Source organism: Sorex araneus, chromosome 2 (assembly GCF_027595985.1).
Source record: "Sorex araneus isolate mSorAra2 chromosome 2, mSorAra2.pri, whole genome shotgun sequence".
Classification (NCBI taxonomy): Eukaryota; Metazoa; Chordata; class Mammalia; order Eulipotyphla; family Soricidae; genus Sorex; species Sorex araneus.
In genome coordinates, this window is record NC_073303.1 from 250,061,689 (window position 1) to 250,201,399 (window position 139,711).

General features: G+C 56.1%; 5 protein-coding genes across 11 annotated transcripts in view; 2 read left to right on the forward strand and 3 right to left on the reverse strand.

Moving 5' to 3' along the window:
* LOC101543661 (hepatitis A virus cellular receptor 2 homolog) overlaps positions 1–3,874 on the reverse strand; it is a 14,065-nt gene extending 10,191 nt beyond the window's left edge. Inside the window, exon 1 of the mRNA XM_055124752.1 lies at positions 3,817–3,874. Within this exon, the coding sequence (XP_054980727.1) occupies positions 3,817–3,874 (58 nt within the window). The remainder of the gene's footprint in view (positions 1–3,816) is intronic.
* A 10,993-nt stretch (positions 3,875–14,867) lies between these two features.
* Positions 14,868–21,862, reverse strand: MED7 (mediator complex subunit 7). The gene is made up of 2 exons (XM_055126739.1): positions 21,766–21,862; positions 14,868–16,345 (listed from the first exon to the last, which is right to left on the reverse strand). The coding sequence occupies exon 2, from the start codon at positions 16,322–16,324 to the stop codon at positions 15,599–15,601; it is 726 nt and encodes a 241-aa protein (XP_054982714.1). The 5' UTR covers positions 16,325–16,345; positions 21,766–21,862; the 3' UTR covers positions 14,868–15,598.
* Positions 21,863–30,332: 8,470 nt separating this feature from the next.
* On the reverse strand, positions 30,333–34,282 carry GARIN3 (golgi associated RAB2B interactor family member 3). The gene is made up of 2 exons (XM_004611536.2): positions 33,662–34,282; positions 30,333–31,454 (listed from the first exon to the last, which is right to left on the reverse strand). Exons 1-2 carry the CDS (start codon positions 34,280–34,282, stop codon positions 30,333–30,335), a joined length of 1,743 nt encoding a protein of 580 aa, XP_004611593.1.
* Positions 34,283–48,874: 14,592 nt separating this feature from the next.
* Positions 48,875–93,288, forward strand: ITK (IL2 inducible T cell kinase). Of its 2 annotated transcripts, none has more exons than XM_055128219.1 (17): positions 48,875–49,012; positions 63,001–63,105; positions 65,804–65,885; positions 67,439–67,567; positions 71,263–71,328; positions 72,623–72,758; positions 74,584–74,649; positions 81,480–81,534; positions 84,330–84,412; positions 85,546–85,679; positions 86,284–86,358; positions 87,394–87,565; positions 88,234–88,450; positions 89,776–89,840; positions 89,915–90,033; positions 91,147–91,304; positions 93,154–93,288. In XM_055128219.1, the coding sequence occupies exons 1-17, from the start codon at positions 48,875–48,877 to the stop codon at positions 93,223–93,225; spliced, it is 1,872 nt and encodes a 623-aa protein (XP_054984194.1). In that variant the 3' UTR covers positions 93,226–93,288. The 2 variants fall into 2 exon arrangements, with proteins under 2 accessions (XP_054984194.1, XP_054984193.1); XM_055128218.1 differs by having other exon boundaries at positions 71,263–71,303; positions 72,607–72,758.
* Positions 93,289–99,741: 6,453 nt separating this feature from the next.
* The window catches only part of CYFIP2 (cytoplasmic FMR1 interacting protein 2), an 84,233-nt gene continuing 44,263 nt past the window's right edge, over positions 99,742–139,711 (forward strand). The window contains exons 1-14 of one of the 6 annotated variants that reach the window (XM_055124826.1): positions 99,760–99,896; positions 112,653–112,815; positions 118,839–118,992; positions 120,861–120,950; positions 124,906–124,983; positions 126,417–126,518; positions 127,391–127,572; positions 128,081–128,177; positions 129,775–129,903; positions 130,020–130,124; positions 131,361–131,452; positions 132,564–132,681; positions 135,204–135,323; positions 136,183–136,308. In XM_055124826.1, coding sequence (XP_054980801.1) covers positions 118,876–118,992; positions 120,861–120,950; positions 124,906–124,983; positions 126,417–126,518; positions 127,391–127,572; positions 128,081–128,177; positions 129,775–129,903; positions 130,020–130,124; positions 131,361–131,452; positions 132,564–132,681; positions 135,204–135,323; positions 136,183–136,308 — 1,356 coding nt within the window. In that variant the 5' untranslated portion in view covers positions 99,760–99,896; positions 112,653–112,815; positions 118,839–118,875. Of the gene's footprint in view, positions 99,897–112,652; positions 112,816–118,838; positions 118,993–120,860; positions 120,951–124,905; positions 124,984–126,416; positions 126,519–127,390; positions 127,573–128,080; positions 128,178–129,774; positions 129,904–130,019; positions 130,125–131,360; positions 131,453–132,563; positions 132,682–135,203; positions 135,324–136,182; positions 136,309–139,711 lie in introns of all 6 variants that reach the window. The other 5 variants (XM_055124827.1, XM_055124829.1, XM_055124828.1 and 2 more) reach the window with 5 other exon arrangements.

The window sequence follows — 139,711 nt, forward strand, 5'->3', positions numbered from 1 at the left end:
GAGGGGGCCCCCCGGGAAGGCGCCGAGGGCCAGGAGACCAACCCGCCGGGGCCCCGATTTCTGAAGCCACCCGGGGGTAGAGGTGCGAGGGGCAGGGCATCCCAGTCCCAAGGAAGCTGCCTGCGCGCACAGGGCGCCGCGCTCCGGGGAGCTCAGGGCTGGAGTCTGAGAACAGGCGTTTCTGGCCCATCCCCGCCGGAGCAGCGGGGGACGGGGGAAGGGGTTGCTGCCCCAGATCCCCCCTACGCCAGTGGCCTAGGAGAGTGAAGTCGCTGGCCCCCACGGGGTGGGTTATGTGAGAAGGGGAGGAGAGAGACGGTCACTTCCTCCCGATCTGCCTCTGCCACCCGGGACTGGCAGGGAAGGCTGGGACTGGTCAAGTCTGGGATGGGCCCCTGCACAGTGCGGGCCAAAGACCCCCCCACCACCACTGTGCCCGCCAGTCCCACCAGGGGGGGCCATCAAGCCACACCTGACGTCCCCTTGGTCTTCTCAGCATGGGAGTCAATCCCCACCACCCCGTCACTCGGGGAGAAGTCGTGAACTCAGGTTGGAGCAAGGAATTGCTCTTTTTGGGGGGCGGGGGCGGTCACACCCGGCGTTGCACAGGGGTTACTCCTGGTTCATGATGCTCAGGGGTTATTCCTGGCTCATGATGCTCAGGGGTTACTCCTGGCTCATGATGCTCAGGGGTTACTCCTGGCTCTGCACTCAGGAATCACTCCTGGTGGTGCTCGGGGGACCCTCTGGGATGCTGGGAATCGAACCCGGGTCAGCCGCGTGCAAGGCAAATGCCCTCCCTGCTGTGCTCTCGCTCCAGCCCCGGAATTGCTCTCTGCAGGATAGAGAGTCAGCCCTGGCCCTTACCCAGGGGGTTCAGGTCTCTGTACTATTTCACAGAAAGGAATTTCAGGAGACCAAAATGGAGAGAAAAGTGAGAGAGTGTAACACGCTCAAGATAGAACAACACGGGCTTCTCCAGAGATGGCGAGAGCCCAGGACACAGCTCCAGAGGGGAGATGCAGGCGACACAACATATGTGCTGGGGCACCACAAGTACTCAGCCATGTGGGCACAAGCAGCACAAGAGTCAGCAGCATATGTGTGCTCTTCTTTTCTTCCAGATGGCTTTTATAGGGGTCCCCCCTCCCAGCCACTTCATGTGGGGCTTTCTAGCAAGATAAGAGTCCGTTGCTAGGAGCCGGAGCCATATTACAGCAGGAAGGGGTGGTTTGCCTTGCACATGGCCGACCTGGGTTCGATCCCCGGCATCCCATAGGTTCCCCCTAGCACCACCAGGAGTCATTCATTGCTGAATGCAGAGGCAGGAGTAACCCCTGAGCATCACTGGGTGCAACATACCCCCTCCTTTGCTGCCGAAAAAAATAGTCTGTTGCTAGGGTGGTTGCCAAGGGGGTAGGTTTGGGAGTGGTCCACGGTCCTCTTCGAGATTCCTTTCCCGGCCTTTGATCCTGCTGGGGGTGTCCAGCCCACTCTGGGTCTCTGGGCCAGGAGAAGCCTGACCGGCCTTGGTTCCTGTGTCCCCAAGACGAAGCTCTTTGCGGCCTTGAGCTGTTGGTTTTATTACTTCCCGGGAATCCACGGCCACGGGCCCTTCCCTGTCTACCTGCCTACATGAAGAGGATGTGGGGTCCAGCCAGCAAGTGGTGGGGTGTCGAAGGCAGGCAGGCGCTGTCAGTCGGCAAAATAAGCGTCACCCCAGAGCAGAGCCTAATTTCTTTCTCTTCCTTTTTTTTTTGGTTTTGAGGCCATACCCAGTGGGGCCCCAGGCTCACTCCCGGTGGAGGGCCTAGGGTTCAAACAGGGGCTGGCTGCAGGAACCGGGGCCCAGAGCAGGTGCAAGTGTTCCTGTTTGAAACTACTCAAGGCAGCTTGCAGGGCTCAAGTCCATTTCCCCTCCTTTTGATTCCCCCCACCCCCCACCCATACACCCAGTGATGCGCTGGGCCTCAGGGCTTACTCCTGGTTCTGCATGCAGGGATCATTCCTGGAGGGGGTTAGGGTGCCAAGGATCAAACCTCCAGTTGGCCGTGTGCACGGCAAGTGCCCACCCCACTGTACTATCTCTCTGGACTCTCTGGACCCGTCTCTCTCTCTCTCTCTCTCTCTCTCTCTCTCTCTCTCCTTCTCTCTCTTTCTCTCTTTCTCTTTTTCTTTCTTTCTTTCTTTCTTTCTTTCTCTCTTTTTCTTTCTTTCTCTCTCCTTTCTTTCTTTCTTTTTCTCTCTTTCTTCCTTCCTTTCTTTCTTTTCTTTCTTTCTTTTTCTCTCTTCCTTCCTTTCTTTCTTTTCTTTCTTTCTTTCTCTCTTTCTTCCTTCCTTTCTTTCTTTTCTTTCTTTTTTCTTCTTCAATATTTTTTTGCTTTTTGGGTCACACCCAGCGATGCACAGGGGTTACTCCTGGTTCTGCACTCAGGAATTACTCCTGGCAGTGCTCTGGGACCATATGGGATGCCGAGGATTGAACTCGGATCGACCACGTGCAAGGCAAAAATGTTTTAGCCACTGTACTCTGGCCCACCATCTTTCTTTCTTTCTTTCTTTCTTTCTTTCTTTCTTTCTTTCTTTCTTTCTTTCTTTCTTTCTTTCTTTCTTTCTTTCTTTCTTTAAATAAGGCCACTGAGAGAGAGACAGAGACAGAGAGACAGAGAAAGAGACAGACACAGAGAGCCTGGCAGGCGAGAGCGCCCCGTCGTCTCAGGTCCAACATCGAGGGGTCCCCCAGCACCGGCAGAGGCAGCCCCTCATCAGCCACAAAACCAAAACCCAAACACAAATGAACAACAAAACAACCTGGAGCTCCGAGTCAGACATTCCAACAGTACAAAGGCCTGTGGAGGGCTGGAGCTATAGTACAGTGGGGAGGGCGCTTGCCTGGCACGCAGCCAAGCCGAGCTCAATCCCGGTCCCCCGAGCACTGCCAGGAGTAACTCCTGAGTGCAGAGCCAGGAGTCACCCTTGAGCATCACTGGGTGTGACCCAAAAAGCAGGAAAAAAATTAAAAAAGAGAGACCTGCATCCCAGGATCCTCTAAACCTCCCCTCCCCCAAAGCGCCCCAGTGCGTGCAGGTCTGATGGTGCAGGACACCGACCTTTATGCCTGCAGTGGCCCTGATTGGCTAGGGACCATCCCCCACTACAGTTCCACCAGCCAACCCAGCCCACGCTTACTCCCACCCACAGCTCTCACCCTCCTCCCCAACCCCTTTGCCCTCCTCCAACCTTCCTGCTACGAACCCCCACAAACCTCTTAGCATTTTAAAAAAATTTTAATTTTGGGGTGGGTGCACACCCAGCAGTGCTCAGGGCTTTCTTTTTTTCTTTCTTTCTTTCTTTCTTTCTTTCTTTCTTTCTTTCTTTCTTTCTTTCTTTCTTTCTTTCTTTCTTTCTTTCTTTCTTTTTTTTGCTTTTTGGGTCACACCCAGCAATGCACAGGGGTCACTCCTGGCTCATGCACTCAGGAATCACCCCTGGCGGTGCTCTATCTCTCTCCCAGCATCTCCTAGGGGACCCTATGGGATGCTGGGATTTGAACCCGGGTGGGCCGCGTGCAAGGCAAACGCCCTCCCCACAGTGCTATCGCTCCAGCCCCAGGGCTTTCTTATTCCTGGCTCTGTACTCTGGGATCACTCCTGGCAGTGCTGGGGGGGGGGGGAGGGGGTCCATAGGAGGTGCGGGAGATGGAACCCGGGTCCCTCTCTGTGCGCAAGGCCCACACCTTCCCTGCGGTCCTGTGGCTCCGGCCCTTCCCAGCTCTGGGCTCCCGAGCACTCCCCGCAGCCCCAAAGGCAGACTTACCGGCGGCCAGCCGCGGCAGCCCCAGCAGGACCCAGGCGAAGGGGAGCAACGTGCACATGGGCTTGGCGGCAGGAGAACCCGGAGACCCAGTTCTCCCCCACGATCCGGGGGTGGGGAGCCGTGTCTCTGCGCCACTGCCCGGGGAGGCGGCGGTGCTCTCCCAGGAGTGCTCTGCCAGCCCGCAGCCCTCTTCCGCACGCTCCGGGCGCTGCAGGTGCGTCCAGGGAAACCCCAGGTGTCCGTCACAGGGACACCACACACATCCTGTGTCGGAGGAAATGAGGCCTGCGCCCAGGGCGCGCCCGCCCGCGGGGACCAGGGAGAGCCTGTGTCCCCTCCTCTCTCCGGGGAGGGGCGGGGCGGAGGCTGGGCTCACCTAGGCGCACTCGGCCGTGCCACGGGGGGGGGGGGGGGGGGGGTTGGGGAGAGGGGAGGACACAGTGGCCAGGCAGGGGCAGGAATGTCAGCGGGCCGGAAGGGCGTGTCCCTCGCGTCCCACGCATGGCCCCCTTTCCCTCCACCCGCGCGCAGGGATCTCCGCCTCGCTCTGACAGGGACGGGGTGGCCGGCGCGTGCTGTGTCCTGGCGGGGCACGTGTCCTTGCTCCCCGGCTTTGTGGCACGGAAACGTGGCCAGGATGTGCCAGGATGACACACCCAGCCCAGTGAGACCCCCCCACGCCCCCATTCTCTGCGAGAGGCACCGTAGCTCCCCTATTGGGGGCTCAGGGGAGGGGAGGCCGAGGGGATGCACCCACCCCTTCTCCTGCACCGTGCACGGGGTGGGGGGTGGGGGGTAGGGGGGTGCGCGGGGCGGGGGCTGACGACAGAAAGCCACGGCCTAGAGGCCGGAGCGCAAACCATCCTCCGCCACCTGCCCCACCCCCCACCCCGCCCCCGCCCTGCGGCCACGGACCCACACAGGCCAGGGCTAGGGGCTGGCCGCCGTCCAGGCCCGGGAATGCTCTGGATAGGGAAGTGAGCTCAGAGACCGACCAGGCCCCAGGGTCCCCGCCCCCCGCCCACCGCAACGCTTCCTGTCTTGTCTCCTGCCCGTCCCCAACACGCACCTCTGTGTCCACAGATGTGATTAACAGGGACCGCCTCCCGCTCCAAGTGTGCATGCGTGCCCCGCTGCGTGCGTGCGTGCCCTAATACGTGTGTGCGTCTGTGCCCCAGTGTGCCCCAGTGTGCGTGTTTCATGCCCCGCTGCGTGCGAGCGTGTCCTGTGTGTGTGCATGCATGACCTGCTGCATGCATGACCTGCTGCGTGCATGAGTGCCCCGCTGCGTGTTTGCGCGCATGCCCAAGTGCGTGCTTGCGTGCCCCACTGCGTGCGTGAGTGTCCCGCCACGTGCATGCTTGCGTGCCCCGCTGCAGGCGTGTGCGTGCGTGTGTGCGGTTTAGCAGGGCTGGCCTCCCCGCCTCGAGTGCACCAGCTTGGAGACCCACTGCTGGGTCTCCGGCCCGGGGCCTCCTCTGTCCACCGACACGCGGCCGGTGGTCTCAGGCGGGGGCCTGAGCCCCTAGATTTCTTTCTTCTCACTTAAACTCTTCCGCCAGAGAGCTCCCGGCGGCCAGCAGTGCGGGGGAGAGATCACACCCACGGATGGGAGTCTGCGGTCCACGTTTCTCTGCCTTAGACAAAGCTGCAATTACCGTAATTACGGTCTGCACCTTTCTCTCCGGCCTCCCACCTCGCCGCCCCGAACAGCAGAGCCCCTGGCCTCACGCGGAAGCACGTGAGTCAGAGCCGCGGACTCAAGCGGGGCCTGACCCGTGTCCACTTGGCAGGATCAAAGCTGCCCCTGAGCTGCCACCTGGGACTCCACCTTGCAGCATCTTTCATCTACTCTTCCATGGAAGAAAGTTTCCAATCACACGCAGAGGCAGAGGGAAGCACGCGTGCACAAGCACACACACACACACACACACACACACACACACATACCACACACATCTCTGTCATCCAGTCCCACTACCCGCCCTGATTTCAGATCCACGGGAAGTGTTTGGTTTTGGTTTTTGGGCCACACCCAGCAGTGCCTAGGATTGACTCCTGGCAGTGCTCGGGGAACCTTCTGGGGTGCAGGGGCGGGGCGGGGGCGGAGGAGGATGGAATCCAGGTGGCTGCATCCAAACCAAGCATCCTCCCCGCTGGACCATCACTCCGGCCCTACGTGGGGATTTTAAACACTGGGCACTCAGGGGCTGACCTCTGCTGCTGCATAGGGTCCTTCCAGCCCCGCCAGGACTGAGCCTTGAGCACAGAGCCTGGAGTAACCCCTCGGGGCTGGGGACCAGAATCCAGAACGCTGGATCGCTGAGATGAGTGCTACCCTGGGCAGATCTCCTAGAAGAAGGAAGCGCCTTACATCTGTTTATGTTTATATTTATGTTTGGCTCAACCCATATTTATATTTATGCTTAACTAAACCTGCTTATATTTATTTATTTATATTCATTTTGATTTTTGGGTCACCCCTTTTTTTTTTTTTTTTTGCTTTTTGGGTCACACCTGGCGATGCACAGGGGTTCCTCCTGGCTCTACACTCAGGAGTTACTCCTGGCGGTGCTCAGGGGATCATATGGGATGCTGGAATTCGAACCTGGGTCAGCTACGTGCAAGGCAAACGCCCTACACACTGTGCTATCACTCCAGCCCCGACACACCTATTTTTTGAGTCATGCTCAGGGGTTCCTCCTGGCTCTGCACTCAGGAATGACTCCTGGAGGTGCTCGGGAGACCCTATGGGATATGCCAAGGATCGAACCCGGGTCGGCTGCATGCAAGGCAAACGCCCTCCCCTCTGCACTGTGGCTCCAGCCCCCAACCTGTTTATATTTGACTGACACCCTCAGCTATGTAAAAGTCTAATCTGACTAAAGAGCATTAGTTTGTCGTTCTGGTGTTTACTGGTCCTGAGTCATAAATACAGCAAGCTGAGAACAGTCAGGGCTCTCCATCCACGCAACTGTTAGCTCCCTGCTGCCATGCTCTTTCTCTCTTATTCCTGCCTCTTTCTTTATTGCCTTATTCCTCACAGAGCCCTCGCTCCAGGCCTGTTCACCCGGGACCAGCTTTCGGCACCTGTGACCCAAATAAACAAATAAGAATAAAAGATCTGGTCACTGGCGCTTTCTAACCATCATGCCCTGATCACTTTTTACAAGGGAAATAATGACGTCATCGTGCCCCTGCCTCAGCGTCTCCATGATCTCAAAACTGGCTCTGACCCCAGCCCTGTTCCCACCATCACCCGACCCAGCCTCCCTGCCCAGGAGGGGAACCAGAACCAGAACCAGCTCCCCTCGCTGGCCCCTGAGGATTGATGCCTGTGACAGGGCTTTGCCTATTGTCTCATGGGGTCATTTTTTTTTTCTTTTTGGGTCACACCCGGAGATGCACAGAGGTTCCTCCTGGCTCATGCACTCTGGAATGACTCCTGGCGGTGCTCAGGGGACTGTATGGGATGCTGGGGATCGAACCTGGGTCGGCCACATGCAAGGCAAATGCCCTCCCGCTGTGCTATTGCTCCGGTCCCTCACGGTGTCATTTTAACCTATTTCTCTTCCCTGTGTGTTTTCCTGGTGATGGAAATCAGCTCCGGAGCTCTGGGGGCGGGTGTGAGATGGGGTTTCCTTGGAGCAATGACTTCACCAGCGGGGCTGGGGCTTCCTTCGCCCGCACCTGTCTGGTTGCCTCACCGCAAAGCGTGACAGGCTGGCACCTTCCTCTTTCAACTTCCACAGCTGACAGTTCCCTTCCTTTAAGTGCCATACAAGCATCGTCATCTGTGATTTCACTTATTTTGGTGCTCAGGGGGAACCCTCTGCAGCGCCGAGGATCGAACCCAGGTCAGTCGGGTACAAGGCGAGCACCCTCCCACGGTGCTATCTCTCCAGACCTGCGTGAACGTTCTTTTATCTTTTTATTTTATTTATTTATTTATTTATTGCTTTTCTGGGTCACACCCGGCGATGCTCAGGGGTTACTCCTGGCTCTGCACTCAGAAATTACCCCTGGCGGTGCTCGGGGGACCACACGGGATGCTGGGATTTGAACTTGGGTCGGCCGTGTGCAAGGCAAATGCCCCCTACCCGCTGTGCTATTGCTCCATTGCTCCAGCCCCAGAACTTTCTTTTATTGGGGAGGGGCGGGGGGGGGAGGGCACACCTGGTGGTGCTCAGGGATCACTCCTGGTGATGCTCGTGGTGGGGGAACCCTGTGGAATTCCAGGGATCGAACCCGGGTCGGCCACGTGCAAGGCAAACGCCCTACCCACTGGACTACTTACTCCGGCCCCCATCGTGAACTTCCTAAGAGACAGAAAATGATAGGGCCGGAGTGATAGTCCAGTGGGTAGGACACTTGCCTTACCCGAGGCTGACCGGGGTTACATCCACGGCACCCACAGGCTCTCCAGGGCTCTTCAGGAGTGATCCCTGAGCACAGAGACCAGAGTAAGCCCTGAGCACTTCTGGAGGTGGCCCAAGACAAACAAAAAAGATAGTTGATGAGCATTGACTATAACTATTCTTGGTTGTTGTTGTTTTTTTTTTTTGTGGGAGGGGCTTTTTGGGTCACACCCGGTGATGCTCAGGGGTTACTCCTGGCTCTGCACTCAGGAGTTATTCCTGGTGGTGTCCGGGGAACCCTATGGGATGCTGGGGATCGAACCCGGGTCGGCCGCGTGCAAGGCAAACGCCCTCCTCGCTGTACTGTTGCTCCGGCCCTGATTCTTGTTATCTTTAGGTGTTTGGGTGGGGGGAGGGGGTACTCACTGCTCGGTGTTTCGGGGGACTGAGCAGACAGGATGGCACCTGGTACCACAAAGACTGTAAAGAAAAAAAAAACACTGTGGTGGGGGAACCCTGTGGCTGTGCCCCCTGCCCTGATCAAGGGAAGGCTGCAGCGCCTGACTCCTGCCTACTTCTCAGAGCTGATGCTTTGCTTTCTCCTTAGTCAGCGGGGGAAAGTGGCAGAAAACTCTCCTTCAAGACAGTCGCCAGCACCCAATGGAAAGAGAGCAGCATCACGCGTCTATGAATCAGAAAACAGCCCCTTGGTAGAAGTCAGGAAAATGGAAATGAGGGGGCGGGGTTTGCGCGCACTGGGGGTCAGGAAGACAGGAGTGGTGGGTGGGGAGCTCCACCTCCAGCCTGGAAAAGGCCTGGCAGGAGCGAAGAGTGAATATGCAAGGGCTGGAGCGATAGCACAGCGGGGAGGGCGTTTGCCTTGACGTGGCCGACCCGGGTTCGATTCCCAGCATCCCACAGGGTTACCTGAGCACCGCCAGGGCTAATTCCTGAGTGCAGAGCCAGGAGTGATTAGAGCCAGGAGTGATCCCTGCGCATTGCCCGGTGTAAGAGCAAACATGCAGAGCGGAGAGACAGCGCAGAGGGTGGGGCGCGCAGTCCTGATCTGCAGAACCAGCCCGCGCCCCCTCCCCACGCGCCACCAGGAGTGATGCCCGCGCTCAGGGCCAGGAGGGAGCCAGTGGGCACTGGTGGGTGTGGCCCATCAAAAAAATGAGAGAAAATTCAAGAAAATGAATCCTCTAGGGAAATGATTTGTTTGTTGTTTTTTGGGTCACACCCGGGGCAATGCTCAGGGGTGACTCCTGGCTCTGCACTCAGGAATTAATTACTCCTGACTTACTCCTGACGGTGCTTCGGGGACCCTATGGGAATGTCAGGAATCGAACCCGGGTCAGTAGGGAAGTGATTTTTTATTTTTATTTTTATTTATTTATTTATTGGGGGGGGGTCACACTTGGCTCTGCACTCAGGAATTACTCCTGGAGTTGCTCAGGGGACCCTAATGGGATGCTGGGAATCGAACCCGGGTCTGCCACGTGCAAGGCAAATGCCCTACCCGCTGTGCTATCGCTCCAGTCCCAGTAGGAAGATTTGAGTCAATAATCCAGCTAGGTTCCTTGTTACCGTCAGCTCCAAAATCTCCTGCAGGGTGTTTTGCCTTACACAGGGACCAGCCAGGCACCCCATACGGTCCCCCCAAGAACCGCCAGAAGTTGATTCCTGGGTGCAGAGCCAGGAGTAAGCCCTGAGCACTGCTGGTGTAGACCCTTCCCCCCCCCAAAAAAAATCTCTTAGCTGTCACTATTAAGGGTAAGAGGTTAAGTGGTGCGATTTTGAGTCACATCTTCCAGGGGGCGCTGAGGAATGCTCTGTGGGGCTGGAGTGACCACCCCGTGGGTCAAATGTTGGCCGTGCACACGACCAACGTGGGCTGGCTCCCTGGCATCACATATGGTCCCCTGAGCCCCGCCAGGAGTGCAAGAGTAAGTCCTGAGCACTGCCAGGTGTGGCCCCAAAACCAAAAAATTGAAAAAATTTAATAAAGGAGTGCTTTGTGGGGGATGGATGGAGGCTCGAAGGCTGCAAAGCAGGAGCTTGATCCCTGGCACCCCACGGTCCCCTTGCCCTGGGGGAGGCAATTTCTGGTAAAAAAGTGCAAGACCTGGATGTGAGCCCCACACGGCCCTATAATAAACGGTGCCAGCAGAGCCCCACGGGCAGCCAGCCACTCGCTTCCACAATCAATAGCATTGTCATGGCCCTGGCCGGACTCCACTGTCTCCAGATGGACCCCACCGAGATACACTCTGTTGAAAATTTGGGTATGCGGGTTTTGTGACTGAAATCTCCAGGGTTTCTCAGGGTTGGGATGGGCTACCTCCCCCCACCTCCCTGTACTTCCAGAAGCCTTGGCAGTCATGTCCACACCCCAAAGCTGACACCTAGTTGAAAAACAAAACAAAACAAAACTGAACACCCTGAACAAACATGATAACCTCTTAGTACCCGGACTGCAAACCATAATGCACAAAAGGAGAGAGAGAGAGAGAGAGAGAGAGAGAGAGAGAGAGAGAGAGAGGAGAGAGAGAGAGAGAGAGAGAGAGAGAGAGAGAGAGAGAGAGAGAGAAAGAAAGAGAGAGAGAGAGAGAGAGAGAGAGAAGAAAAGTGCCTGTCCTAGAGGCAGGTGTGGGGGGAGGGAGGAGGGCATGGGGGGACTGTGGGAAGGAAATGGGGTTCCTGTTGGTGGGAAATGTGCACTGTGGTGGGATGGGTGTTGAATCATTGTATGACTGAAACACAATCATGAACACTTGGAATGGTCTATCTTGTGGATATTCAGTTTTAAATTTTTTTTTAAATAATAAAGGGTTCCTCACAGGAAGATCTGGTTATGAACCCCAGTACTGCAATATATATATATATATATATATATATATATATATAAAGCAGCCTTAGAAATCACCCAATTGTGGGCCAGAGCGATAGCACAGTGGGGAGGGCGTTTGTCTTCACGTGGCTGACCTGGGTTCGATTCCCAGCATCCCATAGGGTCCTCCGAGCACTGCCAGGAGTGACTCCTGAGTTCAGAGGCAGAAGTAACCCCTGAGCATCGCCGGGTGTAACCCAGAAAAATTTCACCCAATTGAAAAATAAAACGTGCCTCTTAATTTTGTGTCTTATTTATTTTTACTTATTTATTTTTATTTATTTTTGAGTTTTTGGGGGGGGTTGCACCTGCACCTGGCAGTGGTCCTGGTTCTGCATTCAGGAATCACTCTTGGCAGTGCTCGGGGGCCCCTAAGAGATGCCGAGGATCAAACCCAGGGTGACCGTGTGCAAGAGAAGTGCCCGAACCTCCCCTCTCTCCCCTGCACCCCACCCCATACTCTATTTTTATTTATTTATTTATTTATTATTGGCTTTTTGGGTCACACCCGGCAATGCTCAGGGGTGACTCCTGCCTCTACACTTAGGAATCACTCCTGGCAGTGCTTAGGGGACAATATGGGATGCTGGGGATCAAACCCAGGTTGGCCATGTGCAAGGCAAACGTCCTCCCTGCTGTGCTATCGCTCCAGCCCCAGGATTTTCTGTTTGTTTGTTTATTTATTTATTTATTTATTTATTTATTTATTTTTGGGTCACACCCACAATGCACAGGGGTTACTCCTGGCTTTGCACTAAGGAATTACCCCTGGCAGTGCTCAGGGGACCATAGGGGATGCTGGGGATCGAACCAAGGTTGGCCGCGTGCAAGGCAAACATCCTCCCCACTGTGCTATCGCTCCAGCCCCAGAATTTCCTATTTTTAAGCCAGTATTGGCAATTTTCTCTAGACCTGTGCCTTTGGGGGGGGGGGGGGGAGGTCAGGAATATTGCCCAGTGGACGAGCTCTTGTCCCACCCACACGTGCTCTTTGCTCCCGAGACAACCGTGTAGTGTGTCCACACTCGCAAACGTACGCTGGCCGACCACATTTTCCTGTTTCTTCCTCCTCGGAACTCACAATTGGGACATCTCTTTCATTTCTGCTATTGTGTCCCCTTCCTGCTTCGGTTTGTCCCTCTCCTGTGTCAACAACGGTGACTCAAACACTTGAGGTTGGGAGGCTGAGCGGAGGCCTCGGACAGGAGGGTAAGCCTTCCTCAGCGCCGACGACGCTGCTGGGGACCAATAAGGTTCAGAGGCGCTGGCGAGGGGTGACGCCCCCCTCCCCCACTCTGACCCACCCTCTGAGATGGGTACTAATTATAAAAACCATTCGGTGGTGGAGAAATAGGGCAGCGTTACCCTTACTCGTGCCTTGCGTGCGTCTGACCGGGGTCCATCCCTGGGGTCAGGATTCCCCCAAGCCCTGCCGGGAGTGATCCCTCAGTACAGAGCCAGGAGTGGCCGCTGAGCACCACCAGGTGCGACCCCTCAGCACACACAAACCCCCACCCCGCAAAAATAAAAAAAAATTGAGTTTTATGTTCATAAGCTAAACCTAACCCATGACTAATCATTTGTGTGTAGGGGTGAGGGAACAGGGGCAGAGATACCCAGGGGTACTCGGGAGCTACTCCTGGCTCCGTGATGGGAAGGTGGTCCTATGGGTGCTCAGGGGAGCAAAGGGTGCCAGGGATCGAACCTGGGCCTCCTGCAGGCATGAACTCACTGAGTGATTCCTCAGGCCCAAGAATCATCATCTTTCTTCAAGAGTCAAAGGACCTAGTACTGGTGATAAGAAAAAGAATTCTCTTCCGTGAAAAAAAAAAAAAGGCTTTCTCTTTTTTTGCTTTTTGGGTCACACCCACTGATGTTCAGGGGTTCCCCCTGGCTCTGCACTCAGGAATTACTCCTGGCGGTGCTCAGGGGACCATATGGGATGCCAGGGATTGAACCCGGATTGGACGTGTGCAAGACAAACGCCCTACCCGCTGTGCTATTGCTCCAGCCCCAAGGTCTTGATCTTGATTTAAAAAAAAACTTTGTTTTAGGGGCGGGGGTGGGGGGGTCACACCTGGCAATGCTCGGGGCTTCCTCCTAGCTCTGCACTCAAGAATCACTCCTGGCGGGGTTCAGGGGACTCAATAGGATGCTGGGAGTCAAACCCCGGTCAGCTGCATGCGAGGCAAACGCCCTACCTGCTGCACCCTTGATGCAATTTGTGTGAGCGTGTGTGTTTGTGTGTGTGTGAAGCAAGACAGTTTTCATGGAAGCTCATTAAGATGAGAGGGGAGAGAATTCAAATACATGTACTCGGCCACTGTACTATCACTCTGGCCTCATCACACCGGAGAATACGGTTTGCGGAGCAACGCCGGGCCCAAGACTTCAGCTTCCAGGGTTCCAGGGCTTCTGGGTTTCTGGGCTGGGAGGGGCCACCTCGCTGACTGCACCTTCTAAACGCAGGGCAGCGTTGCCACCTAGTGGCAGACTCGTCACACTGCAGCTTGAGATCAGCAATTCAGTTTTGTTGTAGTTCCCAAATGCGAGACCCCTTGGTTTTCTGGTTTGGGGCCACACCCAGGGACACTGGGGGATTACTCCCGGCTCTACACTCCTGGCGACACACAGGGGATCATATGGGGTGCCAGGGATCAAGCCCTGGTCGGTGGCGAGCGGAAGCCAGCACCCTCCTCGCTGTGGGCTCTCTCCTGCCCTACAGCAAGGCACCTTGGGAAGGACACTCTGTCACCCTGTCTCGGGACCTTCCCAAGACGCCGGAAATCCTGAGTGCCTTGCAAGCCCTGAGACTTCAAGAATGAAAACAATCCTCATTTAGTTTTTGTGGTTGTGGTTCCAAAGTTTAAAATCCAACCACCAGATACAGTCAGCTGCCTGTTTTTCCACACCCATAAGCTACTGTTTTTTCCTTTCATTTTTTTTTTTTGGGGGAAGGTGTTCATACCCAGTGGTGCTCAGGGGATCCTATGTGGTGCCAAGATCAGATAACGTGCAAGATTCACACACACACACACACACACACACACACACACACACACCCCTTTTACAAATAATGCCATGACTTGGAACGTTGTGGTAAATCTGCAAGAACTGTGAGACAGTCAGTAATTGATTTTATATCTCAACTCAATGTCAATACTCTTATTGACTTTGGGGCCACACGAGATAGTGCTCAGGGGACAAAATGGGGCGTTGGGGAAGGACGCCAGGTTGGCAAGTGCAAGGTGAATGCCCCCCTTCTCCCCGGGCCCCCTCCCCCCCTCGTCCTATTGATCCAGCCCTGGGGATTCTAGCTTCCTGGAATTTTCTTTCTTAGGGGTCGGTGTTTGGGCCAGACCCAGCTGGGCTCAGGACTTATTTTGTCACAGGCTTTAGAGACACAGGGAGTGAGAGGGAAGCCGTCAGGGAGGGCTCGGGGACGCCTAAGAGTCCTTCCTCTACCCCCCAAGGCACCCCCCTCCCCTCCTCCATCCAGCTGCAGCTCAGACTTCGGCAAGTCTGCCTTAAGCTTACAGGAAGTTCGTGACAGACAGTCCACTCCTGAAATGGATGAGACTGACAAGAAGAGTTACAGAAGGCACCGTCCGGGTTAGGGGCGAAGGGCTGAGACAGAGTCAAGGAGACGGCCCCGGGCTCCATCGGATCCCAGCCCAGGAGGGTCCCCGAGCACCAGGCCGGGAGCAGCTGTCGGAAGCCATCAAAGGAAGCCTGAAGAAGTTAGACCCCTGCGGGGCCCTGCTCCTTCCCCATGGCGCCTGTTCAGACACTGTGCCAACACGGTGGAACTTGAATTTCACATTTATTCAGCTTGACGGCCGGGATTTACCGTTCCTCGAGCCAATCGCCCTTCCGACTGAGGCTCTGATGGGGGAGAGGGGTCTCTTGCACGTGCCCCCGCCTCTCCCAAGACAGGACACAGGAACTCCGGCCTCGGAGCAGCCGGTTCTGCACCCCAAGGGGTTCTCACACTGGCCAGCGGCCCCTCACTGCCCGTGAGGTGTCGGAACTGCAGGAGGCGGCCCTTCCCGGGACTCGCAACCGCCTCTCCGTGAAGACTGGCCCAGTACAAACAAAACTAATGCATGAGGTCAAGTTGCGGGGGAGGGCGGCTGTTAGGAGACACACACACAGCCAGAACCTCCTCCTTTCTCAGGGTCTTTTCATTCATGTCATCCATCAAGACACACACACGCACACGCACACACACACACACACACACACAGAGCCAGAACCTTCTCCCTCCCTCAGGGTCTTTCATTCATGTCATCATCAATCAAGACACACAAAGCAGCGATCAAGACACACAAGGCAGTGTCCTTCACTCACACACACACACACACACACACACACACACACACACACACACACAGAGGCCCGCATCCCTCCCTCAGGGTCTTTCATTCATGTCATCATTGATCAAGACACACAAAGCGGCAATCAAAACACAGAAGGCAGCGCGTGCACACGCGCGCGCACACACACACACACACACACACGCCTGTCTCCCTCCCTCAGGGTCTTTCATTCATGTCATCGATCAAGACACACAAGGCCGCATCCTTCTCCAGGATCTGGTCCCGCCGGTGGCCGGCGCTGTCCCTCTGCGGGTCACTCTTGCCGGGCCCGCCCCCGCCCCCGCCGCCCCCGCCGCTGCCCCCGTCCTCCGCCTCCATGGGCTCCGCCTTGACGCGCGCGCCGGCCTCGGCGGGGGCCAGGTCGTCGGGCAGCGAGGCCAGGCAGGTGTGGATCATCTCGACAACGCGCTCCAGGTGCTTCTGGAAGCGCTCGGCCGTCTCGAGGCGCTGGCGCTTCTGCACCTCCATCATGACGCGCAGCGTCTCGCGCGCCTGGTGCGGCCGGTACTCGTTGATGAGGTGGTGCACGTGCACGAAGAGCAGCTTGAGGTCCTCCAGCTTCTCCTCGCGCTTGAGGCTGCCGGGGCTGCGGATGAGGATGTCCAGGAGGTCCAGGAAGTTGACAAGGATGGACATGGTGAGCTTCCGCAGCTCCTTCTTGTGGTCGAACTGCAGCGGGTGCAGCCGCTCGATGCCCTGGCTCTCCAGCGGGCGGATGATGAGGTCGTCGCACTGGAACTGGTTGCCGAACATCATGTAGCTGTCCTTGAGCGGCGGCGGCGGCCGGGGCGCCAGGCCCTCCTGCACGTTCTCGTCCGTGTACTCCTTGATGTACTGCATGGGGGGCGGCGGCAGGGCGCTCACCTGCTGGGGCTCGCCCATCCTGGCCGGCCGTGCGCGCACCTGCGGGACACACCCCCCGGCTTTTTAGTTGTTTGGTTTTTTTTTTTAGTTTTATAAAGCAGGTCACAGTCATTTCATTGCATGCGATATTCGGACAGCGATCCCGCCACCTTGACGCCTGCCCACCACCGCATTTCCGGTGTTTGCACCCCGCACCCTAATCCCCGCCCCGAAGCAGACCGAAATGGCGTATTTTGTATTGCTGGTCATGAAAAAACACTTGAAAATGTTACAAAAATAAAAAGTATCCTTAGAGGAAAGAGTGTGGGCGTTGCTTTATTTCACCCAGGGGCCATTAAGCCCTTCAGTAAGAGATCACTTACATGTTGTTAAAGGCTGAGCCTTATGTGCTTTATACATATATATGTATATATATTTATATTCATATATAAATATATATATTTATATATATACGTATATAAATGTATGTATACACACACACACACAGGCTGGAGCGATAGCACAGCGGTTGGGCGTTCGCCTTTCATGCGGCCGACCGAGTTCGATTCCTTCGCCCCTCTCGGAGAGCCCAGCAAGCTACCGAGAGTATCTAGCCTGCATGGCAGAGCCTGGCAAGCTCCCCGTGCATATTGGATATGCCAAAAACAGTCACAATAAGTCTCACAATGAGAGATGTTACTGGTGCCCGCTCGAACAAATCGATGACAGTGATATATATACACATATATACATATATATATGTTTAAAAAAATTTGTATTTCCCTCTGAGACTGGTTGCCTCCTGCTCTGAACCCTACCAAATGTGGCGGGTACTCCTGGAGTCTGGGTCGGGGAGTGTGGGTTGAAGCAGACCCCAAGATTTAGCACAGGGCTGCAGAAAGGTCCCGTCACTGGCCACCAACTTCCCTTCTGGGGTTCCTTCTCTCCCTTTTTTCTCCCACTCCCCGCGCCCCCCCCCCCCCTCAGTTTGGGATCTAAGACCAAGCCACTTCCTGAGTTTCTAAGGCTGCATTCACCACAGGTGGGGGAAGGCCCAGTATACAGCCCCACCCCCACCCAGTATCTACTCGATACTTTGATCAATGCCAAGAAACGTGCTGCTCTGCAGAAGGGAAATCTGGGCCCGACCCTTCGCCGCAGTGAGGCCCATTTCTCTTCTCTTTTTCCTCTTAGTTCTGGGGCGATGCCCGGGGGCTCCTCCTGGCTCTGCACTGGGGGATGACTCCTGGCGGGCTCCCGGGCAACCCCGAGCAACCCTATGGGCTGCCGGAGATCAAACTGGGGCCTGGAAAGCCAGTGCCCTCCCGGCGTACCGCCACCCCGGCCTCTCTACGGGCCGTCCCCCAGGGTGGTCCGCACTCGACAATGTCGAGCACCAGAGGGGACAAGTACGCGGCCAGAGGCAGCCCGATCACGTCGTGGACGGCCACCGGGTCAGCAAGGTGTGAAAACGGACGCCGTGGGCACCGCGCGTTCCTACGAGGTGGCAACCCGGGCCCACGGCCTCCCGAGGGCCCGCCCGGCTACTGCCACGAAGCCTGTCCGTCCGTCCTGCCGCCCTCCCTCCACCCGCTCTCCAAACCCAAAGCCCCGCGTCCTGGGTTGCTGCTCCGCCTGGGCTCAGCTGGGGCCGCACGGGCTCTGCTCTCAGCTAGGGACCCGCGGTCAGGGAAAGGAGAAGGCAGGCCGAGCAGGGCCCTGGCGCAGGGACGGGGTGCAGGGCCATGCCCACTGGGCAGCCCGCTCAGCCGCGTTCCCCTGGAGCTGCCGAGAGCAGAGCTTCCGTTAGGGGGGAAAAAACCTCTCTGACTTTGAGTGCGAGTAACCAATTCCCAAAACAAAACAACTACCCCCGATGTGGGTTGTTTTTTTGGTTTTCGGCCCCCACCAGGTGGTGCTCAGGGCTTACTCCCGGTGCTGTGCTCAGGAACCACTCCTAGTGGCTCTCGAGAGATCATATGGGGGGCTGGGGATCAAACCCAGGTCAGCTGTGTGCAAGGCAAATGCCCTACCGATGCACAAACATGTGCCTACCAGGACACACACACACACACACACACACACACACACACACACACACACACACACACACAACGATTTGTTAAACACTCCACCCACTTCAAAGGGACCACAAATGATTAGGAAACAATTTGGAAGTACACACTTCCCGGCTACAAATGTTGATTTTCACCCACAGTGTCTGAGCCTCCCAGGGGCCGTCGTCTGCTGCTGTAAGCACTTTCTTCTCCCTTGGGACAAAGCCCTTCCCACTACAAGACAAAACTGCATCTGAGTGTGCAGACAAGCACACTGTCTAGGCTAGAGCAAGGCCCACGCACAGGGTGATCACACGGGAGGCTCAGGGGCCAGACCCCCGCACCCCACCACTGTCCTGGGATAGGTGGGAAACCGGGCCCTCATTCTACTCCTGCCACAGGGGGCCCGGGACAATGAGGACCACAAACTTCAAGCTTAGGAAAATTCGAAATGGCGATAGGAAGGTATAATGGTGATGGGACTGGTGTTGAAATGCTGAATGTAATAAACTGTTGTGAACTTTATAAAAATAAAATTAATTAAAAAGAGAAAAAAAAGAGGAGCCCAGCTTTCTAATAGAAACCTTCCTAAGCTAACAAGAGGCAGCACTGGAAATGCTACTTTCTCTTGGTGGGGAGGAGGGGACATGCCCATTAGTGCTCAGGGGACCATACAGTGGTGGGGACTGAACCAGGGCTAGCTGTGGACAGGCAGGTGCCCTGACCCCCTGTCCTACCTCTTTGACCCTACTTTGATTTGTTTTTCTTTGCATCTATTTTCCAACTCCATCTCCACTAGAGGAAAGCACAACCGTTTCTGGATGGGCTGCCCGAGCCCAGTTCTTCCTCCAGCAAGCCCCCCACCCTCACCCCAAACAAGGCCTGAGAGACACTCCAGAGAAATGAACTTGCTTTTTGTTTTGCTTTTTGGCTCACACCCGGCGATGCACAGGGGTGACTCCTGGCTCTGCACTTAGAAATTACTCCTGGTGGTGCTCGGGGGACCCTATAGGATGCTGAGAATCGAACCTGGGTCGGCCGTGTGCAAGGCAAATGCCCTCCCCCTGTACCCCACCCCCCAACACACACACACTGTACTATCGCTCCAGCGCCGGAACGGAATTTGCTGGTGCGGCGACCTGACCCATATCTGGGGTGCTGGGCGCAAGAACCCCAGCTCCCACATGCAGAGTCTGTGCTCGCCCTTGAAGACACGTCCCCCACCCATGAACGGGCTTTTACAACACACGGACCCCTCCCTAAAAAAAAAAAAAAAAGGAAATGCAAACCTGAAATAAAGCTAAGGAAATCATTCAGACCAACACACTTGTTGCTGTTGTTTGTATCTTAGCATTGCTCGGGCGTGACTCGTGTGCTCCAGGGATCTCCCCGGGCAGGGCTCGGGGGACCATATGGGGTGCTGGGCATTGAAGCCGGGTCTATGGACTATAGCTGGACTATGGATTATGACTCCGGCCCTTTCTTTCTTTTTTTTTTTTTTTTTGCTTTTTGGGTCACACCCAGCGATGCTCAGGGGTTACTCCTGGCTTTGCACTCAGGAATTACTCCTGGCAGTGCTTGGGGGGACCATATGGGATACCGGGGATCGAACCCGGGTCGGCCGTGTGCAAGGCAAACGCCCTACCCACTGTGCTATCGCTCCGGCCCCGACTCTGGCCCTTTCATAAGCAAACCTGAAGGGGGCTGTCATCTAAGCCTGGAGGCTGGGAGGGCTCAGGGCATCCCCTCAGCCCTCAAACCCCGCATACCTCCCACGACGGGGTCCAGCAGGTCCTGCCTGATGGACAGCGTCCACTCACTCTGGAACTCACAGAGCGAGCCACCACACTAAGACAAGACCCCCTCCCCGCACCTGCCCCTCGAGGGGCGTGGAGGGGGGCCAGTATACTGCCCTGCCCAAGTCCCCGGCTGGGAATTCACACACATACACACACCTGATGGTAAAGGGAAACAAAGGCTGCGGGCACCAGAGTGGACGGCACCCCAAGGGCAGAGGCTGGTGCCACCTCGGCATTTTCCCGGACCGCTGCTGGCGCAGAGCAGGCAGGGCCGGGGGTTCACCCAGCCGTCCAACAGGAGGGCTGGACGAGTCCAGCCTGTGAGCAAGGGTACACTGCGGGGTGGACACTGGGGGGTGGGGGGAGGGAGGGGCCGAAGCGTGGCCCAGCGGCTGTCCTCTAACCCACTCCTCCCGACTCCCCAGTCTCTCCCACCTGCAGCGGGGGGCAGCCAGGAGCACAGAGTGCTGTGGCTCCGTTCGCTCTTCCAGCACTCAAGGACAAGCCCTGGGCGCCCTCTGGACGGCTCGCGGTCACTGCCTCCGCAGCACCCCACCTTCCCCAGGGCCGAGGCCAGGACACAGCAGACCCTGCAACCCACACCCGATCCAAAACCTGCTTTGGGGGGGATGGGTGCCCCTCTGCAGGGAAATGCCCAGGGTTCAGGGGTGAGTCTCAGATCTGCCCACCCCTTTTTTTTTTTTTTTTGCTTTTTGGGTCACACCCGGCGATGCACAGGGGTGACTCCTGGCTCTGCACTCAGGAATTACTCCTGGCGGTGCTCAGGGGACCCTATGGGATGCTGGGAATCAAACCCGGGTCGGCCGTGTGCAAGGCAAACGCCCTCCCCGCTGTGCTATCGCTCCAGCCCCAGATTCTCTTTTTTTTGGGGGGGAGAGGGGGGCGGTTAACACCAGGTGGTGCTGGGGACACCAAAGCAATGGTGGGCATGGAACCTAGGCTCCTGCCTATGAGGCAGGCCTTCGGTCAGCAGAAATACCTCTTTCTACTTTCATGCAAAATCGAATTTGCAGAGGAAAATGCAACTGACTTGCCTGGCCTTCACCTGGGGCTCCCACGTGTCCACGCCTGCCCTCACCAGCCTCAGTGGACCTCACCCGCCCACCCCTCCTCCTCCAGCAGTCCCCCCCCTCCACTCACGCCTGATTCCCCTCCTCCCAGCCGCCCCTGTAGGAGGCGTGGCTCCACGAAAGTAGGCGTGGCTTCACGAAAGCAGCCGGAGTTTGGTTGGCAGGGGCGTGGCCTCAAGAAAGCAGGCGTGGCTTCGCGAAAGCCGCCTTAGCCTGGCGATAGGGGCGTGGCTTCGTGTGTGCTGGGCGTGGCTTCCCGCGCGCCCACCCTAAGGACCCCAGTTCCCCTCAGGAGACCAAAGGACTCTCCAGGGCCATCCGAGTGGCCGCCTCTCGGGCCTCCCGGCGCCTTCCCCAGCCTCAGCCCCCGCTCCGAGCTCACCTCAAGAGTGGACCGGGGGGAGAGACACCCTTCCCCACTTTCGAGATCCCCGTCGGAACGCTCAACCCCACGCGCGCCCGCGGGACTCCCGTGAGCCCCGGTCGAGGCGCTCCGGGGCTCGGCCAAGCCGCCCCGTCCCCCGCCCACTCACCGCAGCGCCGAGTTTACCCTGCAAGCCGCCGCCTCCACCACCGCCGCCGCCGCCCAAACGCGACTTCCGGCCGGCGCCGCCGCCTCCCGGAAGGAGGCCTCCGCGCCACGCCTCCCGATTGGCTGCAAGAGCTGTCCTTTAGAGGAGGCTCTTGTCCCGCCTCCGCCAGCCGCGGACTGGCTAGTGCGCCTGCGCGCCTTCTCCCAAGGTGGCTTTCTCGTTGCCGGCGGGAGCTGGGGTGACAGCGCGGCTCTAACCCCAGTGAAAAGTAATGCAAGGGGTTGGAGCGATAGTGCAGAGGACGGGGCGCTTGCCTTGCACGCGGCTGACAGGGGTTTGATCCCCGCACTCCCCATCTGATCCCCGAGCACCGCCAGAAGGGGGCCCCAGAGTGTAGAGTCAGGAGTAAGTGCTTAGGAAGCATCGCCGGGCGTGGCAATAAATAAATAAATGAATAAATGAATAAATAAATAGACAATGCAATTAAAACAGTAAATAATAAAATGACAATGCAATAAAAAGTTACCCTGTAACGGAATAGTTCCTGGATGCAGCGAGTTCTTTTTGTCTTTTTTTTTTTTTTGAAGTAAACATTTTATTCAGAGGTTTCTGAGGGAAGAAGGAAGGGATAAGTGGGAGAGAGAATAGTAAGAATAACGCGCTCAAGAGAGAACGCGGCTTCTCCAAGGGTGGAGGAAGCTTCTACACACATCCTAGCACTGGACACGAAAGCATGAAAATACACATCTCAAGAGGGGAGATGCGGGCGACACATGTGCTCGGGCACCACATGTGCTCGGCCACGTGGGCGCAAGCAGCTCATGGGCTCGGGCAGCATATGCGCCTCTTTTAGTCTTTAAATTGTTTTTAATTACTTTTGGTTTCAAGGGTATACCCGGCAGGGATCAGGCTCCATGCTCAGATTGCTCCTGCGGCTCTCAGGGCTCATGTGGCACAGCAGTCAAACCTGGGCCGCGCACACATGCAGATGATGTATACCCACCTGCTAAGCCAATGCGAAGCTTGGGTGATTGGCTGCCAGAAATTGAACCCAGGGTCTTACACCTGCAAGGCAAGTCTCACTGCTGAGTCACATTCACAGCCCATCAACCAATTCGTTCTTTTTTTCCTTTCTTTTTCTTTCTTTCTTTCTTTCTTTCTTTCTTTCTTTCTTTCTTTCTTTCTTTCTTTCTTTCTTTCTTTCTTTCTTTCTTTCTTTCTTTCTTTCTTTCTTTCTCTATTTCTTTCTCTCTTTCTTCTTCTTCTTCTTCTTCTTCTTCTTCTTCTTCTTCTTCTTCTTCTTCTTCTTCTTCTTCTTCTTCTTCTTCTTCTTCTTCTCCTTCTCCTCCTCCTTCTCCACTCCTCCTCCTCCTCTCCTCCTCCTCACTCCTCCTCTTCCTCCTGCTCCTACTTCTTCCTCCTCCTCCTCCTTCTTACTCTTTTTTCTCCTCCTCCTCCCCTCCTCTTCTTCCTCCTCCTCCTCCTCCTTCTTCTTCCTCCTCCTTCTTACTCTTCTTTCTCCTCCTCTTCTTTCTCCTCCTCCCCTCCTTCTCTTCCTCCTCCTCCCCTTCTTCTCCTCTTCTTTATTCTCTTTCCCCGCCTCCCTTTCTTTCCCTTTTCGTTCTTTCCTTCTCTTTTCTTTCCTTCCTTCCTTTCCTTTCTTCTTCCCTTCCTTCTCTTTTTCTTTATTTTCCTTCCTTTCTTTCCCTCCCTTTCTCTTTCTCTTTTATTTTTTGGGGGGTGCTACATTCAGCAGTGCTCAGAGCCTGCTCTTGGCTCTGCTTTCAAGGCTCACTCCTGGCAAGGCCTGGGGACCCTATGAGACTCTGGGGGTTGAACCCAGATCAGCCATGTGCCAGGCAAGTGCCTTACCCACTATGTGATCTCTCCAGCCCTCATGACTCATTTTCAAAATCAGACTTCAAGGTTTCTTTTGAAGGTTATTTTTCTAGTAAGTTGCAGGTTAAATCTCTTCTGAGAAAGGCTCTCAGCTTTACCTGTCTACATATTGGGCCACACCCAGCAGTGCTCAGGGGCTAGTCCCTGCTATTCCCTGGCTCAGGAATGCGCCCCCTGATGGTGCCAGGTCAGCAGGATGCAAAAGCAAGTACCTTAACCCCTGTACTATCTCTCCATCCCAATACACGCACTCTGGTACCATCCTGACTTGTCCCTTGCCGTCCCACCGACTGCCCCGTTTCACGTCCTAATCACCATCTCGCTGCTGTCTGGGGTAAATACCCACCTTTGTCACTCACCACCAGGGCCACCCCCCCGACCTGAGCCCAGCTGCAGAGACCCATTGCCCTGCAATTTGGAAACCACGTACCCCACCCCCACCCCCCTGCCCCCAAGCTGAGATTTCTCCCTCTCTCAGAAAGACATAGCATGTTCTAGTGAGGAATGCTGCCAGTTAAATCCTACAAAAAGATAAGTCAATGCTTTTGGATTTTTTTCGGTTTTTGTTGGGGGCTGAGGCCACACCCAGTGATGCTCAGGGGTTACTCCTGGCTCTACACTCAGGAATCACTCCTGGTGGTGCTCAGGGGACCCTCTGGGACATCAGGGATCGAACCCAGGCCGGCCGCAGGTGAGGCCAGCGCCCTCCCCGCTGTCCTTTATCTCCAGCGGCTGCGTTATGTATTGTCACTGTCACTGGGGTCAAGTCTACATTTACACGACTGTGGAATTTCATCAGAGAAATAGGAGCAGGGGCTGGACTGGAGAGAGTAAAGCAAGTAGGGCCTTGCATGGGCTGAACCAAGTTTAATTCCCGGCAACCCTCCCAAAATAAATAAATAAATAAACAAATAAGTTTATTTGTTTATTTATAAAAGAAATTTTTAAAAAACGGGGCGGAGCAATAGCACAGCGGGTAGGGCATTTGCCTTGCACGCAGCCGACCCGGGTTCGATTCCCAGCATCCCATAGGGTCCCCTGAGCACCGCCAGGAGTGATTCCTGAGTGCAGAGCCAGGAGTAACCCCTGTGCAAAGCCGGGTGTGACCCAAAAAGCAAAAAATAAATAAATAAAAGAAATAATTCCTAGCACCCCAAAGGGACACTCCCCCCACACACACCTCCACCGCCTGAACCCACCAGGAGTGATCTCTGAGCAAAGAGCCAGGAGTAAGCCCCGAGCTTTACTGGGTGTGGCCCAAAACAAAGAGTGAAGACTGGGTCCATCATTCTTACACAGGATACCTTCCCCGCCACCAGCCCCGCCTGGCCCAGCCCGGGCCCACTCCCTGCCCTCCCACTGTACTCTTCCCTCCGCCCCTTACCACTGTCCCCTCCACCCAAGGCACCTCTTCCTTCCTTCTCCTCTAGGTCATGGCAAACCCATTTTTTTTATTTTAATTTTTTTGCTTTTTTGGTCACACCCAGCGATGCCCAGGGGTTACTCCTGGCTCTGCACTCAGGAATTACTCCTGGCGGTGCTAGGGGGACCCCATGGGGTGCTGGGAATCGAACTCAGGTCGGCTGCATGCAAGGCAAACGCCCTCCCCGCTGTGCTATCGCTCCAGCCCCTCAAACCCATTTTTTTTAAATGTAGGAGAACTGCTATTTATTCAGCCATTGATCAAGCTAATTGAATTGGGCATAACTGAATTGGGCATAAACTCCACAGTACTTTTTTTTTTTTGCTTTTTTTGGGTCACATCTGGCAATGCACAGGGGTTACTCCTGGCTCTGCACTCAGGAATTACTTCTGGTGGTGCTCAGGGAACCATATGGGATGCTGGGATTCAAACCCGTGTGCAATGCAAATGCCCTACCCGCTGTGCTATCACTCCAGCCCCTCCACAGTACTTTTTAAAAAAATTTAATTGGACATTCATGAGGGGCTGGAGCGATAGCACAGAGGGTAGGGCATTTGCCTTGCATGCAGCTGACCCAGGTTTGATTCCCAGCATCCCATAGGGTCCCATGAGCACCGCCAGGAGTAATCCTGAGTGCAGAGCCAGGAATAACCCCTGAGCATCGCTGACTGTGACTCAAAAAGAAAAAAAAAAGGTTGATATGGAGGAGAGACAAGTAAAGAATTACAACAACAGGGGCTGGAGCGATAGCACAGCGGGGAGGGCGTTTGCCTTGCATGCAGCCGACCCAGGCTTGATTCCCAGCATCCCATAGGGTCCCCTGAGCACTGCCAGGAGTAATTCCTGAGTGCATGAGCCAGGAGTAACCCCTGTGCATCACTGGGTGTGACTCAAAAAGTGGGAAAAAAAATTACAACAACACTACTCTCTCTCTCTCTCTCTCTCTCTCTCTCTCTCGGGGCTGGAACGATAGTCCAGCGGGGAGAGCGTTTTCCTTGCACACGGCTGACCGGGGTTCAATCTCTGGCATCCCATAAACAACAAGACAAAATACCCACAGCTCTCAGGAGGAACCCCTGAGCATCACCGGGGTGATGCATAAAACAAAACAAACAACAAAACAAAAAACCCACTGCTCTCATTTCTGTGCAGCCAGCCTCTAGCACCCGCTGATTGTGGATCTGCTGATCATGGCATAATTTTCACACATAAGCAATGCAGACGCCACTTGCTTGAGCAGAGCCAGAGGGATAGTCCAGCGGATCGGGCTCTTGCCTTACACATGTGCTTACCATCCCCGGTACCCCATAGGGTCCCCTGAGCCCCTCCAGGAGTGATCCTTGAGCACAGAGCCAGGAGTCAGCCGTGAGCCCTGCCAGGCGTGACCCCCAAACAAAATTTTTTTAAAAAGTATAATTCAGCAGACCTTTCTTTTTTTTTCTTTTTAGGTCAGCTCTCAGATCCCCCCACTTTTTTTTTTTGCTTTTGGGGTCACACCCAGCAATGCACAGGGGTTACTCCTGGCTCTGCACTCAGGAATTATATCCTGTTGGTGCTCGGGGGACCCTATGGGATGCTGGGAATTGAACCTGGGTCAGCTGCGTACAAGGCAAACACCTTACCCACTGTGCTATCGCTCCAGCCCCTGACCTTTCTTCCTTTTTTTTTGCTTTTTTGGGTCACACCTGGCGATACTCAGGGGTTACTCCTGGCTCTGCACTCAGGAATTACTCCTGGTGGTGCTCGGGGGACCCTATGGGATGCTGGGAATCAAACCTGGGTCGGCTGCATTACAAGGCAAACACTTTCCCCGCTGTGCTATCGCTCCAGCCCCTGACCTTTCTTTTCTTCCTTTCACAATTTTTCTCTGGGGGCCACTCTTGGTAATGCTCCGGGGTTATTCCCAGGTCTGCAGTCAGGAATTACTCCTGCAAGTGCTCAGGGGACCCTAGAGGACACCAGGAATCCAACCTGAGTTGGCCACATGTGAGGCAAGCGCCCTACCCTACCCATTGTACTATTGCTCCAGCACCTTTTCCCCCCACTCCCAATTTTTAAAATAATCCCAGGGGCCGGGGAGATCGTCCAGGGGTTAGTTAAGGAGCTTGCATGCCTTGCTTGGGGCAGAACCTGTTCTATTAACAGCCCCGTAGGGTCCCTCCGGCACCACCAGGAGTGATCCCTGAGCACAGAGGCTGGAGTGAGCCCTGCACACAGCCAGAGGTCTGAAAACAGACGCGAAATTTATAGCCCCACTTGTATTGTTTGATTTTTTTCCCTTTATCTTTGATTGTGCCCAGGGTTTGCTCTGTGCTCCAGGATGACTGAGCACAGCACTCCAGGGTTTTGCTGTCCCGGATAAGTCTCCCCCAAAGCTCTCCAGGTGTCCTGGGTGGGTTTGCCAGGGAATAGCCCATGACAGTAAACTGTGAAGCGTAACTCTGGGGGGGACCAAGGTCCATCTCTGGGCTCTGCGCGAACCCAAGTCTCTCTCACCGTTCACTCACAGCGCGGGCCTAGAGGCCGGCACAGAAGGCGCCTGGCTCATGGTCTTATACCTAAACACACTCATACACTCACATACACACAAACACACATATACACACTCACAGACACATACACTCACAAACACATACACACTCACATATGCACTCACAAAGACATACTCACACTCACAAACATATACACTGTCACATATACACTCACAAACATACACTCACAAACACATACACACACTCACATATACACTCACAAACACATACATACTCACAAACACATACGCTCACAAACACACACACATACTCACAAACACAAACTTGCACATACACTCACAAATACATATTCACACTCACAAACACATACACACATACTCACAAACACATACACACACTCACAAACACATACACTCACATACATCCACAAATACATACACACATACCTCACAAACACATGCACACACACATACACACACTCACACATACACACACTCACACACACGCATACACCTATTTTTGAAACTTTATGCATTCATTTTTGACTTGGGGGCTGTACCCAGAAGTGCTCAGGGCTTACTCCTGGCTCTGTGCTCAGGGATCACTCCTGGCAGGGTTCAGGGGACCATGTGGGGTTCATTCACACGCGGGACAAGCACCCCGACTACCATACTATTGCTCTAGCTCCTACACACACATCCTTTAATACACAAGCATCCATAGACAACATAGAAATAAATGCAACAGCATTAACACCCTGGATGCCAGTTCCTAGTTAAAATCACCAACTTCAGGGGCCTGAAAGCTAGTATAGTGGATTTTGGGGGGAGAGGGGATTTTTTTTTCTTTTTGGGTCACACCCGGCGATGCACAGGTGTTCCTCCTGGCTCTGCACTCAGGAATTACTCCTGGCGGTGCTCGGGGATGCTGGGAAATCGAACCAGGGTTGGCCACGTGCAAGGCAAATGCCCTCCCCACTGTGCTATCGCTCCAGCCCCGAGATAGTACAGTGGGGAAAGTGCTTGTCTTGCATGCAGCCGACCTGGGTTCAATTCCCGGCGTCCCATATAGTTCTCCAAGCACTCTTAGGAGTGTCCCCTTGAGCATAGAGCCAGGATTAACCCAAGCGTCACTCCTGTCTCCCTCCTCAGCCCCTCTGCCGCCCCTCCCCCCAAAATCCCAACTTCACACTTGATTCTTTTTCTTTTACCAGGTGAGGCTTGGGGAGGATACTCAGGGTGGTGCTCCCAGGATCACCCCCAGCAGTGCTGGGCATCGTGGGTGGAGAGGAGGAGGGGCTTTGCAACACTGGGGATCAAACCCAGGAGTTTGGCGCCCAGAGCCTGCAACACCCCCCACCCCCCATCTCCAGCCAGTCCCAGTCCCCCATCACCAGCCCTTTGACCCAGTTTCCCACACTTTTTTTTTTTTTTTGCTTTTTGGGTCACACCTAGCGATGCTCAGGGGTTACTCCTGGCTTTGCACTCAGAAATTACTCCTGGCGGTGCTTGGGGACCATATGGGATGCTGGGGATTGAACCCGGGTCAGCCGCATGCAAGGCAAACTCCCTACTGGCTGTGCTATCGCTCCGGCCCCCATTCTCTTTTTTTAAACTATTTATTTTTGGGTTTGGGGGCTACACCCAGCATGTTCAAGGCTCACTCCTGTCTCTGTGCTCCGGCATCACTCCTGGTGGAGGTCAGGGGACCCTGGGGAGTGCTGGGAATTGAACCCGGGTTGGCCGTATGCCAGACAAGCAAGCGCCCTAGTTGCTGTACTACCACTCTGCCCCCCTGGCCTCCCACACTGTCAAACTTGACATATTCTTTTTATTTTTCTTTTTGGGTAACACCCAGCAATGCTGACTTTGCACCCAGGAATCACTCCTGGCAGTGCTGGGGGACCCTATGGGATGCTGGGGATCGAACCCAGGTCGGCCGTGTGCAAGGCAAACGCCCTCCCTGCTGTGCTATTGCTCTGGCCCAGACTTGACATATTCTTTGTCTACAAAAGCTGCTATGACCCTTCGTACACTCCCAGGCTTCCCTGGGTCTAGGGACTGTCTGAAAGATGCTGACCAGCAGGAGGATCTCCCAAGAGGAGAGTGGGGAGCCCAAAGGGAAATGGAGGGGGTGATGGAGCGATGGTACAGCAGGGAGGGCGCCTGCCTTGCACGTGGCCGACCTGGGTTTGATCCCTGGCATCCTATGGGCTCCTCTGGGCACCGCCAAGGGTGATCCCTGAGCACAGAGCCAGGTGTCAGCCCTGAGCATTACTGGGTGTGATAAAAAAAAAAAACAAGAGAAAAAAGGGGGGGATGCCTAGAGTGATAGTACAACAGGGAGGGCGTTTGCCTTGCATGCGGCTGACCTGGGTTTGATTCCCAGCATTCCATAGGGTCCCCTGAGCACCACCAGGAGTCATTCCTGAGTGCAGAGCCAGGAGTAATCCCTGTGCAAAGCTGGGTGTGACCCAAAAAGCAAAAAAAAAAAAAAGGAAAAAAAAGGGGGTAAGGAGGAAGGAAGTCCAAGTTTCCCCTGTGCATGGGGGGTGGGGGTGGGTCTCTGTTTACCTGGACGCCGGCGTTTTGGGGCCAGCAGCCTCAGGGGACCCGGGCACCAGCAGGGAAGGCGCCCGACGCGGGCGTGGAGTGGTAGGTTCCCTTTATTAAAGACAGCTGGGGATGGCTTCTCGAGGGACACGTCCCCGGAGCCCCGTCTCTGCGGCCGCCTCCTGCCCCGGGCCCCGGGTTCTAAGCGGATTTGGTTTCGATGATGATGGTCTCCCTGGTCTCGGAGGTCATGATGCCAGAGATGTCCACCCCCTCGCCCTCGGCTGACTGCTCCAGCTTGGCCTCGAGATTGTGCTTCTCCACCGTCTTGGCCATGATGTCCACGCCCCGGTCCGAGGTGGCCCGGAAGTTCTTGAAGAAGGAGCTGATCTTGCTGGGCTTCTTGCTCAGCGTGCTGGCGCTGTCCACGGTGGAGCGGCTGTGGCTGGCCTTCTGCGACGACGACCCCGATTCCTTGACGGAGCCCCGGTGGTGGCTCTTCCCGGAGCCCCCTCTCCTCCGGCTGCCACCCTGCCCTTTGTCCTTGCCTTCTCGCCGGCTGCCCCGGCCGGACGACCGGTGGGACACGGGGCGGGACGAGGTCTTGCGCTTGGGTTTGTCCGAGCCCGAGCGGCGGTGGTGACCCTCCCTGGCCTTGGGCGGGTGGGGCCGGCTCTTTCGGGAGGGACTTCGATCCTTCTTCTCCTTCTTTTCCCTCTTCTCCCTCTTCTCCTTGGGGTCTTCCGTGCCGGACGCGGGGGTCTTCTGGCTCCCATCCCGCTCGCTCATGTAGCCTTCGCTCTGCAGAGTGGACACCAGGGGCGGCAAGGGGGTGGGGGGCGGGGAGCTGACGGTGGCCACGGCGGCGGCGGCGGCCACGGCGGCGTCTCCCTTGATGAGGGGCTCCTTGGCAGGGCCCCCCGCCTTGGCCTTGTTTCGAGAGGCCTTCCCTTGAGTCTGTTTGCTGGTTCTGGTGGCCACAGCCATGCTGGTGCTCTCGGAGGATACTGCCAGGGCCCCCGCGATGGACTGGAAGCCGGTCAGCTCGCCGGGGCCCAAGGAGGACAGGCCGGCCTTGCTGCTGGTGGCCAGGGACGTGCTCACCCCGCCGCTGGTGCTCCCCACGAAGGCCAGGCTCCCGGCCAAGGAGGCCTCCGTGTTGGGCATGGGGCTGGAGCCGGACGCTGAGGGCGGGCCGCCCCCAGCCGCGGTGGGTTGGATGCCCTCGCCCCCCGCGAAGCCCGACGAGGAGAGGCCACGGACATCCCGGTTTCTGTGATGCTTCAGCTCGTGCTGGTCCCCTTCGCCTTGCAAATCCGAGACCTGGGCGGTGGGGGACAGAGTGGGAGGGGCGGGGGTGAGTCACAGCGGGGCGTGCTGGGGTGGATCTGGAGCAGGGGTGGGGGGGTGGGGAGGGCGCAGGGGCAGGTGGACCGTCCCTCCCGCCTTCTCCACTGTCCCCCGAAGCGTCTGTGATTAGGAGAAACTTGGAGAGGTTCCAAGTCCCCAAGCGGTAGAGGGTGTGTGTGTGTGTGTGTGTGTATTTGTGTGTGTGTGTGTGTGTGCATGCCACACCTGGCGGTGCTCAGGGCTTACTCCTGGCTCTGTCAGGCCCTGGAGAGGTTCCAAGTCCCCAAGCGATAGGGGAGTGTGTGTGTGTGTGTGTGTGTGTGTGTGTGAGACACCTGGCGGTGCTCAGGGCTTACTCCCGGCTCTGTCAGGCCCTGGAGAGGTTCCAAGTCCCCAAGCGGTGGTGGGGGGGGAGTGTGTGTATTTGTGTGTGTGTGTGTGTGTGTGTGTGTGTGTGTCACACCTGGCGGTGCTCAGGGCTAACTCCTGGCTCTGTCAGGCCCTGGCGATGCTCCAGGCACCCTATGGTGTCCAAGGATTGAACCCGGGTCGAGCGTGTGCAAGGCAAGCGCCCTCCCTGTTATTTGTGACCCAGTCTCTGACCCAATCTCATAGGCCTGCCTGGTGCCAGAAAAATCACCCAGAATCGGTCTCCCCACCCCCCACCCCCCACAGCCGAGCCTGCATTTGACAGAGTGTGCTTAGATTTCTTTTCTTTTTTTTGGAGCTGGGGGAGTGGGGATGCATATCCAGTAGAATTCAGGGGCTATGCCCATCTCTGCTCAGGAGTGACCCCATCGGTTCTCAGGATTCGAACCAGGACCGGGAGGACGCAAGGCAGGTGCCTTCACCTCTTGGCCGTCTCTGCAGCCGGCCTTTCTCAGAGGCCTGGTTCCAACAAGTGGGTCAGCGACGGGCCGCAGCGGGGGGAGAAACCAGGCGGGTATGCTCGCCCTTGAGTTGCTTGTGGGACATTGGCCACAGTCCCCGTGGAGAAGACAATGCGGGGGACAGTCCTAGACTGGAAGACCAATGGCTGGAGGCCAGTGGGGACAGCCCAGACCCCCACCTCTCCACCTAGTCTGCATCAACCCTGTTTTTTTTTTTTTTTAAAGTTTGCTTCTTCTTTTCCTTTTTGGGTCACACCTGGCAATGCACAAGGGTTACTCCTGGTTCATGCACTCAGGAATTTCCCCTGGTGGTGCTCAGGGGACCCTATGGGATGCTGGGAATAGAACCTGGGTTGGCCGAGTGCAAGGCAAACGCCCTCCCCGCTGTGCTATTGCTCCAGCCCCAAGCTTGCTTTTTTTTGGAGGGGGGAGAGAGGGAGGAGGTAACACCCAGTGGTGACTCAGGGTTCACTCCTGGTGAGCTTGGGGGACCCTCAGGGATGCTGGCGATCAAACCCGGGTCAGACACGTGCAAGGCAAACGCCCTCCCCGCTGTACTATGGCTCCAGCTCCTCAGCATCAATCTTTTCTCCAACCTTCTATTCTTCCTATAACCCCCCCTTCTCCATCATCCTACAGCTGCCCCCCCTAGTTTCATGCTGAGCCCCCACAGTCCCTAGCTTCATACTGAGGCCCCAGCATGGATACAATTTTCTTTTTCTCTTTTTTTTCTTTTTGGGTCACACCCGGCGATGCACAGGGGTTCCTCCTGGCTCATGCACTCAGGAATTACCCCTGGCAGTGCTCAGGGGACCCTATGGGATGCTGGGAGTCAACCCGGGTCGGCCACGTGCAAGGCAAACGCCCTCCCGGCTGTGCTATCACTCCAGCTCCATGGGTACAATTTTCTCCTGGAGTATATCGGGGGTCCCAGAAAAGGGTGACATGGACACCCGAGAGCAAAATCCTAGTCTAGAGAACAGACTCTGTGTGTGTGTGTGTGTGTGTATGTGTGTGTGTGTGTGTGTGGCACCAGAGAGAGAGAGCCGGCACAGGAAATCAGGCCCTTTCCCTCCGAGTGCCACCAACCTAGGCTCGATCCCCGGCATCGCAACTGGGTCCCCCAGGCCAGCCCTGCCAGGAGTCAGCCCCAAGCGGGCAGGATCCCGGGGACCTCCCCGAGCATGTGGTTATGGGGGTCTGGCCCGCCTGACCCCGAGCCGTTCCCCACGGCCCTCCTCCCATACCCCCCCACCACCACCCCCTGAAACCGTCCCAACGGCTGCACACCAGCAGGCACTTGTCCTCCTCCATGGTCAGGTCCCCCGTCTGCAGGGTCGGGGTGCTGCTGCAGCTCTCCATGGGGGGCCGGAGCAGGTAGACCAGCTTCTCCCAGTAGCAGAAGAGGTCCTCTCGGGCGTCCGAGGGCGGGCAGAGCTGCAGGTAGAAGGTGCGGCCCGTGGCCAGCTTGAGGCGCAGCTGCTGCTTCTGGCGGTCGTGGACGGAGATCTTGACGAACTTGAGCGGCAGCAGCCGGGTGAGCTCCAGGGTCTTGGCGGACTTGCGGCCTTTCCCCTTGGCGGGCCGGGGATGGGCGCGGGGGGGCAGGTGGTCTTCGCCCGTCTTGGCGGGCCGGGCCAGCAGCATGACGTCGGGCAGCGGGAGGATGGGGCTGGTGGACGCGATGCCCACGGTGACCATGCGCACGCGGTTGTGCACGTCGATCACCTCCCCTTTCTTGCTGATCTGGATGAAGTCGCTCTCGAACATGGGCGCGTACTTGAAGATGTCGTACTCCCCGCCCCGGTACAGCTGCCGCTGCAGGTCGCCCATGGAGGTGTTGAAGACGCCCATGGACCGGTAGTTGTGGGCCGTGTAGTAAGGCAGGAGGCACTCGCTGCTGCTGCTCATGGCTCCGCGGGCCACGAATCGCGTGCCAGAGAGAGAGAGAGAGAGAGAAAGGGCAGAGGCAGCTGCCCACCCCTCCGCAGGGCCCTGTCTAAGGCCCCCTCCCCGCCAGGCCCTCCCCTTTATCCCGCACGGCCCTTTGTGACCTGTCCGCAGCAGCACACACACCCCTTTGTGGCAGCCTGCCAGGCTGTCCCCCCTCCTCCCTCCCACCCGCTGCTGCCCCCCCACACCCCTACACACACCCCCAACCACCACCCCACACTCAAGTTCCCTCAGATCCGTCTGCAGGGGCGCCAAGGCCGAGCGTGAGGACGAAACGGAAGCCATGACAGGCTGCAGCTAATGTTAAGTTTATTTTTTTGTTTGTTTGTTTGTTTTTGCTTTTTGGGTCACACCCAGCGATGCTCAGGGGTGACTCCTGGCTTTGCACTCAGGAATTACTTGTGGCGGTGCTTGGGGGACCCTATGGGATGCCGGGGATCGAACCCGTGTCGGCCGCGTGCAAGGCAAACGCCCTACCTGCTGTGCTATCGCTCTGGCCCCAGCTAATGTTAAGTTTTGTTTTTGCTTTGTTTTGTTTTGTTTTTGCTTTTTGGGTCACACCCAGCGATGCACAGGGGTTCCTCCTGGCTTTGCACTCAGGAATAACTCCTGGTGGTACTCGGGGGACCCTATGGGATGCTGAGAATCAAACCCAGGTCGGCCGCGTGCAAGGCAAACGCCCGACCCGCTGTGCTATCACTCCAGCCCCCTAACATAAAGGTGTTTGGTTTTTTTTTTTCTTTTTTCTTTTTGGGTCACACCCGGTGATGCACAGGGGTGACTCCTGGCTCTGCACTCAGGAATCACTGCTGGCAGGGTTCAGGGGACCCAGTGGCCCAGTGGGGCACCGGGGATGCTGGGTCGGCCACGTGCAAGACAAATGCCCTCCCCGCTGGACTATTGCTCCAGCCCCTTCAAAAGGACTTTCAAGGCGCAAGGCTCTTTTTTTTTTCTTTTTGGGTCACATCTGGCGATGCACAGGAGTTACTCCTAGCTCTGCACTCAGGAATGACTCCTGGCGGTGCTCAGGGGGACCCTATGAGATGCTGGGAATCAAACCCGGGTGGGCCACGTTCAAGGCAAATGCCGTCCCCGCTGTGCTATCGCTCCAGCCCCCCCTAACATGAAGTTTTGACTAGGTCTAAGTTTTTGTTTCCCAGAAACTGAACTTGCAGTTTCTGGTAAACATCCAGTTGAGTCACCTGCCCCCAGCACTGCTAGCTCATCTGACTGGTCATGAGGCGGTCACTATGTCCATTTTTTGGAACAAACACAAACCGACTGTTATCAAATGTTGACAAATCGCTGACCCCTGTTGGCTTGACCACTGTTATCCTAGTACTTGCTCAGCCTTGAACCCTATATAAATTGCCGGTGACTTGGAGTCAGGGTCCTGGTCAAGACTCCACTGTGTTGGATGAGACTTAGACCCTGGCTCAAGGTAGCATTAAAGTTCCTTTGCATTTTGTGCATTATCATGTGTGGACCTGGTCTCTCTGCCACTAGGGATCTGAAATTCGGGCACAACACGAGGCAAGCAATTCTGCTCTGGGCTGAGTCTGGCTTCGGGTGTGTGTGTGTGTGTGTGTGTGTGTGTGTGTGTGTGTGTTTCCCTGCAAAAATGAACTGAGCCCCCCTGAGGAGGCTGGAGCCAGGCACACAATCCAGGGCTGCCCATGCAGGGCACTGGGGAGTCTTGGGGTGGGGGGAGTGCTCAGGGGAGGGGGGAGGCAGCCACCCGGGTCCTCAGTGTCCAACCAGGTGTGTATCTCAGGGTGGGGATGGGGACCCCGTTTTTTTTTTGTTTTGTTTGCTTTTTGCATGACTTCATCCTTTTTACGACTGAGTAGTCACGAATCACACGAATCACAAAATCCCGCTAATCGTCGATTTCTCGAGCGGGCTCAGTAACCTCTCCATACATCCTTTCCCTGAGATCTTAGAAATCTCTCTAAGGATGTCGCACTGGAGGCTCTTTCAGGGTCAGGGGAATGGGATCCAGCTTGTTACTGGTTTTAGCATATGGATACACCATGGGAAGCTTGCAAGGCTGTCCCATGTGGGCAGGAAACTCTCAGTAGCTTGCCAGTTTCTCCCAGAGGGAGAAGTAGGCTACAAGATATGGCTTCTGGGAGCTTGCTTTTTAAGTCTCTGGATGTTGGCCGTTGATGGGATTACACACACCTGGGTTCCTCTGCCGGTACCTTCATGCGTGAGGCCTGTCCAAACGTGTGGAAAGTGGCCTCGAGCATGGCTGTAGCTAGGTTCCGGTGGTCTTTGGCCGCCGGGAGCTCTGCTCGGGGTGGGGAGGGAAGCTGGAGCCCATCCCCTCTGAGGGGCCCCGGGGAAGACAGCCAGGCATGCGGGCAAGAAACTCTCTGTATATTGTATATCTGTACTATAATTTTTTTTAAAAAAATTATTAGTGAATCACCATGGGGCACAGTTACAGATTTACAAAATTTCGTGTTTGCATTTCAGTCATACAATGATCGAGTACCCATCCCTCCACCAGTGCCCATTCTCCACCACCAATGCTCCCAGTATCTCACCCAGCACCCCCACTCTTTTTCTTTCTTTCTTTTTTTTTTTTTTTGGTATTGAATCACCATGAGATACAGTTACAAGCTTTCATGTTTGGGTTACCATCACACAAGGATCCAACACCCATCCCTCCACCAGTGCACATTCCCCACCAACAATATCCCCAGTATACACCCCCTTCCCACCCTCCCCCTGCCTCTATGGTAGACAATATTCCCCATACTCTCTCTCTACTTTTGGACATTATGGCTTGCAACACAGACACTGAGAGGTCATCATGCTTGCTCCTTTATCTACTCTCAGCACGCATCTCCCATCCCAACTGGTTCCTCCAGCCATCATTTTCTTTCTATTCCAGCTGCCTTCTCCCCTCCGCTCATGAGGCAGGCTTCCAGCTATGGGGCAATCCCCCTGGCCCTTGTATCTACGGTCCTTGGGTAGGGGACTCTGTTTTGAGGGCAGTTCTGTTTTGTTTTCCAGACCTGGCTCACCCGGGAGGACTGGGGAAGCCTGGAACTCTGGAGGAGAAGGTGGCTTCTCTCCTGGGGCCTGGGACGCCAGTTCTCCCATTTTTGTCTCCCTCCCCTGCTGCTGCAAAGGTGCTGCCGTGACCAGTGACTTCAGGGGTCAGCGGGGACAGGCGGGTGCCACCAGGCTTCACAGGAGGCATGAATCACGGTGGGGTCCCCCCACCCCTCACACATGACCCCGGGGAGGTTGCGCTGCTCTGAGGTTTATGTGATTCACGGCTAGGTGGAAGGTTTCTTTGAAAAGCTCTTTCAGAGAATGTTCTTCTGTTGGTTTCCTTTGTTGGTTTCTCCAGCTTCTTCTGGAACTGTTCTGTTGATTTTCTGTGTATTTTATTTTATTTCATTTTTATTTTTGGGTCACACCTGGCAATGCACCGGGGTCATCTGCATTCTGCACTCAGGAATTACCCCTGGCGGAACTCGGGGGACCCTATGGGATGCTGGGGATCGAACCTGGGTTTCCCCACGCAAGGCAAATGCCCTACCCACTGTGCTATTGCTCCAGGCCCCTGCGTCTTTATTTTAAAGTTGCACAAGGAACCAAATTCCCCCTCCCCTGCTTTGAAAAATGTTTTCAACCACTGAAGTCTTTCAAACTACGTGAAGGTTTCCACATAAATCATAAACCACCAAATCTTGTTTTTTTTATTATTTAATTTTTTTTTATTTTTAGCACAGCGGGTAGGGCGTTTGCCTTGCACGTGGCCAACCTGGGTTCGATTCCTTCATCTCTCTCGGAGAGACTGGCAAGCTACCGAGAGTATCCCACCCGCACGGCAGAGCCTGGCAAGCTGCCCGTGGCGTGTTGGATATGCCAAAAACAGTAACAAGTCTCACAATGGAGACGTTACTGGTGCCCGCTCGAGCAAATCCATGAGCAATGGGACGACAGTGCTACAGAGCTACAGTGCTTTTTAGGAGGTGGTGATCACACCTGGCGGTGCTCAGGGGTCACTCCTGGCTCTGTGCTCAGGAATCACTCCTGGTGAAGCTCGGGAGACCCTATGGGGTGCCAGGGGTCAAACCCAGGTCAGGTACATGCAAGGTAAGTGCCCCACCCGCTGGACGATAGCTCCGGCCCCATCACGAAGTTCTTTAGCTCCCCTGAGACTATGTCCCGCGGGGCCTGGCTCTGTCTGTAGCATTTGGACAAATACACACTTGCTTGTGAGCACCAGAGTGTATCCCACGGGGTTTAATCACCCAAGTGTCCAACGATCAGAAATGTCCAGAGAGTGGAAAATCAAAGAGAAAGAATTTAGCTCTGAACAGCTAAAAGGATTTTTTTTCCTAAAGGTGTATCCAAAACAAACATCCCAAGTAGCGTAGATAACCGCATTACAGCAGTGAGAATGTCGAGGCTTTGTTTTGGCTTTGTTCCCTGGGCCACACCCGGCCAGGGCTGGGTGGCGACTCTTGTCCCAGTGCTCAGGGGCTATGCCTGGTGGTGCTCAGGGAACCACATAAGGAACCAGGATCAACCCTGGCCTCACATGTTCAAAGCATGTACTTGGCCTGTAGAGTGATTTCTCTGGCCCAATGCTCATGTGTTTTTTTTTTGGGGGGGTTGGGTTTTGGGGTTTTTTTTTTTTGGCTTTTTGGGTCACACATTTGTCAGTACTCGGAATGGGGTTACTCCTGGCTCTGCACTCAGGAATTACTCCTGGTAGTACTCGGGGACCCTATGGAAGCTGGGGCTTGAACCTGGGTCGGCTGCGTGCAAGGCAAACGCCCTCCCCGCTGGAACTTCTACTGCCCCTTCACCAACACAGCTTCCTCTATGGGAGGCCCTTTCCTTCTTTTCCTTTTTTTTTCTTTTTTTTTGGGGGGAGGGGGTTTTCCCGGTGATGTACAGGGGTTACTCCTGGCTCATGCACTCAAGAATTACTCCTTGAGTAATTCTTGAGTGTTCAGGGGACTGTATGGGATGCTGGGGATCGAACCCAGGTCGGCTGTGTGCAAGGCAAAAGCCCTCCCCGCAGGACTATGGTTTGGATGGGCACTTCTACTGCCCCTTCACCAACACTAGAATGCCCAAGACCCGCCACCCCCAGGACCTTCCTCCACCAGCCCTCCACCTCCTCCTTCCCTCCCTCGGCATTCTTTGTTGGTTTGGTTTTTCTTGTTATTGTTTGGGGGCCACACCTGGTAATGCTCAGGGGTTACTCCTGGCTCTGCACTCAGGAATCACTCCTGGCAGTGCTCAGAGGACCCTATGGGATGCTGGGGATCAAATTCGGGTCAGCCCCTACCTCCAGCTTCCCTCTATGGGAGACACTTTCCTTCTTGCTCTCTCCTTTTCCTTTTTTTTTCTTTTTTTTTTTTTTGGTGGGGGGGTTACACCTGGCGATGTACAGGGGTTACTCCTGGCTCATGAGCTCAGAAATTACTCCTGGTGGTGTTCAGGGGACCGTATGGGATGCTGGGGATCGAACCCAGGTCGACTGCGTGCAAGGCAAACGCCCTCCCCGCTGTGCTATTGCTCCAGCCCCTACAGCTAGGTTCTGCTGTAGGGGCTGGTGAAACCCTGCTGCTTGCTCCCATCCTGAGCGGAGCTAGAGGACCCGGCTCTGAGTTGCAGGAGCCAGAGCGGGAAGAACAGGGAGTGATTTTCTCTCCCACGTTGCCTACAGAGAAACAAGGCACTGGGGGACTGGAGCAATCGCACAGCAGGGAGGACGTCAGCCTTGCACGCAGGTGTGCAACCCGGGTTCGATCCCCAGCAACCCTGAAGGTCCCCCGAGCACCGCCAGGAGTGATTCCTGAGTGCAGAGCCAGGCATCAGCCCTGAGCATCACCAGGTGTAGCCCCCAAAGCAAACAACAAACCGACCCCAGCACAGGACTGAAACCCTGGCACGTGAGACCAGCCCCCAAGAGCCGCCCCCCAGAACTGACGAGGGTGGGGCAGAGCGGGAGGGGACCCAGAGGCAGTGGGGGAGGGGAGCTGGGGGCGGCCTTGAACAATAAAGAGGCAAACAGTAGTGAAGATGAGGGTCAGCAGGTAGCCAGGAGAAGGGGTGATGGGGGCAGCGAGTTGGGAAACTGAGGCCGGACTACTTCCGCTAAATGCTGGTACATTTGGGAAAGCACGTAGCAGGATGCCAGAGAGATAGTCCAGCAGGGAAGGCGCTTACCCGCCCTGCACACAGCCAACTTTGGGTTCGATCCCCGGCATCCCATAGGGTCCCCCGGGGCCCCCTGCCAGGAGTGATTCCCTGAGCACTGCAGGGTGTGGCCCCCAAACCCAACAAGATAATTCAACTTCTGCTGCCCACCTGTGATTCTTGCGGAAGCAAGGGGAGCAGATGGCTATAAATAGCTTCCTGTGGCCTCTGCCCCCACCTCTGGGCTCAGCGGGGCAGGATGTGCGGGCGGGGGAATATTTCCAAGGCAAGCGCATCCGGGTAAATCCCCAGGGCCTCAAATGCCACCCTGGGGGCCAGCGGTGTGGCAGTGAAGGGGGCTGGGCTGCAGCTACTCCGCCGCCAGGTGCTCGAGGCTACGGGAGGCCTCAGATGAAACCGGGAGAGGGAGGAGGGGGGTACCCTGACACCTGCGCACGCGCAGTCCGTGAGCTTGAACCACACAGGATGGGGCTGGAAGGATCGTGCAGTGGGTAGGGCAGCTTTGATCCCTGGCAACCCACAGGGTCCCCAGAGACCCGCCAGGAGCGACCCCTGAGTGCAGAGCCAGGAGTGAGCCCAGAGCACCGCCGGGTGTGCCCCCACCCCTCGCAAAGGAAAAGAAGGGCCGGAAAGATAGTCTAATGGGTAGGGCACTTGGCTTGCACGCGGAAACTGGGTTCCACCCCGCTGGCACAACATACAGACCCCTGAGTCCTGCCAAGAGTGATCTCTGAGCAGAGTCAGAAGTATACCCTGAGCACTGACAGGTGTGGTTACCCCCCAAAAAAAACCAAAAACTAAAAGCCACAGATTTGGGGGCCAGAGCAATAATATGTAGGTAGGCTCCTTTGCCTTGCACGAAGCCGAACCCAGGTTCCACCCCTGGCACCACGGATAGGGTCCCCAGACCCCTGCCAGGGGTCGCCCCTGAGCATAGAGCTAGGCACAAACCTGGAACACTGCCAGGTGTGACCCCCAAAACAAAACAAAACACACCTGAGCCATGGCCAGGAAGCCACCAGCCAAGGGACCCTCTTCACCTCTCGGCCCTTCATTCACTTTCCTCTGGCTCTGTCCTGGTCCTGCTCTGCTGCACTGCCCGTCCCCCGCCCTGCTGGGGACAGGAACCTCGCCCAGGGGTCAGGCTGGCCTGGGGGTATTGCTCAGCCATCTCAGGGGCAAGCAATCAGACGTGCAAAAAAGATACTAAAAGCTTAAACCGGGGCCGGAGCGATAGCACAGCGGGTAGGGCGTTTGCCTTGCACGTGGCCGACCCGGGTTCGATCCCTGGCATCCCATATGGTCCCCCAAGCACTTCCAGGAGCAATTCCTGAGTGCAAAGCCAGGAGTAACCCCTGAGCATCGCTGGGTGTGACCCAAAAAAGCAAAAAAAAAAAAAAACCCAAAAAACTAAAAGCTTAAACCACAGAGCAGAGATGGGAGAGGGACAGAGGGAGGTGGCACACACAGAAGCAACAAGAATGAAATAATCAGCAGTGAACTATTAAATGTATTTATTTGGAGAGACAGTACTGCAGTGAGGGCGTTTGCCTGGCACGGGACCAACTCTACCAACTCGGGTTTGATCTCATAGAGCCACCCCCCCACCAACACCACCACCACTACCACCATGCCCCACCAGGAGTAATCTCTGAGTATCACCCGTTGTGGTCCAAAACCAAGAAGAAAAATGCATATATTGGCTTCTGCACTGCCGGGGTCACACATGAGCAAGGCAGGTGCCCGAACAAGCTATATCTCCAGCCGCTAGAATTGTATATGTTATATTTAGCCTCTGGGAAAAAAAGAGGGGGGGTGAGGCAGAAGAATGCCACATAAGCGCTGATGTTATTCTACACGTGTCTGTTTGCTGGCATTTTTCCAATGAGGAGCTATTTTGCTTATATAACCAGAATCATACAGAATAGGACGGATTTGTATAATGTAAAGCTTTAAAATCAGGGCTGTGTCTTCCATCTGCCTCTGTTCTCTGCTTCCTGCTGATCAGTAATTTCTGACAAAAAAAGACATATGGGGTGGGGGGGATGTAGGATAACATTGATTTGTCCTTTCTCCCTCTTGCCGCAGGGAGCTTAGGTCTACTGGGTTACACCCATCACCCTGCTCTCGAGGCACCCCCGTTCCTCTGTGTTTATCTTCAACTTCTCTGGGCTCTGCTTCCTCGATTTGTGAATCACTTATATCCCCAAATCAGACCCTGTCACTTGTAGGGTCAGATCCTTCTGAGGACTCTGGATTTTGTCTGTGTAAATGAAATATTGCTTTTCTGTTTCCCTTATGCCCTTTCCATAGTTGACTTTAGAGCAATATCCTTTTTGTGTAGACACAGGAAGACAGTTAATGCTATGCTTTTGTAACTTGGGAGTTAATTGGCTCTTGGGCATCTGTCATATTTACCTGGCTTAAGCCTCAGTTTACCTTTCCTTCCTAACACCCCCAAAAGGAGGGTCCCAGCGAGGGACAAGGATGGACCCAGGGCAAGCTGTAAGGTACCCTGGCATCGAAAGGGGACAAGCTAAGCACCATGTGTATAATAAGTTAAGAGCACGGTCATGGACAAACTCTGCCATGGCCCAAAAATAAGTAGGGGCATTGGTGGAGGAAAATAAACACTGGTGAAGGGATTAGGTTTGAAACATTATACGCCTGAAACCAAATCATGAATAATTTTCTAAAGTTTTGGTGGCTAATCATTTTTATTTTAATTTTTGCTTGTTTTTTTGGCCACACCCAGCGATGCTCAGAGCTTACTCCTGGCTCTGTGCTCAGGAATCATTCCTGGAGGTGCTTGGAGGACCCTACTGGATGCTGGAGATTGAACCAGGTTGACCAGCCACGGTCAGTCACACACAAGGAAGACACCCAAACCACTGTATTATCGCTCCAGGCACAAGATATCTTTTATCTTCAACTGGATAGTAGAAATAAATGATAGTGTTTAAATGTTAAAGCTCGGGACCTTTCTCTGTCTGGCTCAATTTTCTAAAAGTTGGATCCCCATATTCCTACAGTGTGCACACACAGACACACGCACACACATGCACATACAACACACACACACATACACACACAACACACACATGACTGCTTTTATACAGAAGCAGGATTGGGGCCAGATACATCGCAGCAAAGGCAAGTACCTAGGCACGGGCTGTATCCCCAAAACCAAGCCCTGAGCACTGCTGGGAGCAACCCCCGAGCGTCCCACAGGAGCAGCCCCTGGGAGCATTGGCTGTGGTCCCTCAACACAAACCAAAAACCCGCCAGGATTAGGCCATGCCTGTGTCACCTGTGTCCTGCCATCCTGATGAGGCAGCCCCCATCCTATGAGCTCATAGGGCCCCAAGGATTGCTGGGGGCCACACTCTGCAGTGCTCAGGGCTTATGCCTGACTCTGAGCTCAGGGGTCACTCCGGGGTTTAGGGGACCCAATAGGGTGCCAGGGATCAAGCCCAGGCCAGCTGCAAGGCAAGCGCCCTTCCTGCTGAACTCTGTCCACCACCACCACCACCCTCCCCCCTTATCACTTTTTTTTCTTTTTTTGGTTTTTGGGCCACACCTGGCGACATTCAGGGGTTACTCCTGGCTCTGCATTCAGAAATTACTCTGGGAGGTGCTGTTTGAGGGACCCTATGGGATGTCAGAGATTGAACCCGGGTCAGCTGCGTACAAGGTAAACGCCCCCCCACTACTGCTTCCCCCTCCCCACTCCCTTGTCGGCCGCGTGCAAGGCAAACGCCCTACCCGCTGTGCTATCTCTCCAGCCCCTCCCATGTCACTCTTGACCCGATACAAATGACCCTGGCTGGTGGGAAAATTTGAAATAACGGTGGTGGGAAGGTGTAATGGTGGTGGGATTGGTGTTGAAATATTGAATGTAATCAACTAATGCGAACAACCTTATGACAATGAAATTTGAAAAAATTAAAAAAAATAATGACCCTGGCCATGCTTGGATCAGAACCACAAGCAAATAATGGGCTTCCAAACCTCATCCTAAGAGGACCTCGTGGGTCCAGGCCCCAGGGACGCTCTGGCAAGTTACAGATGAAGCAATCTGGTTTATCTCAAAGTCTCTTCCTGGACCAGAGTTTTGAACCGGGGGGGGGGGGATTGGGGGGCTGGAGAAGGGCGTTGGGAGCCGGGAGGGTCCTCTCTCTCTCCTCTCTGGGGTGCCCTCGATCACACCCCCCAGCCCATCTGGGGACCCCCCCTCTCCGATTCCTGGGCAGGCTGCAAACCTTCAAGAGGCACTGAGAGGGCTGGAGAGGTAACATGGCGGGGAGCACACTGGCCTTGCAGGCAGCTGACCAGGGTTCGATCCCTGGCACCGCACAGGTTCCCCCGAAACACCACCAGGATCGATTCCTGAGTGCAGAGCCAGGAGTTAGCCCTGAACAGGTGTAGCCCCCAAAAGAACAGTGAAAACAAGTGCTGGAACAATAGTACAGTGGATCAAGCGTTTGCCTTGCACGTGGCCGACCTGGGTTCGATTCCCAGCATCCCTTAGGGTCCCCTCAGCACTGCCAGGAGTAATTCTTGAGTGCATCAGCCAGGAGTAACCCCTGTGCATCGCCAAGTGTGACTACCCCCCCTTAAAAAAAAAGTGAAAACAAAATGAGAAATAAGAGAGGTGTAGGGCACGACCCAGGCTGTGCCCAGTGGAAAGACACGGAAGCCTGGGGTCAGCCATGACACACACGTCTATGGCATTTGTCATGTGGAATTCCAATCCCCCTGGCTTACAATGCTATTCTGTACTTTTTTTTGGGGGGGGGGATTATTTTCCAGACAGGAGCAGGGGAAATATTGGGCCCCTTGAAGTGCACATTAGGTGGGAACAGAGGACAACCTCCCCCCACCCTGGGTGGGGAGGAGGGTGAAGGGGCCAGGAAGGCGTGTCCTCTGGCTGCAGCCCTGGGCACGCAGCAAGGAAGGTGAGCACAGCTTCTCAGATGACCGCGGGGGACATTGCTGATCCCTGCTTTAAAGCCTCCAGGTATCCTGTTACCTTCCCAAGCCGTCTGGACTTGGAGCTCTGCATTCCTCAGAATCAAGTTTGCGGCCTGGGACAAAGGCGCACGGGGTCAGGAGCTCAGCAAACTGGACTGTGTCCTCCTGTATGTTCACAGGCAGCCTGCGCCGGGCGGGCATGCGGGCGCCCAGGCTACCAGGTGACCTTTAAAGTCCCTCATCAGGAGCCGGGGTGAGAGGACAGTGGGGAGGACGCTGGCCTTGCATGTGGCCGACCTGGGTTCCGTACCCCCCGGCATCCCCTGAGCACTGGCAGGAGGAATCCCTGAATGCAGAGCCAGGAGTCAGCCTTGAGCATCACTGGGTGTGACCCAAAAAGAAAAACAAACAAACAAACAAACAAACAAACAATACACCTCCCTCATCAAGGACTGGAGCAATGGTATAGCAGAGAGGGCGCTCGCCTTGTGAGTGGCTGACCCAGGTCCCATCCCTGGCATCTCTTAGGGTCCCCTGAGCCCCCCCTCCCCCCCCCGCCCCCAAGGTTTAATTCCTGAGTGCAGAGCCAGGAGTCAGCTCTGAGCATCGCCGGGTGTGGCCCTCAAGCCAACCAAACAAATAAATCACTGTCATTCCGTTGCTCATCGATCTGTTCAAGCGGGCACCAGTAACGTCTCTCATTGAGAGACTTATTGTTACTGTGTTTGGCATATCCAACACACAGGGGTAGCTTGCCAGGCTCTGCCATGCGGGCTCAATATGCTCGGTAGCTTGCCGGGCTCTCCGAGAGGGGCGGAGGAATTGAACTCGGGTCAGCCATGAGAAAGGCAAACGCCCAACCGCTCTGCTATAGCTCCAGCCCAAACAAACAAACAAATAAATAAATAAATATTTAAATAAAATAAAAACAACTCCCTCATCAAAGCCAGAGCCAGTTCCAGCATCCCAGGAAGTGGGAAGTCCCACCTGTCCTAATACCCCCCCAGAGCCCATGAATCCATCAGGTTTTTCAGAGAAGAAAAAAACGGAGGTGGGGCTAGAGTGATAGCACAGCGGGAAGGGTGCTTGCCTCGCACACAATGAACCAGGGTTCGAGCCCTGGCATCCCATAAGGTCCCCAGAGCACTGCCAGGAGTAGTTCCTTAGTACAGAACTAGGAATAGGCCCTGAGTATCACTGGGTGTGACCCAGAAGGTGGCGGGGAGGGGCGATGTGGAGAGAAGGAAAGAAAGAATGTAGACTGCAGTGAGCTAGACAGGCAAACCCGACCCCCACCCCACCCCGGGGACATCAGGTTCTGAGCCCCGGGAAAGGGAGGCCTGAGATCCGACAGGCATCTGAGGCCAGGCCACACCCATTCAGGCATTCGGGTAAATATCAGGGGGCTGCCGAGGGCTAGGAACAGGGGCACCCCCAGAGCCTGCAGAGAAGTTCACCCCCCTCTGATGCCTTTTCGGGGGACCCGCTCAGCACCTCTGAATCGAGGATTGCTGGAGAAACCCCCACCCCCGGTGTGAAGGCTTTGGGGAGGGGGGCAAGAAGCAGAAAGGAGTCAGTCGATCTATCACCGCGTCCCCGAGGGCTCCAGGACCCTCTAAGACAGACCATCTACAGGGTCTCAAAAGCTAGCTCCAGGAAATGGAGAAGGGAGAGATGGTATCTCAGACCACGGTGCTTTGAAAGTGAAAATTAATCAGGCAGGAGCGATGGTACATGCAGCCGGTAGAGGTGCTTGTCTTGCATGTGGCCGATCTGAGTTTGATCCCCGGCATCTCCTACAGTCACCGCACACACGCGCGCGCACACACACACACACACACACACACACACACACACACACACGCACACACACATACACAAACACACACACATACACACACACACGCACACACACATACACAAACACACACACATACACACACGCGCACACACACATACACAAACACACACATACACACATGCACACACATACACAAACACACACATACACACACGTACACACACGCACACACACATACACAAACACACACACATACACACACGCGCACACACACATACACAAACACACACATACACACATGCACACACACATACACAAACACACACATACACACACGCGCACACACGCGCACACGCACACACGCACACACACACCCCGCCCTGCCATGAGTAATCCCAGAGTGCACAGCCAAGAGTCAGCCCAGGTGTGCCCCCCCAAGCAAACAAGCAAACAAAAGAAAATGAAAATGAATTACAAACAGAAACAGGGGGGGATGAGACTCAAACGCCTGAGAAATAACCAAAGTAGAAGGAAAACTAGATTGTGGCGAACGACACACCCATGGAGAGAAGTCCAGGCTTTCTTTGTCCACAGTGAGATGTCCTCTCTCATCAGCGAGAAGGGCAGATATCAAAAAGACTGAAAATAACCAGTGCTGAGGCTGAGAGATAGAACAGCGGGGAAGGGCGCTTGCCTTGCCTGTGGTTGACCCGGGTTCGATCCCCGGCATCCCATATGGTTCCCCAGAGCACCACCAGGAGTGATTTCTGAGTGCAGAGTCAGGAGTAACCCCTGACCACTGCTGGTTGTGGCCCCCCAAAAAACAATGAAAAAAAAAAAAGTAATCATTGTTGGCAGGGATGGTATAAAAGAACCTTATGGAGAGAGCAAAGCGATAGCACAGTGGGGAGGGCATTTGCCTTGCATGCGGCCCACCCAGGTTCAATCCCCGGCATCCCATAGGGTCCCCCGAGCACTGCCAGGAGTGATTCCTGAGTGCAGAGCCAGGGGTAACCCCTGAGTGTCACCAGATGTGACCCAAAAAGCCCCTCCAAAAGAGAGAGAAGAAGAACCTCATGGAGATCCACAGAGCCCCCTGGATTTTCTGCTGAACACGGATAGGCAGAAATCCGCTGGTAGATTCCTGGGGGCTCCCCTTCTGCCTTCACTTTTGGGTGAGCTGGGCCAGGAGCGGGGAGGGGAGAGGGGCGGAAGGCTCTGATCCTGGCATCAGGAGGCGAAGGGGCTTCAGGCAACCTCTCTAAACTGCCAAGCCAAGGCTGGGCCTGTGCCAGGCATCTGTCTCTCGGTGGATTTTGAAAGGATGTGGTCGGGGCCTCTGACATCAGACAGGCTTGGCTGTTGACGGAAGGCTGATGGGGAGAGAGATAACCCTGCAGGCAGCTCGCCTTTGAACCGCTCTCCGAGCTCCGGAGACCAACCAACCGCCCCCCCTACCCCCCCACCCCGGGGGTTGCATTCCTGGTTACCCCCCTCCCCACCCTACCCCGGCGCACCACGGCTGTGCTGAGAGGGGCGATGCCCAGGGACGCCTCCCCGGGCTCCGTGGCACCATGAACAACTTCATCCTCCTGGAAGAGCAGCTCATCAAGAAATCCCAGCAGAAGAGGAGAACGTCACCCTCCAACTTCAAAGTCCGCTTCTTTGTCCTCACCAAAACCAGTCTGGCCTACTTTGAGGATCGTCCGGGGGTATGTCCTATCTTTGTTTATTTATTTATTTTTTTCCCTTTAAGAACGGTTTCTATCCAAAGCCGCTAGGATCATGGTGAAAGGCATGGGATTCATTTTGTGTGTGTGTTTCGGGGTGCGGGGAGGGGGTGCGGAGGATAGGAGCTAGCTGAGAAGGACCCTAGGTATCAGTCTCCGGGGACGGAAGGGAGAGAAACGAGGAGACAGGAGTGAGGTGGTTTCACCCCGAAAAACAATGAGAAAGGGAGTGTAAGGAGTGTAATGTCTGATTCTCTGGTTGTGGGGGGGGGGGGAGTGTCACACCTGACGGTGCTCAGGGATCACTCCCAGAGGGGCCATGTGTGTGTGGGGCGGGGGGGTCTGCAGCGTGCAGGGCAAATGCCTTACCCCTTTGGATTATCTCTCGAGCTCAGAATGAGTTTAAGCTTCCTTAGCTCCAACGACCCCCTCATCCCCCACCAATAATATCTAAGTCTGAAAAGGTGGGTTTTGTTTTGTTTTGTTTGCTTTTTGGGTCCCCCCATCACCCCCCGTGATGCTCAGGGTTCACTCCTGGCTCTGGACTCAGGAATTATTCCTGGCAGTGCTTGGGGAACCCTATGAGATGCCGAGGATCGAACCCCGGTTGGTGCGTGCAAGGCAAACGCCCCCCACCCCCCATCCTGCCACTGTGCTATTGCTCTGGCCCCTGAAAAGGTATTTTATGTGGCAAGTGGCATGACCGGCTGAAACACGAACTTCCTTTGAAATACAACCATGTTTGGGCGATTCTCAGCCGATGGGAATTCAGGGAGGGCTTTGGGCCCGATTTCCTTCCATGTACCTAGTTTGGGTTTTTATTCACTTGGGGGCCACAGCCAGCAGTGCTCAGGGCTTGCTCCCGGCCCTGCACTGAGGGATCACTCCTGGCAAGGGCCTGGAGGGCTCCATGGGGTGCTGGAGATCGAACCAGGCAAGCACTCATTCTGTGGCTGTACTATCACTCCGACCCTCTTTTTTTCCTTGTTTTTGGCTTTTCAAAGCAAGAACTGATGCAATATTGGTTTGTGACACTGCGGAAGGTCACAGTGCACACAGCCATCCTCTGACCTTGGCCAGCCTGTCATCGTGAGGCCACTCAAATTCAGCTTCCTGGGGGGCCGGTGCCATATCACACAGCGGGGAGGGCGTTTGCCTTGCACACGGCAGACACAGGTTTGATCCCCGGCATCCCATAGGGTTCCCTGAGCCCTACCAGAGGTCATTCCTGAGTAGAGAACCAAGAGTAACCCCTGAGCACCGCCGGGTGTGACTCAAAACAAAAATAAAACAAAACTCAGTGATGGCGGAAGGAGACGCGTGCTTGGAGCTCTCAAGCCCAGCGTTCACACCTGGGAGTAATATTCCCTGGGCACCGGCGTGTCTAGAAATTGCAACACCTCAGCCCTGGGGAGATGCCCTCCTCAGCCCTCCCAAGAGGAACACATGGAACCATGCAGGACACACCAGCTTGTCCAGCCCCTTGGCCCAGTGGTTCTAATTCTAGACCCCGCAGCCTCCACGGAAGCAGCAGGGATGACCTGGTTCCCACAGAGCTGAGGGGGGTCGGAGGTCAGAGTCTATCTCTCTACTTTCCTCTGAGTGGACGAGCCTGGGGCGATCACAGTCACCTTCTGAGGAAGGTTCTTTCTCAGCCAGAGGCTCCGGAAACGCTACCTGCGGCAACACTTTCTTCTTTACTTCTGCCGGGGGTGCCCTCCCCAAGAGGTACTCCCGGGTCTGTGCTCAGGGATCACTCCTGGAGAGATTCATGGGGTGGGGGGGACTCTATGCAGTGCCAGGGAATTGAACCCAGGTCTGTCACATGCAAGGCAAGCATCGCCCTCACGGTCTGGTAGTTTTGTTTTCTTTCTGCCCCCGGGAGGTGCGGGTCCCCAATCTCCGTTGCACACGGAAGTGAGAAGGCCCTGTCCATCACGCACTCCAGTTCTTTGCGTTCTGTCAGTGAGGACCTTGGAGGTATTCACAGGAATAGATGCCAAGTAAGGGAGGCAGGACCTGCAGCCTGGACATGTCCTGCCTTTTCAAGTCCCCAGGGAGCAGACAGCACCTGTTCCTTAGACGTGGGGGATGGTTCTGAGAACCGTCAACCAATAGATCCCTCAGAAAGATGCACAATCCCTCAAAGAGGGTCCCCTGGCCCAGACTTATATATCAGGTCTTGGCTGACTGCGTTCATCATTCATCGAGGACCCAGGGTCCAAGGTTTTCCTACCCACTGGACTGTCTCTCTGGCAGGAGATCTTTGCATTCAAAATCCTTTACAGGAACCGTTCCAGTGTGTTTGTGTGGGGGATATACCTGGTGGTCCCCTGGGGCCACAGTAGCACAGAGGACCAAAGGCAGTGCCAAGATTAAAACCAGACCCCCCAACATGGGAAGCTAATTATTCTCAGCTCTGTGCCCAGGGGTCACTCCTGGCAAGGCTCAGAGTCCCGGAGATCCAACTGGCATTGTGGTGCTGGGTACCGAACTGCCACCGGCTATTTGCAAGGCAAGCGCCTTAGCCGCTGCACTATTCCCTATCAATCATTTTAATTAATTAATTAGTTAATTAATTAATTATTTTTTCTTTTTGGGTCACACCCGGCGATGCACAGGGGTTACTCCTGGCTCTGCACTCAGGAATTACCCTTGGCAGTTCTCAGGGGACCCTATGGGATGTTGGGAATCGAACCCCGGTAGGCAGCGTGCAAGGCAAACGCCCTACCCGCTGTGCTATCACTCCAGCCCCAAGCATTTTTTTTTTTTTTGGTAGTCATTTTGCTTTTGTTTGCGGGGGCGGGGAGGGAGGGCGTTCATCTGGTGGAGCTTAGATCATTCTTGGCGGGACTCAGGGGACCCTTTACTTAGCTCCCGACATTGCCTGAGGGGCTGGAGTGGTAGCACAGTGGGGAGGGCATTTGCCTGGCATGCAGCCAAGCCAGATTCGATTCCCATCATCCCCTAGGGTCCCCCGAGCACCACCAGGAGTAATTCCTAAGGAAATGAGCCAGGAGTAACTCCTAAGCATCACTGGGTGTGACCCAAAAAGAAAAATAAAGGGGGAGGGGGCTGGAGCGATAGTACAGTGAGTAGGGTGTTTGCCTTGCATGCGGCCGACCTAGGTTCGATTCCCAGCATCCCATAGGGTCCCCTCTCCCCCAAGCACTGCCAGGAGTAATTCCTGAGTGCAAAGCCAGGAGGAACCCCTATGCATCTCCAGGTGTGACCCAAAAAGCAAAGAAATAAAAAAAAATTTTAAAAATAAAAAGGGGCCTGAGCATCTTCCCACAAGACCTGGGTCCGTCACTGTCTCTCTCTTCCTCTTTCCTGAGCTGCTTCTACCTGGGCTCCCCGGGGACCCCGGGCTCCCTACAACATTTGCTTCCCACATACGAACAGGATAACAATTGAACCAATCAGATACCGCCCCCCCAACACACACACACAGCCCGCCTGTTTTAAAGTCCTGTCCGCTGGGCACAGCAGAAGTGGTGGCGGCATCCACCAAGGCCACTGAAGCCAAACCACATTTCAGAAAGCATCGGGCACGACAGCCCTGGCCGTCCTCTCGGGGCAAAGAAGAGGTAGGGGTGGGGCCGGGGTGATAGTCCAGCAGGGAGAGCGTTTGCCGTGCATGCAGCTGACCTGAGTTCGATCCCCGGCTTCCCGTAGGGCCCCCCTGAGCTCGGCCAGGAGGGATCCCTGAGCGAGGAGCCAGGAGTCAGCCCTGAGCATCACCAGTGTTGTTTCCTCCTCATCCCCCCGCCAATAATAATAATAATAATAATAATAATAATAATAATAATAATAAGGCAGGGGGAGCTGGAGAGCCAACAGAGGGGCTGACTGCACATAGCCGACCCCTGTGAGGTCCCTGGCACGGCATGGGTCACTTCAGGAGTGATCCCAGAGGGTAGAGCCAGGACTAACCCCTGAACACTGCTGGGTATGGACCCCTCCCTCCAAAAATAAAAAATAAAACCAGAAGATGTGTGTGTGGGGGGTGTGAGGGGGACAGGGGGCGGGTAAGGCCCCAGCCACTCCAGTCAGCTGGGAAAGGGCTGGGTGGGTGTTCCTGAGCATGGAACTTGTCTGTGTGGTGTGAGGCAGCACATTTTGGTTTAGGAGACAAAAGGCTCGTGGTTGACAGGCCGGCCGGGTCCTCGCTGCCCCCGGGAGAGTGCCCGCCTGCGGCCACACTGCGGCCACAGCCCAGGCGGGGTCCTCGCTTGTTTCCGGAAGGAACATGGGCAGGAAGGAGGCAGATGTCACGTGAGACAAGGAGTCTTCGTGTCAGACCCAGAGGCCGGCACCCCAAGAAGACCCTGTGTGGGTTCCTCTCAAGTCTTCTCCAGCGCAGGGGCCGAAGGGGTGGTCCAGTGGGTAGGGAAGGCACTTGCACGTGGTTGGCCTGGGTTCGATCCCCGGCATCCCAGAGGGTCCCCCAAGCACCGCCAGGAGGGATTCCTGAGTGCAAAGCCAGGAGTCAGCCCTGAGCGTATCACCGGATGTGGCCTCCAAACAACAAAGTTTTCCAAAGTGAAAAACCCACGCGAGCGCCTACACACACACACACACACACACACACACACACACACACACACACACACACTCACTGGTGGTAACACCCACCCACTCCCCCATTCCCCAGAGAAGCAGATCATGCAGAATTTCCCCTTCGGCCTTAAGAACCTGGGGGTGGGGGTCCCCAGAGGCTGAGACCCCGGCTACAGTCTGTCTGTTCCCTGCCTGAGGGGAGATTTGAGGTGCTGTGTCATGTGGTTTCACCGGCTGCGGAAACCAAAGACCGCTCAGGGCCACTCACCCCTCCCGGCCAAATAAATAACGATTAAAGGTCCGAGTGAGAGGACAGGAGGTAAGGCGCTTATCTTGCATGCCGTTCACTCGGCTCAATCGCTGGCATGGCAGAAAGACCCTCTCCCCACCCCTTGTCTCCGCCAGAAGTGAGCCCTGAGCACAGAACCAGGAGCACGGCAGACAGTGCCCCCAAACCCCAAATATAATAGAGATCATTAGAAAGTCACAGAGTTTGTTATTTTTTTTTTCTTAAAGGGGGATGTTGGAGCGACAGCACAGCAGGTAGGGCGTTTGCCTTGCACGCAGCCAACCTGGGTTCGATCCCCAGCATCCCATAGGGTCTCCCGAGCACCGCCAGGAGTAATTCCTGAGTGCAGAGCCAGGAGTCACCCCTGAGCATCGCCCGATGTGACCCAAAAAGCAAAACAAAACAAAACAGAAAAAAAAAACAAAGACAAAAACCAGGACAATGAAACATCTGCCTCTGTGCCCCAAAGCTGTGGGTATTGCCCAGATGGGAATTGCTTCTTTCCAGGGAGTGGCTCTGCGGGGCAGTTTCAGGACAGGATGGGAGGGGTGCAAGGGGAGTTGCCCCTTTACTCGCTGAGGGGCCTGAGTTCTGCCAGGGGTGACCCCTGGGGCTGGGGGCCACAGTGAGGGCAGGACGATGAGCAGGAAGGGGGGAGTCACCACTGCACCGTGTAGGGGCCACGAACACATTGTGACTAGGCTTAGGCTATTCTACTGTCTTCTTTTAAAATAGACTCGTTGGGGGGCTGGAGCGATAGCACAGCGGGTAGGGCGTTTGCCTTGCACGCGGCCGACCCGACCCGGGTTCAAATCCCAGCATCCCATATGGTCCCCTGAGCACGGCCAGGGGTAATTCCTGAGTGCAAAGCCAGGAGTAACCCCTGTGCATCGCCGGGTGTGACCAAAAAAGCAAAAAAAAAATAAATAAAATAAAATAAAATAGACTCGTTGGGGGGCCGGAGCGATAGCACAGCGGGTAGGGTGTTTGCCTTGCACGCGGCCAACCCAGGTTCGATCCCCGGCATCCCATAGGGTCCCCCAAGCACCACCAGGAGTAATTCCTGAGTGCAAAGCCAGGAGTAACCCCTGAGCATCGCTGGGTGTGACCCAAAAAGAAAAAAAAAAGTAACTTAAAATAGACTCGTTGGTTGGGGGTGGGGGGTGTTGGGGTTTCTTTCTTTTTTTCTTTTGGTTTTGTGTTTGTTTTCTGGGGCAAGGCTGTGGGTGCTCAGGGCTCGCCCTTGGCTCTGTGCTCAGGGATTCCTCTTGGCAGGGCTGAGGAACCCCAAGTCATGCCAGGTTTCAAACCCGGGTTGGCTGCACGTGTGGCCCAGCCTTGATCCCTGTGCCGTCTCTCTGGTCCCAAAGATTCTTCTTGAAGTGATGACACATCGACATGTGTTTTCTGGAAAAAAAAATTTTAAAAGTGGGGGGCGGTGGTGCTGTTGGCACCATCCAGCTCTGCTCAGGGGTTACCCCTGGCTCTGCGCTTAGGGGTCACACCTGGCAGTGCTGGGGGCTCCATATGGGGTGCCAGGGATCAAACACGGGTCAGCTGCATGGAAAGCAGGTGCCCTGTCTGCTGTACGATTTCTCCAACCCCTCCGTGTCTTAGAAAAACAAACAAACAAACAAATAACCAACAGGTGGCCTAAAATGCAAATTTTCCAGTCTGATCCAAAGTGAAACCATATTCCTGCCTAAAAGCTACAAAATAATCAATTCTTCCATTACACACACACACACACACACACACACACACACATGTTAGACGTTACTGGCGCCTGCTCGAGTGATACAAGTGATATATATACACACATACACACACATATGCAAACACAAATACACCTCTCCGTTTAATATCCATTGTAATATACCTTAAACCCATCCTCCCTTTGCTGTGGTTGGCATTCATATGCAAAAGTATCACTCTTGGGAACCAGAGCAATCATACTTCACTGGGGTTCAACCCTCAGCACCCTTTATAGTCCCCTGAACCCCACCCCAGCACCCTATATAGTCCCCTGAACCCCACCTCACTAGGAGTGATCCCTGAGCACAGAACCAGGAGTAAACCCTGAGCATCACTGGATGTGGCCAGAAAACAAAAAACCCACCCCCCCCACACACACACACACAAAACCCAGAAACAAGAGTGTCATTCTTCTCTAGGGAGGCGAGGGGCCATGTCCTGGGTGCTGGGAGTCATCCCCGGGGTCCAACACTATGAAGCAGAGCTCAGCTCCAGAGACTCACCTGGCAGTGCTCACAGGACACACGGTACCAGAGACCAGACTCAGGTCCTAGTGCTTTGAGACACACGCCCCTCTGGCTGCTCCTGATCCCCACCCCTGTCAGTTTGATGTGGGGGGGAAAGGAGGTGTTGTTAACATCATTCTTCTCATTCTCCTTTACAGTTGTATAGTATTTCATGGCATAGATATGAAATAAGGCTGTTGAGGGGCCAGAGCGATAGTACCCTGAGCACTGACAGATGTGGCCCAAAACCAAAATTTTAAAGAGCAAATATCACTGTCACTGTCATCCCGTTGCTCATCGATTTGCTCGAGCAGGCACCAGTAACGTCTCCATGGTGAGACCTGTTCTGACAGTTTTTGGCATATCGAATACGCCACGGGGAGCTTGCCAGGCTCTGCCGTGTGGGCGGGATACTCTCGGTAGCTTGCCAGGCTCTGCCGTGTGGGCGGGATACTCTCGGTAGCTTGCCAGGCTCTCCGAGAGGGAAGGAGGAATCCAACCTGGGTCGGCCTCGTGCAAGGCAAACGCCCTACCCACTGTGCTATCACTCCAGTCCATATATATATAATATATTATATATAATATATAATATATTACATATATTATATATGATATATGTAATAAATCAATTATATATTATGTTGTATATTATAATATATATTATCACGCTGGGGATTGAACGCACATGAAACACGTGCTCTGCTACTGACCCCATCCCCCAAAAGATGTATCATAGATGGGGCACTGGAGCAATAGCACAGAGGGTAAGGTGTTTGCCCTGTACTCGGCCAACCCAGGTTCAATTTCCAGCATTCCATATGGTCCCTTGAGCGCAGCCATGGGTGATTCCTGAGTGCAGAGCCAGGAGTAACCCCTATGCATTGCGGGTGTGACCCAAAAAGCAAAAAAAAAAAAAACAAAAAAAAACAATGTATCATAGATGAAAAAACAGGAAGTCCTTTTCCCAAGTGTCTTCCCATCATTGCAATGCGGAATGAGTGACCTTGCCGAGGACGTGTCCTGCCTGGCTCGCAGTGGCTCTCCTCCATGGCCACCCGGGGACATCAGCAAGGCGTGCTGGAATTTGGGGCCGTGGAGGGGAGAGGGGAGGTGGGGCAGGGGCTGCTTCTGGCCTTGGGGACTATAGCTAGGGATGGAGCTACGGTTCCCACCACGTGCAGGACAAACCCACCAAATCCCATTTGTCCATCCAAAACGTGACATTCCCCGGGTGGCAGGACACGCGGGAAGGGGCAGAGGAGCAGTGTCAAAGGCGACTTGCATATCCATGTGCCAAATGGGACTAGACCACCTTCTGGCCATGAACACCCCTGGGGGCAAGGTGTCACCGCCAATCACGGGGGGCCCACCTGTCCCTGTGTCCCCCTATCCCTTCAGGGGTTACAACCAGCCCCATGGCTCTAGCTGGCCTGGGAGTATTACACACACACACACACACACACACACACACACACACACACACACACGGCATTCCCAGAGCTCCCTTGCCCTATGGATGCCTGACCCATCACTGCTCTGTGCCCGCCTCCGCAGAACCCCCAGGGGATGGGCACAGGGCCGGGGTGGGGGGCAGCAGAGGGAGGAAGCTACAGCAGAAACCCTCATCTTGGCGCACGTGGGAGAAATGGCCACAGAGGGCCCCGAGCGAGCCCCACCGCGGTGCCCTGATTTCACAGAGGAAGCAAGAGCAGCGGCCAGCGCGGGTGGACACTCCCCAGCGTGGCTGGTGAAAGGGTATTACTTGGTTGTTATTGTTTGGGGGCCACCGGCGGTGCTCAGGGCTTCTTCCTCCTGGCTCTGTGCTCAGGGGTCGCTCCTGGCAGAGCTCGGGGGGTGGTGGGGGAGCCCTGATGGGGTGACAGCGTATGAACCTGGGTCAGCTGCGTGCAAGGAAAACGCTTTAGCCTCTGTGTTCTCTCTCCAGTGCCTAAAGCGTGTTACTGACCCCTCACCCGCCCAGACATGAAGCCGGCGCTGAGAACAACGTCTCCAGACTGAGGAAACGAATAAGTCATGTTTGCAGGCAGCCTTTGGAGAGGACAGGAGGGTTGGAGCTTGCTGGAATTGTTCATGGAACTGGGGCTGGAGCGATAGCACAGCGGGGAGGGCGTTTGCCTTGCACGGAGCCGACCCGGGTTCGATTCCCAGCATCCCATAGGGTCCCCTGTGCACCGCCAGGAGTCATTCCTGAGTGCATGAGCCAGGAGGAACCACTGAGCATCGCCGGGTGTGACCCAAAAAGAAAAAAAAATATTCATGGAACCTTCTCCTCCCCTCCCCTCCCTTCCCCTCCCCGTCCCCTCCCCTTCCCCTTCCCCTTCCCCTCCCCATCCCCTCCCCTTCCCTCCTCTCCTCTCCTCTCCTCTCCTCTCCTCTCCTCTCCTCTCCTCTCCATGAACTCTAAGAAATTCCCAGACTTTTTTTTTTTTACTTTGGGGCCACCCCTGGCAGTGCTGAGGGCTTGCCCCAGGCAGTGCTCAGGGGACCCTGTGGGATGCTGGCATTGAACCTGGGTCTGCTGCGTGCAAGGCCAGCGCCGTCCCCGCTGTGTGATTACTCTGCCTCCAGTTCCAGGACTGACAATGACCACTTTGTGATCTATTTTTGGTTTGGGGGCCCCCAGGTCAGCCAGCTGCGTGCCCGGCAAGCGCTGTGCTCAGGAATCACTCCTGGCAGTGCTCAGGGGGGCCCTCTGCGATGCCGGGGACCCAATCCTCCCCCGCTGCTGCATCACTCCAGCCTCGATTCCGAGACTCGGCTCATTCCCACTTCATGATGCATTTTTGGTTCGGGGGCCACACCTGGCGGTGCTCGGGGGCTACTCTGTGCTCTGCACTCAGCGGTCACTCGTGTGTCTGGGGACTGAACCTCCCCCCACCTCTGCCCGGTGGCAGTTTGGGGAAACTGTCCCAGACTGAGTCCTTAGTGCCGGGGGCAGCTATGGACATCCCCCTGGGGGCTGGAGGAGCTGGACCAGACTGCCCAGAGCCGGGGGGGGGGAGGGTCCCCACCTCCTATGTACCCCCTCCACTATTTATTTATTTATTTATTTATTTATTTTGCTTTTTGGGTCATATCAGGCGATGCTCAGGGATTCCTCCTGGCTCATGCACTCAGGAATGACTCCCAGCGGTGCTCAGGGGACCCTATGGGATTATGGGATGCCAGGAATAGAACCCGGGTCGGCCCCGTGCAAGGCAAACGCCCTTCCTCGCTGTGCTTATCGCTCCAGTCCCCGCCCCCGCCCCTATTGAAATGGTTTTGGCACCACACCTGGCAGTGCTCAGTCAGGGCTGACTCCCGGCTCTGTGCTCAGGGATCACTCCTCCTCGAGGTGCTCGGGGGACCCTCCGGGGTGATCAGACCCAGGCTGACCGCGTGCCAGGCAAATGCCCACCCTACTGTTCTGGCGCTCTAGGCCCCTTGGCATCAGCTGCTCTGAGCCGAGCTGTCTCAGAGCACGGGGACGCCGGTGAGGGCTGATGAAGCTGGACACGATCAGGATTCAACGTGACGGAGTATCTGTAGCACCAGAGGCCGTCCTGCCGCTCCGTCCCCCCGGGACACTCAGGATTCACACTCCTTTCCCCCCCCCCACCAAAAGTCAGAGAGGGGTCAGGTGGGTGCCTGTCCACACAGGTCGGGCACAGGGTGCTGAGAGGGGGCACCCGTGACACTCCGATGTCGGGATGGGGGAGGTTCAGGGTCCTGCAGGCCGCTGAGGGTCCAAAGTCCAGATCAGGCCAAGGCCATGGCTGAGTCTGCACCCCCCACCCACAGCCTGCCCCACCCCCACCCCAGAGCCAGACAGACGGAGACAAGGCGGGGGAGTTGGGGGGGTGTCGGGTGGACTCCGGGCTCCCTCTCTCTAGCTTTGTTGTGGCTTCCTTGGAAGGGCCCACCCTGGCATTTCTCAGAAACAGCCCGGTTGTTTGAAACGATTACAGGCCATCCCCGCTTCCCAGGGGCGGGCCCCAGTGGGGCTGCACTGTGCCTGGGTGCGGGGCGGGGGGCAGGGGGCACACTCGAGTCCTGCCGTGAAGGGTCCTGAGGTCAGCCCCGGGAGACGGGCCACGTTCGCCCTGGTTTCTGACTTTGTTGGGTCTTATCCTGAGGTCTGTTCCCAGGAGAAGCACCTAAGGGAAGGGCCCAAGGGAGGAAGGTGCCACACACCCCCGGCGGCTCTGTAGGGTAAGAGTGAGTTTTAGGGGCCGCAGAGAGAGAGCAGAGGGGTGAAGGCAGGCGCCCTGCTGGCAGCCAGTCTGGGTTCCATTTCTGCCACCATATCAGGTCCCTCGAGCACCACCAGGAGTGACTGAAAAACGAGTGACTCAGCATGAAGCACGACATGCTGGAGCCATAGCACAGTGGGGAGGGCGTTTGTTTTGCACGCTGCCAACCTGGGTTCGATCCCCGGCATCCCATAGGGTCCCCGGAGTACCCCCAGGAGTGATTCTTGAGCACAGAGCTAGGAGTAACCCCTGAGCATCACTGATGTGGCCAAACACACACACACACACACAAAAAAAAAAAACACTGAAGTATAAATATTTTTTTCCTTTTGGGTCACACCTGGTGATGCCCAGGGGTTACTCCTGGCTCTGCACTCAGGAATTACTCTTGGCAGTGCTCGGGGGACCCTATGGGATGCCGGGGACTGAACCCAGGTCGGCCGTGTGTAAGGCAAACGCCCTCCCCGCTGTGCTATCGCTCCAGCCCCATGAAGTATGAAATCTTCCCCTTGAAAGTCTGATAAGGAACAAAGGGCTATTAGGGGGAAAGACCCACATTGGGTAAGGGGGAGCCAGATCAACAGTTTAGCAAGAAGGGCACTGGTCATGCACGCAGCCAACTTGGGTTCAATCCCCGGCACCCCATGTGGTCCCTGAAGCCCCACCAGGAGTGATCCCTCAGCACAGAGCTGGGTATGGCCCCCCAAAACAAAACAAAAAAATCCATGTGGGGAACCAACAGATACTAAGACATCAAGGACAATCCTAGAGGGGCTGGAGCGACAGCACAGCGGGAGGGCGTTTGCCTGGCAGGAGGATGACCTGAGTTCTGTCCCCACATCCCATCGGGTCCCCCAAGCACCAGCAGGCACTCAGTGAATCCTGAGTGCAGAGCCAGGAGGTATCCTTGGGCGTCACCAGATGTGGCCCCACCCCCACCCCCCAAAATGATCGCATAAATTAGAGCAGAAACCTTTGGGCATCTTGAAGTTGCACAGCTCGGGAGCAAGTTTCGGGGGGCTGGGGTGTGAGACGGGCGGGGCTGGACTTTACATGTGCTGGACCCTAGTCCCCAAATGCCCCACCCTCAGCAACTGGCGGGCACAGCCCTGGTGCAAACGCAGAAGCTCTGGGCCAAATTAGACAGTTGATGGGAGTGGCCCCGCCCCCCAGACCCCCAGCACACCCCCGACCCAGCCCTCCTGTTTGGGAGGCCACCAAAATTAAAAAATAGTACCGATGAGTCACAGGCACAGGTACCAAACTCAGACGTGAGGCAGCTCCAAATGCAGCCCATCACAAAACTCCAGTCTCAGTGGGCAGAGAGGGCCACCGGGGGCCCAGGGGACCGATGAGGGCATCTATCAGGTTAGAATGGGGTCCTTAGAATGTGGCTTGTGTCTTTTTCATTTTTTTCTCATGAGACGACTGGGAAAACTAAAATGCCAAGCACAAAATCTCCCGTTAAGATTCTATGGGGAGGGGCCAGAGCGGTAGGACAACGGGGAGGGCATTTGCCTTGCAGGAAGTCAACCCAGGTTCAATCCTCGGCACCCCATAGGGTCCCCTGAGCGCCACCAGGAGTGATTCCTGAGTGCAGAGCCAGGAGTAACCTCTGAGCATCACCAGGTGTGACCCAAAAAAGCAAAAAAATAAAGAAAAGAAAAGAATAACCCCTGAGCCTCACCAGGTGTGACAAAGAAAGAAAGAAAGAAAGAAAGAAAGAAAGAAAGAAAGAAAGAAAGAAAGAAAGAAAGAAAGAAAGAAAGAAAGAAAGAAAGAAAGAAAGAAAGAGAGAGAGAAAGAGAGAGAGAGAGAAAGAAGAGAGAGAAAGAAAGAGAGGAAGAGAGAAAGAAAGAGAGAAAGAAAGAAAGAAAGAAAGAAAGAAAGAAAGAAAGAAAGAAAGAAAGAAAGAAAGAAAGAAAGAAAGAAAGAAAGAAAGAAAGAGAGAAAGAGAAAGAAAGAAAGAGAGAAAGAGAGAGAGAAAGAGAGAAAGAAAAAGAAGGAAAGAGAGAAAGAGAAAGAAAGAAAGAAAGAAAGAAAGAAAGAAAGAAAGAAAGAAAGAAAGAAAGAAAGAAAGAAAGAAAGAAACCAATTCTATGGGGAAAGAGCCTGAGAGACAGTATAGTGGATGGGGCACTTGCCTTGCACATGACCAACCTGGGCTAGATCCTCAGCATCCTGTATGGTCCCCTGAGCACCGCCAAGGAGTCATTCTGGGTCCTGAAACAGCAGTAACCCCCGGGCATCTCTGGCTGTGGGCCCCCAAACCAAACCAATAAACAAAAGTTTCTATGGGGAAGGGCTGGCGCCATATTACAGCGAGGAGGACACTTGCCTTGCGCTTGGCCAACCCGGGTTCAATCCCCGGCACCCTAGAGGGTCCCCTGAGCACCTCCAGGGATGATCTCTGAGTGCGGAGACCAGGAGGAAGCCCTGAGCACTGCTGGGTGTGGTCCCCAAAGAATAAACATTTTAAAAGAAAAGTAGGGGGGAGTGCGGAATGGATCTCACCCAGCAGAAGGGGTCCAGAGGCAACCGGAACCATCAGCAGGGCCCCCTCCATTCTCCTTCTCTGTCCTCTTCCTCCTCCCCGCCCCCCAGAAAAAGCGGACCCTCAAGGGCTCCATCGAACTCTCGAGAATCAAGTGCGTGGAGATCGTCAAGAGTGATGTCAGCATCCCCTGCCACTACAAGTACCCATTCCAGGTGGGCGCACGCTTGCGGGGTGGGGAGCACCGCCAGTCCTCAGGGGGCAGGGGGGAGAGACGCTCCCTCACTGCAAGAAGGCGGGGAGGGCAGGGCCTGGAGTGGGGTTCGAGGAAGTCACTGTGTTCCTTCCGTGCCACGTAGTTCTTTTTCGGATTGTTCACATCCCACCGCCAGGAGCCCCGGATCCTGGCAGAGTCACCCTTTCTCCTTCCCCTCTTCCCCCAGGACCCCCACATCCACCAGGAGGTGCCAACTACATTGACCAGAAGAACCCCGATGCTCAGGGGATAGAGCGATTAGTACAGCAGGTCATGCACTTCCCTTGCAGGTGGCCCTTCAGGTTCAATCCTCGGTATCCCATAGGACCCCTCCAAGCCTGCCAGGAGTGATTCCAGAGCACAGAGCCAGGAGTTAGTCCTGAGCACCGCCGGATGTGGTCCCAAAACAACAACAATATTTCTTTTTTATTTTTCTTTTTGGGTCACATGCAGAAATACTCTGGGCTGACTCCTGGCTTTGCACTGAGGAATTATACCTAATGATATGTGCTTGGGAGTCCCTATGGGATGCCGGGGATCGAACCTGGGTCCGCTGCGTGCAATGCAAATGCCCTCCCCACTGTGCTATAGCTTCAGTCCAACAATATGTCTTTTTTTTTCTTTTTGGGTCAAGTCCAGCGATGCTCAGGGGTTACTCCTGGCTCTGCATTCAGGAATTAGTCCTGGCAGTGCTCAGGGGATCCTATGGGATGCTGGGAATCGAACCTGAGTTGACCACTTACAAAGCAAACGCCCTCCCTACTGGGCTATCGCTCCGGCCCAACAAAATTTCTTTTTCTTTTTTTTTTTTTTTTTTTTGCTTTTTGGGTCACACCCAGCGATGCTCAGGGGTAACTCCTGGCTTTGCACTCAGGAATTACTCCTGGCGGTGCTTGGGGGACCATATGGGATGCCGGGGATCGAACCTGGGTCAGCCCCTTGCAAGGCAAACGCCCTACCCGCTATGCTATCGCTCCAGCCCCCCCTTTTTTTTTCATTATTATTATTTTTTCCAACAAAATTTCTTGAAACAAGAACAAAACCCTTACACAGTCCACATGAGCCCAGACCTCTTGCTGGCCAGTCTGTGGGATAAGATTCTGCCTTAACAACTTATTTCCTCCTACCGCTATGGAGACCACCCCCAGCGAGAGGTCCTGGGGCCAGCGGGGCCAGGAACCAAACCCAGAGGCCTCCTCCCAGCCAGGGTCTACCCCTGAGTAACACCCAGGGACAACCCACATGAGGGGGGGGTGGCGCCACACCTAGAGATCTTCAGGTGTTATTTTTGACTCTGCACTCAGGGATCACTCCTGCAGGTACTCAGGAGAACATATGGGATGCCGGGGATCGAACCCAGATCGGCCACATAACAAGGCCAGCGCCCTCCCCGCTGTACTATGGCTCTAGCCCCGAGACAACCCACATTTCCCTGTTACTAACCCCCACCCACCCCGAACAGGGGCTCAGGAGAAAGACAGAGGGGCGTATGGGCCAGAGAGTGGACCAGCCCGGGGCCTAGGGCAGCTCCAGTCTTAAAACACACCTTGGGTCTCCAGGGGAACAGCAGGCAGCAGTGGGGGAGAGGGTGGACTATTTGGGGGAACTCTTGGGCTCTCTTAGGCTTGTCTTTGAAATAAACCCCAGCAAGACATGTGTCGGCAAATAGATTATTCGCACGTATGCCAAGATTAAAAAATAAAAAAGAAAGGCAGGCTGGGAACCATGAATGCCACGTCGCTGGGTGTGCAGCTGAGAAAATGAAAGGGGGCAGGACAGACGGAGATCCCTCTACTTAGTATTTGGGACACATTTATTGATAGTATTAGTTATTATTACTAGGACTGGAGCGATAGCACAGCGGGTAGGGCGTTTGCCTTGCACGCGGCTGACCCGGGTTCAATTACTCCGTCCCTCTCGGAGAGCCCGGCAAGCTACCGAGAGTATCCCGCCCGCACGGCAGAGCCTGGCAAGCTCCCCATGGCGTATTCGATATGCCAAAAACAGTCCCAACAAGTCTCACAGTGGAGACGTTACTGGTGCCCGCTCAAGCAAATCGATGAACAACGGGACAACAGTGCTACAGTGCTTTCTTAGTTTCTTAGTCCCTGAGACAGAGAGAGAGAGAGAGAGAGAGAGAGAGAGAGAGAGAGAGAGAGAGAACAAGCACTAGGAGATTTACCGTCTCAGGGAGCAGAGAGCTCAATCTCCAGCTCTCTCTGGGGGCAGCAGGGGCTTGGTGGGCACCGGGAGCTGAGGCCGAAGCCTTAAGCCATGAAATTTTTATTTTTATTTATTTGCTTTGTGCTTTTTGGGTCAAACCCGGCAATGCACAGGGGTTACTCCTGGCTCTGCACTAAGCAATCACTCCTGGTGGTGCTCGGGTGACCCTATGGGATGCTGGGAATCGAACCCGGGTCAGCCGCGTGCAAGGCAAACGCCCTCCCCGCTGTGCTATCGCTCCGGCCCCAAGCCTTGAGATTTTTTGCCTGTTAGTTGCCCCTGGACATCAGGACAGCAGGGACTGCCCCCTGCCCCCCCCATCACCCAGATGTGGGCCTTCCTGACAACCCCTGCCTGCTCCCCCATTGCATCCCGCGGTCAGCTGTCCACCCCCCGGAGCCCACGGCTGACCCTGATCCCCTGCGTGTCTCCAGGTCGTGCATGACAACTACATCCTCTACGTGTTCTCTCCCGACCGCGAGAGCCGGCAGCGCTGGGTGCTGGCGCTGAAGGAAGGTAGGGGCGTGTCCCGGGGGGGCGGAGCTCCTGGTGCCACCTGCCACTCCAGTGGGCGAGCAAGCATCCCTCCCTCCCCAGGCAGGCGTGGGGGGCCCCAACCTGGGGCTTGGGGGGGTGCCACAACCAGAATGGGGAGGGTGGGGCCGAGTGTCCCTGTGCCCTGCTGCCCTCAGGCTCTGAGCTAAGGCTGGGGCTGACAGTGCTCTTTGATAGACTCGCCCACGTCTCTACGGAATATACCCCGTGGGTGGGCTGCCAGCCACGCTGACCCCCGCCAAGGGGCCAGAGCCTCGGAGCACAGCGGGGAGGGCGCTGGCCTTGCATGTGACTTACCCGGGTTTGACCCCCGGCTCCACAGAGGGTCCCCCCGAGCCCACCAGGAGTGATCTCTGAGTGCAGAGCCAAGAGTCAGCTCCGACCACCACTGCCTGTGCCCGCCCCCCGCCCCACCCCAAACCAAAATCAAAACCAAAAGAAAGGAGGAGGAAGAGGAAGGACAAGGGCAAGGCCCCCCGGCAAAGAGTCAAGAGGAGGAGGGGGACGGTAGCTCTGGAGAAAGTTCCAAATTGCATGCAGGGGCCGGAGCCATAGTCCAGAGGTGAGGGCGTTTGCCTTACATGTGGACAGCCCGGGTTCGAGCCCCGGCATTCCATAGCGTAGACCCCGAGCACTGTCAGGAATAATTCCTGGGTGCAGAGCCAGGAGTGACCCAACAAAGCTGCAATGTAGGAGATCTGGTTTTATCCCTGGTGCCTTATGGTCCCCTGAGTAAGGAGCTGGGAATAGCCCCTGAGTACGGCTGGCTGGGTGTGGACCCCCAAAATAAAACACGCATGAAAGCTTGTAATTATATCTCACAGTAAATCAATCAATAAATTAAAAAATAAAAAGCAAAAACACATGATGATGGTGATGATGATGACAATAACAACAACAATAATAATAAATGTCCATCATTCTAGTAACTTTCTGTGTGACTGGGGGCGCACACCCAGGCTCAGGGGCCCACACAAGGGCCAGAGCGGAACCCAGGCCTCGCACATACAAAGCCCCATGTACAAAGCCCTGTTCAGAATCTAACTTCCACGCCACGGGCTGGACTTGTGGCTTGGAAGGAGTCAGCCCTGAGCACTGCTGGGTGTGACCCAAAAACCAAAAGAAAAAAAAAAGGCACAGAGGGATAAAAAACGGGCACTGTGTGTCCAGGTAGGAGAGGTGTGTGTCGGGGGAGCACCCACATTAGCTCCATCTGCTGGGAGCCTCAGGCTGACCCCTCATGGCACGGTGGGGAAACTGAGGCCCAGACCGAACCAGACAGTGCCCATGTGAGCAGAGAAGCCCGGGGAAAGGGGGATACTTTGACCCCTCCCCTGAGCCCAGCCAGCAGGGGTGTGTGTGAGTGTGTGTGTGTGTGTGTGTGTGTGTGTGTGTGTGTGTATGGGGGAGGGGGAGTCCCTGGTTTCTGTGGTTCTGGGTCCGGGGTGGGGGGTTGTAGGGTGGAGTTGGACCTTCACCGACCCGGTACGAGTGATTCTACGGCCCCTTTCCAGAAACGAGGAACAACAACAGCCTGGTGCCCACGTACCACCCGAACTTCTGGCTGGACGGGAGGTGGAGGTGCTGTGCCCAGCTGGAGAAGCTGGCCATCGGCTGTGCCCACTACGATCCCAGCAAGAACGGTGAGCACAGGGAGGGTGGGGGGGGGAGGCGGGGTGTTGACGCTTGACCTGCCAGGAGCTGATGGCACCCGGGCACGCGGGCACCCAGGAAGGGGAGGCCCGGGGCTGCATCTCCAGAGCTGCCAGGGGGTCTCATCTGCCCGTACCCCTCAGCGCTGACGTCTCTTCTCGAACCCTTTTTTGTTTTTTGGCTTTTTGGGGTCACACCCGGCGATGCTCAGGGCTTCCTCCTGGCTCTGCACTCAGGAATGACTCTTGGCCGTGCTGGCGGGGGGGGGGGGGGGGGATCCCATGGGATGCCGGAGATCGAACCCAGGTTGGCCTTGTGTACGGCACACACCCGCCCCGCTGTGCTATCGCTCCAACCCCCTTCACGTATCCCTTAATGCCCACAACTGTGCATCCTGGACCAGCAGCCCCGGGAGCTCCGAGGAGTATACCACCCACCCACCCAACACACACACACACAGAGCCACCCAGACCAGCCTGGACAATACACACACACCCCACACACACACACCACACACACACACCACACACACACCACACACACACACCACACACACACCACACACACACACACACCACACACACACAGAGCCACCCAGACCAGCCTGGACAATACACACACACCACACACACACACACACACACACACCACACCACACACACACACACACACACACACACACCACACAGAGCCCCCAGACCAGCCTAAACAACGCCCCCGAGGGGTGTGGAGGACCACAGCTGAGCATCCGGTGCCCTTCGACTTGGGTATCCACCCCGTCTGGCTGCCTCTTCGCGATCACTGAACTCGGCTGAACCCCACCCACACCTTGAACCCTTAACGCGTGGAAGCCGAAGGAAATTAAACACCCTCCCACCACCTCCAGATGCCCCATTTCCTCCGGGCAAGCTTGCCCTTGGCCGTGAGGTCCAGCAGAGCCAAGGAGGCCGCTCCCTCGTTTCTCCCCTTCACGGGGGCCGGGTGGGCCACACCTGCGCTGCTCAGGGGTCACTCCCGGCGGGACTCGGTGCGATGCTGTGGGGATGCAGCCGGGCCGGCCCCGTGCCAGGGCTCAAGGCTTCGTGCACTTTGTTTTATTTTAATTTTTGGTTGTTGTTGGGTTGTGATTTTTTTGGTGGGGGTATTGTTATTGGTGTTGGTTCGGGGCCACACCCAGCAATGCTCAGGGCGTACCCCCGGCTCTGCACTCAGAGATCCCTCCTGGCAGGACTTGGTGGACTGACGGGATGCCGGGGATCGAACCCGGGACAGCCTCCTGCTGCCAGACAAGCCTGTTGTTAACCTGCTGTCCTATCACTCCAGCCCCGAGACTTATTTTTCTTGGACTCTGAGGCCAAAGACCCCCGGGCTGGGGTTCAGAGAGCAACTTGAGGCGACCTTCTCAGGCGGGAGGGGGGACCGAGGGCAAGACCCCCCCACCCAACCTTGTCTGCCCTGTTCCAGGTTGGGTCCCGGCAATCGCCAGGGTCTGGGACAGACGCAGGCCGGAGGCTGAGGACTCACGAGGTGGCACAGCGGGAGGAGGCCGTGAGCTCCGAGCTGGGCTCCGTCCCCTCTCCTCCCCGACTCTCCCCTCCATCTGCCCAGCTTCCTCCTGCAATACCCCCCAGCCCCCCAGCCCCAGGCAAACCGCGGCGTCCGGATGTGCTAAAAGCAGCCCACGGCTGGGTTTTCCGCGGCTTCCTGAGTCACAGCCCCACACACTCCGCGCCACCTGAAATCAACCACCACGTTTGAAAAAGTCAGAGGCTGCAGCCCCCTGGGCGGGGCCTCACGGGGACCCCAACAGGGCTTCCAGTGTTGGGGTGCACTGCCCTGAGTCCCGGCGGGCAGCGGCTGAGGGTCACGCACAGAGGCTGGGGGAGGGGCGAAGATTCATCTCTGGGTGGGGTCTGCCCATCTCAGGGTGCTGGGGGGGTCTGGGGGAGGGGGAGCTTCCTGAAACCAGTGCTTGGTGGTGCTGCGGGGGGTCCTGATCTCAAATGGGGGGGGGATCTGTCGGTGGTCAGAGCCCACATAGTCTTCGGGGTCTGTTGTGGAGCTGTTTTTGCACTTGGGGCCACGCTAGGTGATGCTCAGGGTTTGCTCCTGGCTCTGCACTCAGGGGTGGCTCCTGGCGTGGGTTGTATGTTGGGGCTGGGGATCGAACCCCAGGTTGGCTGTATGCAAGGCAAGTGCCGCCACCCCCCCACCCCCCACCCCTTCCCGTACCATCGCTCTAGCCCTGGGTGGCTGCTACTTCATCTGTTTGGGGGCCACAGGCTTTGGTGCTGGGAGCTACTCCCAGCTCTCTGTTTGGGAAGCCACACGGTGCCCAGGAGGGGTCAGAGTCCCCCATCCCACGCCCCCTGCCCCCTGCAGCCTCAGCGGGTCCCCAGCTCTGAAGGCCCCAACAGGGCCTCTGAAGGACTCCCCAGGACCGGCCGGGGTTCTCAAGCATCTACTGAGTTGATGACTTATAGGCAAGACACAGAGGAAGGGAGGGAGGAGGAGGAGGAGGAAGAGAAACATAGGTGGGTGGGAGAGAGAAACGTTGGGGCGTGGCGTTTGGGGGGGGAGGCAGCAAGAACACGCAGAGGGGCCCTTGGGGCCAAGGGGTGGGTTCCTCAGAACCAGAGAACCCACAGGAGGGCAGGAGGGCTGTACTTGTCTTGCATGAGGCCGACCCCCTTCCTCCCCCCCCTCACTGCCCGGTTCGATCCCCAGCACGACCCCGCGGGGTATGACATGCCTAAAGGAGTGGGCTCCACAACCCTACAGAAATGTCTCTGGAACCCAACCATCGACAGTCGAGGGTTCCAGAAGCGCACGGCCACGGCACCCGGGATATTCCAAACGAGCAAGGGGGTAGTAAATGATCTAGCGTCTGCCCCTGGCAGGCAGGCTGGAAGGGTGGCAGGGAAATGCAAGCAAAACCTCACGCCCCAAAGTAGAGAGGGAGTATGGGGGGAAATTGCCTGCCATGGAGGCAGGGTGAGGACTGGGATTGTGGCGGGGTGGGGTGTGGGAGGGGGATACTGGGGACGCTGGTGGTGGAAAGTGTGCACTGGTGGCAGGATGGTTGTCCCATAGCTTTGTAACTATATCTCACGGTGATTCAATTTAAAAAAAAAAAAAAAGAGGGGCCGGAGCGATAGCACAGTGGGTAGAGCGTTTGCCTTGCACGCGGCTGACCCGGGTTCGATCCCCGGCATCCCATATGGTCCCCCGAGCACTGCCAGGAGTAATTCCTGAGTACAAAACCAGGAGTAACCCCTGAGCATCGCTGGGTGTGACCCAAAAAGCAAAAAAAAAAAAAAAAAAAAAGAAGTGGGCTCCGGACCCTCAGAAGCTCGTGTGGAGCCCCCTCGAAGCCCATGTAGGTACACAGCTGTGAGCCCATCTCAGCTTCAGCTCCACCCTCCCACCAGAAAAACCACAGAGCAGCAAGCACCCCCAATCCCCGCCCCCAACACACACACACACACACACACACACACACACACACACACACACACAAATTCAGCTTCTAGAACTTTCCACCATCTCTGAATGGCTGGCCCTGGGATGCCGCAGCGGACGGTGGTGGTGGTGGGCACCTCCGAGTCGTCCCTTGTCCCTGGCCACCGCCTCCCCTGGCGCCCACATCTGGGGGAGCTCACGGTCCCGCTTCTCTCGTCCACAGCGTCCAAGAAACCTCTGCCCCCGACGCCCGAAGACAACAGAGTGAGTGAAGGCACACACAGCAGGCACAGGGGAGAAGCAGCGGCCGGGGGCCCCCCAGCTGCACTGACCCCCCCACTTTGGTCTCCAACGTGCCTACATCACGCATGTGCTTCTGCCCCCCCCTTACTGCTCAGGCGGGGTAACTGCACGTGCCCATGAAGGCCAGAGAGGAACTGCATTCCCGATGGATGCATACAGGCAGAGACAGGCGGTGCACCCCCTTCCGGTGCTCCCGATGGTGACGTCCACTCTCCCGTCACCATTTTCCACACGCAGCCCCCCCCCCCACATCCCTCCCCCTGCCCCACCCTGCACCAGCCTCCCTGGGATGGCTCACCGGCATTTTCTTCAATTTTTTTTTTTTTTTTTTTTTTTGCTGCTGTTGTTTCTGGGCCACCCCCGGTGATGCTCAGGGCTGACTCCTAGCTCTGTGCTCAGGGCTGATTTCTGGCAGTGCTCAGGGGACCTGATGGGATGCTGGGGATCAAACCCGGTCAAGCCGTGTGCAAGGCAAATGTCCCACCTACTGTCCTGTCATTCTGGCCCCTCTTTTAATTGTTTTTAAATTGTTTTTTCACTTTTTGTTTTGTTTTGGTTTGGTTTGGGGAATCACACCCAGTGGTGCTCAGGGTTTATTCCTGGCTCTGTGCTCAGGAATCACTCCTGCTGGGGCCCAGGAGACCCTAAGGGATGCCAGGAATCAAACCTGGGCCAGCGACGTGCAAGGCAAATGCCCTACCCGCTGTGCAATGGCTTTGGACCCTCTTTTAATAATTATTTTTATACATTTTTTGGTCTTATTTTTGTGGGGGTCACACCTGGCAATGGTCAGGGGTCACTCCAAGTGGTGCTCGGGGGACCCTATGGGATGCCGGGGATCAAACCCTGGTCGGCCGTGTGTAAGGCAAACGCTCTACCCACCGTACTATCACTCCAGTCCCACTTTTAATTATTATTATTATTATTGTTTTGCTTTTTGGGTCACACCTGTCAATGCACAGCGGTTACTCCTGGCTCTGCACTCAGGAATGACCCCTGATGGTGCTCAGGGGACCCTATGGGATGCCGGGAATCGAACCCGGGTCGGCCGTGCACAAGGCAGATGCCCTCCGCACTGTGCCATGGCTCTGGCCGCTTTTTTTTTTTTCACTTTTGGCTTTGGTGGGGGCCCCATGGCTCGTCCTCAGGGGTCATTCCTGGCGGGGCTCGGGGGACCGGACGTGGTGCCGGGGACGGAACCCAGCCCTTGGCTCCGGGGCTCCCTCCCTCACTGGCGCCTGTCCTCCTGCCCCGTCCCCTGCAGCGGTGCCTGGGGAACACGGAGGAGGCGCTGGTGGTGGCACTCTACGACTACCAGACCAGCGACCCGCAGGAGCTGGCGCTGAGACGCAACGACGAGTATTTCGTACTGGACAGCTCGGAGAGACACTGGTGGCGGGTGCAGGACCGCAACGGGTAAGGGGGCGGATGGAGACGCTTCCTCCGGAGGGAACGTGAGGGGCAGCGGGGAGGGAAGGAAGGAAACACGGCTCCCTCCGGGCCAGGGAACAGGCAGGCACTGGCCAGGCTGGGCCCTGCACCCCATCAAGTAGCCACTCCCCATCCCCAGCTGCCAGTTTCCCGCCCTGAGATAGCAGACTGCAGGGGAGGGGGGTAACGGGCGGAGGGCAGGCAGTGGACACTCACCCCACGAGCACTGTGGTGTAGGACTCTATGAGGGAGACTGCAGGGCACGCCCTGTGAGGGGCTTAGCAAAGGTGAAAGGGCATGTGGAGAGAGAAGTACCTGGAGCCTGCCAGAGGAGAGCGGGGAGGGTGCTTGCCTTGCATGGGTAGACCCAGGTTCAATCTCTAGTACCCTATAGGGTTCCCGAAGCCCTATACCAGGAGTGACCCCTGAGCACAGAGCCAGGAGTGATCCCTGAGCACAGAGCCAAGAGTCAGCCCTGAACACAGAGCTAGGAGTCGGCCCTGGGCAGAGAGGCAGGAATGATGCCTGAGCACAGAGCCAGGAGTGAACACTGAGCACAAAGCCAGAAGTCAGCCCTGAGCACAGAGCCAGGAGTCAGCCCTGAGCACAGAGCCAGGAGTCAGCCCTGGGCACAGAGCCAGGAGTGAACCCTGAGCACAGAGCCAGGTGTGATCCCTGAGCACAGAGCCAGGAGTCAGCTCTGAGCACAGAGCTGGGAGTCATCCCAGAGCACAGAGCTGGGAGTCAGTCCTGAGCACTGATCTAGGAGTCAACCCTAAGCACAGAGCCAGGAGTCAGCCCTGAACACACAGGAGTCAGCCCTGACCACAGAGCCAGAAGTCAGCCTGGAGCACTGCTGAATGTACCACTGATACCTGCAGGAACTCCGAAAGCTAGAAAATATTAGGGGGTCTGGAACCCAAAACTGACCCTGCCAATGCCTAGCTGCCCTGTGTGGGTGGAGTCTCTCTCTTTTTTTCCTTTTTTAAAATTGTTTAATGATATTTGGTTTCCTGGTGCTAAAGTGATATAGTCTTACAGTGGAAAATTGATGCCCACACACACAAAATAATGTTTCCTGATAGATAACAGTGGCTGCAGGTGAATCTTATTTTTTTTTCCAGTAGAGGAAACTGTACGTGGAGGATCAATTAGGGCAAATCATCGTTTCTTACCTACCAGAGCATTTTTCAGTGGCAGAACCTTTTGCCTTATTATTTACTGGGGCTGCAGGGGTGCACACCTGGCTTTCTCCTGGCTCTGCTTCCAGGAATCACTTCCGGTGGTGCTTGAGGGACTCGAGGGGATGCCAGGGATTGAACCCAGATTGGGCGCATGCAAGACAAATGCCTTCACTGCTGTCCTATCGTGCTGGCCCCAAACCTTTGGCCTTTATTTATTTATTTACTTATTCATTCATTCATTCATTCATTCATTCATTTATTTGCTTTTGGGGTCACACCCTGCGATGCACAGGGGTGACTCCTGGCTCTGCACTCAGGAATCACTCCTGGTGGTGCTCGGGGGACCCTATGGGATGCTGGGAATCGAACCCGGGTCGACCACATGCAAGGCAAACGCCCTCCCCGCTGTGCTGTCGCTCCAGCCCCAACCCTTTGGCCTTTCCAGGACAGCAGTTCGCAGCTGTTTTCAGCAATCCTACTCTGCGTTTACTGTATCTCAGCCTGAAGGTCACGTCACTGTGGGTTACTGCAATCCACACGTGTCTGGTGTTGCATTAAGCCACGCGACCTCAGGACGAAGGACCCTGGTCCAGTCTTGGTCTAAACTCTTGCTTCCCTTTCCACAGACATGAAGGCTACGTACCGAGCAGTTACCTGGTGGAAAAGTCTCCGAATAACCTGGAAACCTATGAGTAAGCGATTCTGTTTTGCTTCCTTTATGACCACAGAGTCCGCTGAGAGGTGGATCAATTACTGGTTGAGTCTAAACGTGCTGGCTTGGGGACCACAGAGACAGAAAGAGCGGGGTGGGCACTTGCCTTGTACACAGCCAATCAGAAAATCTCAGGGTGTCAAGGATAGTAGAGATAAGGGCCAGGAGGATTGCTCCATGGCTTGGAAGCCGGCCTCACAGGCTGGGGGAAAAGGCAGCTGAGATAGAGAAGGGACCACCAAGTAAATGGTGGTTGGAGGGCTTGTTCGGGACGGGAGATGCATGCTGGAAGTAGACTATGGACCAAACATGACGGCCCATTAGTACCTGTGTTGCAAACCATAATACCGAGGCGGGGGTTGGGGGGTTGGGAGTGGGGGTGGTGGCGGGAGGGATACTGGGAACACTGGTGGTGGAGAATGGGCACTGGTGGAGGGATGGGTACTTGATCCTCATATGACTGAAACATAGTCACGAAAGTTTGTAAGTCTGTAGCTGTATCTCACGGTGATTCATTAAAAAAAAAAAAGAAGAAAGAAAATATTAGGATGTGACCCCTCCCCCCCCGAGCATACCTTAGTGTCCTCTGAGCACCACCAGGAGTGATCCCTGAGTGCAGAGCCAGGAGTCAGCCCTGAGCACCACTGGGTGTGACTCCAAACAACAACAACCACACACACACAAACACACACACACACACACACACACACACACACACACCGGTCGGTTTGGTTTTGATTTGCTTTGGTTTGGGTTCCTTGCTGACCTGCCTTCTTCTTGCCCTCCCCACACCCGCCCAAACTCTGATCCCAAAATAATTACCAGAATAATAGCATGCGTTATGAGAAGGGGGGTAGGCCCCCTGCTTTAAACCAGGGGTATTTCACGGATCCTGCTCCACGGAGCCGAGTTAGGGACACCAAGAGTATCACGTCATAGGATGACAACAATGGGCCACAATGGATTGAGAATCCATACAAGTGGCCGGAGCGACAGTGCAGCGGGGAGGGCGTTTGTCTGGCACACGGCTGACCCAGGCTCAATTCCCAGCATTCCCTAGGGTCCCCCCCTCACCCAGGCCCGCCAGGGGTGTTCCAATATGCAGAGTGAGGCGTAAACCCTGCGCATCATCAGGAGTGGCCCCAAAGCGCCAACAACCGTAACAAAGAATTCACTTAAACGGAGGGCTCAGAAGGTCCATCGACGAGGAACAAGCCAACCCAATGCACAGTCGAAGCCTCGGTCTTTAACCGAGAACCCAAGCACACCAACTCGTGCATCCAGAAGGAATGAGCTGGGGGAAAAAAAAACCACCATGTGGGGCTGGAGCGATAGCACAGCGGGTAGGGCGTCTGCCTTGCACGCGGCCAACCTGGGTTCGAATCCCAGCATCCCATATGGTCCCTGGAGCACCGCCAGGAGTAATCCCTGAGTGCAGAGCCAGGAGTGACCCCTGTGCATCACCGGGTGTGACCCAAAAAGCTAAAAAAAAAAAAAAGAAAACAAAAACAAAACCCACCATGTGTGACTTGAAGTGTTAATCCAGTCAGGCAAAAGTCCCTCAGGCCAGCATACGCCCCATGGACAGCACGGCCGGGAGGAGAAAGCCGGCACCCGCCTCGTCTCATAGTGGCCTCTCCCTGTCACTGACACATCACGGAGCGGAAATGCCTGGTAGACCCCCCCCCCACCATCAGCACCAAGTGGTCTCCATGTCACCGCCACGAGGGGGCCCACATTCAGCCAACATCTCCCCTTGTGACACCCCAAGAAGGACACGTCCCTTCTCAGCTCCCCCTGACCAAAGGTCACATCCCGGCTTCGGAGTGAGGGGACTTTGGGGGTGGGGGGACAAAAGGCAAATGCAACTGAGGGAAACGCTGCAAGCAGTTGGCTGGTTAGTGCCACTGGAAAGGGGGGGGGTGACGGAAGAGAGAAGATGAGAGAGCCAAAGGCGGGAGGGGGGTGGGGACGGATCCCCAACCATGTTCAAGGTGGCTAGAGGACCACATGACTTTAGTGGATATTGGATATTGAATATTCAAACCGGTGATATTGAATTGTTGAACGATTCAAATATCATTGTCACTGTCACTGTCGTCCCGTTGCTCATCGATTTGCTCGAGCTGGCACCAGTAACGTCGCCATTGTGAGACTTGTTGTGACGGTTTTTGGCATATCGAATACGCCACAGGGAGCTTGCCAGGCTCTGCCGTGCGGGCGGGATACTCTCGGTACCTTGCCGGGCTCTCTGAGAGGGACGAAGGAATCAAACCCGGATCGGCCACATGCAAGGTGAACTCCCTGCCCACTGTGCTATCGCTCCAGCCCTCGAATATCATTGAATAGTGATATTGGATATTGAAAATGCTTTTCCTCTTGCCAATACTTCCCCTATGATCACACCTTGATGCAGAAAAGTAATGTGAAGGAGAGCCCAAAGGAGGAGGAAAATAATAGCTCTATATTTGGTACCGTTTTCTGTACTCTGATGCACTTCCTTCTTGGTTGATTTTTAAGCTATATATGTTCACTGTGATAAAACACTAACATGGGAGGGGGGAGATGGTTAGAGAGGCCGGAGCGACAGTCCATGGGGAAGGCAATTTGCCTCCCACTGGCTGACCCGAGTTCAATCCCCATAGGGTCTCTACTGAGTGCTACCAGAAGTGCCAAATAAAAAAAAAAACAGAACCTGCCCCCAACCAATCCCCCGCCAAAATTTTTTTTTAAAAAATGAGGTGGGGCAATAAATGAAATGCTGGCCCCCAACTGTAGGCCACAAGTGACCTTACCACCTCAGAAATACAGACTACAGGGGCTAGAGCGATAGTACAGTGGGTAGGGGATTGCCTTGGACGCGGCTGACCCGGGTTCGATCCCCAGCACCCCATAGGGTCCCCTGAGCACCGCCAGGAGTAATTCCTGAGTGCAGAGCCAAGAGTAACTCTGGTGCACTGCCAGTGTGACCCAGAAAGAAAGGAAGGAAGGAAGGAAGGAAGGAAGGAAGGAAGGAAGGAAGGAAGGAAGGAAGGAAGGAAGGAAGGAAGGAAGGAAGGAAGTAGGGAGGAAGAAATACAGACTGCAGTGCTTAGGAGGAAGTCTAGTCTCTTGGGGTTCAGGGGAAAACTGCAGCTTTCTGGAGGGCAGGAGCAGGTTTAGGGCACGTGATACGTGATGTTGGCATCTCGGTCATCTGGGTGAAACATACAGGGACCTTTCTCATAACACCATCTCCGTTTCCTCCTCGATACTTAACCATGACAAGGAAGACGGGATCACTTACCAGGTACAAGACGGCAGAGGGGAGAGCCCACCGAGACTTCCAGCCACTCCTGGGGACTCGGGGGGGGGGGGGTCAAAGGCGGCTATGGGCTCTGGAAATTCCAGTGGGTTCTATGGTTTTCCAAAAAGTCTCTCAAAAAAATCCTCATAATGAGGTTTTCCGAGGCAGGGAGCCCTCCATTGGGAGAAGACCCTTCATCCCATCATGCTTGAGCTGCCGAGAAATGTGTGGGAAATGCACTTCAATAAAAGTCATCTGCTGGCTTTTGTTTTGGTTTGGCTTGGCTTGGGGGGGGTCATATCCGGCAGTGCTCAGGGGGTGCTTGGAGAGCCATAGGGATGCCAGAGATGAAATGAACCCAGGTCAGCTGCGTGCAAGGCAAACACCTACCTACTGTACTATTAGCAATCTGGCCCCTACAGTTGGTCTCTTGTTTTGTTTTTGTCTTGGAGCCACACCCTGTGGTGCTCAGGGCTTCATCCTGGCTCTGTACTCGGGAATTATTCCTGGTGGTGTTCAGGGGGCCCTATGGGATGTCAGGGGTCGAACCCAGGGGCTGCTTGCAAGGCAAGCACGTTATCTTCTGTACCATGGCTCTGGCACCCTCAACTGCTGCTTTTAAACTTTTTTTTGTTTTGTTTTTGCTTTTTGGAGTCACACCCAGTGATGCACAGCGGTTACTCCTGGCTCATGCACTCAGGAATTACTCTTGGCAGTGCTCGGGGGACCATATGGGATGCTGGGAATCGAACCGGGGTCAGACACATGCAAGGCAAACACCCTACCTGCTGTGCTATTGCTCCAGCCCCTCAACTGCTGTTTTTGGGGGTTTTGTTTTATTTCGTTTTTTACTTTTTGGGTCACACGGCAATGCACATGGGTTCCTCCTGGCTCTGCACTCAGGAATTAGTCCTGGCGGTGCTTGTGAGACCATATGGGATGCTGGGAATCGAACTCAGGTCGGACACATGCAAGGCAAACGCCCTACCTGCTGTGCTATCGCTCCAGCCACTCAACTGCTGTTTTTATAGACAACGCCAGTAGACCATAATAACAAAGACAACAGAACAGCATCTATTTCAAATGAGCACTGGGCTGGGAAACTTGCTTGCTTGTTTGTTTGTTTTATCTGGGGACCACATATGCCAGGGTTTATTCCTGGCTCTGTGCTCAGGGATCACTCCTGATGAGGCTCAGGGGACCCTAGAGGATGCCAGGGATGGAACCAGGTCAGCCGCATGCCAGGCAAGTACCCTCCCCTCGGTACTATGGCTCCGGCCCCCATAAAACTTGGATGATTTGTTTGGGCTTTTCTTCATTACCTCTTCCTTTCTGGCAGTGAGGCCAACTCAAAATTCCATCAGAGGAGAAAGCAGCAGGGGAAGGTGGAAAGGAAAAGAAAACTATATCTTCTCCTGCCGGAGGGTATTTTAAGTCATTTTAAAAATAAAACCTGACACCCGCGAGCCACTCCATCTGTGAGCTGGCTTCGCTCCGTGCACGCAGAATTGCATTTTCACACGCCCAATGTTGCAGAGAAACCCGGGCAGATATCCTGCTCCACACAGCCTGATCTCGGGGGACCATCGCCAAAGACTTCAAAACCAAGTGAAAGAGAAGCCAGAAAGATAGCACAGCGGGCAGGGCGCCTGACTTACACCCAGGGTCAATCACAACACCTCCTATGTCCCGGGGAGGTGTGTGTGTGGGGGGGGGGTAGCGGTCAGTTACTCCTGGAGTGATTCCTGAGCACAGAGCCAGGAGGAAGCCCTGAGCACCGCTGGGTGTGGTGCAAAAAAAAAAAAGGAAGGTTAGACAAGATGAATTTGGTGTGTGTGTGTGCGTGTGCGCGCGTGTGTGTTGGGGGGTAGGTGGGGGGGTGACTAGAGCACTCTCGGTGGCAGAGGTGGGGGGTATGTCCTTCCCAGGGTGTTCATCATCTGGAGGCCCATGGAACAAACACCTTTCTTTCAGCACAATCCAGTTGCTCGCTCATGGGAACAAGCTTGTTCACCATCTGCCTATAATAACCATAATAATATAATGGTTATTATAGGCACCGTTTAGGGGTGTGACGTTGAGAGGCTCAGAGAAGCCCCTCGCTCCCCCAATGTGGCTGCTCTCAACAGCCACAATCCTCAGGAAGCTCTTTCCGCCCAGGGCTTCCCCCATGCTGGGCTGGTGAGGCGCCCAGATCTGTTAGTGGCCCCAGATCTGTTCCAGCGCCTCTTCCCAGGAGCCTGGGAAGCCTGGATGTGGCTCACCTGTTAACCACGCCCAGCCTTTAACCACGCCCATCCATTTAACCACGCCCATTCCTTTAACCACGCCCCAACCTTCAACCCCAACATCATTTCTAACCTTTGCAGTTTTCTGAGTCTTTGGGGTGTTTTGTTGTTGTGTTATTGCTTGGTATTGGTTTGTGGATCACACCCAGTGATGATCACGGGTTACTCCTGGCTCTGCACTCAGGAATTACTCCTGGCAATGCTCAGGGGACCTTACAGGATGCCAAGGATCAAACACGAGTCAGCTACCTGCAAGGCAAATGCCCTCCCCGCTGGACTATTGCTCCAATTCTTCTGCTTCTTTTTTTTTTTTTTTAGCAGACACCAAAACCATAAAAATCTTTGCAGAAGATCTTGAAACTATAAGGACAATAGTGTACCTAGCTGCTCATTCTTTCTAAAATGTTTTTCTTTTTTAAATTGAATCACTGTGAATTACAAAGATATTCATGACTGTCAGTTGTATATTGTTCCAACCCAAATCCCTCTGCCGGTGTCCACTACTCTCCACTACCAATGTGCGCATTCTACTTTTTACCAACACTGACCGCAGACACAGAGAGGAGGACGCATGTTTTTCTTTTTTGTTTGCTTTCTTTTCTGTCCCTTCCGGTAATAGTCTAGGATTACTCCTGGCTCTGTACTCAGAAATCACTCCTGGTGGTGCTGGAGGGGTGCCAGGGATCAAACCCAGGTCGGCCACATGCAAAGCAGGCACCCTACTTGCTGTATTATCTCTCAGGTCAGGACACATGTTTTTCTAAACCCAAAACTTGCATCGTGTCCAAAAGAAGAACAATACAATGGATGTTCTATGCACCACCGCAAACCTGGCTTCAGCCAAGATGCCAGTTTTGCCAACATGGATTCATTTGTTCTGTGCCCACTGGCCGGGAAATATCTGTTTCCTTTTGAGTTTGAAACCCCAGGAGGTGAAAACAAAATGACAAAATGCTTTCCTAGAATAAACTGTGTTTTATTTTGGAGGGAAAGGGGAGGGTCAGTTTGGGTTACACCCTGCAGTGCTCAGGGGCTATTTGTGCCCAGAACTGACACCTGGTACAGCTCAGGGGTCTGAACCTGGGTCAATCACATGCAAGACAAGCGCCTTAATCACTGGACTAGCTCTCCAACCGCAGCACAAAAATACTTTCAGAAATAAAGAATGCAAACAGCTAAAATTAACATTTCAATCATCACTAACTTGCAACTATATATATTTTTTTCTGCCTTCAGGTGGTACAACAAAAATATCAGCAGAGACAAAGCTGAAAAACTTCTTCTGGACACTGTAAGTCGGCTGGGTTTGTTTTTTTGGAGTGAACATGAACTCTGTTGTGCTTTTATATCAGCCTGGCTCAGCATCCTGCCAAGGCAGGGGGTTGGCGTGATGGTTAAGGAACGGTTTTCATGTCTGGCGCAAGTATCATAGGGCAAAGGGATATCGCAGCATCAGCCGACGACAGAGTGACAAAGTAGGGAGGAAGGCCAAAGCATTAGGACAGCACGGAGGGTGCTTGCCTTACTCGTGCCAACCCAGGTTGGATCCCTGGTACCCCAAAGGGTCCCCGGAGCCCTGCCAGGAGTGATTCCTGAGTGCAGAGCCAGGAGTTAGCTCTGAGTATTACTAGATGTGTCCCCCTGCCCCATCCGAAACAACAAAAAAGAAACTGGGGGTGGAGGGGCAAAACAGTTTTCATACCAGCAGGTAACTCACCCAAGCTGTGGTCTTTCTGGCTGGGACCATCCGGGGAGCGTCCCCCCCCCGCCCCCCCTACTCTGGTCAGGCCAGAGCAGGATGTCACACTTAGTGATTTGCATTTGCATCCGGGGTGCCAAGGAATGCTGCCACTTGCCTTAGCTTCTCCTGATGCCACACAGAGGCGGCTGACCCAGGCCGGCGGGTGGGTGTGGGGAGTGGGTGTCAGGATTAGGAGGGGAGCCCCCGAAGAGAGGGCACGGGCCAGCTCGTGCGCGGCTCTCGCTCTCTCTCCCCAACACCAGGGGTGGACACTGGGGTTCTCCGCTTTCCCCGTTTTTCCCACCAGTCCAAGATGAGCAGCGCCCACGCTGTCCCTCGGCTCCGGAGGCTGCCCCAGTGGTCCCCAGCCGGGGTTTCGGGGTGTCTCTCCATCCGCACATCCCGCAGGAGAAGCCCCACCTTTCTCAAACCACCACAAGAAGGGCCCTCTCCGTGCTTTTAGGAAACCCGTCACCGTTTTATAAGGGATAAGAAACGCGCCCTACCGTGTCGCTTCTTTCTTCCCGCTCGTGAGAAAGCAGATACCGAGGCCCTACTAGGTCCTTCCTCTGGGTCAGGCCTTTCTTGCAGCTCCAGGCTGCAAGGCACAGCCGGGCAGAGTGTGTGTATGGGGGGGTGCGGCTCTGCAGCTCTGAGGCTTGAAGCAAAGGAGCTCGGTGGGGAGCGGGCGACACCGCTGGGTGTGGCCCCCCAGCAAAACTAAATCAACCAAAACAGAGTGGGTGCATTAGAGGTCACGGTCGCTCCCCCGAGCTGGTTGCAAATGCACGCGCACAGACAATTACGCACACATCATGCCCGCTTTACGCACGCACGTACGCACGCACGCACGCACGGATGCTTGCAAGCTCGGGGCCAAGTTTAAGTGGACTTAGGTCTCTTGCGAGGGTGAAGGCGACACGCACCCCGCGAGTCAGACCTACGCTGTATTATTGACACCTGTTTCCGTGCAAACACGGGCGAGGCTCCGCCTGGGTGCGCCTGGGCGCTAGGAGGGGCTCATCCTGGAGACTTCCCGGGGGGTCCCTCTGCGTGGGGGGAGTTCTGCTTTGGGGTTTGTCCTAGCCGTGATCAGAAATGTCTGCGACTGAGTCGTTATTAGGGAGTTTAGTGGGGTGGGGTGAGAGTGGGGGTGCCCACGGTCCCCCACCTAGAGTGGGTTGCACCCCTCCCCCACACAACCCCAGAAAACTTGAGGGATGTGCTATTTACAGAGTCTGCAGCTCTAGCTGGTGCTCTGGGACGCACGCACTGGGCAACCCAGATGCAAACGCAAACGGTAGCACCGTGGGATAAGCCCAGAGCCAGAAAACCTTTGCAGAGGGGCCGGAGCAATAGTACGGCGGGTAGGGCGTTTGCCTTGCACACGGCATCCCATATGGTCCCCTCCAGCACCGCCAATTCCTGTGTGCAGAGCCAGGAGTGACCCCTGAGCATCGCTGGGTGTGACCCAAAAGGCATTAAAAAAAGAAAAAGATAAAAACAGAAAACCTTTGCAGAGTCCCAATTCCTTTCTCCCTGACATTTCAAACGCAGTTCAAGCGCGGGGTCTCGGCCTTATTGCATTACCACGCACCACCGTTTGGGGAGGGAGCGGCGGGGTGGGGGGGGGGGCGCTGTTCCCGACTGTGTGTTTTGTACCATAGACAGGCTCAAGCCCCGCTCTCTGAGCCCACTCCCTCTCCCCACTCCCCAACTAATACAAAGATTCGCAAATACCGGTGGACTGGAAATGTGACCTGGGACGTGCTGGAAACGGCTGGTTCTGAGGTTCCTGCAGGGAAGGAACCAATAATAGGGAGGCGTCCTTTCTGCTTGCTTGCCTGGAATCGTGTCGGGGTGCTCCCTGCTCCCCACTTCCCTCCTGAGCCAGGAATGGAATGTTATTTTCCAGCAGTACCTCCAGCGTCCTGGGGAGAGCTGGGAATGGGGGCAGAGGTGGGGGGAATTCTGACCCGGCCAAGGGCTCTGTGCCGGGTCAGAATTGGTGGGGGGTGAGGAGGGAGGGGCAGAGGGGAAGAGGCTCCTGCATTGCTGTACCTTGATGTCATGGGTTAGTGGCCCCTACCTGAGGCAGGAGCCTCACATCTGCTACTTTCTGGTTGGGAGTCTCTAGGAGGTGATCTCCTGCGGAAACAGAGGCCGAGCTGGGTCGGTGGGTGGGAGGGGTGGAAAGGGAGGGGTGGGCGTCATCGGCCGTGTCCCTGCCTTCACTGCACCGTTTGTCTTCTGGAAGCAGCACCCTGGCCCCGTGGGGCTCAGTCTCCGGAAGGACCCCGCCCTGCGGAGCACTGCTCACCCTCCTCCCCTCTCTCTTCCTCCAGGGCAAAGAGGGGGCATTCATGGTGCGGGACTCCAGGACCCCCGGGACGCACACAGTGTCCGTGCTCACCAAGGCCATTGGGAGGTAGGGACAGGCCCCCTTCCTCTGGGCACTCACACATCAGGAGCACTAGACCGAGAGCGTCGGGCCAGGAGAGAGATGCGGGCTAGGACGGCATCTCTATCCCTGAGCAAGAGGCTCTGAAGAATGAGGGGACATGCATGGGGGAGCACCTCTGTAATCTTCCCCGCTGTACTTGGGAGCACTCATGACCTTTCCCACTGTGATAGGGAGCACCCGTGACTTTCCCCACTGTGACTGGGAGCACTCACGACCTTCCCCACTGTGATGGGGAGCACTCATCACCTTCCCGATTATGATGGGGAGCACTTGCAACCTTCCCCACTGTGACAGGGAGCACTCACTCCCGACCTTCCTCACTGTGATGGGGGCACTCATCACCTTCCCAATTATGATGGGGAGCACTTGCAACCTTCCCCACTGTGACAGGGAGCACTCCCGACCTTCCTCACTGCGACCAAGAGCACTCCTGACCTTCCCCCACTGTGACGGGGAGCACTCACAATCTTCCCCACTGTGACGGGGAGCACTCACGACTTTCCCCACTGTGACAAGGAGCACTCAAGACCTTCCCCGCTGCGGCAGGGAGCACTTTTGACCTTTTCCACAGGGGAAGAACCTGTGATTTTCCTCAACGTGACAGAGCACACCTAAACTGTCCCACTGTGACAGGGAGCACTTCGGACCTCTCTCCACTGTGACAGGGAGCCTCTGTGTCCTTCCCCACTGATGGAGAGCACTCATGACCTTTGCCACTTCTGACAGGGAGCACTCGTGACCTCCCCCTATGAGAGGGAGCACTCATGACCTTTCCCCACCAGGGAGTGTGACAGGAAGCACTTGTGACATGCCCCACTGTGACGAGAACTGATGACTTTCTCCAGTGTGACGGGGAGCACGTGTGATCTTTCCACGTGACAGGGAGACCCGTGACCTTGCCCACGGTGTGACGGGGGAGCATCTGTGACCTTCCCCACCGTGACAGGGAGCACTCCTGCCCTGGCCCACCTCTGGTTCTCTCCATGGGACCAGGCGCCCCCTTGGAATCTGTGACACAGGCGGCAGGGCTGAGGCCAGGCTGCAGCAAGTTTCCGGGGGCGAAAGCCCAGCCCTGAGCCTGTCCCCCTGGGTTTCAGCGAGAACAGCCCCTGCATCAAGCACTATCACATCAAGGAGACCAGCGACAGCCCCAGACGCTTCTACGTGGCCGAGAAGTTTGTGTTCGATTCCATCCCCCTCCTCATCAACTACCACCAACACAACGGAGGAGGTGAGTCCACAGGGCGCCTCGTGTCCTTGCTTTGGGGTCCCCGAGCGGGACAGATTTTATTTTGGTTTGAGGGCCACACCTGGTGATACTCAGGGGTTCCTCCTGGCTCTGCACTCTGCACCCCTGGTGGTGCCAGGGATCGAACCTGGGTCAGCTGTGTGCAAGGCAAACGCCCAACCTGCTGGGCTATTGCTCCAGACCCAGGATAGAACTTTTTTTTTTTTTAATCACCAAATTCTGTGGTTGGAGTCCTGGGATTTTCACCGCCCACCCACCTCTCAGGGAACATATGCCATCAGAGACTGGGCTTTGGGATTTCTTTTCCAGAATAAAAGTTACTTTTGCTCTGCATTTTCCAGAATAAAAGCTGCCTTTGCCTTGCACTTTCCAGAATAAGAGTAACCTTGGCACCGGATTTTCCCAAACAAAAGTCACCGTTGTTCTGCATTTTCCAGAAGAAGAGTCCCTGCCTCTTCCAAAATAAAAGTTGCTATTGCATTGGATTTTCCACAATAGAGGTCGCTTTTGCGCTGCATCTCCCAGGTGATTTCACTGGGACAACTGCTGCTCTAACTAAACAACACCTTCTCCCTACCCCACCCAGGCCTGGTCACTCGGCTCCGGCACCCAGTCTGCTCCTGGAGGCAGAAAGCCCCCGTCACGGCCGGGCTGCGCTACGGTGAGCAAGCTCAGCTCCTCGGGAGGGAGGGCCCAGCACGGAGCACGGTGTCCATTCCCGCCGGGAACATCTAGCCAAAACGTGTGTGTGTGTGTGTGTGTGTGTGTCTGTGTGTGTGTGTGTGTGTGTGTAGCAGATCCCCTTGGCTGGCTGTGTGAACAGGTGAATGCACAATCGACTTTGCTTCAGAGGAAAACGTGCTCATGAGAAGTTCGAGGTTAGACTTGGGACATAGCAGTTTCCTTCCAAGCATCCTGGCGATCTCCATGAATGTCCTTCTCCCGCTTCTTCCCCTGTTTTTTTCTTTTCTTTCTTTCTTTTTTGGCATTGCACAGGGGTGACTCAGGTCTCTGCACTCAGGAATGACTCCTGGTGGTGCTCAGGGGACCATATGGGATGCTGGGAATTCAACGCAGATTGGCTCGTGCGAGGCCAATGCCCTACCCGCTGTGCTACCACTCCAGCCAGTCGCGTTTTAAGGCTGAGCATTGCAACTTGACACCTCCTGAGGGGTTGACTTCCCGCCTACCCCAAACACACACACACACACACACACACACACACACACACGCACACACACACATGCACACGCACACACACACACGCACACGCGCGCACGCACGCACGCACACATGCGCACGCACGCACGCACGCACGCATGCACGCACGCACTTTTCTTTGTTTTGTTGGGAGGGAGGTACATTCAATGGCACCCAGGGCTCGCTCCTGGCTCTACACTCAGGAAATCGGTGCTTGGGGACCTTCCATGGCGCCAGGATTCCGCGCAAAGGCAAGCCCCTGACCTGCAGTGTCTCTCCAGCCCATATTTTTAGAGTTTATGATTTGGGGGAGAGATCGTTCTAGTCATCGACGGTGGTCCCGAGACCACGGCTTCTTACCACTCGCCATCCCTGGGTTACGTGGACCGCAGGGTCGGGTTTCTGGGAGGGGACGTGGCGACTTCCTGGAGTCCCTCGCCGCCTCCCCCCCTCCCCCCCCCCGCAGGCTGGCCCTAGAACAGCGCCTGTCTTGCAGGGAAGTGGGTGATCGACCCCTCGGAGCTCACCTTCGTGCAGGAGATCGGCAGCGGGCAGTTCGGGCTGGTGCATCTGGGCTACTGGCTCAACAGAGACAGGGTGGCCATCAAGACCGTCCGGGAGGGCGCCATGTCTGAAGAAGACTTTCTTGAGGAAGCGGAAGTCATGATGTGAGGGGCCCTGGGAAGGGAGCCCCCCACACACACACACTTCTGTGCCTTTGAGCACCAGGCAGAGACCACGCACTGCCCCCCTCCTAGCCCTGCTTTCCCCAGCACCCGTTCCAAGATCAAACTCCTGCACCCCACTGTCTGCAGATCCCACCGGTGCCCCCACCCCCCATTTCCTCCCAAGGGTCACACCCCTTGACTTCCTGCCCAGCCTTTAAGGGAATGCATTGGGTGGGATCATCTCTTGCCTTCTTTTTTTTTAATTTTTTTTTTTTTTGCTTTTTGGGTCACACCCAGCAATGCACAGGGGTTACTCCTGGCTCATGCACTCAGGAATTACTCCTGGCAGTGCTCGGGGGACCATGTGGTGTTTTGGGTCACACCTGGCGATGCACAGGGGTTACTCCTGGCTCTGCACTCAGGAATCACCCCTGGCGGTGCTAAGGGAACCATATGGGATGCTGGGAATCGAACCCAGGTTGCCCTCGTGCAAGGCAAACACCGTCCCCGCTGTGCTATTGCTCCAGCCCCAGGGGGACCATGTGGGATGCTGGGAATCGAACCCGGGTCAGCCGTGTGCAAGGCAAACGCCCTCCCCGCTGTGCAACCATTGCTCCAGCCCCTGTCTCTTGCCTTCTTCCTCCCGCCCCGCCCCTCCCCCCCTCCAGGAAGCTCTCGCACCCCAAGCTGGTGCAGCTGTACGGGGTGTGCCTGGAGCAGGCCCCCATCTGCCTGGTGTTCGAGTTCATGGAACACGGTTGCCTGTCGGACTTCCTGCGCCACCAGCGGGGCACACTGCAGGCGGGGGCGCTGCTGGGCATGTGCCTGGACGTGTGTGAGGGCATGGCCTACCTGGAGGAGGCGTGTGTCATCCACCGGGACCTGGTGAGACCCCGCCCCGCCCCAGCACCCTACCCCCAGCCCGCAGCCCCATGCAGGGTGAGGAGGGAGGGAGGGAGGGAGGAAGGGAGACCCCACGGCAAGCCAGAGCTCTCCACACTCGGCACACGGGGGCGAACGCAGACACGACCCCCTCCTCCCCGAATTCACGTCTCTGCCCCTTCCTGGGGCACCTGGAGCCCCCACTTCCTACTTTCACCTTGAACGCACCTTTTATTTATTTATTTATTTATTGCTTTTTTGGGTCACACCCGGCGATGCACAGGGGTGACTCCTGGCTCTGCACTCAGGAATTAGTCCTGGTGGTGCTCAGGGGACCATATGGGATGCCGGGGATCGAACCCAGGTTGGCTGCGTGCAAGGCAAACGCCCTCCCCGCTGTGCTATCGCTCCAGCCCCTGAACCCACCTTTTGAACTTCAGGTCAAACACCGGGGAATGGGCCAGCTTTTACCTGGGCACTTTTTTGGTTCAGTCCCACACACTCCCCAGGTTTCTCTTCTCTTTCGATTAGAAGTCCAGGGACCAGGCCTCAAGATCTTTTCACTGAGAGAGAGGGGGGGAGGGAGGGAGAGAGGGAGAGAGGGCGAGGGTCTTAGTATGCTTCTTTTTATTTATTTATTTATTTATTTATTTATTTATTTATTTATTTATTTATTCTTTTTGGGTCACACCCAGCCATGCACAGGGGTCACTCCTGGCTCTGCACTCAGGAATTACTCCTGGTGGTGCTCAGGGGACCATATGGGATGCTGGAATTTGAACCCAGGTCGGCCGCGTGCAAGGCAAACACCCTACCCGCTGTGCTATCGCTCCAGCCCCAATATGCTTCTTTTTTGAGGGGCTGGGGGGGTCACACCCAGTGTTGCTCAGGGCTTCCTCTTGGCTCTGCACTCAGGGATCACTCCTGGGGATCGAACCTGGGTCAGCCACGTGCAAGGCAAACACCTTCCCAGCTGCACGCTGGCCCCGTAACAAGCTTCTCAGCCAGCTCCCCGTAAGCCCCTGGGTCCTGGTTCCCATCTGCAAATGTTCCTCTGTGCCTTTAATCAGTCTAGAAAGCCCCGGCCTGGACTGGAGCGATGGCACAATGGGGAGGGCGCTTGCCTTGCACGCGGCCGACTCAGGTTCGATCCCCAGCATCCCCTAGGGTCCCCTGAGCACCCCCAGGAGTGAGTCCTGAGTGCAGAGCCAGGAGGAGCCCCTGAGCATCACCGGGTGTGGCCAACTACAAACAAGCCAAGGGCTGATGGCCGCCCTTCAGGACCGCATCCTGACACCCAGTCCCTCCACATGCCCCTTCCTCCCCAGGCTGCCCGGAACTGCCTCGTGGGAGAGAATCACGTTATCAAAGTGTCCGACTTCGGGATGACCAGGTAGTGCAGGGACGGTGGAGTGGCCGAGGGGCAGAGGCTGGCTAGAGCTCTGACCCCTGCGCTTCTCCACCCAGATTCGTCCTGGACGACCAGTACACCAGCTCCACCGGGACCAAGTTCCCCGTCAAGTGGGCGTCCCCGGAAGTCTTCTCCTTCAGCCGCTACAGCAGCAAGTCAGACGTGTGGTCATTTGGTGAGCGTCCCCCTCCAGCCCACACCACCTGGACGTCCAGCACCTCTGACTTCATCGTCAGTGGCAGAGGGGCCAAGGCCTTAGACATGCAGCCCTCTGCCCCGCACGGGGGGGTGGGGGCTGGGTGGAGAGTTCTTTGGGGATTTCTAAAGTAAGGGGGCCAGATAGATAGTACAGTGGGTAGGGAAGGCGCTTGCCTTGCATGTGGCCAACCCAGGTTCGAACCGGCACCCTCTATATTCCCCTGAGCACAACCAGGAGTGATTTTTTTTCTTTTTGGGTCACACCTGGTGATGCACAGGGGTTACTCCTGGCTTTGCACTCAGGAATTACCCCTGGCGGTGCTCAAGGGACCATATGGGATGCTGGGATTCGAACCCGTGTTGGCGGAGTGCAAGGCAAATGTCCTCCCCGCTGTGCTATTGCTCCAGCCCCCAGGAGTGATTCTTGAATGCAGAGCCAGGAGTAAGCTCTGAGCATCATGGATAGGCCCACACCCCCCACCAAAAAAAAAAAAAAAGGTTAAGTAGAAAAGGGGTGGATGGGACTGGAGCGATAGCACAGCAGGGAGGGCGTTTGCCTTGCACTCAGCCAACTGGGTTCGATTCCCAGCATCCCATAAGGTCCCCTGAGCACCGCCAGGAGTAATTCCTGAGTGCAGAGCCAGGAGTAACCCCTGTGCATCATCAGGTGTGACCCAAGAAGCAAAAAAAAAAAAAAAAAAAAGAAAAGAAAAGAGAAGAAAAAAGAAAAGGGGTGGTAATAGACTGAGAAGCAATTGAGGGGATGCTAAGTGATTTGTTTTATTGGCAGGGGGGTGCACCCAAAGACTCACTTACTGGCTCTGCTCTCTGGAATCACTCCTGCTGCCGCTCAGGGGACCCTAGAGGGTGCTACAGATCGAACCTGGGTTGATTACCTGGGTTGATTACCTGCCTGCTGTACCATCACCCCAGCCCCTGAGAGTGATTTTGTTCACTTTCCCTGAAAATGAGGCTGGTGGGCCAGAGGAAGTTGAGACCCCTGCCTTGGGCGCCCGCGGCTTCTTTGGGAAGGGCATCCCTCTGTGTGTGCGGCGTGGGCTTCACCCGGGCCGCCCTCACCTCCCCGCAGGTGTGCTGATGTGGGAAGTGTTCAGCGAAGGGAAGATCCCCTATGAGAATCGGAGCAACTCGGAGGTGGTGGAGGATATCTCGAGCGGCTTCCGGCTCTACAAGCCCCGGCTGGCCTCGCCGCCCGTGTACCAGATCATGAATCTCTGCTGGAAAGAGGTTGGTGGAGGGACGCCGCCCACCCCCCCCGCCCTGCTGTGATGTCACGGCCAGCCCCTCCCCAGAGAAAGGATCCAGCTTAGGATCACAGCTTAAGGGATACAACCCGAGCAGAGACTTGGCTTGGGGTTTTTCTGTTTTGTTTTGTTTTTTTTGCTTTTTGGGTCACACCTGGTGATGCACAGGGTTACTCCTGGCTCAAGCACTCAGGAATCACTCCTGGCAGTGCTCAGGGGACCATATGGGATGTTTGTTGTTGTTATTGTTGGGCTAGAGTAATAGCACAGCGAGTAGGGCATTTGCCTTGCACGCAGCTGACTAGGGTTCGATTCCTCCTCCCTCTCGGAGAGCCCGGCAAGCTACCAAGAACATCCCGCCCGCACGGCAGAGCCTGGCAAGCTCCCCATGGCATATTCGATATGCCAAAAACAGTAACAACAAGTCTCACAGTGGAGACGTTACTGGTGCCTGCTCGAGCAAATTGATGAACAACGGGACGACAGTGCTACAGTGTTATAGTCACCGGCCAACATTTGTCTGATCGAATGAAGGGTCAGGGCCTTGTCAATTTTCCTTCCTTCCTTCCTTCCTTCCTTCTTTCCTCCCTCCCTTCCTCCTTTCCTCCCTCCCTCCCTCCTTTCTTTCTTTCTTTCTTTCTTTCTTTCCTTCCTTCCTTCTTTCTTTCTTTCTTTCTTTCTTTCTTTCTTTCTTTCTTTCTTTCTTTCTTTCTTTCTCTCTTTCTCTTTCCCTCCCTCCCTCCCTCCCTCCCTCCCTCCCTCCCTTCTTTCTTTCTTTCTTTCTTTCTTTCTTTCTTTCTTTCTTTCTTTCTTTCTTTCTTTCTTTCTTTCTTTCTTTCTTTCATTTTTTTGGAGTCCACACCCAGTGATGCTCAGGGCTGACTCCTGGCTCTGCACTCAGGGATCATTCCTGGTGGGGCTCAGGGGACCCTACGGAATGCCAGGGATCAAGCCCGGGTCAGCTCCGTGCAGAGCAAGCGCCCTTCCCACTATCCTATCATTCCGGCCCAGCCTCTGCAGTTCAGAAACAAAAACTAAACCCAAACCTCAGGCACAAAGCCAACCGAGACAGCTTCCCCAGGACAAAAATCCAACCACAATGAGCACCGACGTTCATGTTATGTCTTTTCAGTTTTGAACTTTTCTTGCATTGATTTTTTCTAAAAAGTTTTTTCATTGATTTTCTTTTTTACTGTCTCTACTTAATTTGGGGGTTTGGGGCCACACCTGGCAATGCAGCTTAGGTGTTTACTCCTGGCTCTGCACTCAGGAATCACTCCTGGCAGTTCTCAGGGGACTGGGGATCAAACCTGGTCAGGTGCGTGCAAGGCTAACACCCTCCCCTCTGTAATATTGCTCTAGTCCCCGATACTTCTTTCTTTCTTTCTTTCTTTCTTTCTTTCTTTCTTTCTTTCTTTCTTTCTTTCTTTCTTTCTTTCTTTCTTTCTTTCTTTCTTTCTTTCTTTCTTTCTTTCTTTCTTTCTTTCTTTCTTTCTTTCTTTCTTTCTTTCTTTCTTTTCTTTCTTTCTTTCTTTCTTTCTCTGCTTGCATCACACCCAGCGAGATGCTCAGGGGTTACTCCTGGCTCTGCACTCAGGAATTCACCCTGGCGGTGCTTGGGGGACCGTATGGGATGCCTGGGGATTAGAACTCAGGTCAGCCACATGCAAGGCAAATGCCCTACCCACTGTGCTATCACTCCGGCCCCCATTTTTTTTTTTAATAGACTTTAGTAGACAATTAGTGGAGGCGCTCGTGACTGGCCTCCGGCCTGCTTCGGACATAACGAGAAACTCACAATCCTGCTTCCCCCCCACCCCCCACCCCATCAGAAACCGGAAGACAGACCGCCCTTCACCGTGCTCCTGACTCAGCTGGGGGAAATGGCAGAATCGGGACTTTAGCGGGAAGCCAGCAGCCACGGTCTGGATCCACGCCAGGGGCCCACCGGCCCTCCACAAAAGCATTAACAGCTGCCGCCACGGCTCTGGTCTCTGCAGTCCCCAAGGTGCCACGCACGCTGGCAGGAGGCTTCCCCTGTGACCTGGGCCCGGAGCTGCGGCCTCTGCCTGCCATCTCCACCACATCCCTCGCATGCCAACCCCCTTGACATCTCTCGCTTCCTCTGGGGGGGGGAAGGGGAAGCTAGAGGGGCCCTGAGTTGCTATTATTATTATTAATATTATGGATTTTTGGTGGTGGGGGGGCACACCTGGTGGTGCTCAGAGCTTACTCATGCCACTGCATCAGGGATCACACCCAGTGGACTCAGGGGACCATACGGGGTGCTGGGACTCAAACCGGGTGTGCTTCGTGCAAAGCAAAGGCCCTCCCCACAGTCCTATCATTCATTCCAGCCCTGGCGCATTCATTTATTATTATTTTTTGTCTGCTCAACACTGCCTCCTACTGAAGACAGAGGGTATTGCACAGAGGGAGAGAAAGTCCATCGCTAGCAAACAGGCTCACTCACCCAGGAGTGCGTCTGCCACCAGTAGGGAGACAGCGCGGTTCCCCGCTGTGGTCGGACCTCCCTTTTTTTTTTTTTTTTTTTTTTTTTTTTGCTTTTTAGGTCACACCCAGCAATGCTCAGGGGTTACTCCTGGCTTTGCACTCAGGAATTACTCCTGGCAGTGCTTGGGGGACCATATGGGATGCCGGGGATCGAACCCCGGTCAGCCGCGTGCAAGGCAAACACCCTACCTGCTGTGCTATCGCTCCGGCCCCATGTGGTCGGACCTCCCTTTGCCCACTCCGTCTCCTCTCTTTAGTCAGAGCCCATAACCTTGGAGGGCCGCCGTTAATGAACCCTTGGATTCACCCAAACCACCAGTCATGTTGCCGGGAGCCCTTTGCAAATGAGCTTCAAAGGGATGTGGACCGTCTCCTGCAGAGGGAGCTGCATTTGCTATAATTACTGTCCCTACCGCGGCCCAGTGAGCCCAGTGAACCCGGCAAACACTGCGGGCGGGGGAGGGGCGCCCTGGTGCTCTGACACAACTCAGATTGTCGCGGGTTTGGGGAGGTGGTGGTGGCCATCGGTGCCTTCAACTCCCAGTGAGATCGCCCTCCCCTCCCTCCCCTGCTCCACCCCCCCCCCCCCTTCCCATTGCTGCGAGCTCTGAGCTGGTGCTTCAGGGTAAAACTCCTCCTGAGAGGGCCCGGAGAGAGAGTACAGCGGGTAGGGCGTTTGCCTTGCATGCCGCTGACCGGGTTCCGATCCCCGGCGTCCCATACGGTCCCTGAAAGTGATTCCTGAGTGCAGAGCTAGACGTGATCACCCTGAGCACTGCCTGGTGTGGCCACCAAAAAAAAGAAAACAACAGATTTCCTCCTCTGAAGCTGATCTGATTTAACACAGCCCAAGTCGGCTCTGGTTGCTCAAGGATTCTCTTTTGGAACCCCTCATTACAGAGGGTTTCCGGAACGCCCAGCTTAGAAGGAACACGTTGGAACTCACTGCCTCTGAGTTCTGTGGTCTGGTTCGGATCCTCCCACCCCCACCTCAGCCCCCCCTCCCATGGGCTGTCATCATTTTTTGGTTTATTTATTTGTTTCTTGGGGGCCACACTGGGTGTTGCTCAGGGCCGACTCCTGCCTCTGCACCCAGGAACCGCTCCTGATGGTGCGCGGGGGACCCTATGGGATGCTGGGGATCGAACTCAGATCGGTTGCGTGCAAGGCAACTGCCCTCTTCACTGTGTTATGGCTCGGGTTTGGGATCGCCTTATTGAGGTTCAGTTTCATATGGGGACTGGGTGCCAGCACCCTGCTCGCTCCCTGCTGGGACACGGGTTTCCTGCCTGAAAACGGTCCCCACACACTCCCAGACAATTCCCACGCATGAGGCGTGAGATAGCACTGCACGGGAGGGGGGGGGGTTCTTCATTTTGGGGTGTGCCTTTGGGATCTGTGTAATTATGTCTGGGTGGGCTGAGTCCTTATGAGGGGCTGCCACTTCCGGCCTGACAATCATCACGCCAGTCGGACCAGGCTCAGTAAAGCATATGGAGCGAAAGTCTGCCTGTCCTTGTCAGTCTGTTCTCCCATTTTAGCCAAAGGTCACCCACTTTTTTTTGGGGGGGTCACACTCGGTGATGCACAGGGGTCACTCCTGGCTCGGGAATTACCCCTGTCGGTGCACAAGGGACCCTGTGGGATGCTGGGAATCGAACCCAGGTCAGCCGCGTGCAAGGCAAACACCCTCCCCGCTGTGCTATCGCTCCAGCCCCCTCACCCACCAACATTTTTTGTTCAACCAGTTCACATCCAGGGACTCTTAGTTTCCCAGTGCCTGGCAGCCTTGCCAGCTGGCTCTCAAGGGTAGCTGAGATCCTGTCCTTGCTGACCAATAGCCTGAAGGGTGTGGACAAGAGGGACACAGATTCCACTGGCCACGTGGGAGACCTGGTGCCACTATTTAGGGGGGAACCACACCCAGCGATGCTCAGGGCTGACTCCTGGCTCTGAACTCAGGGACCACTCCTGGTGGTGGGCTTGGGGGACCCTATGGGGTGCCGGGAACCGAACTCGGGTCAGCTGTGTGCAAAACAAGCATCTTATGCACCGGGCTATCACCCCGCCCTGCAATGTTCCATTCACCGTCGTTTTTATTGCACTTCCGTTAGGTACGTGAGCACCCAAGGGAAGCCCGATGGGGATGGGGGATGCGTGTCTGCTGTCCTAGAGGGCTTGTTCAGTGGTGAGGACAGGAAGTTGGTTCACAGTCACCGCAGCAGCAGGATTGTTTGGAGAGTAGACCCCGCACCTCCCTCGGCACGAGGGGTCCGGAGGTAGTGCTAGCTAAGTGGGGGCCAGAAGGATGAGTCCAAGTTAGGGGCTGGCGGGATAGTCCAGCAGGGAGGGCACTGGCCTTACACCCAGGTTCAATCCCCGGCATCCCATAGGGTCCCCCGAGCCCGGCCAGGAGTGGTCCCCGAGCACAGAGTTAGGAGTCAGCCCTGGGAGTAGCAGGAAAACAAAACAAGGATGAGTTCAAGTTGGGGCTGGGGGGTGGGCGGGCAGGGCACTGGAGGGAAGCGGTGAAGGCGAGGGGAAGGAGGGCAGACGGTTCCGAGCAGAAAGTACAGCGTGGCCAAAGGTCGGGTGCAAACAGGAACACGGAGAGTTAGGGGAAGTCAAAGGTTCCTGGTCCCTGAGCACTGCGTGCCTGTAAGCAGCAGAAAATGCTGGAAAAGGGGGTGTAAGATGCCCGATACCCCCTAGGACAATGGGCAAGGGGTTCAGGGTCCATCCTGAGAACGAAGGGGCTAGGGAAGTGCTTTGAGCTTGGCAAGGCACTGTCCAGTGAATCACATATGTGCTGTCCTGCATGCAGGACCCCAGAGCACACACACTCTGCGCACAGGCCCTGACCTGGGATCACTCACAGGTGACAGATAGTACAGAGGCTGGTCCCTGCTGTCCTACACAGGTCTGTTGGCTTTCGGGTTTTTTGTGTGTGTGCGTTTTTTGTTTTGGGGGAATTTTTTTGCTTTTTGGGGTCACACCTGGAAATGCACAGGGGCTACTCCTGGCTCTGCACTCAGGAATTCCTCCTGGCGGTGCTCAAGGGGCAGGGGAGGGGAACCATTATTAGATGCCGGGGACAAAACCTGGGTTAACCTCATGCAAGGCAAACGCCCTACCCACTGGACTATCGCTCAGGCCCTCCTACACAGTCATTTCCGTGAGTCCTTTGGAGCAAAGAGAACCCAGGGACCAAGAGAATTTTATGCTCAAGATTCAACCACACGTTAGTGATGTTTTTTCCTGTGTCTAAGCAACTCGTTTCTGAAAAGACGAGGAACGGACACAGAGCAATAGCACAGCGGGAAGGACATGTGCCTTGCACGTGGCTAACAGGGGGTTTGATCCCCAGCGTCCCACAGGGTCCCCTGAGGACCGCCAGGAGTGATTCCTCAGTGCTGAGTCAGAAAGAAGCCCAGAGGGAAATTACAAAGGTAGGGAAGAAGTCCCAGGGGAAAGCAGATAGTTTGGAGATTTCTCCAATCCTCTCCTACCTGTCCTGCGTACCTGTCCATCGACCAGCAGTTCTAGCCACGGCCGTGGACCCTTGGTGTTCAGCTTTCCCCAGTGGTTGGAGACCGCTCTCCTTGAGACCTGCTGCATCCGGGATCACGCGTGTCCCACGGAAGGAAAATTCGGTCTCATTAGATATTCAAATCACTGACATTCAGAATCCCAAGAATCACCATGTTAAATAGCACATTTTGAAAAATAGGAAAAGAAAGGAAGGAGGGAGGAGAGAGGAGGGAGGGAGGCAGGAAGGAACAAGGGAAGGAAATAAGGAAGGAAGGGGGAAAGGAAGGAGGGAAAGAAGGAAGGAAGGAAGGGAGGAAGGAAGGAAGGACAGAAGGAAGGAAGGAAGGAAGGAAGGAAGGAAAGAAGGGAGGAAGGAAGGACTTAGAGGTATTAGAAGTGCTACTGCACATGTTTTGCATACAGTAGACCTAGTTTCTATTCTGGCACCCTATGGTCCCTCAGCAAAATCAGGAGTGAGCACTGAATTAGGAGTACCCAATGAGCACTGCAGGGCATGGCCCCCAAAAACAAAAAAGATAAAAGGGAGGGGGAGGGAGAGAGAGAGAGAGAGAGAGAGAGAGAGAGAGAGAGAGAGAGAGAGAGAGAGAGAGAGAGAAAGAGGGAGACCTCCCTGCTATTTTGAAACCACCCCCCCCCAGACACTCCCACAGGCGCAGCCCGGGAGGAGACATTTTTATCAGTCATCCCTTCTGAAATAGCAGCGTTGATGAGCTCGGAGGAGGCGGCTGCACCCCTGCAGGATGATGGCTTTGGGGACTTGGGAACTGGGGTGCAGGTGAAGGCAGCCCCCAGGGACCTCTGCTGAGACTGAAGTCAGCCTTCCGTGCACAGAGCCCCTGGGAGAGAGGCAGACCGTGGGCGGGGCGGGGGGAGGGGGGAGGTACATCAGGGAGCTGTGGCCGCAGCACCCCTCCTAGCCACACACCCTTAGAGCCCACCCCCAGACTTCCTGCGAGGGGAAGGGCCGGTATCAGACTAGTGGTCTCGGGTACTGCTGGGGCGTCTGGCTCGGCCTATGTGCGGGTAAATCCATGGGGCGCACCCCGGGGCTGTCCAGGCTCCCCAGAAACGGTCTGAAACCCCCCTCCCTGAAGCACCCTTTGTGCCCCAGACGCTGGCTTGTGAAACTGTGGGTTGCAACCTCCTCTGAGGTCATGGCCCTTTCTGGAAATTCCTTTTTAGGGGCTGGAGGAATATCACAGCGGGTGGGGGCATTTTCCTCACATGCAGCGGACCCGGGTTTGATCCCCGGCACCCCATAGGGGATTGCTGAGCACCGCCAGGAGTGACCCCTGCCTGAGCTCAGAGCCAGGAGTTAAGCCCTGAGCACAGAGGGAGAGAGAGGGCGTGGCCCATAAAAATTCAAACAAAAATAAATAAATAAACCAATAACACTTTGTTTTAAAACTTTATTCCAGGTTGGGAGATAGTACGGGGAGTAGTGGGTACGGGGCGATGCGTGGGAACTGGTTTGAATTCAGGCACTATAGGGGATTCCCCAAGCAAGAAACTCTGGGTTACATCTGGAGAGAAATGCAGGTTTAAGGGAGGCCAGCCTTGGGGACCCGGTACCTCAAAACCTGGGCTTGTTGGGGAGGCTTTCCGGGCAGGGAGGGGCTTTAGGGACCAGACCCATCCCTGGAAGGCACCATTCCTGACCCTCAGGTTTATTTTTCATCTTTGCCCCGCCCCCCATATACCCTCCCGCCCGGGGGGGGGCGGGGGGAGGGGGAGATCCTTTCATAGGACTTTTCGGGCCGGAGGGGGGGGGAATCGTTGGACATTAGCTGGGTTCCGTGGGGCCTGCAAAGCACAAGCTTCTGAGGCTCCATCGGGCAGAGTGCTCGCCTGGGGGACACGGTATGCACCCCAAACCAGCACCCCACTTCCACCGGCACCGTCCGGGCAGCATCAGAGAAGCGGGACCGAGGGCAGAAGAAATCGAGCAGGGGCTGGAGCTACTGGAGGGCGTTTGCCTTGCCGACCGACTCGGGTTCAATCTCCAGCATCCCATAGGGTGCCCCCAGCACCGCCAGGAGTGATTCCTGAGTGCAGAGCCAGGAGGAACCCCTGTGCATCGCCGGGCGTGACCCAAAAAGAAAAAAAAAATTGAGCTGGGCTGCTAATGCAGAAGCCGTCCCCCCTCTCCCCTCCAGGGGGGTGTGCGGATGCGCTGCTCTGCGGGCCCGGCCTTGTGCATCTCAGAGCCCGTGGGCGCGCAGGCCCGGGATGCAGGATGGGGAGGCACAGGCCGCGCCCAAGGGCGCACCGGGCGAGCCACTTCCGGCTCTTTGTGCGCCCGCGGCAGCGGCGGCGGCGGCGTGGGCGGGCCGGGGGCGTGACCAACTGGGGGCGTGGTCTTCTGGGGGCGTGGCCTGCCGGGGGCGGGGCTCCGGCGGTGGCAGAGCAGAGCCGAGCGGAGCCGAGCGCCCGGGCCGAGCATCCTGCGCCCCGGCGCGGGGCCTGCACACACCTCCGGCCGCTCGGGGACCTGCAGCCGCAGATCCAGGTAGGCGGCGCCGGCCAGCGGGGCCCCGGCTCGCAGGGGCAGCGGGCGATGGGCGTGAGGGGGCACCCGATGCTGCTCTACCGCGCTGCTGAGGATGCTCGAGGCTTCGGGAGTGGGGGGGGTGGCCCCCCGGGAGGGAGCGCCCCCCACCCCCACCCGGGCCCAGAAGCCCCCCCCTCAGAGCCGGGCGCCCAGGCCCGGGTGCACCGGAGCGCGGAGCCCCGCGGGTGGCTGCGCGGCCTGGGCCCGGCGGCTCCCGCGGCACCTGCAGCGGCCGCAGCCCCAAGGCCACCCCCCAGCCCTCCCCTTCCCGGCGCAGGTGCTGCAGCCGCTCGGCACCCCCACTCCTACCGTACTGCCACCCCCGGCACCTCCTGTTCCGCCCTGCCCCGGCCCGCAGCCCGGGGTCCCCCGCGCCCCTGCTGCGGAGGACGGGATGGGTGGGGCGAGGGGCGCTGGGCGAGGCTGACCCGCTTTGAAGCCTCGGGCCTACACCCGCGGCCGTGGCGGCGGCGGCGGCGGCGGCGAACTGGGGGCGGGGAGGCGGGGGCAGGGCCCGAGCCGAGCGGGCGGAGCCCCCCGGAGGAGGTGGGGTGTTCTGGGGGATGCTTACCTGCCCGCCCCAGCGCGCCTGCGTGAGGAGGAGGAGGAGGAGGAGGAGGAATGGGGTGCTCCGTTTGCAGGGGGTAGGCGAGGGGAGGAGCGTGACACTCCGTAGGGACCACCTGGCAGGCCAGGACACTGGGAACTGCCCAGGTGGCCAGCTTTGACCTTTGCCTGTCCACTCCCCCCAGCCCGGCCACTAATGCCATCTCCTCCCCTCCTTCCAACCAGGCGTAGTGTCCAATTCCTCTCGGTGACCTGGGCACGGGAGAACTGGGCAGGGCGGCTCAGGAGGGCTCGGGGGTCCACAGTGGGGACGCGGGGTCATACCTCCCCTTAGGCTTGGCCCTCACGAGGCCTCACTGCCCAGCCCAGAGTCCCGGACGCAGGAGGCCTACCTGATCCGGATATGCCCAGGCAGGTGGGCCGGCGCTGAAGGTTGGGGGGGGTTCCCCCTCTTTCCCCTCCAGAGGATCCCTCGGAGCTTCCTGAGTACACCCCCCCTCGCCCCTTCTCCCCATCACACACACACACACACACACACACACACACACACACACACACACATACACACACACAGTGCACGCCCGAGAAAGCTACTTAGAAAAGAATTTCCCCACGGCCACAGCGCAGTGTCTTGCAGAGACCGGGGAGGAGAGGTGTGGGAAACGGAGCCGCAGGGGCCAGTGTGGGCCCTTGGCTGGTGGGGGGAAGCGCCCTAACATTTCAGGGGGAACGCCCCTCCCCCAAAGGACCTGATCCAGCAGCTGTCAGCACTGCCCGCTACCAGGCACCCTGACCCCAGGCAGAAATTGAAGAGGAGGGGGGTGTGTGTGTGTGTTAGTGTGTGTCTGATTATAAATACGTGGATGTGTGTGAGATGCATGAGTGTATGTGTATATGGTGTATGTGTGTGAGTGTATGTGTAGATGAGTGTGAGGGTATGTGTGTATGTGAGTGTATGTGTGTAAGGGTGTATGTGTGTGAAAGGTGTGTATATTGAGTGTAGATGTGTAGGGTGTAGGTGTGAGAGTATTTGTGTGTATGTGAGGTGGTATGAGTGTGTGTGGATGTGTGTGAGTGTGAATGTTAGTGTGTGCATGTGTGTATGTATATGCTACAGTCTATGCTTGCATGTGTGTATGAAAGCGTGTGAGGATATACATATATTTATTATGGTATCTGTGTGCATATGAGTATGTGAGTGTGTATGTATATATTACAGTCTATGTGTGCATGTATAAGTGTGTTGAGTGTATGTGTGTATGTTAGAGTAAATGTTTATGTGTGTTCAGGTATTTGAGTGTGAATGTGTGTGAGAGTATGTGTGTGCAGGTATGTAGGTGAGTGTGAGTGTGTGTGCAGGTGAGTGTGTGAGTGTATGTGTGTGCAGGTGAGTGAAGGAAGACATCAGTATATTTGTATGTGAGTATATGTGTTTGTATGTGTGTGAGCATGAGAGTGTGTGAAGGTGAGTTGTATGAGTATGTTTGTGAGTATGTATGTATGTGTGTGACTGTATATATGTGTGCAGGTGAGTGTGTGAGTATATGTATGTGTATGAGTGTCTATGTGTGAGTATATATGTTTGTGAGTGTATATGTCGGTGAGCTTGTGAGTATCTGTGTGTGAGTCTGTGTATGTGTAAGCAAATGAGTGTGTATATGTGTGCGGGGTGAATGTATGAGTGTGTATGTGTGTTTATATGCATATGTGTAAGCATGAATATGTGTATATGTGGGGGGTGAGTGTAAGAGTGTGTATGTGTGAATGTATGTGTATATGTAAACATATGAGTGTGTGTTTGTGTGTGGGGGGTGAGTGTATGAGTGTGCCTGTGTGTCTGTATGTGTATGTGTAAGCATATGAGTGTGTGTGGGGTGAGTGTCTGAGTGCGTATGTGTGTGAGTATATGTGGATGTGTGCAGGTGAGTGAGTGTGTGTGTGTGTGTGTGTGTGTGTGTGTGTGTGTGTGGCTGGTTGGGGCAGCTGTTTGGTCCCCTCGTGCACATGGGAGAGATGGAACTTTCCCGGCTCCCCTGGGCCCTGCGGCCATCTGCTGGGCGGCTTCCAGGCCATGGGGAGACTCTTATTGCTACCAAGCCGGGCAGGGTGCGCCTCCGCTGACCGGCACTAAGCTGCTTCGGGGGGCCCCACCCCCCAACTCCGCCCGTCCCTCCAGTTTCTTCAGCGTCCACCCTGCCTGGTGCAGTCCCAGCTGGAGACGCACGAGGTCAAGATTGCGCTCTGGGCCGGCGGCCAGGAGCGGGGTAGAGTCCTGCAGGGCGGGCGTCTCCCTCCGGCCCACCTGAGGCTGCTGCGGGCTTGGGGAAGGAGCCCGGGGGGCGGAGAGCCTGGACAGGCCCCCGGGAGCCCGTGCCCCAGCCTGTCTTGGTCCCTGCCGCCTTCCCCGTCCCTAGTGCGTGACGAATAGTGGACAGACTACTTCACCCGGGGGACTCCAGGCCCCACGGAAAGGCCGACGGCCCTGGAGAAAGGTTTCTTCTGGCCGCTGTCGTCTGGGGGGGCCCCCACGAGCCTCACAGAGTAGCCCTTTGTTCCCGTGGCCGCAGGAGCCACAAAGAGGCCATTTCTTCCCTGGCTCCGATTCCCTCGGCCCTGAGGTTGGGGGGCCAGACGCGGGACACCCCTGGGAGTCTGTCCAAGGCGCTCGGGCTTGTCCTGAGGGGCAAAGCCAGGTCTACGTGCAGATGGGTGCGGGGTGCAGGGTGGGGACTGTCGGCCTCCTCCCGGGGGTCATCCCCCCCATCTCCTGCCTGGCACGTCCTCTTATTGGTTGTTTTGGGGCCACACCTGGCGGTGCTCAGGGCTTGTCTCCCGGCTCTGCGCTCAGGGATCTCTCGGGGCGGATCCTACGGGGGTGCTGGGGATCGAACCCGGGTCGGCCTCCTCTAAGGCACGTACTGCCCTGCCGTAGCTTGGTCGCTCTGGCCCCAGCCCAGCACGCCCCTGATGCTCTCTGTAACGCTCTCGGTAACGTTCTCCGTGGCTGTGTGTGGTGCCAGGGATCGAACCTAGGACCTCACACATTCGAGACAAGTGCCCTGCCACAGAGCCGCACCCCCGGCCTGCTGGCCTAGTTCTTGAGATAATGTGCAAGCATTGAGAAATGACCGGTGGCCACGGTCAGGTCATCCCCCCCAGCCCTGACCCCCCTCACCCCACCCCTCCCCCCCAGCCACCTGTTCCTGGCATATCTACAGGAGCGGCAGGAGAAGGAGCAAGGAAGGGGCAGGAAGCAGCAGCACGCAGCTCCCGCAAGGAAGCGGGTGGGGGGGCCCTCGGGTGAGGGACCGCCCAGAGCTAATGCTCCTGTTTCCACCCCTCCGGGCCACGGGGCCACCTCCTGATCCATGCACTCAGCGTGCGTGTTCGGGGCACTGTAGCCACCTGACTCCCTTCCCCAGGCAGCCGAGCAGAGCCTGGACTTGCACCCCAGGCCGCGTCCTGGACTCACAGCTGATGGCCTTCCCCTGCCGGCAAGGATGGGTGGGCAGCTGCCCGTGGTGGGTGAGGCTTTTTTTTTTTTTTGCTTTTGGGGTCACACCCGGCGATGCACAGGGGTTCCTCCTGGTTCTACACTCAGGAATTATCCTGGCGGTGCTCAGGGGACCCTATGGGATGCTGGGATTCGAACCCCGGTCGGCCGCGTGCAAGGCCAACACCCTCCCCACTGTGCTATCGCTCCAGCCCCAGTGGGTGAGGCGGTTTATAGAGGATTTATCGATGACGCGTGAGCCCCACCCAGAGTGGCGTGTAAGTGCCCCCTGAGGACCAGTGTGTGGGGTCCATGTCTTCGAGCGGCGGTTCTGACCAGCCTGGTCACGCACGGCTCCTCCCAGACTCCTGCCCCCTTGTCCAGGCGGAGATGCTACAGGTCTCGGTCCCTCGGGCCTGGGGGGCCTCCTGGTGGGCGTCAGTTGCCACCGTGGGCTGTGTGGCATGACCCAGGGGGCCGCTGGAGAGCCATGTGTCTTGGCCACTAGCCTGGAGGAGCTGAGAGGGATTAGTGCACCCCAACCCGCACCCAAGGAGCCAAGATTTTTGTTTGTTTTGCTTGGGGGCCACACCCGGCGGTGCTCAGGACTTCCTCCTAGCAGTGCTCGGGGGAGCCCAGGTTGGCTGTGTGCGTGCAGGGCAAGTGCCCTCCCCGCTGTGCTGTCACTCCCGCCCCTGGCTGGGATGTGGAGAAAACCAAGGCTGGCCGAGAGGACCAGGGGCGCCTACGGTTTGTCTGGCTGGCACGAGCCGGGCCGAGAGAGTCGGGGGCACTGCCCGAGAGTGCTCAGCCCGTGGCGAGGAAATCCTGGTGGTTCCCAGGACCCGCACAGCTCCGAGACCACCCCCACTCCCGCACCTGCCAGAGATGACGAGCCGTTTTGGCGTTTTGGAGGGAGGGATGGGTAGGGGCCATGCCCGGCGATGCTCAAGGGGTGACTCCTGGCTCTGCGCTCAGGGATCACTCCTGGTGGGGTTCACGGGGGGAAGGAGGGGACCTTATGGGATGCTGGAGATCGAACCCGGGTCGGCCACGTGCCAGGCCAACGCCCTCCCGCTGGACTAGCGCTCCCGCCCCTTTCTGTCGTATTCTGATGAGCAATCAGAATTCATGGGCCGTAAAGCAGTTGCTAGAGGCCCTCACTGCAGTGGGGTGGGGGGGGGGCGCGTGTAGGGGGCTGCTGGCCCCGCGGGGAAAGGTGTGTGCAGGGGGAGGGTCCGACCTTGATAGTGGCCAGAGCGGGGACAGTCTTCGAGGGCCCGAGACTGTTTGAGCGGAAGCAGGAGAGTGTGTGCCGGGGGCGGGCCGGGGGCGCTCAGAGCCTGCGTCAGCAGTGTGACCCCGTAGGCAGCCTTGTGCCGGCTGATTGGCAGCTCTGCGGGTTTGCTTTCAAGGTGGAAGGCTCAGCCCAGATTCTCAGCGTTTTGTTTTTTTTTTTTGCTTTTTTTTTTTTTTTTGGGGTCACACCTGGCGATGCACAGGGGTTACTCCTGGCTCTACACTCAGGAATTACCCCTGGCGGTGCTCAGGGGACCATATGGGATGCTGGGAATCAAAGCCGGGTTGGCCGCGTGCAAGGCAAACGCCCTACCCGCTGTGCTATCTCTCCAGCCCGAGCGTTTTTTTTTTGTTTTTTTTTTTTTTACATAAATGTTTAAGATGGGTCCAGCACAGCTGTCCGCCTCCTCCGGTGGCCTCCCTCGCCTTGCCCCACTTTTTCAGCGCCAGCAGAGAGGGAGAAGCAGGCAGGCCCGCTGGCCCAAGAGCGTGCATTTGGGTGGGAGAAAGTACAGTGCGGAGGGCGGTTGGTTTGAATGAGCCTGACCTGGGTTTGATCCCCGGCATCTCATAGGGGTCCCCCTGAGCACCGCCAGGAGTGACCCCTGAGTGCAGAGCCAGGAGTCAGCCCTGAGCATCCCTGGGTGTGGAGCCCCCACGCCTTCCCAAAAAAAAAAAAAAAGTGTGTAGGGGCTGGAGCAATAGCACAGTGGGGAGGGCGTTTGCCTTGCACGCAGCAGACCCAGGTTCGAATCCCAACATCCCATAGAGTCCCCTGAGCACCGCCAGGAGTGACCCCTGAGTGCAGAGCCAGGAGGAACCCCTGAGTATCGCCGGGTGTGGCCCAAAAACCAAAAAAAAAAAAAAAAGCGTGTATCTGACTTCACCCTGAGCTTCCTGGCCCGCCTGCCAGCACGGTGGTCGGGAGCCCCCCTCCTGGCCCACCGTGTTGGGGTGCATCCCCGAGCCGGGAAGCAGAGACCCGTTTGTTCCCACCGGCCTCACGGCCTCTCTCTGCGGCCACTGCGGAGCCGGGGCCTTCCCCGCTGAGGTCTCCGAGCTCCTGTCCCCGGACATCAGTCACTCTCAGGTTCTCGGTGTGGCCCCACCGGGACCTCAGCAGACAAGGGCTGGTGCCAACTGCCAGGAGTCTGCACCTGACCACACAGGAAGCGGCTGCTTCCGCCCGGGGCCCCTGGTCGGGGTAACGAGAGGAGCCTGGGGCGGATCTGGGCTTGTCCCCGGAGACCAGGGTGAGGGGCCCCTGCTCCGCCGCCGCCCCACCGCCCTGGATGTTCCCAGGTGTTTGGTCGTCTTAGGTTTCGGGTTTTGATTTCGACAGTGCGCGGAGGGGCTCAGGGGGGCTGCAACCCTCTGCTCTGGGTTGGTCCCTCTGCTTCGTGGCGTTTTGTTTTGTTTTGTTTGGGGGCCACACCCGGCAGTGCTGCAGGCCCAACTCCTGGGTCTGAGCTCAGGGCGGGCTCACGCCTGCTGGTGCTCAGGCAAGCCAGGGATCGAACCCGGGTTGGCCGGGTGGCGTGTGATCGCTCCAGCCCTGGCCTGGTGTCTCTGAGTGTGTGACTGGGAGTGTGTGGTCGCACCCCGCCACCCCCTGGGCACGTCTGTCAATCAGATGGGTCCAGAGGGCTCACGCCGAAACCCAGCGTCGAGCACGGGGCCGGCATCTGCCTCTCCCCCGCCGCCCGCGGTTTCTGCCCCGGAGAGGCCCTATTGCTGCTGGGACTCGGTTTCCCTCTGCTTCCTGCGGTGGCGAGGGAGCGAGATTTCACCCTCTTACACCACCCTCTGGCCCTGCCGCGGGGCCCCACCGAGGGAGAAGCTCCCTTCTGACCCCCAGACGCCGGCGTTGTTCGGATGTTGCAAACGGTGATCACAAGCCATAAGGACCTTTGATCGCATTTCCTTCTTCCTCTCCCCCCTCTTCTCTCTCTCTCCTCCTCCTCCTCCTCTCTTTCACGCTGGCTCTTCCTCTCTCTCTCCCTCTCTTGCTTTCTCTCTCCTCTCCCTCACGTTTCCTCTCTCTCCTCTCCCTCTCCTCCTCTCTCTCTTCTCTCTCCTCTCTCTACCCCCTCTTCTCTCTCTTTCCTCTCTCTCTTCTCTCTCTTTCCTCTCTCTCTTCTCTCTCTCCCTCTTTCCTCTCTTTCTTCTCTCTCTCTTCTCTCTTCCCCCTCCCTCCCTTCTCTCTCTCTTCTCTCTCTCTCCCTCTCTCTCCTCCTCTTCTTCCTCCTCTCTTTCACGCTGGCTCTTCCTCTCTTGCTCTCCCTCTCTTGCTTTCTCTCTCCTCTCCCTCACTTTTCCTCTCTCTCTCTCTCCTCTCTCTCCCTCTCTCTCTCTCTCTCTCTCTCTCTCTCTCCCCCCTTCTCTCCGTGTCCTCCTTTCCCTTACAGTTCTACCCTATCCTTTCCTGCCACTGCCGTTCACTTCTCTTTGTTCTCCCAGGAAGTTAATGGGTTAAGCCCTCAGCTCTGCCTCTAACTGGCCCAGTGACCTCACTTGCCCGCAGCCTCAGTTTCCCTCCCCCCCTCCCGGGATGGAAGGACGGCCAGGGCCGGAGGAGGAGATGCAATCTGACCTCTTTCTGAACCTCCCGTGCAGAACAGCGGGCGAGTACGGTTTCTCCACCTGGCTTGTTTGCAGAGCTCTGCTGGCTTTCCCGGGCGGGTTCCTTCACGTCCCCCGAGAATTTGGAATCTGAGCGTCAGCAGAGAGTTTCTGCCGACAGGCCAGTTGGGGGGTGCGCAGGGGCTCTGCCTGTTAGTTTTGAGCCTCGTCATCTGTGTCCTCCTCTAAGCTGGAGACTCTTTTCATTGATTTGGACTTGCCCTCCCCCAGTAATAGTCAGTTTTCAGAGTCTGGTTTCAGTGCTTTGGTTGAATTTATTTTGTTTGCTTTTTTTTTCCTTTTCTTTTCAATGTTTGGGCCACACCTGGCGGTGGTCAGGGCTTCCCCTTGTCTCTGCACTCAGGAGTCACTCCTGGTGGGCTCGGGGGACCAGCCGGGTCAGCTGTGTGCAAGGCAAGCGCCTCCCTTCACCTCCTGTACTATGGCTCTGGCCCGTGCTTTTTCATTTTTATTCTTTTGGCGGGGTCACACCACGCTTGCTTCTGGTTCTGGTGCTCCAAGCTTAGTCCTGGTTCTGCACTCAGAGATCACACAGGGCTCAGGGGACCCTCTGCGGTTCCGGGGATTGAACTTAGGTCGGCCGTGGGCAAAGCAAACACCCTCTCTGCTATGCTAACTCTCCAGCCCCTGAAGTCATTTCTTTCTTTCTTTCTTTCTTTCTTTCTTTCTTTCTTTCTTTCTTTCTTTCTTTCTTTCTTTCTTTCTTTCTTTCTTTCTTTCTATTTATTTTTTTTGCTTTTTGGGTCACACCTGGCGATACACAGGGGTTACTCCAGGTTCTACACTCAGAAATTACTCCTGGCGGTACTCAGGGGACCATATGGGATGCTGGGATTCGAACCCGGGTCGGCCGTGTGCAAGGCAAATGACCTACCCGCTGTGCTATTGCTCCAGCCCCTCTTTCTTTTCTCTTTCTTTCTTTCTTTCTTTCTTTCTTTCTTTCTTTCTTTCTTTCTTTCTTTCTTTCTTTCTTTCTTTCTTTCTTTCTTTCTTTCTTTCTTTCTTTCTTTCTTTCCTTCTTTCTTTCCTTCTTTCTCTCTTTCTTTCTTTTATTTTTATTTTTTTGCTTTTGGGGTCACACCCAGCAATGCTCAGGGCTGACTCCTGGCTCTGCACTCAGGAATCACTCCTGGCGGTGCTCACGGGACCCCTATGGGATGCTGGGAATCGAACCCAGGTCAGCCGCGTGCGAGGCAAACGCCCTCCCCGCTGTGCTATCGCTCCAGCCCCCTGAAGTCATTTCTAAGTGTTTCTTTTTGATGCTGCGGGTCGCTGAGCTGGATCCCTGCCCGCCGCTGTGTGTTTCCTCACACACTCACTTCTATTCGAACTCAGAGGGGCACCCACTGGGAAGGGCAGAGCTTAGCAGAGAGGACAGAGTGTCCGGCCTCCTGGCACTCACGGCGCCCCAAGGTGACCGTTACCAGATCCTCCCGTGCCACCTGTCGTGCTGCCCAGGAGGGCGGGAGGGGGCGCAGACTGGAGGGCGGGACGGCAGGGAGACTTGGCCTGCAGGTGCAGAGGGAGGCGTGGTGAGAGGGCAGGGCAGCCGGCCTCCTGGCTCCGAGCCCCAGGACCTTGGGGCCGGCTGGAGGGTTTTTCCCTTCTTAGGGCTACAGCACTCTGCTTTTGGGGGAGGGTCACATCCAGTGGTCCAGCGATGCTCAGAGGTTTATCCTGGCTCAGCGCTCAGGAATTACCCCTGGCGGTGCTGGGGGACGGTATGGGATGCCGGGGATTGAACCCGGGTCAGCCGCCTGCAAGGCAAACGCCCTCCCCGCTGGACTATCGCTCCGGCCCTTAGCATCCTGCTTAGAGAAGCAGCTTTAGGAAGCTCTGGTTGCCCGGGCTGCGAGGGCTGGGTTGGAGTCAGGCGTGCAGGGCGGGAACTGGTGCGTGTTTAGAGAACACGGGACCTCTGCGGGACGTTCATCTTGCACCCCAATACCAGAGTGGGGGCCCAGCCACTCACTGGGACCTGTTCTGCTGGTTTTCCACATTCAGTGGCTCCTAGCCTCCCTCTCTGTCCTTCCTGACCTCCCCCAGATGGGCTGTCCCTCTGGTGGCAGAGCGCCTAGTGGCCAAGGGGACAGGGTTACACCCAGAGCCCCAAGTCTCCCCCCTGGCCTCAACCCGGACTCACCATTGGGTCGGAACAGCTTGCTTTTTCCATGTTTTTGCTTTTTTTTTGCTTTTTTTTTTTTTTTTTGGATTGCACCTGGTGATGCACAGGGGTCACTCCTGGCTCTGCACTCAGGAATTACCCCTGGCGGTGCTCAGGGGACCATATGGGATGCTGGGAATCGAACCCGGGTCGGCCGCGTGCAAGGCAAACGCCCTACCCGCTGTGCTATTGCTCCAGCCCATCGCTTTTTCCATGTTTTGTCGAATGTTTTCTATGCATCTACTGACATGATCATCTGATTTTTATCTTTTCTCGTATTGATATGGTATATAATATTGATTGACTCGTGCATGTTAGTCCACTTAGTCATGGTCTATAATCCTTCTGATATATTGTTGGATTCTGTTTGTTAATAGTTTGAGTATTTTGCGTCTACGTTCGTCCAAGACTTTGGTATCTGATTTTCCATTTTTGAGTTGTTTCTGTCCACTTTGGTATCAGAGTAACATTTGACTAATTAAAAAACTACCCAGACTTGTCTATTCCAGTTTCAACTTGATGCCTGCACTTCTATGCTAATTCGACATCGGACTAGGGAAACGGGCCAGGAGGATTGGTCAATGGCTGGAAATTACCACAAGTGTGTGTGGGGGTGAGGGTAGGTAAGATAGAGGGGGGTCCAGTAGGACAGTAGTTGGAAATGATCACTCTGGACAAGAACTGAGCGTGGAAAGAAGTAAAGGGATGGACATGATAGCCACTCAGCATCTGTATTGCAAACTGTAGTGCCTAAAATGAGAGAGAGAGAGAGAGAGAGAGAGAGAGAGAGAGCGAGAGGAGGGAAGGGGAGGGGAGGGGAGGGGAGGGGAGGGGAGAGAAGAGAAGAGAAGAGAAGTGTTTGCCATAGAGTCAGGCAGGGATAGGGGATTTGAGGGACTGGGGAAAAAACTTGGGTCACCAGTGCTGGGAAATTACACGGGTGGAGGGATGGGTGTTAGAACATTGTATGACTGAAACCGAATCACGAACAGTTTTGTAATGCTCTATCTCATGGTGATTCAAAAAAATTTTAAATAAAAAAAATTTTTTTAACGTGCAGCAGAACATGTCAAAGGAGGGCCAGCGTGACCACACGGCAGATAGGCAGCTTGTCTTGTGCGCTGCTGACCCCGATTCCATCTCTGACACCCCACAAGGGTCTCCCGAGCCTGCCAGGAGTGGTGCCTGAGTTCAGAGCCAGGCGTAAACCCTGAGCCCCGCCGGGTGTGGCCCCCAAATCCGAAAGCAAAGAAAATGTTTGAGCAACGCATTTGCCTTGCATGCGGCTGACCCGGGTTCGATTCCTAGCATCTCGTAGGGTCCCCCGAGCACCGCCAGGAGTAATTCCCGAATGCAGAGCCAGGAGTAACCCCTGTGCATCGCCGGGTGTGACCCCAAAAGCAAAATAAATAAACAAACAAACAATCAATCAAACAAACAAACAAACAAACAAATAAATAAATAAATAAATAAATGAATAAATGAGCAGGGCTCCGTGGGGGAGGGAATCACCCGCCTCCTCTCAGTCCATCCAGGGTCTTCTGTGTTCTCCCCTCCCCCCTCATCTCGGGTAACAGGGATGTGTGTGTGTGTGTGTGTGTGTGTGTGTGTGTGTGTGTGTGTGTGTGTGTGTGTGTGTGTGACTGCAGGGCTGGTGCTGGGAAGGCAGCATCTGAGTGACCGCCCTTGGCTCGGGGCTGAATGCCTGCTCTGAGGGCCTGCAGCTGCGCCTGGCCCCGGACGGTCTTCGCTAAAGTGTCGCCTTCATGCCTCCTGGGCAGTGACACACAGTCGTGTGCGTCAGTGGCAGCCGCAGCGGCCGGAGTATAAAGCAGCTTCTCATCTGGAAGTTCAGGAGCAGCGGGTCCCGCTGTGTGGGTTGGCTTGTCTGTCTGCCCCAATGGGTGTGAGACCCCAGATCGGGCTTGGCGCCAGTTTCCTTCTCCCTGGGACCCGCAGACCCCACAGAAGGGAGACCCAGCTTCCCCACCGTGAGGGCATCTGTGTTAGCACCTTCGCAAGGTCTCAAGGGCCGGGACCCCTCAGAGGGGAAGCCTGGCTGGGGGTCAGGCTCTAGAGGAAGTACCAGTTTGCAATGTACCAGCCCTGAAGAGGAACAGAAAGCCATACAGAAGTCAAACTCTGGGGGCCAGAGAGATGGTACAGTGGGCAGCGCTCTAGCCTTGCATGGCCAACCTGGGTTTGATCCCCGACTCTCCATATGGCCCCCTGAGCCCCACCAGGAGTGATCCCTGAGTAAGGGAGTAAGTCCTGAGCCCAGCTGGGTTGGCCAAAACCCCCCCCACACAAAAAAAATCAAGTCCTGATATCTATTTATCCCAATTATCTATTTACAGAGAGCATACAGTAAACTAGTGGTGATTATTCTAGCATTATAATATTTTTTTACTGCCAGTAGGACTCTAAAAGACCTTTAAATACTCTTGCTTATCGAATCCTTCTGTCATTATATAATTGAAAATAATCTCAAAGAGGCTTGTGACTGTGAGTTGTTTTTTTGCTTTTTTTTGTTTGTTTGTTTTTTTAGTTTTTGGGTCACACTCAGGGATTGCTCCTGGATTGCACTCAGAAATTGCTCCTGGTGGTGCTTGGGGAACCCTATGGGATGCTGGGGCTCTAACCCTGGTCAGCCGCGTGCAAGGCAGAGTGCCTCCCCACTGGACACTTGCTCCAGATTCCTGGGATGGATGGTAAAGCTGAATTTCTTTCTTTCTTTCTTTCTTTCTTTCTTTCTTTCTTTCTTTCTTTCTTTCTTTCTTTCTTTCTTTCTTTCTTTCTTTCTTTCTTTTCCTTCCTTCCTTCCTTTTTCTTTTTTTTTTTTTTTTTTTGCTTTTTGGGTCACACCTGGCGATGCACAGGGGTTACTCCTGGCTCTGCACTCAGGAATCACCCCTGGCGGTGCTCAGGGGACCATATGGGATGCTGGGAATCAAACCTGGGTTAGCTGCGTGCAAGGCCAACGCCCTCCCCGCTGTGCTATCGCTCCAGCCCCAAAGCCATATTTCTTGACCTACTAATTTATTTGAGTTTGTCGGCTTTATTTATTCATTTGTTGGTTTGGGGGCCATAGCCAGCAGTACTCAGCGCTTACTCTTGGCTCTGTGCTCAGGGATCACTCCTGGTGGGGCTCAGGGGGCCCTGTGGGATGCCAGGGATCGAACCCAGGTTGGCCGCACTAAGACAAGTGCCTGCCTGCTGTGCTGTCATTCCAGTCCCTGTCTGCCTGCTTAATCTATGTATTTGGTTTGGTTTTTATTTTTTTGTTTTGTTTTGCTTTGCTTTTTGGGTCACACCCAGCGATGCTCAGGGGTTCCTCCTGGCTCTGCACTCAGGAATGACTCCTGGTGGTGCTCGGTGGACCCTATGGGATGCCGGGAATCGAACCCGGATTGGCCGAGTGCAAGGCAAGTGCCCTCCCCGCTGTGCTATCGCTCCAGCTCCTTAATCCACGTATTTGTTTGGTGTGGCTTTTGGTGTCTGTTTCTTCGTTTTTTTTTTTAATAAATAAAATTGTTTCAGATTTTAAAAAAAATAGATCCAGTCTTGTGCTACCGCTGTGCTCAGGGACGAGACCCTGACCACTGTTCCATCCTCCCTGACTCTCCTCTCTCACTGGGAAGAAGCCCCGAGTAGCGGGCGGGGGCTTAAGGGCTAGAGAACATGGGAGGCCTCAAGGCTTTTTGTTTTGGGGGCCACCCCAGGGCTTCTTCCTGGTTCAGCTCTCCGGGACCCACTCAGGGGTCACTCCTGGCGGACTGTATGTGGAGTTCTGGAGATTCCTGGGTGGTGCCAGGAATTGAACCCAAGTCAGCTGTGTGCAAGGCAAACTCCCTACCTGCTCTACCAGTGCTCTGGCCCAAGTATCACAGACTCGGGACACACACACACACACACACACACACACACACACACACACATATACACACACACAGAGGTGTTGTTTATTTATTTGTTTTCTTTGGGACCCATACCCAGTGGTGCTCAGGGCTCACTCCTGGCTCTGTGCTCAGGGCTCACTCCTGGCTCAGTGCTCAGGGCTCACTCCTGGCTCTGTGCTCAGGGCTTACTCCTGGCTCTGTGCTCAGGGCTCACTCCCCGCTCTGTGCTCAGGGATCACTCCTGGCTGTGCTCAGTGATCACTCCCGGCTCTGTGCTCAGGACTGACTCCCAGCTCAGTGCTCAGGGCTCACTCCCGGCTATCCTGTCTCTCCAGCCCGCATGTTGTGTTTATTTTTGTGGAGGCTGTGGTACCTCTCGGCTATCACCCCCTAACACTGTCTTCCGCACCCCACCCTGGGGGTTCCTTGAGCTTATGGAGGTGCCACGTCCTTGGCCCAGGGCGCTCCCGTCCCCGTGCAGAACCCAGACAGGGATCCCGCTCTGGGTGACCCAGTGTCAGCACCCAAGGCAGGACCTGTGGGGAGTCTCGGGGTCCCCTCTATCCCTGAGCCCCACCTGGACCCTCCTCAAGTGTGTCACCCTGGAATTGAGGGGAGTTGCTATTTTAAGCTTCCAGGGCCTGGGCACGGATCCCGCGCGCTGTGTCGTTAAGAAGCCGGGCACATGATCCTTCCGCACCAGCGCGGCCCACGTGGAGGGCGGGGGCAGGAGGAGGAAGTGCAGGGCGGGGAGCAGGTCACACCTGATCCCTGCGTCGGAATCGGAGCCTCCAAGAGGCCGGGGCTCGAGGACATCAGGGAGGGCACTTGCCTTGCATGAGGCCAACCCGGGCTCCGTCCCTGAGCCCCGCCAGGAGTGATCCCTGAGCACTGAGCCAGGAGAAAGCCCTGAGCACCACCAGGTGTGGTCCCCAATGCATGTGCGCACATACACACACACACACACACACACACACCTGAGCTTCTGTTTGCTTCCCTGGACACAAACACTCACACACACACACATTCCTGAGCTTCTGTTTGCTTCCTCGGGGCAAACACACACACACACACACACACACACACAGGAGCTTCTGTTTGCTTCCCTGGGACACACACACACACACACACACACACACACACACCCCTGAGCTTCTGTTTGCTTCCCCGGGACACACACACACACACACACACACACACACACACACACACACACACACACACCCCTGAGCTTCTGTTTGCTTCCCCGGGGGACACACACACACACACACACACACACACCTGAGCTTCTGTTTCCCCGGGACACACACACATACACCCACACACCCACACACCCCTGATCTTCTGTTTGTTTCCCCCCCCGACACACACACACACACACACACACACCCCGGAGCTTCTGTTTGCTTCCCCGGGACACACATGCTCGCCCTTCGCACCACCATGTGCCTGTGTCTCATAATTGCGATCCTTTGGAAGATTTATTTCCCGAGAGCCCCCCGACTGCATCCCCCAGGAATCACTTACGACACACAGGTCACCGGGTGCTTGGCAGGGCCCGGGCCGTGTGGGCCGTCCCTCCCCGAGTGAAGCCAGGAGCCAGAGGCAGTCGGATCCCAGTGGGCTGACGGGGCAGCGCATGCGGGCTGGTGGGGCCAGGCCAGGACTCGGGAGTGGGGCAGGGGAGAGTGAGGGGTAGAGAGGGGCGGAGGGCATGGAGGGGGCACCGCCCGGGGAGGTCACTCTGAGGGGTGCTGTCTGCTCACCTGTGGCTCACTGACGCAGAGTTCAAGCGAGAAGGAAAGTGTGCCCCGTGTCAGGGCTAGAGCGATAGCACAGCGGGGAGGGCGTTTGCCTTGCACATGGCCGACCTGGGTTCGATTCCCAGCATCCCATAGGGTCCCCCGAGCACCGCCAGGAGTCATTCCTGAGTGCAGAGCCAGAAGTAACCCTTGTGCATCGCCTCATATGGACTCACTGTCACTGTCATCCCATTGCTCATTGATTTGCTCGAGCGGGCACCAGTAACGTCTCCATGGTGAGACTTGTTGTTCCTGTTTTTGGCATATCAAATACGCCACGGCGAGCTTGCCAGGCTCTGCCGTGTGGGCGGGATACTCTCGGTAGCTTGCCGGGCTCTCTGAGAGGGGCAGAGGAATCAAACCTGGGTCGGCCACGTGCAAGGCAAACGCCCTACTGCTGTGCTACTGCTCCAGCCCGTGTGACCCAAAAAGAAAAAAAAAATGTGTACCCAGCGTGAGACTTGGGGAAAGGGCAGTTTGCTGACATGGGCTGGAGCCCAGGGCGACTGTGCCAACCCCCACAGCCAGGTCCCCGCCCCTCTGCTCTGAAACGCCCCTAATGAGGCCAATTCTGTGGCCCCTCAAAGCAGTTCTGAACCCTGGAGTGGAGGGAGGGGATCTACAGCCACCCCCAGCCCCTTGAGCCTCCTCCTTCCTGTGCCCAGGGGGGCCAGTGCTTATCCCCCACCTTCTTTCACAGCCCCCCCACCCAGCTATGCTCAGCACTTGCTCCCGGCAGGGCTCGGGGATCCCTGTGAAGTGCCAGGGATTGAACCCCAGCTTGGCCGTGGGCAAGGCAGGTGCCCTCCCCACTGTCCTACATGCCGGACCCCACCGTCTTCAGCTTGGTTTGGGGCCTGGTTTCTTGGGGGGGGTCGGTCTTAGCCCTCCCCACTTTCTTTCTTTCAATTTTTTTTTCTTTTTGGGTCACACCCGGCAATGCACAGGGGTTACTCCTGGCTTTGCACTCAGGAGTTACTCCTGGCGGTGCTCAGGGGACCCTATGGGATGCTGGGAATCGAACCCAGGTCATTCGCATGCAAGGCAAACGCCCTACCCGCTGTACTATTGCTCCAGCCCCGGATTTTTTTTTTTTTTTGAGTCTTCTGATTTCTGTGCAGCAAACGGGGCCCACTCGCTCCAGGCTCACCTGCCTTCACCTCAAGTTGGCTTCGTGCTCTCGATCGTTTCTAAATGTCAACTCTGACATCACCAGGACGTGGGCTTCCGTTGGTGGGGGCGGGGAGGTGGGCTGCACCCGGGGCGCTGGGTGGGGAGGGCGCAGTGCTGGGGGGTCAGACCTGCCCTGCCCCTCGGGCCAGGAGGTGCCTTCACCCCTGTACCGCCTGATACTTACTCCTCGATAAGAGCTTTCCTGAGGATTGCTAGGAATGCGTTTCTGGCGGAAATCCGAATGATTTCCTATTTCACGGTTCTGTGATGCGTAGCTGGGAGTTTGGGGGGGGGTTGGTGTTGGGGGGCTCATAGGAACCTGTTAGCCTCCATTGCCATTCGTCCATTCATATCGTTTTTCGCTTGTTTCTGATTTTGGTGCTCAGCGCCAACTCCTGGCTCTGTACCCAGGGATCATTCCTGGAGGACTAGGGTGTGGTGGGGGGCACATACGGGGTGCTGGGGTAGATCCCGGGGCGCTCATGCAAGGCCTTACCTGCTGTCCTCTCTCACCACCTTTTTTTTTTTTTTTGCTTTTCGGGTCACACCCGGCGATGCACAGGGGGTCACTCCTGGCTCATGCACTCAGGAATTACCCCTAGCTGGTGCTCAGGGGACCCTATGGGATGCTGGGAATCGAACCCGGGTTGGCCGCGTGCAAGGCAAACGCCCTCCCTGCTGTGCTATCACTCCAGCCCCTCACCAGCTCTCTTCTTTGATCCGTTTTAATTTCTTTTTTCCTGGTTTTGGGGTCACACCTGGCAGTGCTCAGGGATTGCTCCTGGCTCTGCACTCAGGAATCACTCCTGGCGGTGCTCGGGGGACCCTAGGGGATGCCGGGGGGGGGGTGTGGTGGATCGAACCCGAGTCACCTGCCTGCAAGGCAAGCACCCTGCCTGCTCAATTATCGTGCCAGCCCCATCTATCGACCCATCTTGATCGAAGTTTTGCAACAGGAGCACCATGTTAGTTGGTGCAGGACCACCTCCCCCCCACCCCCAGCCTCATGCAAGCTTGGCAGTATCGGGGCGCAGAGACGGGCTGAGTGCTGAGGCACTGCAGCCTGGGGTCCCACTGGTGTGTCTGCAAGTAGGGCTGGGTTTGCCGAGGGCGAAGCTGAATTTCCCGGGCCGCCGGGAGTCCAGCTTTGCACTGACCCTGAAGGACAGGCTGCCTGGCCAGTTCGCCGGGTGGAACCCTTGTAGAACCCCATGCAAACAGCAGCCGTGGGCAGTCTGGGGCCCCTGGCCTGGCTTTCGGGCCTCGAGGGGCCGCGGGGGTGGCAACCGGCGTCCGTCCCTGCTCCGAACCTCATTTCTCCACCAGCTCCTCTGCCGGGTGGTGGAGTTGACCCGGAAGGTAAACAGACGTAGGAGCCTGGTGTCAGAGTCCAGGGATTCTCACGCTGGGCCTTTGCTTTTGTAGAATCGAATCCCGGGGCCTCACACGGGCAAGACAAGTGCTCTACTGCGAGGGTAGATAGTCCAGCGGGGAGGGCGCTTGCTTTGCACGCGGCCGACCTGAGTTCCATCCCTGGCATATCCCATAGGGTACTCGGAGCACTGCCAAGAGTGATCCCTGAGCACAGAGCTCGGAGTCAGCCCTGAACACCGCCAGGTGTGGCCCCAAAACAAATTGTCCCAAATGCTCCACCATTGAGCCACATTCTCTCCCCCCCCACATCCTGTTCCTTCCGCCCTCCTGCAAAGGATTCTCACAATTAGGAGGGGGGTGTGTGTAGGGAGGGGGGTGTGCAGGGAGGGGGCGTGGCCTCCATCCCGAAGCCCCTCCCCGGAAGGGATCCCGACCCCGAGGGGAGGGGAGAGCTCTCACCACCTATCCTGCGCCTTTTTCCCACAGCAGGACCCCCCCTCCCACCGCTCCGCACGCCGCCACCATGACCACCCACGTGACGCTGGAGGACGCCCTGTCCAACGTGGACCTGCTGGAGGAGCTGCCGCTGCCCGACCAGCAGCCATGCATCGAGCCGCCGCCCTCGTCCATCATGTACCAGGTTAGTGAGCACCGGGGGTCCTACCTGGTGCCCCCCTGGCGGACCCTCCCTTGGCTGCTTTAGTCTCAGGCTTCGGGTATTTGCTCTCCGAGCCTCCGTGCCCACACACCGGACTCCACCTCCTGAAGGTTCTCGGGCTAACTGGTGGTTCTCTTTTTTTTTTGCTTTTCGGGTCACACCCGGCGATGCACAGGGTTTACTCCTGGCCCTGCGCTCAGGAATTACTCCTGGCAAGTGCTCAGGGGACTATATGGGATCCTGGAGATGGAACTCAGGTCAGCCGCGTGCAAAGCAGACAATTCCTCCCCGCTGAACTATCACTCTGGCTGTTTGGTGATTCTCAATAGAAGCACGTGCAATTTTTTTTCCTCTTTTGGTTATTGAGCCACACCCAACTGTGCTCAAGGCTCACTCCTAGTACTGCTCTGGGGACCCTATGGGGTGCTGGGGCTCCAACCCAGGTCAACTACATGCCAGGCAGGCACTCCCCCCACACACACACACCGCCATCCTATCGCTCTAGTTTTTGGTGAGTTATTTGTAATTGCATTTTGGGGCCAGATTTATCAAGTACCTGAGTTCAACTTGCAAATGTGGTTGAGTCACTGTGTTTTGAACCCAGATTAAAATTTTCATTAAGTTACTATTTTTTGTGTGTGTGTGACAAGCAGTACAGGAAACTGTAGCAAATAACCATTTCCCCGAACTATTCATGTATGTATACATAGTTGCATACAGGTGTATACATCCCTATTTCTTTTTTTTTTTTTACATTTTTAAAAAATTTTCATAAAATTGTTCACACTAACATCCCATTTCTAATGTTTGCCTGGGTACTTATGTATATGTCTGTGTAAAGCAATTATAGAACATAGAAACATGCCATATCACAGAGTATTAGTAGTTAAGTAGATGTTAAATAATAAATATGATACAGAGAAACATCTGTATGTCTTTACCAAAAGGTGAAACATATAATATAATTTTATAATTGTATCAATATATGCTATATATTATTAGTAGCTACTGAGAGTATCTTGCCTGCAGGGCAGAGCCTGGCAAGCTCCCCGTGGCCTATTCCATATGCCAAAATACAGTAACAACAAGTCTCACGATGGAGACATTACTGGTGCCCACTCGAGCAAATCGATGAGCAACGGGATGACAGTGACAGTGACAGATATATATTATATACTATATATATTGTTCTATGATTTGGCTTTAGTTTTGGGGTCACCCACAACAGTGCTCAGGGCTTACTCCTGGCCCTGCACTCAGGATTCAGTCCTGGTGGGACTTGGGGGACCCTCTGGGGTGCCCGGGATTGGACCCAGGTTGGCTGTGCGCAAGGCAGACCCCCTACCAGCTGTCCCATTGCTCCAGCCCTCCTGGCCTCGGGCCCGGCAAGTTCCCTGCCCATTGTACTATCTCTCCGGCCCCCATACTCATTGCTTCGGCCTTTCTGGCTCCTGGCTCTGGGCAAGGTCTCAGTTTCATGGCTTCAGGCGGATTCTGTTTTCCCAACTCCTGAGCTGTGGCCACTGGCCACTATGCGTCTCTCTGGGAGCTACGCCCTCATGCCCTCTTGCAGTGTCTTTGCTGCCGGAGGGGAGGGGAGCACCGAGTGAAGCCAGCGTGGCCTCATCCCCTACTCACAAGTGCACCCCATGGCTGGGTCACCCCGATTTCCTTCTGTGAGAGTAGATGAAATGGGGGGAGTCATTGCGATTCAGGGGTGTGTGTGTGTGTGTGTGTGTGTGTGTGTGTGTGTGAGAGAGAGAGAGAGAGAGAGAGAGAGAGAGAGAGAAGATGTGGAGGAGGGTCCCCGTTTCCCTCCACCCGCCTCACCCCCTCTCGCATTCCCACAGGCTAACTTTGACACCAACTTTGAAGACAGAAATGCGTTTGTCACCGGTATCGCGAGGTACATTGAACAGGCCACTGTCCACTCCAGCATGGTGAGTGTGGGGCACTGCCCAGTGCCCCCGCGCCTGACCAACCCCCCCAACTCCCCCTGCTTCTCAGACAGGTGCCATTACTCCTCTTCCGGCCCTTCTCGCCTTTTTTTCTTTCTGGGTCACACCTGGCAATGCTCAGTGGTTACTCTTGGCTTTGCACTCAGGAATGACTCCTGGTGGTGCTGGGTGGGGAGGTGTGTGACCCTATGGGATGCTGGGAATCGAATCTGATCGACTGCATAGAAGGCAAATGCCCTCCCCGCTGTGCTATCGCTCCAGCCCCCCCCATCTTTGAGCTCCACTTTGCCTCAGTCCCTTGGGGGGAGGGTCTCTATGGGATTTGCACCCCTGTGGGTTTTGTTTCCTTGGTTTTAGGACCATACCCAGTGGTGCTCAGGGCTGACGTCTGGCTCTGCATTCAGGAATTACTCCTGGCGGGGCTCAGGGGACCCTATGGGATACCAGGGATCGAACCTGGGTCGTTGTGTGCAACGCTCCCCCGCTGTACTCTTTTTTTTTTTTTTTTGCTTTTTGGGTCACACCCAGCGATGCACAGGGGTTACTCCTGGTTCTACACTCAGGAATTACTCCTGGCGGTGCTCAGGGGACCATATGGGATGCTGGGATTCGAACCCGGGTCGGCTGCGTGCAAGGCAAACGCCCTACCCGCTGTGCTATCGCTCCAGCCCCACCCCCCGCTGTACTCTTGTACCCACCCCTCTATCCATGTCTTCTTCGTTGTGTGCACTGGGGAATTCAGTCTCTTTAGCAAAGCAGGTTCTAGTTTCTTTTGTTTTTATTTTTATTTTTGTGGGGAGGAAGGCCATACCTGGCAGTGCTCAAGGTCTACTCCTGGCTCTGCGCTCAGGGATTACTCCGAGTGGGGTTCGAGGGACCCTTTGAGGTACAGGGGATGGGACTCAGGTTTGCTGTCTGCAAAGCCAGAGAGGAGGGGAGCAGAGTGCAAAGCAGCAGACTCCCTGCTGCTGTGTCTCTCTCTGGCGTATGCGTGCCTTAGAATAGCCCCCATGACTAGAAGGGACAGGAGGGGCTTCATCAGGGATCTGACCCCACTGGGAGGGGTCACGCCTCTTCCCAGCACGTGGCCCAGAGTGGGTGGCAGTGAAGATGCAGGAGGACCTGTGGGGACAGAGTATGGCGGTGCCCTGTGGGCTGGCTCGTGGCCGTCCCCCAATGCCGGAGCCCAGGCTAATGATTTACAGAGCCCTCAAATGAAGAATTGAAAGTGTGACCTGTCCGTGACATTGGCTGTGGAAAACAGATTAGTCATCAGCTCCGCATGTGAGGGGGGAGGGCTCGTGACATCAAACACTAGCTAGCCAGCCCAGGTTCCCTTGGGCATGGCTTTTTACTTTCCAAACCCGGATGCCGTCCTGAAACCGCTGCCATTTTTTATGATTTTCTTTTCTTTTCTTTTGTTTTAGGGCCACACCCAGCAGTGCTCAGGGCTTACTCCTAGCTCTGTGCTCAGGGGCCACTTGTGGCGGGGCTCGGGGTGTGGGTGCTGTATGGGGTGCTAAGGAGCAAAACCAGATCAGCCACATGTGAGGCAAGAGCCCTGCCTGCTGTATTATCCCTCCAACCCATGGCTGACTTTTTTTTGTTTGTTTGCTTTTTGGAGGGTGATGCACACCCAGCAGTGCTCAGGGCTTACTCCTGGCTCTGCACTAAGGAATCACTCTTGGCGGACTCGGGGGACTGCCCAGGGGATGCCCTACCCACTGCACTATCTTTTTGGCCCTGGCTATTTTTTTTTTTTTTTTTAACCCTGGGACTCCTCTTAATTCACCTCGGAGATGATGAACATGTGTGCTCAGGGGTGTGCGTGTGTGTGTGTGTGTGTGTGTGTGTGTGTGTGTGTGTGTGTGTGCGCGCGCGCGCGCGCGCGCGCATGCGTGTGTGCGTGTGTGCGCATGCGCACACATCACACAGCTCATTCCCTTCTCCTAAACCCCTTTGAGGTGACTTGCATCACCATTGTCATTGAACCAGTGACTCTAGGGCCAGCGTGTGGTTCGGTGCTTTGCCGGAGGCCGGCAACCGATGAGTCAGCAGAGATTCATCTCTCGTGCTGCGGCGGCCTTGGCCATCTGCTCTGGATTATTTTTAACCGCGGGTCTTGATCATTTATCTGCTGGTAAAAAAAATCGTGTCTAGGGCTCTTCCCAGACACAAGTGCTCTCTAGTACTACACTGTCCCCAGGGGAGACCTGCTCAGCCAGTCCTGGAGTTACTCCTTTTCTTAGCTGCCGCCTCACCCATCGAACAATTCTTTGTTTTTTTTTTGTTTGTTTGTTTGTGTTTTTTTTTGCTTTTTGGGTCACACCCAGCGATGCTCAGGGGTTACTCCTGGCTTTGCACTCAGGAATTGCTCCTGGCAGTGCTTGGGGGACCATATGGGATGCCAGGGATCGAACCCGGGTCGGCTGCGTGCAAGGCAAACGCCCTACCCGCTGTGCTATCGCTCCGGCCCCCATTGAACAATTCTTTTTTTTTTTTTTGGTTTTGGGGTCACACCTGGCAATTCACAGGGGTCACTCCTGGCTCATGCACTCAGGAATTACTCCTGGCGGTGCTCAGGGGACCATATGGGATGCTGGGATTTGAACCCGGGTCGGCCGCGTGCAAGGCAAACGCCCTACCCGCTATGCTATCACCCCAGCCCGTCCCATTGAACAATTCTTAATGCCACCAGTAGACACCCGTAATCACCATCTTCCCCTGAGTTGGATTTTTTTTTTTTTTTTTGGTGGGGAGGGGTTAGCAATATTCAGGGGTTATTCCTGGCTTTGCATTCAGGAACTATTCCTGGCCGTGCTTGGGGGCACCCTGTGGGGTGCTGGGGATCAAACCCTGATTGGCCACATTCAAGGCAAGCGCCACCCCTACCGTGCCCGCTGTGCTATCTCTTAGCCTCTTCCCTGAGCCCCAAGCATCTCTGATACGAGTAACTTTCGCCTCCCAAGTAATTTGTTTGTGTTTGGGGACCGCACCCGGTGATGCTCAGGGGACACTATGGGATGCTGGGGATCATTCTCTGCCGGAGTCCATGAAGACCACCGACTCAGAGATGATGCATTGACCAGCAGCTATCGAGGCTGAAGGCCCCGTTTATTCTCAAGCAAGCAGTTTTATATTATTTACATACCTTGGCCCAGGCACGTAGCCAAGTCAAAAGATGCTCTCATGAGTTAGACATATTTTGTGTTTGTCTCAAGATGTTCTCATTAAAAATACCAAGTCAGATCATTCCCAAGGTTACTTAGAGCACGAGGAGTATGTACGTGCAGGATGTGCCCTGCTTATCTTGCTGGTAGGTTTTACCTTCAATGCCCCTCTTTCAAGAGGCCCTCTGCACAGGACTCTCCCAAGCCCCCAGTGCAGGTCATACAAAGTTCATTGTCCCACGCTGGTCTCTAGTCTCTAGTCGATGTGCTCCAAGCAATCCCACTACAATTCTCAGACCAGCCACGTGCAAAGCAAGTGCACTCCCCACTGTACTATTGCTCTGACGCCGAAATTAGTTTCTTGCCGCCATGGTTCAGAGGGTGCTGTTTCTCTTTGCTATCGAGGTACACACATTTACCTCTCTCTCAGGTGGCTGCCCTCTGTATGGGCATTGCGCCAGGTGGCAGAGCCCAGGGGGGCCATCTGAGGAGCAGGACGCTGGTCTCTGGAGGGTCCCAGAAGTGGGGAAGGTTTGGGGGGCTGGGGGGGAGGATCAAATGCAGATTCTGTTTCTTAGACCTGGGCAAGGAGCCCGGAGTCCCTATTTCGGATAATCCACTCTCCCCCACGAGTGTCCCTGGTCTTGCTTGTTCCCAGATCATGTCTGAGTCTTGGAGATCTGGCAGGGTGAGGCGTGCAGGGGGGTGGAGGCGGGTGGAGGGTCGCTGCTTGGAGCCACAGGTACTTAGCTCTTTTCTCTTTCCAGAACGAGATGCTGGAGGAGGGGCAGGAGTACGCGGTGATGCTCTATACCTGGCGCAGCTGCTCCCGGGCCATCCCCCAGGTGAGACGGTCCCTGCCCCACCAGGGGTTCCCCCCCTCCCCTGCGCTGGAACTGAGCTTCTTCTGGTGGCAGAACAGAAGGGGAAGCCATGAACTCATTCCCCCCTCAATGACACTCCCAAAGCATCGTGTACCACCGATGTTATTCCCTACGTCGCAGACACTAACGCCCCAGACCCAAACCGCGGTAGAAAGGGAGCCAAGTCAGCATTGACGCGCATGCGCACGCACACGTGTGCGCACGCACAGCCCTTGCACCGCGGCGCCTCAGTTGTGGGCTGGGAACGTGGCTACAAGTATTTTGGGTCTTTGCCCTGGATGAATGGAGGTGCTGCTCAATCACCCCCACTCACCACCAGGGTCATCTCTCCCTCTCTCTTTTGCCGGGGGTGGGGGCGGGGTCACGCCCGGCAATGCTCAGGGACTCTGCGCTCAGGAATCACTCCTGGTGGTGCTCGGGGGACCATAGGAGATGCCAGGGATTGAACCCAGGTCTGCTGCATGCAAGGCAAAAATGCCCCGGCCGCTGTACTAACGCTCTGGCCCCAACCGTGGTTCACCCCCCAACTCCCCAACCCCCCCCCCCCAATTGGTTTCGCGTCTTATTCCTTATCGGCTCTGGGTACATCAGCGCCCATGAACTATTTGTACCATCCTCATCACTGTCCTCTGATTCCTGGGTTCCCTTGGGCCACGGGTCACATATGTGTCAACAGGACTGTTCCCCACGGGTCCCCTAACCTCAGCCCCAGAAAGATCTGCTTCCAACAGCCTGGCGGGCGCCTTGCAGACCCCCGGCACTGCCCACTTGGTGGGCAGATGAGCTCGTCGAATTTGGTGTTTCCTTCTGCAAACGCAGGCCCTGGGGGACAGAGTGTCTCCGCTGTTTTCCCTGCAACATCTGCCAGCCCCATGGAGACACGGCAGGACGCAGCTGTCTCTGGGGCTCCCTTGGGCCCCTTCGCAGCATTTTTAGCTAGGAGGACTTTTGTGGGGGGTCATGGAAATCCCTACTGTGTGGGTCCCCCGTGCCAGAACCACCAGCAGGGGAAACAGTTTCTTGCTGATGCGCTGTTGCTGGCCATTAGGGTGTGGCCAGGGCAGTTGGCGTGGACACCTTTTCTGCTCAGAATTTTGCGAGGGCTGATTGGGGGCCAACGGGAGAGGCGGGAAAGTGCCTTAGCCTGGTAAGGGGTAGCTAGGGGTCCCAGCACGGACCCTCCCCCCACCCCCCGGCATGGAGCTGACGGTGGGGGGCCAGCACCTTCCTGCAATACATCCCTGGGGAACACATCCGCCCCGTCTGACCCCTCCCGCAGGGGCACCCACCACCCCTCCGTGGGTCCCAGGAGCACAGCTTGCCTTACAGAGTGCAGGGCCTCTCCCTAAGCCAGCCACCGGGCACTAAGCCCCGGCATGCCCACGCCCCCGCAGGTCAAGTGCAATGAGCAGCCCAACCGCGTGGAGATCTACGAGAAGACAGTGGAAGTGCTGGAGCCGGAGGTGACTAAGCTCATGAAGTTCATGTACTTCCAGGTGAGCCTGGGGCGGGGCTGGACTGGAGGCGGGGCTTAGTGGCAGGTTGGTGGGGCGGGGCCTGGTTTGGTGGGGGCGTGGCTGAGGGCGTGGTCGGGCTGAATGCAGGGATTAGGGGCATGATCTGTGAGGGCATAGCCAAGGGGGCATGTCTATATTGGGGCGTGGCTTTGGGCGTGGCTTAGGCGGGCCTGGGGGCGTGGCCTCGGAGCTAACCCTACTGAAATGGGGGCATATGGCCTCATACCATAATATGCACAGAATCTCACTGTCCCCGCCGCCCCAAGTTTCAGAGCCGTGCATCCTCAAGTTGCCCCCCTCCAATCCCCTCACCCAGATTGCAGCCATACTTTGCACAAAGCCTAAGGATGATTTTGTGGTCATTTTGCCAGTTCATTTCCTTTTCCTTTCCTTTCTCTATTTTTTTCCGAGGCGGGTCCATACCCAGCCGTGCTTAGGGATTTACTCCTGGCTCTGTGTTCAGGGATTATTCCTGGTGGGCTCGGGGACCCTATGGGGTGCGGACTCTTGGGTCTGCAGCAGGCAAGGCAAACACCCCACTTGCTGTATGATCGCTGTATGATCACTGGCCCCAGCGATTCGTTTCTTAGTTGCTCACTGACTTCCACGTGCGGGTGGGAGCAACAGGGTGAGGACAGTCCCAGGGAGTCCCACGTTTGGTTTGGGGGAGCAGGTGTCTCCCTGAATGCCTCTCGGCCCCACCGCCCAGAAGCAAAGACAGACAGGCCCCTCCCTCCTCCATTGGGTTTCTCCCCGGGGCGCTGGCAGCAATGGGCAGATCTGGGCCCCCCAGCGGGGGGGGGGTGTTTCTCTGACTCTCGTCCCATGGCGCACCCTTCTCGTGGCGGCAGCGCAAGGCCATCGAGCGCTTCTGCAGTGAGGTGAAGCGGCTGTGCCACGCAGAGCGCAGGAAGGACTTCGTGTCCGAGGCCTACCTGCTGACGCTGGGCAAGTTCATCAACATGTTCGCGGTGCTGGACGAGCTCAAGAACATGAAGTGCAGCGTGAAGAACGACCACTCGGCCTACAAGAGGTCAGCCCCTCCCCCGGCCCCTCCCCCTGGCAGCTACAGAGCCCCCCTTCTCCACAAGCGGGTCCCCCTCCGCTCCCCTCCCCCCCACATACATACATGCACACTCTGAGCTGGAGCTGCCCAGAGCAGGAAGCAAGGATGTGTCTGGGGCTTGGGGCGCAGGGCACCCGCGAGTCTTTTATTTTTTCCTTTTTGGGTCACACCCAGCGATGCACAGGGGTTCCTCCTGGCTCTGCACTCAGGAATGACTCCTGGTGGTGCTCAGGGGACCCTATGGGATGCTTGGGATCGAACCCGGGTTGGCCACATGCCCTCCCCACTGTGCTATCGCTCTAGCCCCACTAGGGGGTCTTTAGAGAAGTAGTTTCTAAGGTTTCTCTATCCCGGAAGCTCATCCCACTGCTGGGAGACCTGGGTGCTATGGGGTTCTGGGGTGTCTCACTGGGGGAGGGAGGAGTGGGGCCCCTGTGGGTCAGGCTTTCTGTCTAGCCGCACCCCCGCCTTGCAGGGCGGCACAGTTCCTGAGGAAGATGGCGGACCCCCAGTCCATCCAGGAATCCCAGAACCTGTCCATGTTCCTGGCCAACCACAACAGGATCACCCAGGTGACCGCCGGCCCCGTGACCCATGTCTGTGTCCTGCCTGCTCCCACACTACACCCTGACCTTCACAGAAACCCCATTTCTCCACGGACACCTCATCTCCACAGACACCCCCATCTCCACAGACACCCAATATCTCCACAGACACCCTCATCTCCACAGATACCCCATCTCTCCACAGACACCCCATCTCTCCACAGATACCCCATCTCTCCACAGACACCCCATCTCTCCACAGACACCTCATCTCTCCACAGATACCTCATCTCTCCACAGACACCCCATCTCCACAGACACCCAATCTCTCCACAGACACCCTCATCTCCACAGATACCCCATCTCTCCACAGACACCCCATCTCTCCACAGACACCCCATCTCTCCACAGACACCCCATCTCCACAGACACCTCATCTCTCCACAGACACCCCATCTCCACAGACACCTCATCTCTCCACAGACACCCCATCTCCACAGACACCCCATCTCTCCACAGACACCCCATCTCACAGATACCTCATCTCTCCACAGACACCCCATCTCTCCACAGACACCCCATCTCACAGATACCCCACCTCCACAGACACCCCCATCTCTCCACAGACACCCTGCCCTCCACAGACACCCCATCTCCACAGACTCCATGGAGATAGACACCCCATCCCCCAAGACACCCCCATCTCCACAGATACCCCCATCCTACAGACACCTCATCTCCACAGACATCTCATTTCCCCAAACACCCGCCCTCCACAGACACCCCATCTCCACAAACACCCCCATCTCTGCGAACAACCTTCATCTTCATGGATACTCACACCCTCAGAGATGCCCCCCGTCCCATCCTTCATTTGTGCTCCCTGAGACCCCCAGCCCCTTCTCCTAAACATCCTTCATCTATGCTCTCTGAGACTCTGCCCCTTCTCCGTGTTGACCTTATATATAGACGGAGTCTTGTCCCTGATCCTGGATCCCCACTGGTCCCCAGGGAGGCCTTAGGTGTGAGCCTCAGTTTCCTCCTCTGTGAAATGGGCTGTTGTGTGGAGGGAACGGAAGCCGGGACGTCTGCAGTGGCCGTCATCATGCTGTGCCTGCAGCTCTGGCAGCTCAGCCCAGACAGGTCCCCGCAGGTCGCTGGCCCCAACCCAGTGTGCCTCCTTTCCACCCCCCCCCCCAACTTTTAGCCGGGACTCTGTGCGGGTTCTCCCTGGCCTCCATAAACTGGAGAGGCAGCTCCTGGCTCCTTCTGAGGCAGACCTGGAAGCAGGGCTCCCCCACGGTGTGCAAGCCCCGAGGTCCTGCCTGGGTCAGATTCCTGAGATTCTTGTGGTGCTGTGGAAACGCTCGACAGTTCCCCCTACAAAGGAGTGGTGGTCGCGCTCCCAGACCCCGCAAAAGAACCTGCCAAATCCTGCCTAAGTGAAAGCAAACGCCCCTTTGGGGGGGAGGGAAGCGTGTCTGTACTGCCGGGTGCTGCCTGCAGGGGGCGCCTGTCCCCAGATGCTGAGGGCTCCCCCGGCAAGACAGGCACCAAGGTCAGGGCGCTGAGGAGGGACGTGGCGGGCCGGCGAGGAGGGGCTCACCCCGGGCCCGGCGTTCAGTGTCTCCATCAGCAACTGGAAGTGATCCCTGGCTACGAGGAGCTGCTGGCCGACATCGTCAACATCTGCGTGGACTACTACGAGAACAAGATGTACCTGACGCCCAGCGAGAAGCACATGCTCCTGAAGGTGTGTGCCATCATCATCCCCCCTCCCCCGAGGCACCCCCTCCCTTCGCCTGCCCACTCCCCCCACCCACCCATCCACCCACCCGACACACGCTCCCTCTCGGCCCCCGCTCCTAGGTCATGGGCTTTGGGCTCTACCTGATGGACGGGAGTGTCAGTAACATTTACAAACTGGACGCCAAGAAGAGAATAAATCTTAGCAAGATCGATAAGTTCTTTAAGGTAAAGTTGGCACTGGGGGGCGGGGAGGGGGGTGGGCGGGCAAGAAGGGCCAGGAGAACAAATAGCAGTATTCCTACATTATTAAAAAAAAAAAGTTCTGATGAACTAGTCTTTTTATGATAAAATAAAAAAAGAAGGGCAGGAGGAGTGGGGTGACCTGAGCTGTCTATGCATTTGCCAGAACTTAGAAGACCCCATGTGGAGGGGAAGGAAGAGGAGGAGGGGGGAGAGGAGAGGGATGAGGGAGAGGGAAGAGGAGGAAGGGGAAGGGGAGGAGGAGGAAGAGGAGGGATGCAGCCCTTCTGCTCCCCATCTCATCCCCAAGGGCACCCCGCCCTTCCCCATCATCATACACCCCAAGTGTTCCCACCCCGTGCAACTAGAGACCCTCCCCACTTGTTAGCTCCCCAGTTTCCTCTCTGAGGGAAAGATGCTTCCAGCAGCCCACTCCGTTCCTCAGCAAAAAAACAGAGTTCAGAGCGGCCAGGATTGGAGTCGGCTTTGAATTCATCCACCTGGGCAACCCCACAGCCCCTGTCTCGGGCCGCCCCCCCCACCCCCCGCCCCATGCCCCTGGGCGGCGTCCGTCTTGGGGGAGGGTCTCCATACAATGGTTCTCAGAGGAGGACCCTGCGGCCCTGAAGAAATCTCTGAAGCCTGGCGGTTAAACGCAGCCTGGACATTGTGCCAGGGGTTCCTTGGATGGATGGGGCTTAAGGCATGTTTACTCAGGGGAAGGCGGGCTGGGGCGGGGCCTAAATGCATGGACCAGGCCCAAAAGAATAGGCGGGGGCTCGATGCCTGGGCGGGGCATCTTGTGTGGGAGGAGCCTAGGCGCCTGGGCGGGGCCTGAGCACAGGGCTGGGCGTGGCCTGGGCACCTGGAGGCATTCTTTGCAAGACTGCAACTTGAACTTTTCAACCAGAGCTGTCCCCAGTGCACACTCTTACACCCTCCCTGCGAGCTCCCACCTCCCAGCCTTGGGCACTGCAGGGGACTCCCAGGGGATCCGATTTTGCCCTTCCTTAGCAGATGGCTGTGTCTAAGCATCTCCAAAAAGGGAGCATCTTGCTCCCAAGAGAGGCGCTATTGGGCGCTCCTCGTCCGGGGCTGCTGAGATGTCTGTCCCCCTGGGTGACCCAACTGCCCCGGTTCTAGCAGCCTGGGTGTCTCCATGTGCGCATGTGCGCGTGATGTCCCACCGCCCACACTCACGCTGTCCCGCTTCCTTTGCAGCAGCTGCAGGTGGTGCCCCTTTTCGGCGACATGCAGATAGAGCTGGCCAGATACATTAAGACCAGTGCTCACTATGAAGAGAACAAGTCCAAGTGAGTGCCTGCCGTAATGTGTCTCGGCCCTGCCAGCCTCGAGAGTGATGGAGCAAGCAAGTGAGCCAGTGCCCCGCCGGGCAGGGGACCGAGGGGCCACTGCAGCCCCCCCACCCCCGGGGAGCCTCTGAGTGCTTTGGGACCCGCCCCTTGGTGCGAAGGTTCCAGAGCGTGCAGAGCTCTCCGCAGTGCCCGCCCCTTCTCTGTCCCTTCGGGGACAGCAGAACGCAGGGCGTGGGCTGGACCTCAGGGTCAGCGGACAGGCGGTCCCCTGTCCCCGGGGCGGGGGGTGGTGGTGGTGACAGGTTTCTCAGGCTGCAGTGAGGACGTTAGTAAGGGGGTATGGTCACCCCCACCAAGTCTGGCCGTCACGGTGCTGGGACACCATGCTCAGATAGTGGCCACGCTGTGGTCTGGGGTATTGGGGTAAGAGGGGGTCCTTCTGTCTGGGTCTCACCCCAACCTCCTCGTCTTGAGGGAGATGTCCAGTGAGTGTGTCCTGCACTCAGTCCCCAAGCTGAGCGAGCCCCTGGACTTGCAGGACCTGTGCCCCCCCCACCCCCATCATCTTCATGTCCCGGCCCCATGATCCCCCACAGCAGGGAGGGGGACCTAGGCAGAGTGACCCTGTCCCACTGCTCCCCAATGCTCATAGCGTCGGGACCAAGTAAGAGCCAAGGTGTGACGTAAGCCTGAAGGTGGAGACCACCCCACCCTGCAGCCCCCTGTAGGACACACCCCTCTCTCCAGCCCTTCTTAAGCCCCCACTTCCCCAAGACTGAGGCAGGAAGGCCTCCATCCTCACGTCCTCTGGGTTCTGGGGGGGGGGCTCACGGGCTTGTGGGAGCTTCTCCTTCCGGAACACAGCTGGAGATGGAGGTGCTGGTGTTTGTATCGCCCCATGCCCACCCCGGCCCCCAGCCCCACCCAGCAGCGTCGGCCCCTGGCGGGGCTGGGGCTTCCCCACTCCCCTGCTCGAGCTCTGCTGGGGTCTCCGCCCTGGTCGCGTAAGGAGCCGCGGTCGCCCGGAGATGAGCCCGGGCGCATCACCTGCAGAGCCCGCCCCCCACCCACGCCCCCCTGCACTGCTCCGACCCCGCGTCTCCGCCAGGTGGACCTGCACGCAGAGCAGCGCCAGCCCCCAGTACAACATCTGCGAGCAGATGGTGCACATCCGCGAGGACCACATCCGCTTCATCTCCGAGCTGGCACGCTACAGCAACAGCGAGGTGAGCGCGCATGTGCGTGTGTGCGCGCGCGCGCGTGCGCACAGGGCACCGGGCACCCCCCCCACATCCCACCCCAAAGTCCAGGAGCAGGCTGCAGGGGAGCACCCCGAAAGCAGGGAGCCTGCATTCTCAGGGAACAGGGGGATGGGTCCCCCCCACATACAAGGAGTACAGGGGAGCCCCTATGCTTAGCGAGCAAGGATAGGGGAATTCCCCCTGGCGTTTCGAGCTCTGGGGTCCTGGGAGACCCCCACAGCCTGGGAGGTGGGAAGAGAGTTTCCCCGGTGACCTGAGCTGCTTAGAAGTACCCCCACTCTCACCCCGAGCCCCCAACTTAAGAAAAAGACAATTAGGGATGGAAGGCAGCCATCCTTCCTGCTGTCTCCGGGAAGCCCACACTTCCTGTCTTTGCTCATGTTGGATTGTCTTTTTGTTGGATTGTTAAAATATGGAGACAGGGGCTGGAGCAATAGCACAGCGGGGAAGGCGTCTACCTTGTACGCGGCCGACCCGGGTTCAATCCCCAGCATCCCATAGGGTCCCCTGAGCACCGCCAGGAGTAATTCCTGAGTGCAGAGCCAGGAGGAACCCCTGTGCATCTCCGGGTGTGACCCAAAGAGCAAAATATATAAATCTGTCACTGTTACTGTCGTCTCGTTGCTCATCTATTTGCTCGAGCAGGCACCAGTAACGTCTCCAAGTGAGACTTGTTACTATTTTTGGCATATCGAATTAGCCAAAATAAAATATGGAGAGAGGGCCAGAGTGATTGCGCAGTGGGAAGGGTGCTTGCCTTGGACACCGTTGACCTGGGTTTGATCCCTGGAACCCTGGAGGGTGGCCTGAACCCCGCCAGGAGTGCACACCCCCTCCACGCCCTAGAATAGATAAAAGAAGGGGCTGGAGTGATAGTCCTGAGGGTAGGGCGTTTGCCTTGCATGCGGCTGAACCGTATAGTCCCCTGGGCACCGCCAGGAATCATTGCTGAGTGCAGAGCCAGGAGGAACCCCTGAGCATTGCTGGTGTGACCCAAAAAGAAAAAAAAAAAAAAGAATAAAAGGAAACATCACAGGAGAATACAGATGAGCCAGAGGAGGCGAGGGTGGGGCGGAGATCGGTCCCAGAAGACCACCCATAACCGACTCGAGTTAATGTTGGGGTGTGGATGCTTTTGTGGGGTCTCAATCTACTGCTAAGCCCGCAGGATGCAGGACGCACAGCATCCTGCGGTTCCTGGGTTCCGGATCCCTCCTGTGCTCGCTCGCGCCCCCTGATGTCCAGAAGCCAAAGTGCGTGTTCGCGTGACCGCCCCGCCCAGACCTTTGCCTGCTGGGAGCCAAACGCAGGCGCTGTCCCCAGGGTAGATCCGCTGCCGGCCAGGCCCGGTCCTGGCTAGGAGTGGTTGAGATGCGGGGCCTCCTTGCTGTTCCAGGGCTCGGGGTGAGAGGAGAAGATAAAGTCTGGCTCCCAGTGATGTTAGGTTTCCCATAGCCACCTTCCATCACCTGCCCCACACCCTCTGATCTAGCAGATGGTGACCCCCACCCTCTGGGTACGCAGCTCCAGGGATAACCCCCGAAACTGCCTGCAGAACACTGCGCCTTGGACCATCAGCATCATTGGCTAAGAATCAGGGGGAGAGGAGTTGGGGGGGTGGTCTCCAGGCACCCTGAGCACCATTGAAATCGAGTGTGTGCAGGGGCCTGGATTTCATCTCCAGAGCACCCCTGGAAATAGCTCCCATGGTCCCCAGCTCAGCGCTGCTGAGAGTGACCACAGTCCCCGAGAACAGGCTGGCGTGAGTCCTCAATAGGACCCAAGTGAGGGCTGGAGTGGTTCAAAGCTGGGGGTGGCCCAAAAATCAAAGGAAGAAGGGAAGAGAGAAAAAAACTAGAAGGAAAGGGAAAAGGGAGGGAAGGGGGAGGGAGGGAGGAAGGAGGAGGAAAGAAGGAGGGAGGGAGAGAGGGAGGGAAAAAGGAAGGGAGGAAGGAAGGAAGGAAGGAAGGAAGGAAGGAAGGAAGGAAGGAAGGAAGGAAGGAAGGAAGGAAGGAAGGAAGGAAGGAAGTTCCTTAGGAGTCCTTTTGGGTGGTGGGGTGGGGGTTCACAGGCAGTGCTCGGGGCTTACTCTTAGCTCTGCGCTCAGGCATCACTCCTGGCGGTGATCGGAGGATCCTATTGGTTGCCGGGGATGGGATCTGGGGTGGCCAGTGCAAGGCCATCGCCCTCCCCGCTGTACCCATCTCTCCCCACAGGGACGAGCCTTAGTTCCTGCTGCTCAGATCGGCCACCAGGGGGCGTGCGTGAGGCCTCCCTCCCACCCACCTGCAGGGTTGGAACTTGAACCCTCAGCTAGGCACCAGCAAAGCCACTGGGGGGCAGGGGTAGGATTGGGGGGGGCTCAGCCTCTCCCTCCAGGGGGTGTCATCACGGGGGCATCCCCTGTGTTCTGGGTGGGGTCCGTGGCATGCAGGACCGCCTCACAGACGCGGAGGTGACGGGTCCGTCGTCGTCCTGTTCCCCAGGTGGTGACCGGCTCGGGGCTGGACAGCCAGAAGTCGGACGAGGAGTACCGGGAGCTCTTCGACCTGGCCCTGCGCGGCCTGCAGCTGCTGTCCAAGTGGAGCGCCCACGTCATGGAGGTGGTGGGTGTCCTCACGGCCACGGGCCCACGTGGTCCCCTGCCCTGAGCCCCTCAGCCGAGCCGGCGGTGACCTACACACCCTGTTCGGCTCTTTCCCATTAGAGCCCAGACCTGGCTGGCCCGCTGGCCCCTTTTCAGAAAAGACAGAAAAAAATCACTTTGAGGCCAGCGAGAGAACACTTGGCTGGCATGCTGCTGACCCGGGTTCGATCTCCGACATCCCACAGGGCCCCCCATTACACATACCCCTGAGTACCGCCAGGGCTGATGGCTGAGTGCAGAGCCAGGAGTCAGCCCTGAGCATGGCCGGGGGTGGCCTCAAAACAAAAACGAACAGAAAAAGCGCCCCATTCTCTCTTAATTGGAAATCGACCTGCTTTCAGAGACACCCGGGGGCTGGAGCCATAGCACAGCGGGCAGGGTGTTTGCCTCGCACGCGGCCGACCCAGGTTCAATTCCCAGCATCCCGTATGGTCCCCCGAGCACCGCCAGGAGTAATTCCTGAGTGCAGAGCCAGGAGGGACCCCTGAGCATTGCTGGGTATGACCCAAAAAGCAAAATAACAAAAACAAAAAACACACAGGAAGCACCCCTAATGGCACCTGGGGCCACTATCTCTGCCCCCACCATCACTCCGGACGTAGACGATAAGACCTGGAAGAAACCTCCGCCCCTCCCCACCCCTCCTCTGTCCCCCACCCCAAGCCCCCTCCTAAGGAGCTGCTCCCCTGCCCTAGAGGGAGACCCCCGCAGTGTGTGCCCAGGTGTTCAGAATCGACCCTGGGGGTGGTGAGGGGATTTATTGTCCCTTCCCGGGAAGGCGGGCGCCTCTCCGACGGGCCACCTGTCTGTCTCCCCAGTACTCCTGGAAGCTGGTGCACCCCACAGACAAGTTCTGCAACAAGGACTGCCCGGGCACGGCCGAGGAGTACGAGAGAGCCACGCGCTACAACTACACCAGCGAGGAGAAGTTCGCCTTCGTGGAGGTGGGGCGTCACCCTGCACCCCTTTGTCACCGAGGCTGCCGCTGGGGTGTGGGGCCCTTCTGGGGCTTCCCTGCCCTCTCTTCCTCTTCTCCCTCCTCAGTGTTCAATTTTCATCCTCCTCACGGAAAACTCACCCTGTGGGCCAGAGCGATAGCACAGCGGGGAGGGTGTTTGCCTTGCACTCAGCCCACCCGGGCTCAATCCCCGGCATCCCATAGGGTCCACTGAGCACCGCCAGGAGTGATTCCTGAGTGCAGAGCCAGGTTTAAACATACTCAGCTCCCCCCCACAAAACAAAACAAAAAAGAATAACAAACAAAAAAACTCATCCTCGGAATGACAAGAAACATCTATATTTCTAAAATGCCCAAGGAAAGCGTCCCTCCTGTTAGCAAAGTGAAAGCAGGCCCAGAGGGGAGCACGGGGCAGAAAGGGCCCGGCCTTGCACATGTGGGCAAGGCCTGGTGCATCCCTGGCACCACACATGAGCCCCCAAGCATGGCCAGGAGTGATTCCTGAGCGAGCCAGAGCCAGGAATAAGCCCTGAGTGTGTCCTTGGGTGTGTCTCCCCAAAAGAAAGAAAGAAAGAAAGAAGAAGGAAAGAAAGAGAAAAAGGAAGAAGGAAAGAAAGAGAAAAAGAAAGGTAGAGAGAAAGAAATAAAAAATGATAGAAAAAAGAAAAAAGAAAGGAAGGAAGGAAGGTAGAAAGAAAAGAAAGATAAAGAAAGGAAGAGAAAGGAAGAAGGAAAGAAAGAAAAAGAAAGAAAGGTAGAAAGAAAGGTAGAGTGGAAGAAATTAAAAAAGAATGGTAGAAAAAAGAAAAAGAAGGAAAGAAAGGTAGAAAGAAAGGAAGGAAGGAAGGTAGAAAGAAAAAGATAAAGGAAGAAGGAAAGAAAGAAAGAAAGAGAAAGATAGAGAGAGAAAGAAATTAAAGAATGGTAGAAAAAAAGAAAAAGAAGGAAAGAAAGGAAGGGAGGAAGGTAGAAAGAAAGAAAGAAAGAAAGAAAGAAGGAAGGAAAGAAAGAAAGAAAGAAAGAAAGAAAGAAAGAAAGAAAGAAAGAAAGAAAGAAAGAAAGAAAGAAAGAAAGAAAGAAAGAAAGAGGGACTGGAGCGATAGCACAGCGGGTAGGGTGTTTGTTTGCCTTACACGCAGCCGACCTGGGTTCAATTCCCAGCATCCCATATGGTCCCCTGAGCACCGCCAGGGGTAATTCCTGAGCACAGAGCCAGGAGTAATCCCAGTGCATCGCTGGTGTGACCTAAAAAAAAAGCAAAAAATTTTTAAGAAATAAAATAAAAAAGAAAGAAAGAGAAAAGGAAGGAAGAAAGAAAGGGCAGCTGGCTGGCAGGTATGCCTGGGTCCCATCCCCTTATGCCCAGAGCTGAAGAAAGAGGGGGGGGTTGCTGGGGTGGGGGACGCTGGCCCACAGAGGCGTCTGGCGCTGGTCTGCCTCAGCAGGGCATCGCACCCAGAAGGCCTCGACCACAGCTGGAACCAAAGCCGGACCCTGGACGAGGTAGAGAGAGAAGAGAGAGACGCTCGTGCAGGGCTGGGTTACGGAAATGCCAGGTTCAAGGTTGCCCCGAAAGCCATCACAGGGAGGCTGCAGCGACAGCCCAGCGGGGAGGGCACTAGTCTCGCGAGCGGCTGACCTGGGTTCGATCCCTGGCACCGCACAGGGTCCCCTGAGCCCCAGGAGGAGTGATCCCTGAGCACAGAGCCAGGAGTCAGCCCTGAGCACCACTGGGTGTGGCCCCCAAACAATCAAAAAAAAAAAACCCAAGTTGGGTGTGTCTCCCCAAGAGCAAGCAAGCAAGCAAGAAAGAAAGAAAGAAAGAAAGGAAAGAAAAAAAGAAAGGGAGAAAGGTTGTCTCTCTAAGATAACTGCTTATTTCCTGTTTGCTTTGTTTTTATTCCCGTGACCCTGTCAGGATCGACACCCTAAAACACGCCCATGAAGTCCACAGAGTGGTCCCTCCGACCCTCAAGCCCCTGCCTTGCGGTGGTGAGGTCGCCCTGAACTGTGCAGCGGGGCGGGGCGGGGGGGAAGGCTTGGCCCCTGCTGCCCCCCCCCCCCCCGTCCTTGCATTCTGGCCGTTGGCTGGTGGCCCAGATCTTTGCCTCTGCTGGCACATTCTCGAGTGCCCTCTCCCCAAAGCCCATCCCGGCCTCGCCTCTGAGTCCCGGTTCTGGACGTGACTCCCGGGGTGTGGGGGGCCCTGACAGGGCGAAGTGTGGGGCTGGTCGCAGGGGGAGCTGGTCCCCCCGGGACAGGCGAAGGGCACCCAGTCCCTTCTCCTCGTTTCCTCAGCAGAGGGTCGGGACTTAAAAGTTGGGGCGAGTCTCATGTATGCACCCCAGAATGAGTCCTGGAGGCTCACCCTGCCTCCACGGTAGGTCCCCCCTGATGAGGCAGCAGCAGGAAGGGGACAGGTGGAAGGACAGAACCTCCCCCACCCCGCCCCCACCCCGACACATACCCCAGACGAGAGGAATCCAACAGCAAATAGCCACGTACTTCCAAGACGAAGATTCTAAACATCCGAGCCGGAGTGATAGTCCAGGCAGGAGGGCGTTGGCCTTGCATGCGGCCGACTCCGGGTTGATCCCCAGGGTCTCATAGCACCCCCACCTCACCCCCAAGCACTGCCGGGAGTAATTCCTGAGTGCAGAGCCAGGAATAACCCCTGAGTGTAATCCAAAAAGAAAAAAAAAAAAGATTCCAAATATCCCTTGGGTGGAAGGGTGGAAAAAAAAAATACTCAGGCCTGTGGGTGCCTATAGAAAGGCTCCTGATTCAATGCTCCTAAGGTGAGTCTGCCCCTACACACACTCTCACACACACACACACACACACACACACACACACAATGGCTAACAAAGCTTGGCACCGTAAAACCCACTGAGGTTCAAGTTTGTCTCAGTGAAGGAGGCGCCGGCTACACACATACACACACACACACACCCATACACACACACACCCCCTGCACACACCCATACACACACATTCACACACACATACACTCTCACATCCCCTCACACACACTCACACTCACACAAACACACTCATACACATACATACTCTCTCTTACACACACACCACACACATACACCCATACCCATACACACTCACACAAACACACTCATACACAAACATACATACTCTCACACACACACCACACACACATACACCCATGCCCATAAACACACTCACACACACATACACACACACACCCATACACACACAACCCTGCACACACCCATACACACATTCACACACACATACACTCTCACACCCCCTCACACACACACTCACACTCACACAAACACACTCATACACAACATACACTCTCTCACACACACACACCACACACACATACACCCATACCCATACACACACTC

What these genes read in the sequence shown, in the direction of transcription:
- ITK (XM_055128219.1), top strand. Translation starts at nt 48,875, where the DNA reads ATGAACAACTTCATCCTCCTGGAAGAGCAGCTCATCAAGAAATCCCAG. An exon ending in AATAACCTGGAAACCTATGA is followed by an intron (nt 74,650 to 81,479) that starts GTAAGCGATTCT and finishes TTCTGCCTTCAG; the next exon opens with GTGGTACAACAAAAATATCA. An exon ending in AAAAACTTCTTCTGGACACT is followed by an intron (nt 81,535 to 84,329) that starts GTAAGTCGGCTG and finishes CTCTTCCTCCAG; the next exon opens with GGCAAAGAGGGGGCATTCAT.
- GARIN3 (XM_004611536.2), bottom strand. Translation starts at nt 34,282, where the DNA reads ATGAGCAGCAGCAGCGAGTGCCTCCTGCCTTACTACACGGCCCACAAC. An exon ending in AGGAGGACAAGTGCCTGCTG is followed by an intron (nt 31,455 to 33,661) that starts GTGTGCAGCCGT and finishes CCCACCGCCCAG; the next exon opens with GTCTCGGATTTGCAAGGCGA.
- MED7 (XM_055126739.1), bottom strand. Translation starts at nt 16,324, where the DNA reads ATGGGCGAGCCCCAGCAGGTGAGCGCCCTGCCGCCGCCCCCCATGCAG.